Source organism: Dermacentor albipictus, chromosome 7 (genome assembly GCF_038994185.2).
Source record: "Dermacentor albipictus isolate Rhodes 1998 colony chromosome 7, USDA_Dalb.pri_finalv2, whole genome shotgun sequence".
Taxonomy (NCBI): domain Eukaryota; kingdom Metazoa; phylum Arthropoda; class Arachnida; order Ixodida; family Ixodidae; genus Dermacentor; species Dermacentor albipictus.
The window spans coordinates 89,509,675-89,653,853 of NC_091827.1; the positions used below are offsets into that span (position 1 = coordinate 89,509,675).

A 144,179-nucleotide genomic window follows, 5' to 3' on the forward strand; every position below is an offset into this window, starting at 1 on the left:
GAAAATCATCGTGCTTTCTAGTGCGGCAGAAAAACTATCTTTGATTCTATGAGTATCCTTGGGTTTTATTGCCCCGACGGCCACTTCTGGCCAAAAAGCGTTAAACGCATGACACAATGAATTACTGGTTTATGAAATCTTGGATGTACCATAGATGTAAAGGGGCCTAAAGTCAGTCCCTGTGTAAGTGGGTAAACTATATACGTGCTAAAATTATGACAATGATATGTGAGACATTCTATGACCATACAATATACGTTACAAAGTGATCTCAAGATAAAAATATAGAAGTTTGGAAATATCACAACAGCCTTACCCCGGTGCTTGAGCGCAGGAACCGGGAGACACATGCTCTAAATAATATTTTCGCAGCACAGGCCTCTGATATGAGGCTGCGCTACGAATAATTTGAGTGTATAATCAGCAGTACACCTGCGTTCTTTAAAAAAATTAAGGTGGATTTAAGATCAAAGAGCGGGCCATGCTAAGAATCATTGCTGGATGTAATGGAACTTGTTGACGCTGTGGTAAACAGAAGCGCCTTTTTTTTCTGAGACCCTCGATTTCAGCACATTCCAGCAACACGTGCAGAACCGTCAGCGTCTCGCCACATTTAGCACAGGCACGTGGCTCACTACCACTCAGCAGGTACGAGTGTGTACCATATGCGTGGCTGATTTTCAATCGACAGATGCTGACCTCAATCCGTGTTATTTTTGATGAGGGTAGCCAGTTCCCCATCTGTGGTTTAGTGACGTGCAGCTTATTGAACATTTCCGTGTCCCATACGCGTTGCCAACAGCGCCTTAGCTTTTTCCGCAAGAGAGGTTTGAAGTGTATGGCAGGGAGAGCTACAGAGAAGTTGGTGGCTTTAGTGGTCATTGTTGTGGCGGTTTGCTGTGCAAGCATATTTCCCTCAATAACTCTATGTCCAGGTACGTAGCATATTGTGATTTGCTGGTTAGATATATGCATTGTGCAGAGAAGTGAGTAAACATAAATAAGAATGGGGTTTTTATGTTTAGTAAAGTACATTATAGATCTTAGGACATTTAATGAGTCAGTGAATATAACAGCTTTTTGTACCTTTTTTTATGTTTTTAACAGTGGACAATGGAGCATACGCCACAGCCGCGAAAGTAGTCATCTTGCGACGTGAAATATCTGACTCCGAGAAGGATGGACTAACTGCTGCACAAGATAAACCGGCATATAACTTTCATGCGTTGGTGTAGTATTCCGAGCAGGAGTACTTCGACTGTAACTCCAAGAAATACATTCGTATTTCGATCTCTGAAGTGCGTTTTGTGACTTCTACAAAAGATATGTCACATTGTACCACCTGCCACACCCAAGGCGGTAACAGCTTTGCTGGAGGCATTGGGCCTTGTTCAAGAGGTGGGACATCCATTACTTCGCCATGTTCCCTCGCACGCCGCGAGAAACGCTGTTGCACAGAGGGTCGATTATGAAAAAACGTTGCATACGTCATGTCGTTAACTGTAGTGTAATAAGGGTGCTCGCGGTTGCAATAAACATTCAGAAAGCATGAGAAGCTAATGTATTTTCTTTACATATTGAGTGGCCACTCATTCGCTTTTACGTATAGACTTTCAATAGGACTTGCTCTAAAACGCGCCAGTGGCCAGGCATGCCTAGATGGTAGACGAGATCTAACATTATTAACATGCTTGGCATGGCGGAGGGGTATACCATGGCACCGTAATAAAATCGTGATCGGATGGGGCTCCTGTAGAAGTTCATTAAACATTTCTTGTCACTGCCCCATGCTTCCTACGTTACAATTTTCAGTTTGTTCATTGTCTTTACGCATTTCACTTTGAGATGTTCTGTGTTGTATGAAGGTCAGTTTCGCATCGAGTATTATGCCTCAAAACTTCTGTTCTTTCAGAAGAACTTCAGTTTGGCCTAGTTGGTATTTACTGCAAATCATATTGACCGCAAAAAAGACGGGGACATAGGAAGAAAACGCATACACAGCACAGGCGGTAACTTTCAACTTGAAAGTTACCCCTGTGCTGTGTATGTGTTTTCTTCCTATGTCCCCGCCTTTTTTGCGGTCAATATGATTTGCATTTCTGTTCTTTGTTCACAAGTATACGTTGTCCGCACAGTTTTATACTAGGATCGAGGACTAGGCCTCTCTTTTTTGTGAAAAGAACGCATGAATTTTTGTGGGGGTGAACTATGAAACCGGGTTCATCTGCCCACTTAGAGACCTTGCTCAAGCCCTGCTCTCGCACACAGCAAGGTTACAGGGTTGGAGGCCTTTTTGTAGGTCGTCTACGTAGACGCAATAAATTACAGCTGGTCTTATTGAAGCACAGAGTTTGTTCATCTTAACGATAAAGAATATGCCACTGAGCACGCCTCCATTAGGTGCGCCATTTTCCTGTATAAATGGACGCGACGATGCATTGTCTATCTTGACAACAAAGGTACGATTAGACATCTAGCTTCTATTACGTTTAGCGCGTTTCCCCGGGTGCCTATTCCTGAAAGGTATCGTAAGATTCCTTAACGACACGTTATGTCTTACGCCTTCACCCTATCAAGAAATATCAATAAGAACTGCTTATGAACAAACACCATCCCGGACATTTACCTCAATTCGCGCGAGATGATCAGTTGTGGACCGACCTTCCCTGGAACCGCACTGAAAAGGCTCAAGGATTTATTAAATTTGAGGCAATGTAAAAGGCGACGATATATCAATTTTTTGTTCAAGAAGCTTAGAAATGCCGCTTATAAAAGCTATTGGGCGACAACTTGTTACGTCGGATGGAGTTTTACCCTGTTTCAAAATTGGAATAACAATTGCTTCCTTCCATGAGGATGGAAGGTATCCGGCAGTCCAGGTAGAGTTAAAGAGTGCCAGGTGCGTCATCAGTGTGTCAATGTGGACATTTTTTAATTATGCAATACATGATTCTGTCAGCTCTTGGTGCAGAGCTCCTGCATACGCTCAAGGCAGCTCTCAGCTCGGCGATATTAAAAGGACGGTTGCACGTTTCATTCGGTAGGCTTTTACGTTCTAGCGGCTTAAGTTCTGCTAGTTCTTTATGTTTAAGGAATGACTTTGAGTAGTGTATGGAGGTTGACACACACTCGGAATGTTTTCATAGGGCGTCAGCCTGGTCTTCCAAGGTACTCCCTTGGTCATCGACTGAAGGCAACGGATAGATTTGCTGCCCCTTCAACCTTCTGAGGCCATTCCAAACTTTCGCCTCCTTCGTGTAAGAATTTCTGTTCTAGAGAAACCTCTCCCAGCTTCCTCCCCTAGCCTGCCAACGCATCCGCCTCCTCTTTGATTTGATGTCCTTGAAGTCAAAAAGAATTTCCGCATTTGGGTATCGACAATGGTCTTCATTCGACAATGGTACACGCCTTTTACACGACTTACCTTTTCTTTCTGGTATAAACTTTTCTGTAGCACCAATAATAAATGCTGTAAAATATGCAGCTGCATCGTCGATACTAAAATTATTGCTAACATCTCGGGCTAAATAGGTTGCTTCTTCAAAATGATCCCAATCGCCGGAGGCTAGTTTCCACCCAGGGGCATAAGGAGGAGACTCATATTACTTGACCATGTTCAACATTATTGAAAAATGGTCCCTCCCTTTAGGATCGTAAATAACATTTCATTCAAGGTCGGGAAAGGGCCTGGACGACCCAAGCACTAAATTGATGGATGAGTATGTATTACGTCGTAGATTGTGATAGGGGGCCTCCTTATTAAAGAGGCATGCACCAGAATTTACAATGAAGCTTTCTGTGAGGCGACCTCTGGAGTCGCACCGGGAGTCTCCCCACGAATTATTGTGAGCTTTAAGATCCCCGACGAGCAGGTAGGGCTCTGGCAGCTAGCCAACGAGGTCATAAAAGCCTGTCTTATGGAGTTTAAATTTGGAGGAATATATAGAGATCATACAGTGAGCAATCTATTTAATATGATTGCCCGAGCTGACACTGCCTCGAGGGGTGACGGTGGTGGCAAATGTTCACAAGCAACAGACTTGTCCACGATTTTTACTGCGCCACCAGATGAGGCGGTAGCCACAGCACGGTCTTTGCGAAATATGGCGTACTGTCGGAGAAAATTTGTGTGTGTTGGTTTCAGATGTGTTTCCTCAACACACAGCACCATTAGATTGTATTTGTTAAGCAGTTCTCTGGTATCTTCGAGGTTACATAGCAGTCTCCTTGCATTCTATCGTAGTATATGTGTCTGTATATTAAGAGCCGTCTTTGTTCTGTTTGCTTAGGAAACGAACATTAGCTCACGGGATCCTTTCCGGGCGCCATGACGCAAGGTTTCTTTTTTTTTAGCACCCGATAGAACCGCGCTGCTCCGTGAGCGCTAACTGCGCAGTCACGCTCGGTGTTGTTTCCATCGACTACTGAGAGGCACTACCCGCCGTGGTTGCTCAGTGGCTATGGTGTTGGGCTGCTGAGCACGAGGTCGCGGGATCGAATCCCGGCCACGGCGGCCGCATTTCGATGGGGGCGAAATGCGAAAACACCCGTGTGCTTAGATTTAGGTGCACGTTAAAGAACTCCAGGTGGTCAAAATTTCCGGAGTCCTCCACTACGGCGTGCCTCATAATCATAAAGTGGTTTTGGCACGTAAAACCCCAAATGTTATTATTATTACTGAGAGGCACTGGTCTCGCGCTCATGCGAGCTGTTTGTTTCCTTCGAAAGCCATGCCTCGAAGGACGGGACCTTGGATCTCACCAGCACGGAGGTTGGCGAGTTCTTCTTGGATGGTGGAGCAGCGCTGACTGCATCCACCGTGGGGGCGGATGGCATCGCCGCCGCCTGACTGCACGTGGGCCTGACAACTGCCGGGTGCCGTTGTGGTGCTGGCCCCTGACGTATCGCTCCGGCAATGCTGTTCTTTGGAAGGTACAAAACGCACTTTCGTGCTTCTTTAAAGAAAATATTTTCTTTCACATTGACCTTTACAATGTTTCTCTCTCTTCCAGGACGGACAGGACCGATGTGGCATCTTCGCCATCACAATTTACACAATGCAGTGTGTTTTCACATATTTCGGATTAATGTTCGTGGCAGCTGCATTTAGCACGTGCCTGTTGGCCTCAGCAGTTCTGTGAACTGTGGCCGAATCGCTGCCATTGAAAGCATCGCAGAGGATTTGGAACAAATGTCCAGACGTGGATCTTGACGTAACCTGCACCAATACTATCGGGCAGTAGACACAAAGCAAAAAAATTGGGTGCTTGGTTCTCATCTCTTGGCCTCCACGCCTCATCCTAATTCGTTTGAAATTATTGAAGTTCTGTTCACTCCACCCTTCTAGTAAAGCAGTTTCAGTTAGTTCCATTAGGTCCTCATTTGAGACAACATCATGGGTGGTGTTTATGGTATGGTGGCATGATACTATCACTTGGATAACCCCGAATGACAATAGGCTAGGGAGCTTGTCATATTGTTTCTTATCTCAGAGTTCCAAAAAGAGATCACCGCTAGCCATATTCGTTACTTTATAGTCTCCACCAAAACCTGCAGTCAGACATTTCGGCAAGAGGAATGGTGAAATCATCCTCATCGGCTTTTTTTATTGATCAGTATCGATCCCGTGAAACCGCGGGAAGTTTCCTTCTGGTTGCAAAAAAAAAAAACTGGAACAGTTCTTCGGTGCACCCTAGTTTCTGACGAAGATCAGTAAGTTGCGGAAAAGAAATTTCGATAAGTATATTTCAGACTTCGGCAGTAACACCTGCCACCCATTGTGGAGCCCAACGAGGGGACGCTGCAGGATTTGTAAGAAACAGGTCCTGTATATGCAAACTGTACGTCTCTGCTTTAACCAAATCTGTTATAACCAAAGTTCGTTATCCCACACAATGTTAACCCTTGCTGCCTGGGAAAATTGGAATTAAAAGGAAGCCAGAAGAAGACAGGAAAGATGGAAAGTAACAGAAAGACGAAGATTAGAGAAGATAATAGGAAAAGTGAGCTACAGATTTTGCCCAGGTGGGTCAGCCCGGGGGTGCCGTCTATGTGAAGCCTTGGCCAAAGGGGCGTGTTGCCTCCGCCTAGGGACCATAAAGGTACAAGCTCTCGGCATCGGCTCAACAACCAGGATCCCCTTTTCCCCGGACACGGCTAAGCCGCGCATCGTTAGATGCGGGATGGTCCGACCCTCGTGTGCTCGAGCACGTGGTGTCGCAACACACGAAATGCCTGCGGGGCAAGAATATATGTGAAGGTTAAGATGCGAAATAGTCGAAAATATTGCATAAGACTGGCCTGCGAACAACAGTTGGATCCTAGTAGCAAGCTTCTTGAAGCTCTATAGGAGTTGGTTATTCTTGGCCAAGTACTCACAAGGAACCCGGATGATGCGAATGACATTTTCGGACGAACGGATTGGAGCTCGTACGGTGGGCACTCTAGTGTCATGAGGGACAGCTGCCCGATATCAGGAAAATAAACCTATGCAGTTAACATAGTCTACCAGTTAACCTACTTGGTTGAAATTCAGAGCACAACAAAGAAACTTATGTAAAATAATGGAGCACGTAACGAGTGATAAAGCGGAAAATGATGTGTAACGGTTAGTGACACGAAGAAGGCATTATGTGTCGCAGAACAAATGGATGTATCTGATATTGCCACATGTGTTATGTTTTGCCTTGTTTTGCCGGAGATCACCTTCACATTATTGTCAGGCCTGTCTAATCAAATTGTACGCGCGACGCAGGCAGTGCCATAGATTTTCGAATCTACGTTAGCACCACACACTGCACTCGACTGTACGATTGCAGGTTTATATATAGCGAGGGAACTTCAACAGTGCAACACTGCGATTCGATTCTACAACTATGGAGTATGCTTGTCGTGGTCGTCGTAAATTATTGGCACCTTCGAATGATCGCTGCGATTCTCCGAATTGTGGAGGCCACTGTGGTTCCAAGCAAGAGATATGCGCCAACCGAACAGCCAGCTGCGTTTTGGAGCAGAGAGAGGGAAATAATTGAAGCCTGAGGGAAACAACCCGTAACGCGCCTAGCATCACCGCCGATAATAATCCTCCCTGATGATAATCGTTGCCACTGTGAGTGGAGCCAGAGTTTACTCCTCCGTGATGATAATCGTTGCCACTGTGAATGGAGCCAGAGTTTACATTTCGCCAGCACTGCCACAGGCAAGTGTGCAGCCATGAGACCGGAAAGTGACATAATATCTTGGTGCCTCCGACTGCGATTCTTGTAGCGCCTCTGGGTGCTCTCATCTGGAGTCAAATGACCGCAATGTAGCCGAATGCAGCCGGAGCGCCCCTTTTAGACAATCCGAACAAGATGGACCTTATGGAAGCGCTGTAGAGCTCTCGGGAACGACCATCCCAAGACACCGTAAGCTTTGCTTTCTGGGCATTATTCGGTGAACGAAGCACTCAGTTATTTCATCTACACTTCATGCTTCATTGAGAAGATGAAAAAATGCCGAGGGGGTTTGATTCTTTGTTAGTCAAGCACATCAAGCAAACAGCAAATAACGCTATGGAAAACATAAAGGTTTATGCTTGTGTGTCTATCTCGACTCCATCGCACCTTCATAACATGGTTGCATAGTTTAGCTGGCCATGTAGCACCTAGAGGCATATAAGATAAGGTCTTTTATAGTAACAGGTTGAGTTCAAGAGCAAAAAATGCATTCCGGAGTACCATATTATTAGGCAACATGTTAAAAAATTTGGACGCATATAATACAATAGCCTTGTACAAAGCAGGGGTAATTGGACATCTTAGCCGGAAAGGCCTCTGACTTGCAGCAGATACAAAATAGGCTTATTATTATAATAATGGTTGCCGTATTCAAAGAACCGTTAGGTGCGGTAATGCACGGTGCGAGTGGCGACGAGTTTGAAGAGTCACGCGGGCCTACTATAACCTAATAGATGGGCGCTAAACAGATCGCTGACACCAGTGGAACTTCAAAAATAGGAGCGCAACAATGTTTCCCAATAATTCTGTCACGCCGGTCATAGTCATGCCGTTATAGTCACACTCTCAAACCAACGTACAAATTTTAAGTTGTGAGGTATTAAAGACTTAACGATCGAAAAACATCCGCTTCGCAGACTGAATGTACAAACCACAAGCCAGACGTGTGGCACCTTGCCTTGTGTGTCTTTATTGTGTTGTTTGCCTAGTGCTACGCAGTACAATGATAATGTACTAACACATCCAAATCTCTACTATTTTGGGGCCAGCAAACCACTGACAGCCTCTTTGGAGCCCCTTGATTACTCAATGTTCTTGTTGTTTGAAGTTACTGCCACGAATATTTAAAGATGGACATAAAATCAAATTGGAAGAAAAAAATATTCGAGAACAGCCTAAGATATGCGAATTTCGTATCATTTCTTTTGGAAGGCTTCATACGCATTGGTAGATTTCCTTGGCTTTTTTTTTGTGACACGCCGGACTTGATCAGACACACAATTTTAGTGAAGTAGGTATTCTTTGTATTGCACTTCATGAACGTTTCATGGAGGATGTGCAATGATGTTCTACGGCCTCAAGTGCGCACTATTTATCGCAGGTTTATATAGTTGTGTAATAGCAGGAACATAACTGCTACAGTACCTTTATTTTTTAGTGCCTTGTTTTAGCCACAGGCCCAACACAGCTGAAAACACTCATTCTTAGAATCCTACGCAGGCCACTGGTAAGTCTGTCCACTTCGCTAGCGTACATCTGATTCGCGGCGTGTCGGAGGGATGTGTCGACGTCTCCATTGAAGGATTTCGCTTCCACAATGGGAGAGCCGATGGTACTCAGATCAACCTCATCGGCACAGAGCCGAACACTGCCTTTTCGTGGGCTTCGGCGGAGAACGAATAGAACGGTGACATCCACGTCCTCTACTGTGGCATCAAAAGCACCGCTCAGTTCTGTGGAAAAAGAAGAGAATGTAAAATTATAAAGAGCACAACGCTGACGTATGCGTAATTTCTATGTAATATTAGTTAATGGCTTCACCTCCGAAATCCATACGTCATACGTGCTCTGGAAGTTGTAGACGGGAAACTGTAACTTCTACAACACTAAATGACCAAACAGTAAGTACGGTCTGCCAAGAATAATATGCCTTTGTGATATGGCTTGCTCGGAGAAAAGCACGTTACCCTTCAATGTCCCCATTTCCAAATAAAGAGTACCACAGTATTACGCAATTTTAACACACCCTTTGAAATTTATGTGAAGTGATTAGGCCAGTTTAGTCCATCACGGTGAGGTCACTCACAAAATTGTTACCACATGCACCGTGTACTTGCACGAAATACTCATATTTATGTACCGCACAGCTCACATCCATAATGTGAAGCAGTGTTCATGTTTATTGACTACACAGTTCACAGGCTGTGCATATATGCAAAGTACAGTGTATGCAAATGCACTCTGTGAAGTGACGGCAGCAATAGGTAGCTTTAGAAAAGGGGCCCAAAACGTTTTGAGGCCCCAAGAAAATAGCGTTGAAGCTACTGCGCATGCGCGAGACGCAAATTGCGTTTGGTTTTGAGTTGGGAACGCTATTTCACCGAATTAGCGGCAGCCCAAATAGCTGCCCCAAAAGCTTTGCGTCAGCAAACATCGCGGTACCCATCGAAGCGATGGCTTTAACCTAGCACCAAACTGGCTTCGATTCATCCTAACACGTGAGTTCGCAAGGTAGAAGTGACTGCGGTTATCACTTTCTGTCAGCTAGCGTGTGTTATGAAGAATGATTCATTAGACGCCGCCGATTCCGAATTCGATTGTGGATTTTATGGCTCGAAGGCCTAACACAGCTAATCTTAGCTGGTCAGGGCACGTAAAGTTGGTTTGCTCAAAACTAAGCGCAACCAATTATTTGTTGCTTACAGAATAACCTCTAAATTGTAATTAAACGCGAATACACGCAAGTCAAAATTACTATTCTTATCATAAAATGGTATATTTTATAACATTATTTCTAATAACTTTTCTTTGACGCCGTAGTGGTGCTGTCAGCTCAAGACGATATCCGCAAACGCAAAGCCCTATTCTAAAGCTCTTCACTCCTGCATGCCCCAATACTAACACCCGCAAAGCTCTTTGCGGCCCCAAACTATTGGGGCCCATATTCTAAACCTCTCTAATGATGCCACGGTAATGAAGACTATGTTCGGTGTTTATCGATGGAAGCATGTTGAGCAGAGCTGTACGTACGCAGAAAAAAGTACGACGCCAAAGGCAGTTGGAAGGTTGACGATTATTCGCTCGTTTCATTCTTGCTTCTGCAATCTATAGTAGAAACTGGCACGCGTACACGTGCCCTGAAGTTCTAGAACTTAGTAAACTTTTCTCCTATATTAGCGCGCGTGCAACGTCGTTCTTTAGGTGGCTGTCTTGAATGGAAAGCTCCCAGCATAAAGCAGCGTTCATTAAAGCGAGGTGGACGGCCTGCACTTTGATTAAAGTATGGCACTCGATATCAGGCGAGCATTCTGGACTCACCATGCACGGTCCGAACTCTCGGGCAATGTTTGAAGTAACAATGACGCGTGATTGCGTGGGACGTGGTTCTTGTCTCGACAATAAACTACAGTGCTCTGCGTACCTTGATGATATGTCGTTTTTAATGGAGCAAGGACCAGTTATGGGCAAAAAGCACCATGACAAATGGTAATTTTACAGATGTGTTGTGAATGGCGTGGAAAGTGAATTAATCATAGTAGATGTGACACGGCTGCATAAGGGCCTAAAGATTGTCGCTGTAGATGGCGTAAAATATATGGGTACTAAAATCATGACGCTGATTAGTTAGGGATGTGAACGATGGCAATTGTGTTTTGGTAAAAACATACGAAAACGAAACAACGGTTACACTAGAGCATGAAGGCGGTCCTCGGATACAAGGGCTGTTAATTCCAATGTTAAAATGTCTTGGCCAAATTATTTTCAGGGTGTTGGTTTCGGCTAAGAAACCTAGGACTAAGAAATCTAGGAAAAATGCAGGGTGACGAGGTATCTCTACCCGATATGCAGAATGGAAATACCCTTCATCTCTGTTTCTATTGCAGGTCACTGGATAAGAGCAGGGAGGACTGTCAGGTTATCGCTGCATCTAATACCAAAAGTCGGAGAATACTCTCCCTCCCCCCAGTCGAGACGTAGGAGTGAGTACCGTAAGTGTGTCCTATTCTTAGCCGGCTAAGAAGTACTTCCTTGTACCGTGCTGTTTTCTCACTTATCCAATTCCCCAGTTTCGGTTTTATAATGTGTAGCTTATTCAATGTTTGTGTATACCACTCTCCTTGCCAATGACTCCTCAGTTTACGATGTAGAAAAAACTTCAGGCCTGTGGCAGGTATGGGGACATTACCATCTGTGTCGTCAAAACTCACTGACGTAGCGTTTTCGACAGCAGCTACGTCGCCTTTTATACCTTTATGGCATGGTACCCAGCATAAGACAATCACTGGGGTGCACAAATATGCGAGCACAACAAGCTATAAAGCTCATTTAAAACGGAATTCTTGTGTTTTTGTAAGCTAATTAGGGCTCTCACGACACTTAATGAGTCTGTGAGGACAACAGCCTTAACGACATATTTGAGCCTTATGTGTTTAATAGCCGGAAGTATAGCGTATGCTTCTGCTGTAAAGATACTGGTGTGTGGGTTTAGTGCCCCATATACTGAAAATGAGGGTCCGAGAGCTGCGTAAGTAACGCCAGCAGGAGACTGAAGCGTCTGTGTGAAATTCATCACAGGAATACTCGTATTTAAGTTCAAGAAAATGTGATTGTATGTGAGCCTCAGGTGCTAGTTTCGATTGTTCTAAGAGATGTCACATTGGATAGTTTGCCACTCCGAAGGTGGTGGAAGTGGAGTAGGAGCCATTAAGGCACTCTCTAAAACAGGGACTTCTGCTTTTTTTTTTTCTGAGAGTGCTTCCAGCCGGAGGGACAGAGGAGGCTGGATACCTGGGCGGTTACGGAACAGCCTTGCCATGGAGGAGTCGTGAATCATTGAATGACATGGATGATCCACAGCTGATTTTACCTTCAAGGCGTACAAAAACCTTAAATATGTCCCTTGGTACTATAGAGACCATTCATTAGATTCGACGTAAAGGCTTTACACAGGACTAGTTCTAAAGGCGCCTGTTGCAAGGCGGATGCCTAAGTGGTGGACAGGATCTAGCATTTTCAGAGTACTAGGTCCAGCAGAATAACAGACTATGGCTCCATAGTCAATGTGTGTTAATATTACACTTTTGTACAACTTCCTAAGGCATCTCATGTCGCTTCCCCAAGCTGTGCGTGACAATAGCCTTAGCAGATTCATAGTCTTGACAACGCACTTTGCCTTAAGATACTTCAGGCATGGCACAAAAGTTAGCTTACTGTCTAAAAAGATCCCTAAAAATGTGTGTTCACAGCTCACAGATAACCGTTCGCTGCTGAGATCTATTACGGGGTCCGCCAGTATACCACTGTTAGAGAACAGGACGCACGTACTTTTTAACGCGACAGCGTTAAGGAGCTCGTGTCGCAGAAAAGCCGGTGTCGTCGGCGTCGGTGGTGTTAGCCGTGAGCGATGAATCCCAGCAGGCAATTCATGAATAAAAAACAACTTGCAAGATGGGCTGGGTGGGAATCGAACCAGGGTCTCCGGAGTGTGAGACGGAGGCGTTACCACTCAGCCACGAGTTTCTTTTTTTATTTATTGCCGGTCTTCGACGTTCATAAGACCATACAGTTAGCCGACACTTATGTATCACAAATTCCAACCACTGGAGGAGAAGGAAAAACTAATCAACGGAAGGTACGTAAAGAAAGAAACCGTACAATAGAGCCGTCTGTCCATATTGCACCGGCGTTGTCTAACTAAAATTCCTTCATGGCTGTCAGGGGTTCTAGCCTCGACAGCCAATCCGGTACACATTCTTCTATTTTCTGCATTTCAATAAATCGCGACATACGTTCGTTGAAGTAAACACGTGCTGGCCTAGCGTCAGGATCGCAATAGTACCATGCCATACGATCCCGCCATATACAGTGTAGAGCATTCAACATAACAAAGTCATAGGGAACCCCGTCGTCATCTTTAATGGCCAGATACCTAATACCTTGGGGGTACACCGGTAGCTCTTTTTTCAGGGTTCGCTTTAAGACGTCCCAGAAGAAAACTGCCGCCCAGCAATGTAGGAAAACGTGATCTATATTTTCGGGCTTCTTGCATATCAAGCAGTGCGACCCCCAAGGTACGAGACAACCCCTTTCCTCCAGAAACGTCTTCACGGAGAGCGTTCCTGTGTGTAGCTTAAAGAAGAAGGTCTTTACACCTGGTGGCACCTGCATGCGTTTTACTCGTTGAAGTACGTCTTGTCCTGGCCCTCCACTGTATATGGCTCTGTATAAGGGCACTGGGAACACAATGTCGCATACATCTTTATACAATATTTTCCTTTTCACTTCACAAAGGTAATCATATGTAAAACGAACAGAAAGGAAGCGTACACTGTCGACCACTTCCTTGAAATATCCACGCAGCGTTCCCGTCATGCTTGCCGTGCTGACAACATGTGCCGGCAAAGCGTTACTGAACCTTAGCTGACATACGGCGCGCAGAAAAGGATCGCGCACATCGCGAAAAAACAAAAATCGGTTTACAACTTGACGAACAAAATATGCGCCAGGCCCACACCCCCATCCTTCACTCTTTTGAACTAATTTGTTCGGCTGCACCGTTCCCATGTTGATCCCCAGATGAAAACCGCAAACACTCTGTGCAGCCTTTGCACATTTACTCTAGAACAATACAGTGTTTGCAAGACGTAATATAACTTAGTAATAAAAAACATGTTACAAACTGTCGCTCTTGCAAACACGGACAGGTTATTACCTTTCCATTTATCTACTTTTTCTGTCAGTTCTTTGGTTTGGTTCCTCCAGTATTCGTCGCTGCTATTGTACCTGTCTAGGGGAACACCCAGATACCTTGTCGGAGTTTTCACCCAGTTCACGTTCGCAAAATAGTCGGGTGCAGAAAAGCTGTCCCCGTGCCACAGCCCTAGCGATTTGCCCCAGTTTATTCTGCTACCCGTTACGGCACAGAAATGTTTAACTAGAGATGTTGTTTCCATTACACTCGGTTTGTCAGTGCAACACACTGCAATGTCATCTGCATATGCAAGCAACTTCACTTCTGTCCCTGCCAATCTGAAACCCCGTATTCCATCATTTTAATTAATTGCTACACACATTGCTTCTACGTAGATAGCAAATAACAGCGGGCTGAGGGGACAGCCTTGGCGCACTGAACGCATGATGTTAATGGGGGCCCCAGAGACTTGTTAACAATTAATCTTGTTGTGCAGTTCTGGTACGCCAAGGCCACGCCCTCAGTGATGATGGAACCGACATTAACATGATATAAGATGGCAAACAAAATAACGTGTGCGACACAATCGAACACTTTCTCTAGGTCGAGTTGAACTGCAACACCGCCTCCGGTGACGTCACAGCACTCGAGCACACATCGCATCTTATGAATGTTTGAAAAAAATGATCGCCCTTTGATGCCACAAGTTTGATGGTGTGCGACTATTTCCTTGATGACGGCTTGAAGCCTGCTAACTAAAACCTTCATAAATATTTTATAATCGACGTTTGTTAGTGAAATCGGTCTGTGGGATGACACAAATCTGAGGTTATCTATTTGATCGCTCTTCGGTATTAAAATGGTGTGCGTTTTTCCAAAGGAAGGTGGTAACAATTTCCTTTCGTATGCGTCGTTAAATACATGTGCAAGCAAAGGCGCCAGTTCTCTTTTAAAAGCTTTATATAGACCCGCGCTGAGTCCATCAGGTCCCGGTGATTTACCGAAGTTCAAATCGTCGATTGCCTTTTCGACTTCGCTCTCCATTATTTTAACCTCCAATAGCTTTTTTACGTCATCCCTCAAACGTGGCATGCGATGCAGAAAACCTGCTTTAAAACCCTCAACATTCGCTTCCCGAAATGCAAAAAGCGACTGGTAGTACTCAAAGAAGGCTTGACGAATGCTATCACTGTCTTCAACAACATTCCCGTTCACTAAAATCTGGTCGACATGCTTTCTTCGTCCATACGCCTTCTCCAAGCCGAGCGCCCTTTTTATGGGCGTCTCCCCTGGCGCTAGTGCGTCTGCTCGTGCTCGCACTATGGCACCTTGATATCGTTCCTTGTCAAAAAGTTGAAGTTTTTCTTTGACGTTTCGCACATCGTCTTTGTACGCACCAGGCGCTCTGCACTCAAGCGTTAGCAGCTGGCCAAGCAGTGTTCTTAAACCCTTTTCTTTCATTTCCTTCTCGAATTGTTTACAACTGGATCTTTCTCTCGCTTTTAACCTTTTGTTTAAAACATTCCCACTTCTCGACGATTGTTCCCGCAGCATCACATTGAACTTCATTAACCGCATCCCGTACTAGTAAGAAGGGCTGGTCATTCAGTAACAAGGCATTCATTTTCCACTTTAGTTTTCCAGTTAAATACATGTCTCCTTTTCATTATACCTACGTTACATTTCACTAGGCAGTGATCTTAAAACGACACTGGTACTACACAGTAACCGTGGCATCTTGGAATCGTATCCAATAAAATGTACATTCGGTCCAAACGCGCATGGCTGCTGCCCTAAAAACGTGTAAATGTCACTTGACGCCCCCTTTCCAGACATTCATAAACATAATCGAGTTCATTTTCATTAATTAAATTTGATAACACTTCACTGCTTCGGTCACGCACGCCTGCAATATTGACTCTGTCTCCAGCACTCAACGCAGAATTAAAGTCACCTAACAGCACCACGCGCATGTTACAACATACATATTGTGTAAGGTTCGAAAAAAAACGGACGCGCTCATCTACTGAATTCGGCGCATATACGCATATGACGCGGAACTCAGCATCACACATAACAATATCACAGAGAACAATCCTTCCTGACTGACACGAAAAAGTACTTTGAATCTGCAGTCCAGGCAGCTTTTTCACAAGAAGAACGCACCCTCCAGCCGTGCCTACCGCATGGCTAACCACCACAAAATACCTAGTCGTTAAACGTCGCACCATGCTCCCGGTCTCCTCCTCTCCTTCAACCTTAGTTTCTTGGACGGCTAGTACGTCTATGTCGTGGTCAGTGACTAAACGTAGGACCTGACTTTGCCTACGACTAGCCGCCAGCCTTCTCACGTTTAATGTGGCAATCCTAAGGGACGGTATTTGAGCCATCTTGATCTAAAAGAAGAGTAAAGTAGGCCCGGAGCATGGTGCTTACCGTTCACGACTAGCCCTGGCTAGCCGCCTCCGGGACCTCCCGGTTTGTTGGTGTCCTTAGACGTGGCCGCTTTGTCGGCAGGCTTCCTTTCAGGTGGTACATTGGGCTTTGGCTTGTAGCCCATCCGCCTCCCATGAGGCGTCTTCGTCGGCGGTCCCTCACTGGTGCTGGGTGCCCGATCCTCGCGGTCCTTCGTCTGGTCGTGGGTGCGCTTGACGGAGGCAGCAAGAGCCCCAGTACGGTCGTCGTCGGAGACGCCCTCGTCCTGCTGCATTGCGGTCGCGTCGTCAGTTGCGTCTTCACTGACGCTTCCCGTCGCCTGCCCCTGGGTCGTAGCATCCCGTTCCGCCCTACTCGGTTTCTGGGTAGCCTCAGCCGCGTTGCCGTCCACCTCCAGAGTCGTCGTCCCACTACTTGTCTCTGTCGACACCATGTCACCGGTTCCTTTAGCCGCGTCCTCCGCCTCGGCCACGTCCATGAGGTGCTCTGCCGCAACATCATTCGCTGGTGGGCCGGTCACAGTGGCATAGGACTTCACGCATTCAGCGTCGACGTGGCCGAAACGTCTGTACCGGGTACAACGCGGTACTCTGCACTCACGGCGGACGTGTCCCGTGCCGTGGCAGCGCAGGCACTGCATCGGTCGACCTGGAACGACGACCAAGGCTAACTCTCCACCGACGCGGATCTGATGGGGGAGGTCTTCCACCTTCATGCTGGCCTTCAGCTTGAGAAGGACGGTCCTGGTGGTTGAGGTCTTGGTTCCCATGCCTTCAACGCGCCACCGTTACCGGCTCACCTCCTCCACCTTGCCGAAAGCCGCGAAAGCCGTCCCGACGTCCTCGTCGGCAACGCCGTAGAGCAGCCAGTGAAGCCTAAGCTTCACCTGTTGGTCCTGCAGGTCAATGATGAGGCACCGTCGTCGCTTCACTTGAAGTTCCTTCAGGGCAAGCAGCCTTTTCGTTGCAGTTGCATTGCAGAGGGTCACTTCCCAGACGTGATTGATTTGGTACGCCCCTATGCATACCACATCCGGCAGCAGGGCCGTCGGCAGAAGGGCATCTCTGAAATCCTCCACCTTGTACGGCCTCGCACGTACATCACCGTGCAAAAAGACGGTGTTAATCACCAGTTGTCCTTTAGGCAGCTGCGGCAAAATAAAAGCGTAATCCTTATCATCGTTGAGCCTGTTCCCGCGGCCAAAAGTGGCCGCTGTCGCTGCTCCACTGGAGCCCATGATTCTGCTGACCGCTCAGCTCGGCAGCCGGAAGCAGAATGACTCAGCCACGAGTTCGATGCTTCAAAGCGGTACAAAAGCGCCTCTAGTGAATGCGGTGTTGCCTTAGAAAGGAGCTGTTTGTAAGGCTCAGGCGTGTGTCGCTTGCTCAGGCGCACATTTCGTTGCCGCGCCGAACGCTCCGTTGCTCGACGCTCACCGCGTCCGATGCGGGGCGCGTAGTCGCTACGCCATAGCCCAATGTCTTACACCCCTTGGCGGGTCGACGGGAACGCTGTCGCGTTCCACTCTTGAAGGCGAAGCTTAAGCGTCCTCCAATTTTTTGAGTGTTTATCTTAAAACCGTTTGGTCCGCCCACTTGGACAATTTATTTATGCAAACCTTTACTTGTCGCTCGCAGATACTTAGATTACATCATTTGAAACCTATCTGGATGTCATCCACATATACAGAATCAAACATAGTACGTGGTATAGCAGTCTGAATCGAGTTCATTTTGACAATAAAAAGAGTGCAGCTCAGCACACCTCCTTGTGGAACACCAGCTTCCTGCTTAAATGGACGAGACAGAACGCTACCAACTCTAACACGAAATGTGCTATTGGAGAGGTAACTCTGAATCACATTCAGCAAGTTGCCTCGATTTCCCATTTCAGACAGATCACGGAGGATTCCAAAGCATCAGCTTGTGTCGTATGCCTTCTCTATATCTAAAGATACTTACAAGAAAAGGTGTTTGTGGACAAAGGCATCACAGATATTTGTCTCGATGCGGATAAGATGATCTACTGTGAGTATACCCTCCCTAAAACTGCACTGTAAGGGATCGAGTATCGTGTTGCTTTCAAAAAAATGAATGAGGTGACGGTTAATCCTTTTCTCAAATAGTTTGCCTAGACAACTTGTCAGAGCTATAGGCCTATAACTGTTGGGTGGGGAAGGGTCCTTTCCCTCTTTGAGAATAGGTATTACGATGGCTTATTTCCAGACCGAAGGAATGTAGCCTGCAGAAAACATGGAATTGAAGAGTGACAGTAGTGTTTTTTGGGTGTAGGGGTGTAAGTGTCTGTTCATCTCATACATATTCTGTCACTTCCTAGAGCAGACTTGTTGCAGCAGTTCAGTGAGGCCTGGAACTCAGCCATTTTAAATGGACCGTTGTATACTTCATTGGATGTGCTTTTCCGACCCAAACGCCGCTGTTCTACTATTCGCTGGTATTTTAGGATCTATCTGTGTAATTAGATGTACTATAAATGGGCTCGAGATGTGCTCCTAGACAGTCTGCCTGATCCTAAAGAGTGTCTCCTTGTGTATTTACTAAAGGTACAGGATCAGTTTCGCGGCCTTTTATTTTGTTCACCCTGTTCCAGGCTATTCGTTCATGCTGCTTATGGTATAAACTTTTTTAAAACAGGGTTGAAGTGCCTCAGACAGGCTGGCCAACGTTTCGATAGGTGGACCTATCTTCGTCAAAGGCGGCCTCGTCATCCTCGGCGTGTTAGTTTTAAAGGGTTAGTGCAGTGACGTCACGTGCGGGTGTTGTCGCTGGCGGCTGGTTTTAAAGAGAGAGATTACAAGAGGGAACAGGCGTTGTCGTCCGACGTCTGTGAGCCTCATTTTCAAGACGAAGGGACAAGAGCGTGAGAGTGGGCACGCGGGGAGGAAAGAAAAGAAATAGAAGCAGAAAAAAGGGGAAAAAAAGGGAAAAAAGCAGGGGGGAGCCAGGGCCGTACCAAGACACAACAAAGGGGGGGGGGTGAAAGAAAAAGAAAGAGAAAAATGAAATCTTTTAAGAAATACGGGGGCTTGGGAGCGTGTTGGGGATGTGAAAGGTTAGAAGGTATTCAGGGGAGTCGTTGGCGGCATGTTTTTGAGGCATTAGAACGGCCGGTCAAGCAATAGGTCGAGTAATTTTGAAATAGTTAAGGTGGCGGCGAGGAGTCTGCGGTGCAATGTGTGGGGTGACTGAAAGGCAGCGGCATGGTCTTTCAAGGGGCACTGCCCCACGCGCTTAACGTAGGTGTCGTTACGGCGGCATCCAGAAGGCGATACTCCGGGTTGAGGCGCCGAAAAAGGCATATTGACTTCGGAATGTGTTGTCGAGGGGGTTTAAAAAAAAAAGACTAAAAAAGGGGGCAGGGGGAAGGGGGGGGGCGAAATCGGTATAGCAAACAGGAGGGTGACGCATGCAGAAGCGGGCGCGGGCAAGTGTACATGGAAGAAGGGGATCGTACACTTGGTGTAGACGTAAAATCCTGAAAGAGTACATTAAATTGAGTAGTAGGCAGGAAATTTTTTTCCCTTTCTCCCCCTCTCCCTTTCCTTTCCCTTTTTCCTCCGAAATGAAAGAGTAGGTGAGGTTAAGAATTAAAGTTGGCTGGTGGCCTAATGTGTTTTCTGTATTGGTTGATGATATGAGAGTTTCAGATTTAAGTTACAGCTTTTAAAGATTCTAAGTTGCCGCGTGCCAAATTAATTCCTGTCGGGTGTAGGCAATTAAACTTGTGTATGAGGTATGATTCCGTGTACTTCCTTTCGCGAGGGGAACGGAAATTTGTTTGTAGTATATAGAGCCTTGCTTTGTCAAACACATGTCCATGTTCATTAAAGTGGCTGGCTACTGCTTTGGGTAAATTGTGTTTTGTGTCCGTGCGGTGACCATTGAGTCTTGTATTGATTTGTTGTCCGGTCTCACCTATGTATTGTTTGCTACAAGCGGCGCATTCTAGACAGTAGACTACATTGCTTGATGTGCAGGTAAAAGCCGAAGTTACCTTGTGTGTGTAATTCGACGCTGTACTTTTTACTGTAGTAGTGGATTGAATGTGTTTGCATGTAGAGCACCTGGGGCGACCACAGGGATTGGTTCCCAACTTCTTCTTTTTCTGTAGTTTGGCGTGCACAAGAACATCTTTAAAATTAGTGTTGCGTCTGTAGGCTACTCTGGGAGGGTTGGGAAAAATCTTCTTAAGTTTCTGGTTGCTGGTGAGAATCGGGTAGTATTTACTTAGGATGTTATTCACGTTTGGGAGTGCGTTTGAGAATTTAGTAGTAAGAAGAGGCGTTGTTGTTCTTGTGATCTTCGGGCGGGGCTTGAGGACCTCGGCTCGATCAAGTTTGGTTGCAGCGATGTAAGCTGTTTGAAGGTCACTGTTTGGGTGGTTCCTGTTTGATAGCGTTTCTTTAAGGTGATCGAGTCTATCTATGTAGTCTTGGTTTTCAACGCAAATGCGACGTAGTCGTGTGGCTTGGCCTTTAAAGATGCCTTGTTTGCAATGTCTGGGATGGTGGCTGGTATATTCTAGGTACTGTTGTTTATCGAAAGGTTTCCTATACAGCGTTGTCTTTAGTTCACCATTGTCAATGTATATTGTTGTGTCCAGAAAGTTTATGCGCTCAGTTGAGGATTCTGATGTGAATTTTATTGTTGGGTGAACAGAATTTAGAAAGGATACATATTTATCTAGACTGTCTTGGCCATGTCCCCAGATTATGAGTATGTCTCCCCAGATTATGAGTATGTCGTCTATGTATCGTAGGTATGTGTGGGGCTTGGTAGTGCAGCGCGATAGGAAATCTGTTTCTAGAATCCCCATAAATATGTTCGCGTAGGTTGGTGCAAAAGGCGTGCCCATGCTTGTACCATGTATCTGTAGGTAGTAACTCTCTTCAAATTCGAAGTAGTTATGTGTGAGAACTAATTCAAGGAGAGACAGGTAAACTTCAGTATAGTGTTGTGCACTGTGTTTAGACAGCGTTTGTTTTATCGAAGATAAACCATCAGGGATTGGAATGTTGGTGTACAGCGCCGTGACGTCTAGTGTTGCGAGAATTGTGTTGTGGGGTAGTGTGCCTTTAGTATTAATGTCTTCTATAATTCTCAGCAGGTGGGGCGTATCTTGTACAAATGACGGAAGTGTTTTCGGCAAGTTACCAAGGTAGTGGTTAAGGAATGTGGAGATGCTCTCTGTCGGGGTGTTGTTGTTTGATACTATCGGACGGCCTGGGATAATAGCAGTGTATAGTTCAGCGGATGGAATTTTATGAATTTTCGGAAGAAGGTAAAAACGTCCGGCAGTTTTGTTGCTTGGTTTAAGAAATTTGTATTCTGATGGTGTTATCAATTCATCAGCCAAAAGTGATTTCATCCTGTTGGTAATTGTCACTGTATAGGACAATGTCGGATCGTTATCTAGTTTGCGGTAATGTTCTGGGTTGTTTAGTTGTCTGTAAGCCTCATGCTTGTATTTTTCTATTGGCCAAATAACTATACTTCCACCCTTATCTGCTTTCTTAATAACAATGTCATTCCGGCAGCTCAGATTTCAAATGATATGACTCTCCGACGCAGTTATGTTTTTAGGTCGCTTAGATGTCTTGGATTGGCTTATAATTTCTTTAGTGATAGTTTTAAGGTATATGTCAAGTTCTATGGCTTGTTCTGGTTCGGGAGTCCAAGTGGATTGGGCTCTAAGTGGTGTCGTCCCGGTGTCTGGTGTGTCTGCAAAAAAGTATCGGATACGCATTCGTCGGGAGAATTCTGAGAGGTCCTTGTGAAGCTCGAATTCATTTATTGTGTTGTTCGTGGGGCAAACGTTTAAGCCCTTGCTGAGTACGGCTATTTCTTTTTGACTTAATGTTTTAGAAATGTCTATAACATTGGAGCGGTTTAGTTCTGTGGAAATTTCCTTACTGTCTGGTCCTTCTAAGCTCGAGGTCCCTCTTGTCTGGGTGTGGTGGCTGTTTGGCTGGAAGGTTGTTTTTTGATTAAAATTTGCTTTTTTCCTTTGTTTTTGAACCAATTTTCTAGATTGTTTTTCGCCGTAATGTTCTAAATCTCTCTTCTCATCTGGTGTCAGGGTTATGTTCCTAAGTTTGTGGTTAAAAGTTTCGATTTGCTCTCCGCAGTGTTCTTTGAGGATATTCAAAAGTGAAAGTGAGGCATTATGTAATGTTGTTTGCCAGTTTGCGCGATGGTGTGGTGGGAGTGTTCCTAGAGCTGGTACAGCCTTGAGTGTTAGGCCTTTAGGAATTATATTTTTCTCGGTGCAGCTTGTGTAGGTTTTCAGATGGGAGGTGTAGCTCACATGTTTTTTGGTAAGTTTTCTAGCCTGTAGGAATTCGGTGCTTCGTGGCATTGAGGAATTATTGATTTGCGATGTCTGTCATTTACTTGTCTTCTTGCGGGCAGATTTGCGTGGGGTGTTTTTCCGTTCGGCCGGTTTATTATCGTATGCCTGGCTTAATTCGATCTCGGTCTCTGTTTGAGTTTGTGTGTGTGCAGGCAGGCGTGTGGGGGTCTGTGTGTAGACTTCGGTGGTGGGTTTTCTGTTGTCTGTTGCCATTGTGTCTGTTTGCATGGTGGTTGATGTCATTTTTGGTGGTGTGTGTGCCTTCTGGTTCTTTTCACATTCCACTGTCTGTGTTCCAACTGTTCTTGTGTTGACTGTTTCACTTGTGCAGTGGCTTGCTTCACATTCCACTGTCTGTATTCCCTGTGTCCTCGAAGTGACTGTCACAGTTGTGTTGTTCGCGGTTGCACGTTCCGCAGAGTTGGTGGAGGTGGTATTTGAGGTGGAATTTAAAAGAGTTTTTCTGTACTTGTCCTTAATAAAGGACTTGATGTATTGGGAAACTAGCTCTATTCCACTGCGGTTCAAGTGGAAGCCATCCCAAGCTAGGTGTTCGTGTGGTGCTCGTGTGGTGCTTAAGACAACTAAAGACAACGCTGTATAGGAAACCTGAAACCTTTCGACAAACAACAGTACCTAGAATATACCAGCCACCATCCCAGACATTGCAAACAAGGCATCTTTAAAGGCCAAGCCACACGACTACGTCGCATTTGCGTTGAAAACCAAGACTACATAGATAGACTCGATCACCTTAAAGAAACGCTATCAAACAGGAACCACCCAAACAGTGACCTTCAAACAGCTTACATCGCTGCAACCAAACTTGATCGAGCCGAGGTCCTCAAGCCCCGCCCGAAGATCACAAGAACAACAACGCCTCTTCTTACTACTAAATTCTCAAACGCACTCCCAAACGTGAATAACATCCTAAGTAAATACTACCCGATTCTCACCAGCAACCAGAAACTTAAGAAGATTTTTCCCGACCCTCCCAGAGTAGCCTACAGACGCAACACTAATTTTAAAGATGTTCTTGTGCACGCCAAACTACAGAAAAAGAAGAAGTTGGGAACCAATCCCTGTGGTCGCCCCTGGTGCTCTACATGCAAACACATTCAATCCACTACTATAGTAAAAAGTACAGCGTCGAATTACACACACAAGGTAACTTCGGCTTTTACCTGCACATCAAGCAATGTAGTCTACTGTCTAGAATGCGCCGCTTGTAGCAAACAATACATAGGTGAGACCGGACAACAAATCAATACAAGACTCAATGGTCACCGCGCGGACACAAAACACAATTTACCCAAAGCAGTAGCCAGCCACTTTAATGAACATGGACATGTGTTTGACAAAGCAAGGCTCTATATACTACAAACAAATTTCCGTTCCCCTCGCGAAAGGAAGTACACGGAATCATACCTCATACACAAGTTTAATTGCCTACACCCGACAGGAATTAATTTGGCACGCGGCAACTTAGAATCTTTAAAAGCTGTAACTTAAATCTGAAACTCTCATATCATCAACCAATACAGAAAACACATTAGGCCACCAGCCAACTTTAATTCTTAACCTCACCTACTCTTTCATTTCGGAGGAAAAAGGGAAAGGAAAGGGAGAGGGGGAGAAAGGGAAAAAAATTTCCTGCCTACTACTCAATTTAATGTACTCTTTCAGGATTTTACGTCTACACCAAGTGTACGATCCCCTTCTTCCATGTACACTTGCCCGCGCCCGCTTCTGCATGCGTCACCCTCCTGTTTGCTATACCGATTTCGCCTCCCCCCCTTCCCCCTGCCCCCTTTTTTAGTCTTTTTTTTTAAACCCCCTCGACAACACATTCCGAAGTCAATATGCCTTTTTCGGCGCCTCAACCCGGAGTATCGCCTTCTGGATGCCGCCGTAACGACACCTACGTTAAGCGCGTGGGGCAGTGCCCCTTGAAAGACCATGCCGCTGCCTTTCAGTCACCCCACACATTGCACCGCAGACTCCTCGCCGCCACCTTAACTATTTCAAAATTACTCGACCTATTGCTTGACCGGCCGTTCTAATGCCTCAAAAACATGCCGCCAACGACTCCCCTGAATACCTCCTAACCTTTCACATCCCCAACACGCTCCCAAGCCCCCGTATTTCTTAAAAGATTTCATTTTTCTCTTTCTTTTTCTTTCACCCCCCCCCCCCTTTGTTGTGTCTTGGTACGGCCCTGGCTCCCCCCTGCTTTTTTCCCCTTTTTTCCCCCTTTTTTCTGCTTATATTTCTTTTCTTTCCTCCCCGCGTGCCCACTCTCACGCTCTTGTCCCTTCGTCTTGAGAATGAGGCTCATAGACGTGGGACGACAACGCCTGTTCCCTCTTGTAATCTCTCTCTTTAAAACCAGCCGCCAGCGACAACACCCGCACGTGACGTCACTGCACTAACCCTTTAAAACTAACACGCCGAGGATGACGAGGCCGCCTTTGACGAAGATAGGTCCACCTATCGAAACGTTGGCCAGCCTGTCTGAGGCACTTCAACCCTGTTTTAAAAAAAGTTTATACCACAGTGTGCCATTCCATCTGCCAACCCCTTTCTTGTTTTTGGATGCTGCTTATGTAGTTTTTCTAAATTTCCCGTTTAGCGCAGCGGCGCGTTCATCAACCTTTCGACTTGATCGCCTTCAAATTAATTAGGTTGTCTGTGGTTGGGTAGTTAGGAGGCGATTCCAAGACTTGTTTTGCTTTTTCCTGGCGTCGCTTCACTCCTCATTCCACCGTGGAATACGTCGTTTCGAGAACAACCTATTTGTTTGGGGGATACATACTGATGCAGCATGAATAATGAACGCTGTTATGTATGCTACTGCATCGTCCAGGCTAAGTTCACAGATATCATTCCAGGGCAGCTGTGTTAGTTCGCGAAACTTTGATCGGTCGGCTGAATCAAGTGCCATCGAGTAACATGTGCAGGACACTCGCTTTGTTTTTTAAGGTTTAGAACGGTGAGGAAGTGATCACTTCCATATTAGTTATTAATGACATCTCACTCTAGATATGGCACAATTGTACTAGGCGCTATGCTTAGGTCTATCGAAGAAAATCTTTTGTGCGCAGAGCTGTAAAATGTTGGCTTTTTCTTGTTAAGAAAGTAGGAACTTGAAGAGAATAGGATGCTTTCTCTACGCCATCCTCTCACATCGCAGCGAGAGTCACCCTACAGTGTGCTATGCGCGTTTATATCACCGACGACTACGTAAAAGTGATGGAGCTCATCAGTAAAGCTTTGAAAGGGTGCGCTAGAGTTGATAACTTGGGGGGTAGTATACATACGTGATGCTAACTAGTTTATTGAATAGCACTGCTCCGATAGCAACTGCCTCAAGAGGAGTTCGGAGTCTCAGTTGCCGACAAGCAACGCATCTGTCGACTATCATTGCTACCCAGCCAGACGATGCAACAGCATCATCTTGGTCTTTCCGGAAAATAGCGTATTACCTGAGAAAGTTTGTTTGCTTAGATTTGCGATGTGTCTCCTGAACACACTGCACCTTTTGATTGTACTTGTCGAAGAGTTGCGCGATATTATCAAGGTTGTGGTTCAGACCTCTCACGCTCCAGTGAAATATTTGCGTGTCCATACTGTTTGTACTTATGTGCTGTGTCTCAAGAGGAGTCAGTTGGCTTATGGAGCCTTTCCTGGCCCCGTAAACCGGGCTTTGTCTTTCTTGGAGTGGTCACCAGATGTGCGCCACTCCCAATACGCTGTATGCGCCGCCTGGTTTGTACGTATGTCCATCGACTCCTGGGAGCCGCTGGACTTCCGCTCACTAGAGCTGGGTGTTGTCAAGGTAGGCCTTGCCTCGAAAGGCAGAGCCTTGGAGGCCACCAACCCCGAGGTTGATGGGCCCTTCTTTAGAGATGGCGCATCAGTGCTCACTGCTGTCGCCTGGGGGGAGGTCTTGGTGCACTGCCGCTGCAACGCTCTTTGTGGGTCGGGCTGATGCCCCAGTCTGTTGCGGTGTCGCCCTCCTACGCGCCGCACCAGCATACCCTGCTGCAGTATGGCGGAAAGAAATATGCTTTCGCACTTCTTGAAAAGAAATGTTCTCCTTGATCTTTAGTGTAATTATTTCCTTTTGCTTCTTCCAAGAAGGGCATGACCGACAGTATGCAGGGTGGTCACCCTCGCAGTTTGCGCAGCGGTGTGCCTAAGTACAACTATCGGCAGGATGTTCGTGTGACGCGCACTTTACATGTCGTACGGCCCCGGCAGCTCTGAGAGCCGTGACGAAATCGCTGGCACTTAAAGCAGCGGCGCGTGTTCGCAATGTAGGGTTTAAGTTTGATTTTCACATAGCCTGTTTCAATATACTCTGGTAAAGTGCTTGTGCAGAATGTCAAAATTAGTTGTTTAGTGGGGATGTCTTTGTCATCCCGCCTGATCTTTATTGTTTGGAAATTTGTCACGTGCTGTTCCTTCCAGCCTTCAAGCAGCTCGGTTTCGCTCACGTCCAGAAGATCGTGTTGGGATACTACTCCGCGTGTACCGTTCAATGAACGATGCAGGTTTATCCAGATGGGGGTGCTATTAATTTCAACAAGTCCATATAGTTTCTCGTACTGTTTCTTGTCACTAACTTCGAGCAACAGATTACCGCTGGCCATTCTCATGACCTTGTAGCCGGGACCTAGTTTCTGAGTAAGACATTTTGTGACAACAAATGGTGATAGAGTTCTTGCAGTTTTTTCAGGGTTTTCACAACTTAAGGCATGATACTTTGGATACATTTCTTTGATCTGGTCAAAAAGTTTCAAGGAGTCATCCGCGCGCCCTCTCGTGGAAAGAGGGCGATCAGGGAGTCGAAGGAATTATGAAAAAGCCATCAAAATAAACATCACTTCGGTAGCTATGCCAGCCGCCCACCACCGAGCCCAACAAGGGGAGGGTACGAAGTCAAAAAGTAAAGAAGTTGCCAGCTGTACGTAGTCGCTATAACCCAATATAAGATACCCAAGGTTGGATAACTACACAAGGTTAGCCCTTGCCACCTGGAAACCTGGAAGTAAGAAGTAGTGAAGACAAGACAGGAAAGATTGAAACTGAGAGAGAAAGACGAAGATTGAAGAGAAGGGCAGGAAAAGGCGACTGCTGGATTCCTCTAGGTGAGTAAGTCTGGAGGTGTCGTCTATGTGAAGCAGAGGCCAAGGAGGTGTGTTGCCTCCGCCGGGGGGCCTTAAAGGTCTAAACACCCAGCATCGGCTCAACCCCCAGGATCCCCATTTCCCCAGACAAAGCTAAGCCGTGCATGGCTACACGCGGGAGGGTCGAACCCTCCTGTGCTCGGGTACGTGGTGTCGCAACACACCAAACGCCTGCTGACGCAGACGCACCCGTGGGAGCTTCGTACCTTCAGCTTCGTTGTCACCGCAATCCCGGTCCGCGGGCGCTTTCCACCACAGGGTCGACAGAATTGCGGAAATCCGGTACTGGACTTCGATCGTGTCCTTCCGTCCGAAGCGGCAGTAGCGCAAGAACTTCTTGCCACGACCGAGCTGAGTCACGTTAAAGTGCCTGGCCATGGCATTAGCGTAGTCGTAACCACTCACTCTGCCAGTGACGCCGGGTAAGGCTATCTGCTGCAGGCCTTGCATCTGTGCAATTTGCAGCAATTCCATCACGGTCAGGTCGCTCACAGGAGGCCAAACTGCGAAGTGAAAGCAAGCTAGGTGACGAAAGTATGTTACGAGAAACTTATAGCTTACGAGCAACAGCTGAATGCAAGATACCGAACCAAGCAGGTCCTTGGAATGCGTAGATGAGGGTTATTGCGTGCTGATCGGTAACAAGGTGTTTGAGTGCGTCTTTTCATTTAACCTGCCCAATGTGAGAAGAAGAAACAAATTCGCTTTTCTCAGGCAGAAGCTCATTTTTTCAAGTCAACTTTTATGGGCATTGCGAAGATTGCAATATATACTGAAGGGTTATAGCAACACTACAACTGCTCCATGAATTCCAAATAGCTATAATACATTGCCGTAATCCTTACGTGCAACGTAATTTCAGCAGCCTACTAATTAATGAATATAAATGACCCCATGAAAAATCTACTTTTTCAATATGCTATAGATTCTTTCAGTCTTACTTGGACATACTGCAACCACCGAGAAAGCCATAGAGACGACGCATGCCGCTGTCTGGGGCGTACTTCGTCTGGTCATTCCTGGATAAAAGGATAAATTTTGAATAAAGATTACCATTACACTCACATGACATATATGCAGCACTTATTACAACAGGAGAAGTTCACTAAACTGGGGTGCAGTCGACACGATATCGGCACCAAATAACGAAATAAACAAGATAACTCCGCGTAGTCAAAATTGTGCATATTTCAGGCACTGCGGCAATCAATGTTACTGCGAAGCATTTTGCAGGTACCTGGCTATCTTGCAGTGTTTGGGTTTTCGCAAAGCGATACCAGGTGAACTAACGTCTTTAGGTAAACGGACTAGTTTTGTGTGTGGGTCGCGAGCGTATGTGTTCGTGACGACAGAATAACGACGACGAACCCGTTAAAGATGATCGTACTGCGGCAACGACAAAATTTCTACGTTGATAGTTTGTTGCGAGCTTGCAGCATGACAATTGTTGCTTTCTGCATAGGTAGTGGATGACCGTAAGCACGAGAAACACGGATTGTGACGTCAAGAGCGACTGCTGGTAATGTCATGCAAGCGTATTTACGTAAGGGAATGTTATGTGGTGTATGTGCAAGCGAAGATTGCATTTGTACTTTGGAGAGCAAATGTTAAAGCGTGAATAAATTACCAGTCGTGTTTGCTAGGTGGCTATGGTGTTAGGCTGCTATGCATGATGTCGCGGGATCGAATCCCAGACCACAGCGGCCGCAGTTCCAATGGGGCGAAATGAGAAAGCACCCTGGTACTTAAATTTGCGTGGTCGTTAAAGAACCCCTGCAGGTCTGAGTTATTCCGGATGTGCCACACGACGGCGTGCCTCATAAAAAATCTTGGCTTTGGCACAAAGGACCTCATAATTATTTTTTTAATGATTAAATACATGATCATGAAGTCGCTACAACGTGGCACAATTGATAAATAGCCTGTTACGATGAAAGTGGTGCGGCAAGCGTGCTGGTCCCGGAGATAACGCAGTCTAACACATTTCCTCAGAGGTTGAGCTATCACAAACAAAGCGAGGAAGTGGCACGGGGCGTACGTGCCGAGCGCTTCAAAGAGCTGCCTTGCTTCGCAACGAGAGAAGTAAGCGTGCGATCGTGGTCTCATTCAAAAAAATACACAAAAAAGCGATCGTGGCCTAATGGATAGAGAACAGCGCTGCTGGGCTTGATGACAGGGTTCGATTACACTATTGGTCACACATTATTTTCTTTTTAATAAAGCCAGGTGAGACAGAAACTACGTACAGGCGCTCCCAGAATAATTCGGAACGCAACACACGCGGCCGCTCGCTGGCGGAGCGCGCACGTGGAAAAAGTAGTACCACGGTCTGCGCGTGCGCGGTCTCCCTAGCGAGCAAGGTTGGATCCCTAGTGCATCTAGTTTGTGTTGCGTCGCTCCAAAACGGTAGCCCTAGGTGCCCCTTAACGTTTTGTCAAGGGGGGCTGGGCCGGAGGTGTCTGTGACAAGCTGTGTCTGCGCATGCACTCGCGGTGGGGCATAAACGCTGGTGTCTGCATTTCCGGGTACTTGGGCACCTTTTTTTTTCGTTTTTCGTGTGGGCCGTATTTATCATTTGCTCAAAATATTTATGGTAGATGACCGTGACTAGCGCTGACGAAGGGCGGTGTTTTCGTCTGATGCAACCGTGATGACATCGCCGGCTGGATTGCTAAAGGGATAAAAACATATTTAAACGGTGACAGTTACGTGAATTCCGCCCTATTCCAATGGAGGCAACATGCCGAAAAGAGTGCCGATGAATGTGCGGAGAAATATAATTAAGCTCAGTTCACAAGGTATACCTCAACGTGAGATATGCCGCCTCACAAGAATGTCTATAAGTGCGGTCAACCGAATAATCCAAGCATACAGGGATGAAAATGACCGACTCAAAGATGCAGCACGATCGAGACGACACCGATACACGTCGGAAGAGTCCAACCTTCTCATTGTTGCTGCAGCCTTTGCTGATCCTTTTCAGAGCGCCCGTCAGATCAATACAACCCTCAACCTGCAAGCCAGTGAGGAAACAATTAGAAGGCGTATGCGAGAGGCTGGTCTTCGTGGATTTGTCGTGGCACACAAGCCACAACTTACAGAGCGCCAAAAACGCCGGCGCCTTGAGTTTGGCCGGGCATATGAGCGCTGGACGACTGAAGAATGGAAGGAAGTCATATTTTCAGATGAATTGACATTTTCATCTAGATGGGATCAAGAGCGCCGCGTATCGAGACCATATACCTGCAGGAATTTTCATTTTCTTTCTGATCTTTTAAGCACAAGTTCTTCGGAAGCGCAAAAGGTATTTTATCTGAAAAGACCATTATCTGTTCCCTTCTTTTGGTGTAGATACGATCCTGGGTATGCTTCCGAGATCTACAGCAGCGGCCGCTGTACTGTCTCAACGTTTGGGGAGCCATTAGCAAAAAGGGCCTCGGTCCGCTAATCCGACTGTCCCCATCGTTCACCGCTGAAGCTTACTGCGAAATTCTGGACTGCCGTCTATTGCCATACGCTCTGGACGGATCATTTAAATGTGGCTGATACTTGTTCCAACAAGATCTGAGCCCGGTGCACACCGCCAGAGCTGTGGAAAAACTTCTTCAAGAACGTGGTGTTCGCGTTCTTGACTGGCCTCTGAAAGGTGCAGACTTCAATGTTATGGAGAACGTGTGGGGCACGATGAAGGAACGTTTATCCAAGCTGAATCTGGGAGGGGCCAGTGCCGACTAGCTCTGGCTCGCCATAACGCGCGAGTGGAAGCACCTTGGTGAGAGGAGGGACTTCGTAGATGCGCTCCACGAGTCAATTCCACGCCGCGTACAATCTGCGCTTCGCGTGGACGGCGCATTCGCGAGATATTGATAGCGGAACATGCCAACCGCTTTAGACGAAACAGTTACGTTTCGATTCTTTATTTTACTGTGAGAAAAATAAACTGAGTGTTCGCCCTGTTATTTAGATTTACTATGTTGTCCTTGCTATTCTTTTGCATTCAGCTCACACAGCCTACCCTTGATTGTCATTGTATATTTTCTCTGAGCGAAAGAAAATGAGTATGAAAAGGAATATCTTCGCCAACAAACGCCGACACGCGATCAATACGTAAGGGTACTCGCTACCAATGGTCCAGATTCCGTGATTGATTGGCGCACAATATATGCGAACCACGTAACGGGATGCGCCAATAAATGACTCCTGTGCGTGAAATTGGCTTTGATGAACGTACCGCGTTATTTCATTTTGGAAACTCGTTTATGGCCGCTATCGCAAACACACGTTAAAAGGAGTCATGTAATAGCGTAAATTGTGCTCGTATTACGAAGCTAGAAGTAACACGGATAGGAAGATATTTTACTAATAGCTAATACTTCGCAGGACAGGCTAACGCGGTGGAAAAATAATGCAGTGATGCCGTTGTAGCTAAGCCGCCTCACTAGCACGTAATCACGAAAAGCGTTGCTATATCCCAGAAGGGATGCAGACCATGGCGAGAATACGCTGCAAGGAATCCGGAAGCCTTTATTTGTATATTACGGTGCATGCATGCTCTGCTACAGACATTCATTCGCCCAGCCCCCATTGCACAATGCTAAAGGGCACCTAGCGCTACCTTCTTGGAGCAAGGCAACGCCAACCTAGATGCACTAGGGAGCGAAACTTGCTCGCTAGGGAGACCGAGCATGCGCAAATCTTGCCTGTATTTATCCGCCGGCGCGCTCCGCCGACGAGCAGCTACGTGTCCAGCGTTCCGAATTATTCTGGGAGGACCTGTACCTACCAACCTACACCAAATCGGCTAGAATGGGGCAAAGAATGCTTTGTATTAAAAACAATAATGGGTGTAACAGTTCAATAGACTTCTGAAACAGAGCAAAATCCGACGCCTTTAGCGCTATTTTGCTATCGCAGTGCTCACCTGGATAAAAATGGTTGAAGCGACTTTTTTTTTATCTGTCGATGGTTATTTGTTATTTGGCGTTGGCACGGATGTAAAATTTTAATTACGACATGCTTGATGACTAGCGCTACCCTGATGGGCTCCACCTCAATACGGTCAGTGTTAAATACTACTATTATTTTACGCACTTGCCTTTCCTACGGTATTCCTTGCCCTTCCTACTTCGTAGCAGAGGTTCAAAAGCGTATAGGATTTATTTACCAAAAAAAGTGGAGAGGTGAGCTTGAGCTGACGCCTTTTTGAGCCTGCTAGACTGCATAGGCCAAAAGGGAAAAGGAGTGAACGTACAGTGATCAATGGTGATTAGAAGAAGGGAAGGAGTTGGCGTGTATCCAGGGTGTAGCAACTATCATGCACCAAGATTTAAAAATGTGCAAATGCCACGTAGCTGAACAGAACCAAGGTAATGTTGTTTGCCATCGCTTCAATTCTTTTTTGCATTCCACCTAATTATATAATTAGCCATAATTAATTATTCGCCCTCTAGAATATTATATATAGGCGAAAAGTATGAAAGAGAAAACTGTACAGCAACATAAAAGACTTCCGATACAGTTTTCTGTTGCTCAATACAGAAATGTGTTTTTTGAGCGTGAAAGAAGCCCGCGAATACACGCAAAATTGCCACATGACTGACAACTAGAGGCACTTGCGGTGTGTTCGCGGGCTTCTTTAATGCTTTGAAAAACACTTTTTATGCAGCACATATTGAGCATCAGAAAGCACCGCGTGCTCGGGTTTAGTAGCGCAATGCCATAGCCACTACGGCAAAACAATATGACCAATACGACGGGTGCAAAACAATATGGCCCCATGCCAGTCTCCAGCCTGTTTCCACTATCATGCACAATCTTTTTCTTTTTTTAAAGAAAGGTGGTTTTCTATGCGGATGAAACAACCTTTATGTCGTTAGCTGCTACATAAGGAAGCCTCCAGTATCATCTTTCCTCTTTATTAAATCATGAGATTATAGCGGATATTTACCTACCGTTCTAATTTATCAGCTCTAAACTTCAGAAAATGACTAAGAACTTCAATTTCGCTTCTTTCTGGTGCGCTCTATGTCAAGTGGCTCGTTTCTTTTTTTCGCATTGAAATGAAGGCCCGCGACGAAAAATAAAACGCCGAACAACTTACGGCTTCCGCACAGCCGCAATGCTGCTTTCAAGCACGCGACGAGGCGATTAACTGTGCCCGGCTAACGGACCATTCCGGTCATAAATATTACATGTCGCCTTTCTTCGAAGTGGCAGCCACGTGTATGGATTTATTTAGGTTGACCCCTCACGCCAGATCAATGCTTGCGGCGCAGTTTACGATAACTGGAAATGGACACGCTGCCCGGACCCGAGGCTCACCACAAGCGAAAACGTTGTGGCTATACCATCATAAGCACCCTGTTACGGCGATTGCAGGCAGTTTTAATCATGGAGCCCGTTTAATTATGCTGCGGCGAGTTTCAGAATTCTGCTGCGGCATGCAATCCAGATGAGGGGTCAGATTTCTATTCATTTAGGTTTTTCTGGCCGGCCCCCTATTAAAACGGACAGTCCGCCCGCGAGAAAGAAGCCATGCCACAAACAATTGCAGGTGATCATCTCAATTGGATTCGGAAACCTCGCATTGAGTATGTGCCGCAATGATAACACATAAAGCTTTGTTCATGATTCAATACAACCTAACTAATCAAGAGGACGGGGTATACTTGAGGCTTTTCCTGGTTGCTCTTAACAACGTAGAATTGCTTTCATCGCGCAGAAGGCCTCGCTTTTTCTGTTTCTTCGTTTTACAACCTGGTGCATGATAGCTGCGACAGCCCATATATTCTAGAACTGATTTAAAGAACGCCCGCGTCAGAGAACTCGGTGTGATATTGAATTCGTGCTTTGAATATGTTTGTATTATGTTTGCATCATTCCCATATTCAATCTTATGGATACAAACATTGCGAACTTTATCTGTAAACCTTACGAGCTGGGCGAGGCTACAGAAGTACAAGATTTACGAGCGCTACCACTTGACAAAACGGCTGCATGATCGTCATGAACATACAGCACATTCCCTTTAAAAGCACCACAGAAAAATCCACCGACATTCTGTCGGGTTTCTGTAGAAAAGTAATATGTGTGGAATATAAACATGCACTAAAGTCACCACCGTACATACACTGGAAATAGAAGCGACCATCTGAGTAGAAGCCAAACATTTATGTAAAGCATAAGCTTGAGGTTAAGCGGCCTAGATGTCACAACGCAGCTCCTTGAGACGTACGCTTTCAGGTTTGACAGCTTTTATCCTAACACATTAAGAACTTAATAACGTCTCTAATAAGATCCCGCATTTAATAAAACCGGACGTTTCAAAGTCACTTCGGCTCCTTCCTCAGGGGCAAATTGTCCGATTATTTTTGTAAGTTGTAACTTTGAAGCTTTTTGTGGTTTTGTGGACGCTCAGCAGCTCTCAGCGGCTTTTTAGATGTGATTGATAATTTAGAAAGAGAAGCGGAGGAGAATTATGATTGCTCTTCAGTCCAAAAACTAATTTCATTGCTGTCTATCCAGAACATTATTTCATTTCCCTATTCCCATCATCAAAAATTTCTAAAGACTTGCAGCCTTCCACTGAGGAGGGAGCGTCGGTGGCTCGGAAACGTCAGGTTTTAATACACCTCCTGTTTATTTGGAGACATTACCAGCATTTTATTACTTTTGCCCAGCCAGGCAGATGATTCTGTCACATTGCTTAGCTTTCAACTCAGCCCATATTCCCTCTCTTTCATCCTTTCATTTCTCTAGGCAGCTCTGAGCTCCACCGCCATGGGGTGAGCCACACGTAGCATTGCTCTTTCGATTATGTCCAGCCACCGCCGAATTGAGGAGCGAGTGATGAGGCGGAACAAAAGATGGGGGAGGAAAGAGCATGCCTGAATTATCAAGTGATTGTTCCGAGGCACAGGCATTCGAGGTCGAAATTTCAACGAGTCGAACGCATTGCAGTCTGGATCCGGCATGCTGAACAAAATTCATGCAGAAACTCCAGTGGGAGTTGTTTAAGCATGTGTCTCCACACAGCCTGGTGTCATTGTCAATGTTATGAAACTTGATGATCCGACCAGTATAAACCCTTATCTGCCCTTATCGGTTGTTCCTTATCGGACTAGACCTGAGTCTCGTGAACCCTTATCTTTCCTTATAGACCTTATCGGACACAATCAGATCCTTATCAACCCTTATCTGTCCTTATCAACGCTATCAGATATGCTATTTCTCTTATCAACTTTAATCGGTACTTTTGAACTTTATGGCACCCGACGTTTATCAAACCTTATCAGTAATTAACCTTATCATAACTGCCATCATCATTATAAGCCGTTAATGCTCTATAGCACCTCATCCATTCGCGTCGAACTGTGATCAACCTTGATGAGATCCACAGAACCCTTCGCCATTTCTTATTAACTCATTGATTGCTTGTGTGTCTGTGCTGCGCGACGTGAAGCGCATAAGCCCTCAGAGATTGGTTGCATTTCTGTCGGTGGAAGAACGCCCCAACGGAAGGCACACCTCGCGACCATCGAAACGCATCGGGGATGTGGCGTGTTTAGCAATGCATTTTCGCAAAATTGGAACTTTCCTTATGTCTGCGACGCTCCACATCGACTCCAGATGTGATCCTAGAGATTGCTTTTATTCCGCTATCACCAAACCTTTCAACAAAGTCTTCATAGAAATTGTTCTCCTCTCACATTTGTTTTGTGTTGCTGCTACAACACATTCATGTGGTTCAGATAGTATGTTCACCGTGAGCAAGTGTGAGTGTTTAGCCTAATAAAGGATCGGGCTAATGTCCACATGCCCAAACGATTGGCGATTGTTTTGTACATTGTATGGATCCCGTGTTCTAAGACATTCTCCAAAGACCACTATAAAATATTTAGACATCACACCATAGACAATCCGTTTCCTATCTTTTAAGGATCCCCGTGACCCACCATATGACATGTTCATAGAACTTGGCATATATAGCCTTCGGCGAAGCAGAATGTGTAACAGAATGTCTCACAGATTGTGTGCATCCAATTCACTATCTCTCTTTGTGATGACTACTGGTTTTGTATTTGTGCTTTCGTTACCATTTCCTTATCGCTTCCTTGCTGCTTAGACTGGCGGTTTTCTGCTAGATAACGTGTTGCGAAATGCAGGTAATTTAGTCCTGCTTCTTGTTTTCTTTCTTTTTATCTGCACCAACTTTCTCGTACAATAAATACCTAGCTGTTTGGCAACTGCCAACGGGCTTCCAAACTTCTTTTGCCTTTAGATTTAGGGTATTTTAGACAACAAACCCAAAGAACGTGTTTTCGAAAGCTTGTTTCTTTCTTAATGCGAAGATTTACAAGATATTACTAAGAAACATTTCTTGGCTCTGCAGTCATGTAATGGGAAATTACTGTTTGTCTAACCCTTATGCGGCTTCAAACTTGTCAGAAAAAAGGCTTTGCGTCCATTTTGTGCAACTGAAATGTATAAAAGTATAAAAACATCCAGCAACAGCAAACGTAGTATTCGTAGAAATGAATGCGCTCGTAGTTAAAGCTATTTTATAGTGTTTACTGCTTTATATCAAGGCCGGACGTTTGCGTGCATGGTGTTCGTGTAAATGAAAGTTGCACGAACTACTGCAGAAGCTTGTTCGCTTAGTACAGACCTGCGCCTTGAAACCTAAAAATCCCATCCTCGGCAGAAAGCGAATGTGTCTTATCATTTCACTGACTCCCATATAGCTTCACGAAATTTCAGAAATACTAGAAGACTTCATGTCTTTGTAGCACGACGAATGAAGAGTAATGAAAAGAATTGGGAGATACAGGAGTATGTTTATGCAGCCTGTCATATAAACATAGGGAACGATTCCAACCGCAGATTTTTTTATTGCGAGAGCAATTATATGCACACTCCAGGCGCATTTGTGTCGTGTGCGGTCGCCGTCACGGTGAGGTTCCCTATAAAGGGAAAGGGCGAGCCAGCGTCCACAGCTCAAGCTCGCGCACGCGAGGGAGCGATGCGGGGAGGAAGCGCGCCATTTTCCGTTGAGCGCAAGGCTCTGGGGGGAGGGGGCCGCGTTCTGCTCCAGGCCGCTTTTCCTTGAAAGCATCTGCGACGGCGACAGTCCGCCGTTCGGTGTTCTCGCGGCTTAGTTCGCGTTGATGCGAGAGGCAACGTGAAGGTCAGTTCGCTCGCTGCTGCTGCTGCGCTTATTCACAACAGTGTTTTGACAGCTAGTTTCCGATGTCATCGAGTGAGGTGTGTTCATTTTAACTTGTGCGCGCGTGACGACATGCTTGTTAATTTTGTTAGTACGCCTATGTTTGCTAGTTTGCACGGCTGATGAAACTTCTGTCTACTTCGTATAGCTGTCGACTAATTTGCTATCCTGATGGATGACTCCTCTTTTTGACGAAACTGCGACTTTCGTTAGTTACGCCCACAAATTTGTGCACAAAGACCTTGTCCTCGGTTACAATCGCCACAGTTGATCTACCAATCTGCTGTTCACCGCTTTACTCTCTTGCTGAGCAATGTCATGGCACCTTGATATAAGTACCTGTGGAATTTTTCGGTAATTTTGTAAAAATATTGTGTTGACCATTGTATTAAGCTATTTGAACCACTGATGAAACAAGAGAAAGGCACGTGAGGGTTTGCTCAAAATATCCCTTTATTGCAATCGCTTACGTGCTTTATCGACACGGTGGTTTTGTCATGATGACGGCAGCACCCGCTGAATACCATTTGTCATTTTATTCACTATCTCTAAATAAAACTGAACGGTGTCGCGTGTTTTCGCCAACAGCACAGCAGCAGCTGAACCTTCCATATGGTCTCACAAAGCCACATGTTTTGTCTTCTGCTACATTGCCGCAAGACATGTCAATTTCGCCCTTGAATAGTGGCCTTTCAATATTCCAGAATTATTCGGTAGGTACACAAAGTGAGCAGGCCAAGATTTGAAAACGTCTTGATATTTATGTAGAATTTCATAGGTGATTTCACTGTGGTTTATTTATTTACCTATTTATTATATGTCAGTTGGGCTAATAATAATGCATTACATAAGAGTTGAGCTCATGTCTACGATGGTTGCAAATACCAATAAATTTCTGTGCAATATAAGATAATCCGAGGACACCTAAGCACTTATGAGTTGTGAGTTGTGAGTGTGAAAGCGCTAATGTCCACTTGAACATGCTTTTATGATTTCAGTTTTGTCATGCATTCGAGTTTTCCTGTGGGGTATGTAATTGAGTTTTCGGATTCAATTGCTGCGGGTTATTTATTTTATGGGAAAGCATCAAACGGTCCCCTAAGCGAAACAGCCATCGTCTATAGTAGAGAAACGGCAGCTCAATTCCCATTGGCTGCAACGCCACTTCACATGCACACCTTGACGGAGCAAAGCGGGCGAAAAAGAAGAGCCTGCAGCTGTGCTGGTGCGCCAGGTGTTGCATGAGGGTAGAAGGCATCCCCGCGGCGCTAAAACCACTGAAACTTCGTAAAGTAGTGACACTTCCCTCCTACGCGTTCGCTTCTCCTCGTTTCTCATTTCTTTCGCTGTCCCTCCTCGACCATGGCGCCGCCTACTACGCTTCAGTGCATGCAGCAGACGATCTTTCGCAGAGTGAATACACGCAAATGCAAGGCGGCGCGCTTTAAGATCTCGCATTGGCTTTATAGCTCCGAGTAACCTCGTGTGCAGTACAGAATTTGTATAAGAAGGGTTATACAAATTCATTAACAACTGCTTGTTTTCCTGTTTTGATAACTATTTTTTTAAAGGTTCTAAACGAGCTCTAACGCCGTCCCATGATGACTCTGAATGTATGGCACACGCTCCTTTAGGTGCGCAACATTGGTCAAGCGCGTGTCGAAAGATCTTGTTGCGAATGGATGTAAATGACACGTTTACGATCGAATGCCAACATCGTGTCATCTAGCGAACCCTCAGTAACTTGAATATACCGTGCCATCATTACAAGGTGAATTCACGGCGCGTATCAGCTATGGCGAGCAAAGGCGGCAGAGGGTACGAATAATCGCTGCTCTGAAGGTTCGACAGAGTACTGCAAGCTATAGTGCCGCCATCGTGCTAGCCTTCGTGCGTGTTTGCCAATCTTCTAAGCGCGCACAAAGGCTCGGAGATGGGCGCTGGTTCTATTGCCTTTGGTGCATCAAAGTCGACAGAAACACACGCGGCTGATGATCGAGTCGGAACTCTGCGTACATAGAAAATTAAATCAGTTTTTACATCGAAGCTGTTTATGTGGACCCTGTGCCGTCGTTGTCGGACTCCGCTAACAAAAGGGGCCACGTCACCTAGTAGTAGAGGAAAGGAAGAGATCAGCACAGAGAAATGTGTTGGAGTGACCCCTTTCCTTTTGTGAGAATGCTATCTTATACGCGAACCTTATACGGTTGTCAGAGGGTGCATTTTCGGCATTGAATTTATGGGCAATTGATTCCACCCTGCCGCGATAGGACAATGTTATGATGGTGGTTTGCGGCCAACAAACTTTGCCCAGCCATTCAAACGCGATAGTAAAAGCGCGTACCCGCCGGCACTTCTTGCGCCAGCAAGAAGTGCCGGCAGCCATGTCAAACCAGTCAAACCAGTAGTCAAAACGATTGCAGCGCCCTCCTCTCCAGTGGTGTGCCTTGCGCCTAACATATGGAGCTTAGAAGCAAAAAAAGCATTCCTAAACCATGCTCACCATACAAAGCACGCAAAAGCAAAAATGAGATGAAAGAATGGTGAAACAAAGGCTTTACAGTATAGACTGCTTGCGGTGTTTGACTTGCATGGTGTAATACTCGGTAAAACTAACTGTAACTGTTCGACCATCTTCGCGGACTCGAAGGGGCAATAATTTTTTAACATTTGTTCGTGAAGCGGGAACGCGGTAACAACACTTCACTAAGGCTCAAACAAGAGCATAGTGAGCTTACGTTGTGTAAATTATTGAATCAGAAGCCTTAGATGGTTCGTGAGACAAAAAGTCCAATCTCCGTGGTTAAGCCATCCGGCGCTATGGCCCCAACGTTCACAAGAAGTCGAACTCTCGACCTTTGGTGGAAGTCAAATACACGGCCTACAGTGTTAATTAAAGTGAATTTAATTAAGACGGACGACTTTTGGCGTGAGTCGAAGCCTTGACTTCTGGTGGGTGCCGAACCCACGATGTTTGGTGTTAATTTGGGCGCGAAAGCGTGAAGTTCATAAGTGTCAGCATTGCCTGTGGTGTTAATTAAGCTACAGTTAATTAAGATTACGTTAAGACACTCGAACCCACGTATTTTAGGTAGGAGTCTAGCTAGCCCACTTGGATACATGGGCGAGTCAGTCCTATCTCCAATCGCCTTCGTGAATATCGAGAGTCCAACCCAAGGCCTCCGGTGGGAGTCGGAGCCACTTGGCGATATGGGCGAACCGGCCGTATCTCCAAGTTGTATTCCAATTGACATCGTGGAGGTCAAGAGTCGGGCGCACGACCTTTGGTGGGAGTTGAACCGTCGCATCCGGTGTGAGCGGAATCCACGACTTTGGTGTTAATTAAGACGAAGTTAATTAAGGCCCTCGAACCCACCACAAATGTTGGAGGTGTGGGCGAGCCGGCCATGTCTGCAAGTTAGATTCCACTTCATATCGTGAAGGACGAGAGTCCTTCATCGGACGAGAGTACGCTACCTTTGGTGTTAATGAAGGCGAAATTAATTAAGGCACAGTTAGCTAAGATAGCGGTAATTAAGCCACTCGAACCCACAAGCTTTCATGGGAGAAAAAAAGTAGTAGGAAGTTACAGCACGCTAGAATGAAAATGTCAAGTAATGGAATGAATGTATCGGGAGCGGGAAGGCTTTCGCCTCTTTGTCATATGCTGAAGTGACAGTCAATTTCTTTTTTTTTAGTATATCAGGTTAGTGACTGATCACGAGTAACATTTTATTGTGGAGTAGTTTCCTGGGCCAGTTGGTGCATGCTGAACGTATAATGGTTTCCAGCAAGTATGGACGCGAGCACAAGAAATGGAAACAGACAGGACATCGGAGATCGCGCATTCACGAAGTGACGCACTTGTCATCGCCAACCAACTTGCACCGTCAGTAATTAAGAGGAGCATGCATTGAGGACGATTGCACTCGCTCCGAAATAACATTTGCGATATATGACTTCTGTGAAGCTATGACCAACGAATAAAGCGAGTGAATGGCTAAAGGAGCCAGCGAACGAGTGGGCGACCGCGTGTTTTTCTTTCTTGTGCTCCACTGCTGCATCTAAACCTTGACGCCATTTAAAGCTCACGCGAAATAGTACGTACGTCTCAAAGACCTATGATGCTGTCGTTCGGCGAAGAACGCGAGCCGCAAAATTGGTTTCTAGAGAGCACGCACGCTTTTCGTCGCTGACTTTGTATCGCGATCCGCAGACCGACCATGAAAGGCGATCCACAAATGAAAGCGGCAAGCAAAGTTACTCGCTATAAAGAAGGCTAGCAAGTAACCACAAAAGCAGAGAGTTGCTTTCCTATACGATGAGTTTTCACGCTCCAACCTCTAATTTTGTCAGAAGGACTGTGCTGAATATAAAGGTTTCGTACTCAAGTTTTCCCATGCAGCATCGCGCTCCCGCGAATCCGAGCCTGTTGGCGTACATAACGATTAGGCACAGAAAATACGACGAGGTAGTGCTTATATAAGTATACGTCGCGTAAGAATAGTGGCCAAACATGCTGATAAACGGCAACATGCTCAGCGAATTGTGTGTTATCTACTACGTTATGGCCCGCAGCAAATTACGCAAGTGTCGACACATGCCATATTATGAGAGACTCCTAACATCGCATAGTCGTGTAAAGGACGTAGGTATGAAGTTCTCCCGCCCAATTGGTTGAACCCACGTCCTTCTTAAACCGTCGTGCTCACCGGACCGTATCGCGAAGAGCGTTTTGCCTTGGCTGAATTTGTTTCGACATCTGAAGGTGCAGCAGCTCATTGGCAGGGAAAACGCTTCGAAGCGACGCCGTACTTGCCATTAAACTTAGTTCAGGGCATTTGCGAACAACAAACGCTACCCACACAGAAGTGCAACGGCGCAAACATGCACTCGTTACCAGTTGGTCGATGCTTATGAAGCATAAATGGTCGATGAGTGGCGCTGTAAACAAACGAATCCAGCACGAAATCCTACGTGAAAGCAGTAGGGTAATAGCAACGCGGCGGCGCTCTTGGCGAGGACGCGCGATGAGGACGAGGCCGTCTTCAAGGCGTGTCGCTGTTTCAAGAAGTTTCGGGGGTTTTACGCGACGCCACGGTCACCCTCACTCCCGCTTTCGGAAGCCTCTTCTATCCGCGCATTCTTTGTCCGCGCAACCATTCGCCTGCGCTCAAACTTCACCTCTGCGGACGGTCTAATGAAATTAATGCATAAAAACTGAATAAATACGAAAGAAAAAAACGTTGGTGGTAGTAAGTTTTGAGCCTGCAACCCCATGCTCAAAAGTCGAGTGTGTTCAACGTGCTTCCTCAACCTCAACATGCTTGCTTCTCCACTACCAGTGCATAACTCAAGTGACCACTCACCGTGTTCAATTGGACATTAATGCTTTCGCATTTACAAATCATGAGTGCTTAGGTGTTCTCGGATATTCGGCACAGTTTCTAAGTTAGCTTGTTGGCTGTAGACCGGAACCATTTCGACGATCTCGCTGAGAAATCAAGGACACCGCATGCCACCGACGTCCAGCGTGACGAGAGACCGAGGAAGCAACAGCGACTGCCAAGGCCGACAGGCGCAAGCAGCAGCTAAGCCCAGTAGGGGCGAGGCGCCCATGTTGTGCGCCTTAAGCAGTTCTACCAGCGCAAACGAAGTTTGGGACTTTGTTTCTTTGTTCATTTTTTTACTAATTGTGCTTTTGTTTTTCGCTCTCCTGTTTGCAACATCGGCACGTTGCTTGTTAGGAGGGGGTTATTGACACATGCAGTTCTTTACCTTTATCGGGTGACCACGTTTCACCATCTAACAAATGTTATCGCTCAGCGTAGGACACGACTTTATGTATCGGAAGTTTCTCGAGTGTTATCGATGGTTCTATCCGCTGACTGTTGTCACAGAACTTTTTGTAATCTGATTGCATGTATGCGCGACGCGAATGGCATCGTACTTTCTGAATGACTCGCGGTCACCAGCGATTATTCTGGAACCTTATATGGATGACTCATGTATAGAAGTCGACGCACTTGCCCCGCAGATGAGGTTTTCGACGATCGCCGACTGTGTTCACCGCTATTGTTGTTCTTTGAGTGTCGCCTGTTTTTGAGGGCACAGGTTCGCCCAATAAAACGCTAGTTTCGCCATTCACAACTTTTCTGCCTTCTTCACCATCGCCACTGCGTGACAGTATTTGAATAGTCAGCATTGAAGTTGGGCCCGAGCTAAAGCTTCCTCTTAAAGAATGCATCACAATGGTTCTATAAGAAACGCATGAACCGGAACGTGGACGTATACACAATCGCCATTTCCCACCATTCAGCACCGGATGCGTTGGCGTCTACGGCCAACAGCGCTCCTTGCATAGAACCAGGCATAGAGTTTCATACAATAATTATTGTATGAAACTCTATGGAACCAGGTAAGCTGCCATCCACAAACACCATAGCGCTAGGTGTCGTGTCAGGCGAAATTTGGCGAACATGATCGCGTCCCCGGCAGCGTCTGCTCGCAAATACCACCCCTCCTCGACGGAGGTATGCTGCGTTATCAGCGATTTTTTCCTACTACCTTTCTACTACCTGAGCGCTACTGCTACTTCGTCTCATTTATTGGTGTGTTTGTGTATAAGTACAGTTTCGTAATCGCGCCCATATCAAACTTTAGATTACGCATTGAATACGTTGGCAAGTACTCCACAGACATAACAGTGATGCTTATCATTTAAAAACAGAGCTTCGTGCTTCGTTTTAAGGGCAGTGTAAGCGAGCCTGAATGAAAATGGCAGGAAATTGTTGCACCAGCTTTCATAGACGGCTTAACTGCGCGCGCCTGGGGTGATTGTGTTGGACAATGTTAAGCGTACTTGCACTTTCCCCAGTGAACCATTTATGTCCCATAGATGTTAATAGAACACCACGTTTTAGAGATCGCACACATACTATAGATATGTATATTTCTCCGAACAACTTTACAACTATGTACCCTGGTTAACGTTGCTGCAACGTTTAAAGGATGTCGCAGCTGGACATAAGGGACCTCTAATAGATGTTCTTTTTGGGGATGCAGGAGGTCCACAGAACATCTAATAGATCTTTCCTGTTCACGCTATAATGTGCTGCACGCATGCACATGCCACAGATGTACTGCCGAATGCAAATGAAATGCGAATACCAGAGCCTGTGGCCCCAGCAAAAACTGAAAGCACAGTGTGCGGCACCGGCCAGCCACCACAGCACACATGCACGCGCATGTGGTTTCGACTCGGAGTGTAGTGCTGCTTGCACTAAAGTGTGATTACGTCACCCGCATTTTGTTTGAAGGCTTGTATTCTCACCCTGCCACTGCAGCGCCATGCAGGGCTACTGCAGTGCAATGGCAGATATGCAATTATTGTTAAGGTGGCTTGCACTTCTGTTGCTCCTCCAGTGTATTCCATTTTTGGCGCTATTCAAATTACGACTAGACGCTGACAGCTTTGATGGCGGAAACAAAAGCAAAGCAACAGAAGTTAGCAAACTGGGCACGTGCGAACTATATCATGCTAAAGATGCGGTGAAGGTGCTAGCCACCATGACAGCGCATTGCCAGGTGGGAAGGGCACTGCTGTGGCATGATGAGAAAACGACTTTCGAACAAAATACGGGTGACGCTTCTCGCTGTAGGCCAAGCAGCGCTGCCCGCTGTGCGAGACCCACATGCTCACGCATGTGCACAATGACTGGCCGACAGTATGCACTGTACCTTTAGTTGTGCTTCGGCCATGCGCTTCGATACCTTCATTCCATTTGTCCACGATGGTACATCTGCCGAGGAAAACTAATGCCACAGTTACCACGATCGTTGGCAAGTAGCTGATGATCTTGTTCGAAATGTTTTGTTAACTTGCAAACATGTAAACGTCGAAATATATATTGAAACACCCACGAGGTGTCTCTCTCATTATACGTAGTTATAGCGCTCATCAATATGTGCAAACTGGGCTCACAAAACCATAGACCTGCATTTTGATCGTTATTAATTATTACGAATCCGGCGATGGTTACATAAGGAAAGTGTGTTCACTAAACACTAAGTAAGGCGCACAACTGAGACTAACAATGTCATATCAACGTCCCCTTATTTTACACAATTGATAAAGCTTTATTGCAGAAATGATTGGCCCCACCAAGGCACATGTGTGAAAATATTCATTGCAAGTTCTAACCGTATGCAAACAGGTTAAACGTAGATGTAAAAGAAATGAAGAACTTCATTAAAAACAAGTGCTTCAAAGTTTACCTTCACTAAAACAAAGGTAGTGAAGAAAGGTTCTTAACACACAGAAAATGAGTAGCACCCACAATGCCACAATCATATTTGAAAACCTTACAACTAATTAGCAGTACGTAATAATATCACATACTTATGTATGACCAAAAGTGCACAGCCTGCATGCCAGCACCTGGAGCCACGAGATTCGTGATAGAAAATTGTAAAAGAAGATCCACACAAGCAAATCTCAAGATGGAATGCTCATCTTGACAGGCAACTTGTTGAGACATCTTGTCATACCACAAAAGGGCCAAACACATAACGCGGCCAGATACTTAGAAATAAGCATTGCAAATGAGAAATATCCCTGATACTTGAATAGGAGCTCGAGAAGCCAAGCTATGGAAATATGCCTGTAAATGAACCACCAATAGTTGTCCTCGGGACATTTCTATAAGCACTCCGCATGCCGGACAAATACCACTCAGAAGCACAGCTCTAAATTTCAGTACGCAACTGTGCAGTTTTGCCTAGTATATACGTACCTCATGGTCAACCGAACAAAATTCGAAAAGACACACCTATGAAGCACATTAAATTCTGCTCGCACGCGGTAAATTATCCTGCATTTGCATTTAGGTCATTCTATTTGCGACGAGGCGCCCACTGAATTCATATCAGTGACGATGTGAAGTCAAAGATATTGCGAGTTCAAGTTTTTCTCGTTATAATCTGTAGTAGTATATTAGCAAGTTAAAGAGTATGCGTTTTTAACAGTGTGCTAATAGATAGAACTCAAAAAGAATGTGTTCACATACGATAAAAGAATGACGTCACGGAAACCGGAAGTTGACGCTTTTGACGCGCGGTGTCGAGCAGTGCATGCAAAGGTCGCGCAGAATTGCTACTCATAACCACGTTGCAAAAAATAAATGGGGCGACAACTGAAATTTCGGGTTTTAGCACTTCAAACTGAGTCTTTTCAAAATGAACAGATGGATATTTCGCGATTCACGAACGATCGGGAAAAACTAATTATAAATGCCCCGCCACCGTTGTTGGAACACGCAACAGCGCGACATTCCTCTCCCAGCATCTCATTGTGAGGCATTAGAGACAATTTGCTTCTATTTCTGCGGCATGGTGCGTTCACCTAACCACAAAGCACAATGTGCCAATCAATGCGCTAGAGCTTTTAATGTGCGAGAGAGGTCGAAATCACAGACATTCGACGTCATTTGTATTACCGTTGACTGCCACCCCCGTACTAGTAGAACATTTTATAGATGTGAACTAGACGTCGTTATATTTCTTGGATATTTGGTTATTTGTGGTACGTCCAACGGATATTTCTGGTTTGCTGGGTATCTACGTCAGATGAAAAAATCGGAGAACCGTGGAACAGCATCTGATTCCCTATCTAAGAGATCATGCCAATTAGAAGAAGTCATGCTGAGCCATTCGGTTGAAATTTCCAGGAAATGGCTTCGCACATAGTGCAGCAGATAGCACGGATTGGGAGCATTCGTAAACAGTATTATATTATTAATAATGGTCTCAAACTACGTCAGACGTACGCGCAAGCAATCCAGTTTGTCGTCTTAGGATCCATAAGGAGAGACTTCCGCTACCACATTCCACGAATCTTCGCACTACCTTGAGAGTACATTTGTTAGAACACGCACAGAGCTGCTTATACATGCATCCTTTCCCCTAGTCTAACGTGCTAGCTGAAATCCTGCGTAAACAAGCGTGAGAATCTAAGAGCCGTAGTGCACATTCATGGTAATCAGTGCTAACGCGACGGAGGCCTGGCTATTCTAACGGAAAAGTCCTTTAGAAACAGCTGTAGGCGTTAAACCTGTTATACTGCTGAAGGATAGAGCAGAATGTACCCAAAGTATGTATGTATGTATGTATGTATGTATGTATGTATGTATGTATGTATGTATGTATGTATGTATGTATGTATGTATGTATGTATGTATGTATGTATGTATGTATGTATGTATGTATGTATGTATGTATGTACCCAATGTATATACCCCAAAGTGCACATGAATTGGCGCTTTAAACGCCAAAATCAATAGGGCGGTTAACGATCGAACAGCTTTGAGGGAGTGGTTAATATACGAACTAAAAAAGCAATGCCGCAAGGTTCCGCTTTGGACTATATGTACCCTTGATACAAATTGTAGATTTAGCAATCAATCTGGTACATTAGAGCATTGCTTTCTTTGTCGTAACTCATTTTATTTTTCGGTAATTTTACAAAGAACTGTCAAGAAATAACTTCCCTTCACATCTTACGGCATCCGGTTCTTCCCTTTGAAAGAGATAATCAGTAATACCCGTATGATTTGCTTATAATATTGGGCCTCTATTCATTATGGAGAAGTCGCATGATCGATAGACATGCCGAGCCACCTCGCTCGAGGTGCGTCTTTCAAAAAGAAGCTGCTCAGGTGCGCAGGGCGGTTGCAACCTTTGACCCCATTCCCGAGTGGATTTGGCGTCTGGACGCTTCTGCTTGTTTGCCCGATTTTTCAACTTTTGTGAGATGCGGCGAGAACGCACTGCTTCCTATTATCTTGCCTTGTGAGATGTAAGTGGCGAAAAAGATCTTCGCCACGTCAGGCAAGCCACAGAACACAAATAAATACCTGAATTTGTGTCCACCCGAGAGTACCCAGGGCAGCAATGAGAAATTCTACTGCAACAGTAATGAAAGGAGAGAATTCCGATAATTTCTGTATTTCTAATATTAACCACTGAGTACTAATTGTTCAAGTGATTGCCGGATAATTTTTGTTAATTTCGGCGTTTTTAAATACCAATCATTGGCCATTTCACCTACGTTCTACTCGAACCTTTTTTGCTTTATAACGCATTGAAGACAAACAGCCACAGCATGTTTCATCAGAAAAGTGAACCCTCACGCTCGCTGGCACTGATTACAATCGAAGTGAGTTATTGCATTTGCATGTTTGTTTTCAATCCCGTTTCCGCAGAACCACGTTATACAGCATTCACTGCTTCATGTAGACGAAACAGCATCAAAGTACAAGTGTATAAGCGCATACGGCCGAAAATATTCTTAAACGTATTCAGAACTAGGATGTCTCAAAAGTCGCCGTAACACGCGCTACCAAATATTATTCTTATCTTAGTGGTCTGCATAGCAGTATCACTGAAGCAGTTTTTCTAAACAAACATCAAGAGAGTAGTGCTTTGGGCGACAGAGCAAGCCATACGACAAGGCTCACTCGTGCCTATTCGCGAGCTGAAATTGAAGGCTACACGAAGACCAGCCAGCGAAGCTAGCTGTTCGGAAAAGAGTTCCGGTGCTCGCCTTTGGTTAGTTAACGTGTCTGTTAATTTGTGGATCGCGCTTTCGGCTTCCACATCTTAGTAATCACGGAATGCCGCAACGCGGTCGCATTTGCGGCAATCATTGCATTGCAACGGCAGTAGGCCAGACTTGCAGTATTCGCCTATTTGCGACAAACTCACGTTTTCATAGTATACTGTCAAGAGGCGCCAAATGAAATTGCACTTTTCTTTTGCTATGCAAGCACGCGTCAAAGCTATGCAAACAAATGCGGCAGTTGCTGCAGCAATGATGAATACGTCGCTCTGCGTGGGACTGAGAGACACTGCACCGGAACACGCACAGAATAAGCGCTGACGCAGGGAAAGCACGTATTTAGCTATTCAGTGACCGACGTATCCTAACGTGAAGTATCCAAAAATAAACGAAATACATCGGATGTACTTTTATAAAAGCACTAACGAATCCGTCTAACGTGCCAGTAATCAAACTTGACGGGAGACATCTTACGTACCTTTAGCCACAGCCATATCCCTAATATACAGTGTCTTCCATTTCTCCTTCGAGGGCATTGAAAAAAAAACGTGGAACAAGGCCGACTCAGTGTACAGAACAATAGCCATGACAGTAACCGTTAAATATTACTCTATCACCATGACCCGAAGTCAGAAATGGGGAAACTGCATACTAGATAGGCACACTGCACAGCTAGATGAAACAGTAAAGAATGAAATTGAGATAAAATTTATGATGGTTCAAAGCGCCCAGCACCAATGCACGAATCCGGATTATGGTATATGTGACTATGAGAACGCGGTGTCATGAGTGAAAATTTACCGGTAAGGACTTTTCGTACGTAGTGTGAGGAAATAGTGGAGAAACCACTGGTCCTGTGTTGTTAGGAATTTGAAATAACCATCCTGAGGAAGACGAGGCACCATGTCCGAGGCATTGATTTTTACCGAAAGTAGGAAAAAAGTACATAGACTTGGCGGTGGAGAACAGTAAAAGACGGCTGAAGTCGTGCAGTTAATACATGGATTTTAGAGTGCAAGTACGCTCCCCATTCCCTTGTGCACGCGCTCACACTGCTGGAAAAGCCTGTGGGCATTCAATTAATGACCCTCTGTACCCAGATCATACGAGATAGGGAATTGATGAGTAAGGTCGATGTAGCTACTGCGGAATGATGCCACGTCCCTTTGGATCGTGAACTTATACTGCATGGCGGTGCGCGGGAAAATGTGTAACTTCATCTAGCGGCGCAAATGCAATAAACCAGATCTGGTGTTTAGGGCCGGCTTTCGCGTTTTCGACTTCAATGGCGGAGCGTCTTCCCGGGTATTTTAGCAGTGACTACCCGTAAGTGATACTAAAATATAACAGCAACATTCATTAATACACTGCGTTTGCGAATAATATGACTTCACTGCAAAATGGAAAGCTGTCATCTGAAGAGCAATTATTTCACGATACATATTCAATGTCTCTTTCACGAAACTTGCCCAACGCACGAAGTTTATAGTAAAATAGCTTTAAGTCTTCTCCGAGTACGGGCTGACTAATTGGTTACTTTTGTTCGCTATCCCTATAGACCATGTGATTCGAAACTGAAGGCATCCAATCATACATTCCCCTGGGTAATGATAACGATCGCTTTTAGTTTCAGTAAACCACTTTTTTCGTTTTGGACATAACAGCCACGTACGATATTCTATTATCCCAAGAAATTGGAGGCACGTGACCGCTCGCCATCCGTTAGAGAAAAAGTACAGAGTCTCTCGGCTGCACTGCTTTGGTGCGCTGTTTAATACAAACGGGACTTAACATAATAATACTGACCCTTATAATAAGTATAATTGCCATAATTTGCTCGCTTTTAGGGACTCTGGGTGTCTTCGTTGATTTTTAGTAGGTCTATCTCGTATCTTGAAATGCGCATTACTTCAATCGATGTATCGAGAAATAGCCTACTTCTACAGGTTTTATTGAATGTAACATGACACAGGCGCAAGATACCCAAAAAAGATTATGTCAAGATGGTATCTCACCTACATGCACCTTCAATACTACCAAGCCTTGCCGTTGATTGAACGCGAACTTATTCTACTGTTTCTTATAGGTATGTCTAAAGAGAGAGAGAGAGATACAAGATCTATTGACACAACTGGTAAATGATGCAAGAGCGACCATCTGTGGAGCCTCTGAGTCACGGCATTGCCGTAAAAGCGAATGATGGTTACTAGCGACCTGATAATGCATCGACAAATTATTGCGCTGGACTTACTTTCTCTCACGTGATTGATTGGACCGTGCTCTCAAGGCAAGGCGTTTCTTTGTGCCCGAAGCATCTGTTTTAAAATAATTTTTGCCACACGAAGTTCAAGGTCGGCCACTAAAGTTCAGTTCTGTCTAACATATTGCAACTCTAATAATCATAATGGCATAGCCAATAGTGGTTAAATAACACATGACTGTAGAGTCAACGTTTTGAGATGGGGACCTGTCTTCGCCGGAAGATGACGAAGACAAATCATATTCTCAAAACGATGGCTCATTAGGCCTCCCTTGGTGGACCACGGTCCATCGCTCCGAGCCTCCATCGGCCTGTGAAACTTTGGCTCGTCATGAAGGATTTATGTTGGGCAATAGTCTGTGATTATGTGTTGCTTACCGGCAATCATCACTGCGTATTATGCACATATAGCTGCCATGAGACTTATTACGGACACGTTTAGTTAAAGACACATTTAGAGCAGCTTAACTTGAACAAACACTGTTTGTACGGAGCAAACATCAAATGTTTTGGAAATAATACCCAATACGCTAAGAAATTCAAGGAAATCGCCAGCGCCCCTAGCAGTAAAATTAAAACGACGCCTAAGGCGTGTTCGCGCTAAGTACGTTTTCTGCGTCACTTGACTTCTCGCCACACCGACGGTAAGCGGTAGTGCCTGGTAGATGAGCAATTAGAGGAGTGTGAGCGCGGTCACTTGAGGTTAGGAGCGGTACAGCAGCGCTAAAGACCGTTTTCGGACGAAAGGAAAATGTATTACGCATACGCGCGTTGTGTGTGAAATCTACTCCTTTCTGCCAAGCCTTTCGCACTTATACACCATCCGTAATGTCGAACCGACTAGATTTACCTTGGTCACTTGCAGGTAACTGCGTTGCTTGGTGCCGTAACTGCACTTATGGTCATCCTGAAACCTTGAGAAGCAACCCTACCCCTCAATAAAACAGAGCTACACTCATTTTTCTATGGCCACACGCATGCATTTACTAGAAATCGCCTCAATTGGGACAGCACAGTTGGCCTCTCTGCCTGCGCGCAAGCGAGTATGGCTCTATGCTGGCTATTGTGCTGGCCCGTAGCGAGCTTTCTTTCCTCATGTGTAGCTATTTTCAGGCACTCTTGCAATAGACTTTAAACCACTGGTCACATTTTTGTAACGACCACGCCGGCTCACCTTCCCTGGACCCTTCAACGATTGCAGTCGTTTAACATCACGTGCGGAAATGCCGCAAGATGCAGCTGTTACGCGCCCTCACAAGTTGCAGCTTTTCGACGTAATACGCTCAGTTAGCTGTACTGTTGTGTACGCAGCTCAACGAGAAAAAAAATCGAGGACTTGGCTCCAAGAAAAGTAAGAGAGCGCATTCATATTATTTATTGTGCGTACGAACCCATTGATTGGGAAATACTTCTAGTTTAAAGGCGTTATTATTCACGCCTTCGCGTTCCACTGCATTCGCTGTTTTTATTCACACGTCACTCGAGCGCTGAACCGACCCCGTGCAAACGCAAAATGGGAGCAGCTGCATCGCGTACCTTTATTACTTGCGAGAACGCAGCGCACGTGCGAGACATCAATCGTGACGAAAAGTGTCTGTGGCGCAGGTGGTAGTTGTTTTTTCGCTCATATGGATGAGAAGCTAGAGAAATTGCGAGAACGAGTCCTCTCAGACACATTGCTGAGCCAAGGCTCCTAAATGTTTCGATAATAGATCCAGCGCCATGTATTTCTTTGACAAGGTCGCTAGGTGGCCGCCGAAAACACACGGGGTATAGAATGCGCAAAGCTGTTTGTTCGTAAGTGCTCTTTGACATTGGCTGGACACCGTCGCTAATGTTATTTCGAGTGCCCGGATTGGTTCTTTTTGCTTTTACAAACAATTCTATTGTAAGAAAATTTTGCTGAATACGGGCCTCAGTTCTTAGCGAGAGGTAGCTACGTGTTGCCAATGACTTCCTCGGAATTTTCTATATTTAATGGTTTGATTCGTTTATTATTACGATAGCGATTATATGGACACTCCAAGCGCAATTTCTGCCGTCGCCGTCGTCGTGAGGTTTCGTATAGAGCCCAAGGGCGATAAAGTCTTTCCCACTCAACGAGTGCTGTATGTGCGAGGGTATGTGCGAGAGGCCCGGGCAGGCACGCGCAGCCGCCCGGGCCGCTGTGTCTTGAAGGCCATCTGCGATGGGTACAAAATTTACGCTGCCCTGTTTTCTTGGCTTAGTTCGCGTTGATGCGAGCAGTAGCACGAAGGTCAAGTTGCTCACTGCTGCTTCCGCGCTTGCTCACTGCAGAATTTTGACAGCGAGTTTCCGCAGTCATCGAGTGAGATTTGTTCATGTTTGCTTGTGCGTGCTTGGCAACATGCTTGCTAATTTCGTTACTATGCCCATGTATACAAGTTTATAAAGACGATAAAACTACTATCCGTACATCGCTTATCTGTCCAATAATTTGACTCGCAATTGGTACTTAGCCTTTCGGGAGAAACTGCGACTTTTTCTTTTGCTCATTGATGTCTTTTTTTTTTACACTGTAACTCTAAGCTGCCATTCTGCGGAGGTGAGTGGACGGTCGGTATGTGAAAAAAAAAAAGCAAGATAGAGTGCCACTGGTGTGCGTAACTTTTGATAGGGCGCTTTCAAATTAGTAAGTGTTCTGATTTTGCGTGACGTTCTTTAGCTACAAGCTGTTAGTTTTCTTCCGTCGTGTGCTTCCGAACAAAAGTGAGTTCAGAGTGAGTGCTTGCCTCGTGTACTTTCCTTCTCTTTCGTTGCATTGTGAGCGCTCTACAAGCTTCAACATGGAGGCCTACTAACTCACTCAGTTTTACATCTTAATCAAGAAAAAAACACCCCGATTTCCTAAAACAGCCTCACATTTCAATACTTTGGTTTGCCTAGAAGGCCAGCTTGATGTACCCTGATGGCTCTCTGATAAAGACTTCAGCATGCATTTAGATATAGCGACAACTGTAAGCGCACATTCTCCATAGAATAGGGTGGTGGCGAAGCATTGATTCTGTCTAAAGTTCCTGGGGCACTTTACCAATGCAGCTTGCTGACAATATGCTGTTCAGTTTTCAATGAAAAATCAGACTGCAGGAAACATCACAGTAGAAAATCGCATACTTTCCATTGCAAAATCAAAGACGTAGGAACGTCCTAGTGCCCTCGACAGCGCAAACTGCGCAACAACCACAATTGTATATGTACTGAATTACATAAGGTTAATTGAAATTCGCCCGCGCCTTTGGCAAGGCACGTCGGTGAACAAATTATTCACATTCCGCGTAAAACCTTTTATTTAAAATTCTCAATTCTACGCGAACTGCCTCATACTATGGGGTGCTATGACATTCACAAACATGTTAAAAATATGTCTTCCTCAAGAAAGTTTATAAAGCAGGGTTTAATGTTTTGCATGATTGTCCTATATCAGACCTATTTCCACAGGCAGATCAACTACCACTGTTACTTTCATGGCATTCAAAAGAGAATTCAAGGAAAATCGTAGATGTCTGACCGACCTTGCCGTGCTTCAACACGACGTGACGTTTTGTGTCAATCAACATAAATATATTTCGATGGTGGTAGCTTCAAAGCGAATTACTCAAAAGAAAAATTGTCCAATACACTCCCTACACATTTGAATACACTCAACAGAAATGGAATTCCAATTTCAACAGCTACACAACGAACTCCTAGAATGTATTTTTTTCTTCTGTCTATATAAATCATTTCAATTTAAGTAGTAACGCATCGCCCCGTTACTTTTACTCCTTTTGATGCACGTGAGTTTTCATTTTTTTTTTAGTCTACGCACTTCAAGTGACTTCATTCTGTCTCGTTACTTTTATTTTACTGGGAGCTGGTTGATATGCGTTTCCACATGTCGTAGGGCGTCTCGCTCGTGCTGCAATCGCCGATCGCATTGTACTGAGGGAGTTGTGGGTTCCTGTCAAGCTGCTCTTAGAGGCATCTTTTACCCACAGCCTCCTTCATCATTTTTATTAGAATAAAATTCTACTGTGTTTAATTGCTTGTGAATGAATAGCAAAAAGGGGTTCCACTCGTTCTATTTATTGCGCGCGCAGTAGATTGAATGTATAGTGATTCTAAAGCAAGAAGGATTAGCAAATTCTGGTGTTTATATAGCCGTACCAGAAGGTGAATTTCAGTCACTTGTTTCCCTCTTTCATAGTGTCGTAGAGTTATTTTATTAATTCCTTGAGCTTGCGGTTTCTACAATGTAATCAGCCTGCCTGGTAATCTTCACATGGGATTCTATATGGAAGACCAACAGCACCTGTAAAGCATGCTTTTTCAAAGCCTTGTTTAACTCGGACAAACAAGGGAGTGAGATTCCTTGCCGTAATATGGCAGACATGGACGTGACAACACCTGAAAATTCTTAACAGTGATTCACTCACTCCAGAGACGGAAGTAAGCAATTCCTGCTTCTTCCGTGCTGCACTTTGGACAGATTGGTTTAGCAGAAAGCCATAACAACGCGTCGTTTTCGAGACCTAATAGTTGATCAGTGTAATCGTTGTCGACCAAGCCAGTTGCCTGTTTTGGAATTCACGGTTCCGGGCTTCAGCTGAAAAGCACAAGCGGAACGCACGGGTGAACAGTGCTGCTGCTACGGATCGCTTGTATGCCCGATAGGGATGCATTGAATCAAAGTAAACTTTTTTGTGGCGGTCTACTGGCTACTTGAGCATCGTGTGATGAACCGTATTACCATGTTACCTTATTAAAGACATAAGCATAACATCACGTTAGCTAAAGCCATCAATATTCACACAAACTTCAGAAGTGCACGAGAAGGAGTAAATGTAGCATTCCTTATTTTACGAGGATTCGTCGAGCTGAAAGCGCAACTTTTCATCGCATGCATGCTCAAAGAGCGTACTGAAGGCTCGCCGAAGACCTCGCTGTGTAGCTGCTCCTGCAGTCAACTTCATGGATGATCCGAGAAACACTTACCCGGAAAATGTTGCCGGAAGCGCTAGCTGGTAAGTAAAACGTCTCTGACAAAGAGCTTAAAGGGACACTAAAGTGAAAAATGATTTCTTCTGCATCAGTAGATTACCGTTCTACAACACCAAAAACACCACTCTTGCAACGCTAAGACGTTTGGGAAGCCATAAAAAGCGCAAGAACGAAATACGGGTGGCGACGCCTACTTAAGTTCCCGCACCTGGGGGCTGTGACGTCTTGGATTTTGATGGCATCTTCTAGGGCCTACTAATTATATATAGAGATACAGATTGACTACATTGTGTTCTAAAGGAACCAAATATTAAACATGGCAAGTTTCGGGAACCTTTATTCAGCCAACGCGGCCCAAATGCGAAAACATACTTTGGAATCCCTGACGTCACGCTGACGTACGGCGCTAGGGTTTCGGCGCGAAATTCAAATACTGATACTTGGACCTTCATTTTCTCATCTAATAAACTATTTTCTTGAAATGACTGCCTGCAGGGTTTTCAAACAATGCTTCATTAGTCTAAACTGATTTATTGTTTCGCTTTAGTGTCCCTTTAAGCCTACAAGAAAGGCAAAGTTGGCGGGTTAAGGTGATTAAAATCTCGCTAACTGTAGCGACTTCTTGGCCGAGTTAACACCACCGACTAGGTCTTAGGAAGAAAACAAGGACGTCCATTTTGATAGCACGCACGTTGCCTGCGTAATGTGTGGCTTTGCATTGTCTTTGCATTATCACAACTACAGAAAACAGTATTACTCGGTTTTCAAATATGCGCAAAATTTACAGTTGGTTTAAGCTTCTTTGAATAAACACAGGCTTGCTTATTGAACTATTCAACAACAGGGATGTGAGAAGCGATAACTTGGAAGCGACATGTAACACAGTGGAGTGTTTGTAAGCAAAATTTCCTAAAATTACCCACCATTACCATTTTTACATACAGGGTGGAGCCCAGTAAGCCACGACAAACACAGCTGGGCCGCACGAAAAGAAAAGACACTTATCAAACCAACCACTTCTATTCGGAAACCAATTTCCCATTTAGGCATCTTCTTGGCAGTGTTTTTTTGGATGTGCAAAACAGGATCTTTTTTTAATCATCCGTAAGAATACGTGTATTGTAATATGGCTGACGACTTAAAACGTTTACTTGGCAAAACAGTTCATAGACTGATGGATCAGCAACCTATGAGTAACATAGCGTAAGATACCATATTTCTTTTCCTGTCACACAGCAAGTGCGCAACATGAAAGTGGATGAAAGCGATAAGGGGTCATTCTCCATGCTATTTAGGCAATCTTGAAGGGCAATTCGAATGGATCGCACTGCCAACTAACGATATACTCGCAAAATAAAGCTTAGTGCCTAATTTTCTAATTGTGCGCTACATGAAACGCGCCGGGATGTTACACGCGCAGCCATAGCTGCACGGATACGTTGTGTGCTAGTATGCTGCGTTTTTAATGTGTGCATAGATGTGTACCCGGGAAGGAAAAGCCATCCTCGCGTCACGAACGAGCACAGGCTAAAATAAGTATCCGGTGTATGAGGTTGGGGGTTAACTTGGAGGTCAACAAAGAAGCTCGAAAACAGGTTAAGGACCACGCAAAGAGCAACGGAAAAAAAAAACGCGGAGCGTACCTTTATGAGACAGGAAGAGAGCGGTGTGGATCAGAGAGCAAACGGAGATAGCCAATATTTTAGTTGGCATTAAGAGAAAAAAATTGAGCTGCGTGGGCCATGTAATGCATAGGTCAAATAACTGGTGGACCATTAGAGTTACAGAATGGCTGCCAAGGGAAGGGAAGCGCAGTCGAGGACGGCAGAAAATTAGATGGGGTGATGAAATTAGGAAATAAGAAGGCGCAACTTACAATCGGCTAGCGCAAGACAGTGGTAATTGGAGATCGCAGGGAAAGGCCTTCGTCCAGCAGTGGACGTAAAATTGGGGTGATGATGATGATAATTATGCTCCTGCTGCTGATTATGATGGTGGTGGTGGTGGTGGTGGTGGTGGTGGTGGTGCTGGTGGTGGGAACCAAGGAAGGCCAAAAGTCAGGGCAAGAAATTACTTTGTACCAGCGAATAATGGGACATTGCATTATTCCTGGAAACACTACAGCACATGCTGCAGCAGAACAAGTGCACGACAATGAAAATACGTCACAACTTCCTCTTACCTACCACTAAATCTGCTTGCTGCTGCGCTAGGTATCCTGTATACTTAGTACAAACACCTGGTTTGATGAGAAATAGTCAAAGCATTCAGAGTAATGCTTTAGAGGCCGTGACATTAAGCTGTCAATTCAGCCAAGGTTAAGCGACAACAGAAGTTTTGTGATTTTGCTGCACCTTGACATAATGAGTGGTGGGAAAACTAAACACTCTACCGCACTGGCTGTGTCTTGGCACACCCCTTGTAACTTTTTCCTCAGCATTCAATGCAATACTCATTGCTCTTAGCAGAGTGGTGTTGAAGCGTACGGACCATTTCCGCACATGATTGTCGTTACTCAGTATCTGGGTCCTCTGTGAAGCGCAGCGCGTCTTTGTTGCTGGGACTTCAAGAGGACGCTCCTGGTTGGAACAATAAAAACCTGTAAAAATCATCCGTAGGTGAAATCCTGGCATTAACGTTCTAAGTGACCTTCAGTGATATCGAGGCATACTAGCCCCGGTTTGATTACTCAGCCAACAGCTGGTGGAGCGTGAAGAATATGGTAGAAATATGGAGCTACAGGGTTTGCCAGTCTGAACTGGTGGCTGGATGAAAAATCTCGGACGCTCTACTGTAGTCCGCGCCAAATTGAGCTTTCCAAAACTGCATCACGCGCTACAGCTTGTCTGGGTCATAAAGTGGCGAATTACATGTAATAGATTGCTGGAAAAAGAATTTTAAATACAGTGAGCCTTACTAACTAACATATGTAATGGCTCAATTACAATATCACATTAAGTAGGAATTCATTACAAGTAACAAATTACATGTAGTTCGTTAGTACAAGTCAGTTTAAAGGGGCCCTGAACCACTTTTTATCGAACTGGAGAAAGGCATTTGAAGTGAAAACAGGCTCTTTCAGAAATACCTTGCCGCAAAAAGTACTCCAACGCATTCAGCAGAAGCGGAGTTATTGGCATTCAAACACGGCATTCCCTGTGCTTCCTTCCTTATTCAGTGCCTTGCACTGCGAAGGCTACGGCGCAGTGGGGCGTGACCACAACGCTCCGCCTTCTAAATGTCACCGAGGCGAACGGTTCAAATTTCATTTGGATGTTAACGTAGACCCCACGACTACCACCTACGAAGTGGTGATAGGTGCCTACGAAGTGCTAAACATGAGCCAAACGAGGTTGTCCTCAGCGAGTCGCAGTGCGCTTAGCCAGTGGACCCGTGGCGGCACCCCATTATGGCCGCGGTATCTACGCCGTGTAGCCGAGCGCAGCTTGATGTCAGCTATCGGCCAATAGCAGCCGTCTACGGGAATGGTGAAATAGTGCGTCCGCTGACGAAATAGTGTTTCTAGAAGGGAATGAGGACAGGGCCCTCTGTTGAAAAGAGAGCGTTTGAGAGAAAGGTGACTGCGCGATCCACTTGCGAGCTCCACGCGCCAAGTATGGCAGCAAACGTTGGCTGAGATGTTCACCCGCGCACTACGTTATTTCACCAAGCCAGAGTGGTGGTTCAGGCCCCTTTAAATCTAGCAAATATATGAGGATCACATCTTACTGTACGAGCTTGTGAATTTTTCCATCTACCTATTTTCAGTACTCCTCTTTGAATTTATTTATAGGCATGTAAATTATTTTTATACACATGTAAGTTATTACAGCTAGCTGTATATGGCTTGGGTTACGTGCATTTTATTCTCCCGCAACAAAAACTATCGTAATTAACGGTTCAATCAAGCATTCATGCTCCCGTAAGCAAGCAAAAGATTCAATGGCTCATAGGCCCGTAGGCAGAGGCTACAAGCACTCAGCAAAGTGAAGTGAACAGTGCTTGAATTCCTTCTAATCACGCATACAACATACAAAACGGCATGTCGAAAACTGTCATCATCACTGGTTCATACCCCTGCGAGCAATGGCTCTCACCCCAGTTAGCTATGGCTCATACCCCGTAAGCAAGCAAAAGATGCAGTGACTCATAGTCCCGTCAGGTTCATGGCTACTCATTTTGCATGAATTAGCTGCGATGACACTACCCTTTGCTGTGGTTGTCGGTGGTTTCAATGTGGGTGTGTCGGTACCGAAAAGAGAGCGGTTTACGGGTTCCTTGTTGCAGACATATCCTTTATGATGGCCTAACCGACCACGTGCCCAGCGGCATCATGGGCATGAATTTGACATTATCAAAGAATGCGATCGCAGTTGCGAGTGAAATACTGACCACCGATCAAGACAATAAATGTGTGTGCGTACCTTTCGTCACAATCACCACCCGTCAAAACAGTAAATGAGTTCGTACCTTTCTTCAAAATTATGTCACCTCCGTGTCGTGTGCTAAACAGCTTCTCTGGTCAACCACCTTCACAGAGTTAAATGGCTCATAAATTTTTGCATAAAGCGAGGAAATACATGCAAAACCGCAAAAACACACCAATTCATTGAGACGTGTACACACGAAAGATGCATTAATATACTTCTGCTAATTAAGCAGCACTGCAACGTTTATTATTATTTTATTTATTTACAGCATACTGCACAATTTAAATGGGTCCTACAAGGAGGGGCAACACAAGAAGACAACAATAACAACTACAAAAGCACAGCAAATTACATTGCAGTAAACAGAATATATAAAGAATGACACGTAGCAGGAACAGGAAACAATAAATCTGCAACTCTCCATAAGCAATTCTGTCAAAGGCATTAATACTGGCTAGTAGATCAGTCGGGAGTAAATTCCATTGAGTTATTGTGCGCGGAAAGAAAGAGTATTTAAAAACATTGACTCTAGCGTTGTACGGTGTTAGGGATTCCGCGTGATGCTTCCTTGCTACACACAGGAACGACACAGGGACGACACAAGGACGATAACTGCACAGACGAAGCGCATCTATCAAATGTTCATTGAAACATAGAGGGAGTGAGCACTGTGGGCAATTAGGCCAATTAGTAGAAGTATAACACCCGAATTGGCCCCAACGCAAGCCTTAATGCATTAATATGCCGAACAAAACTGGTTTTCATTCGATGCAGCCATGCACTACACCAGGAAATATATATAAAATGGCTACCCACCTATCGCTCTGACACTAGCTACTCGAAGCTGCCCACTAGAATGGATTTCTTTACACATAATAAAATTTTTGCGTGGCAGTCTAAAATTTTCGAGCTCTTTCGTCAGGTATATGAAATTGCTCTGCCAGCTCTTCTTGACTCAGAAGATGCTTTAGCTGCATTTTTAACCTTCGTTGCATGCCGCTGAGATCGTCGGCGAGCTACCGCAAGCTAGACAATTAGAAAGCGGAGCAATTGCACACGCAGACACCATCCTCCTCATCTGATTATAAACATTCACTACGCTAGCTCAGCCCCACCTAAGCCCTCTCCATTACAGCGCGCTCCTCGCCTCTTGTCAGACAGTCATGTTAGAAAAACGCAATAAGGTATTCACTGCTATTTGCTTTGAAAGGAAGGAGAAGTGATAAACGAGGATAGTGTTTGCTCTGGCAGTTCAAAAAACGTTGCGGGTCAATACCTGGTGCTTGCGCTGGCGGTCACGTAAATCGGACGTCAGGAGATTACGACAAAATCAGGGCCCGCGTTCACAGAAAGTGCTTGGCTAATGGCGTCCGTGCCATTATGCCAGGACATACTACAGCGAAGGCGATCAGCGAATGAAGAACAGCATTTATGAAAGAAATGCTTCGTGAATTCCGCCCCTGAATAGAATAGTTTTACGTATGCGGCCCTGTTTACAGGTACAGTCATTCTAGGTATCTATAAGTGCGTGTCAGAATCACACCCTATGTACTGGCTGTTACTGGTTATTAGTCCTGACGTGCTTTGTTTATTTTGACTGAAACGTATTTGTGTCCCATGAACGTTTATCACTCAACAAATCAGTCAACCAACCAACCAATCAATCAATCAATCGCCATGTCTAGTAAGGCTAATGCCATTATATTAGAGCGCGGCTCCTTGGCGCCCGTTCCTGCGTTAAGCGTCGGCGTAACCGAGCGAACGAGCACAGCGAAAGATGAAAGCGAACGCGGAGCGCAGCGGGAGATGAAAGAAGAGAGCGCGAGGAGGAAAGTGGAGTAGGAGTTTACAGTCAAAGCATGAGGCGGAAAGTGGAAGAGGAGCGGAGGTGAAACGGCCTGCGCATGCGCTGAGTTGCCGGCGGCTGCGGCATTCGCCTTCGCATGGGCGATCTCATCTGCGCTTCCGAGGGGGGGGGGGGAGTGTAGGGGGGCTATGCTCGTCCGCGGCGCCAATTGCTGAGGTCGGACCGCTGTGCCAGCGTGCGTTACGGCCATCACTGCTCCTGCAAGGGGCGATGGCGGGTGGCTACGAGTCAGCCTCGTTGTGACGCGCCCTTGGATGTTTTCGGCGCTGATACCGGTGGTACGATTTTCCTGCGACGAAGGGCCGCTCTCGTCGGCGGTGAAACGAAAGCGTAGTGCCGCATAAGACGGGCTGTGCGGCGACGATGGCATGATATCGCGACAGAGTAGCGCGCGTCGTCTGTATGAAAACAAAGCGCGCTACTCGGAGCGTTCTCTTCCTATAGGTATAAACCATGTATATATATAATCATAGTAATACAAAATATTGACACTCGAAATAAAAACACGTAGTATGGGACTGCACTCAAATTTCGCATTAGGCAGTCTCGTAATACATTTGTTTTATTTTTGTCGATTGTCCTCTTTGGCAGAATAGCAGCTTCGTCGCCTACCTTAAACTGTGGTCGCACTTCCGATCACAGCAGAGCATGGCCAAGGGTAACTCCGATTGCATGCGCATGCTCCCTGAGACGTGCGTTAACGCGACAATCCGTCAGGCTATGTAAACTTTACTAACGTAATGTAAATCAAATAAATCAGACCACATCGGAAAAGAATTCACTAGTTATGATGAGGTATATGCATTTGCGTAGCCAACAGCAATTTAAACTGTTCTGCCGTCCAAGTGCATGACAGAACAAATTTGACTTCCACGTAGAATAAAACACTGTATGGCGCCGTACCTTCCTGGCACATTTTCTATGTAATGCGAGAGTTCCTGCACGTATGGCATCCATTTGTGCGCGCTTCATGCACATTTATTCACTTCCTACAGTTCGCCTTAATCTTCGCCTTAATTCGCCTTTAAGTGAACGTGGGGAGGCATTCGCTTGGTCTTGCCGGTTTTTGGCTTCACTGCAGTCCCATTCGACGTTTCAAATCACCACCCGTTTGCATCAGTATCACAGCAAAGGTTATTACGGAGCCCGTCACCTGAAAAACAAAAGAAAGATACACCTTTGCGATCATCTGGACAAAATATGTCCTGGCTCGTCCACTCTTAGGGTGAACACGGCTCACCGTGGCCGCGCTCCGCGGGGCGCCAGTGGGTCCGGCGCGGCCGCGCATCGAAGCGAAGCGGCGCAGGCGCACACGGACCCAGGGGAGGTGCCTCGCATCGTCTGCTACACCGCTGGAGCGCATCGCCGCTTGCTTTGCTGTACACTTCGCTAGACCCAGGTGACTGAGTGCAGGAGGCGGCATTGCAGGAAGGCGCACTTCACTAACTTTAGCATTTTCCAGCTGGTTCCGTCTACAGCTTGTGAACAGCCTGCTTAATCAATATACATAAACAGAAGCAAGCTTCTCACCACATAAGTCACTTAGCATGTTTTTCATATGTGATGAGGGTAAAAATAGTCATTTTTTCGCGCTCTTTATTAGGCTGGGGCCCTCTTATTTTACTTTCACAGCACTTGGTGTAGTGCATACCGAGAAACCTATTAGGCGCGCTCTTGGTTGGAGTCATCATGTGATGAGCCTAGCGCACCGTTTCCCGCATGTCTTGATGCTAGAACGAATGTGCTTAATTGACTTAAGAAAACGACCGAAACCCGCTATAAATATCGCAGAAAGTTAGAGAGCGATTGTTCAATCACGCATCATCATGTTTGCCATGGATTTTACCATTAAAGAGGGCAATACAACAACAACTAAGAAGTGATATCCGCTATTTCGCACTCTCTTATTGACGCTATAATGTCGCTGGTAGGAGAGCACGGAGTGCTTACGCGATGTAAAAAAGTGCTCTCCCCGGCATAGCAACTGATTTGGCGCCCATTTTACTCCCCCTTTTCATCTTTCTACTCCCTATAAAAAACCTAAAATCATTTTTGCTGTCACAGCTTATGTAAAATCACCGAAGCGGTGCCGGTCCTCTGACGGCTACCTGATGCGAGATGTTGCATTCTCATTTTGAGGAACCGTCGGTCAATTATTTGATTACATTGATTAGGTGAAGTAAAACATACGGCGCCGAAGCTTTTTTTTGTTGTTTTTTTTTCTCCTTGGAATTAATGCACGCCGCATGCGAATGCTCTTTCCGTCCGTTTCGAATAGGTAATTAAAGTGGGAAATCTATAATCTACATGTCTGTTTTCTAGGTTAAATTACGTCTTGCCGGGTAATTAAGTCGTTATTCGCTTCTATTTCATTTCAGTACTTCCTCAGAATGGGCCAAATACATATTCTCACTTGCATATAATAATTTGCTAATTGTGCGGTATACGTCCCGAAGCGACACATGGAGTTACGCCATAGAGGTGGGCATCGGATAAATTTGGAGATTAGGAGGAATTTATTTCTTTTTGTTGGGGAGGGGGGGGGTAGGCGGGGGTGGGCTGGGCTGAGTAGGTAAAACCCAAATATGAATACGGCGCAGGAACCCTTGCCGCGGACAAGCGATGCTGTTGCCGTCGTGGGGAAGTGGCCGGTCCGTGTGTTGGACGAAGGCGGCCACGACATTTAAACCGACGGTCGTGAGGCCGGCATGGTGTCGTCTGCCCACAGCATGCCGGTGGTCGGCAAACGCACTCGCCGTTTGTAAACGCTAAGCCCGGCCCAAGCCAGATTGCTTTGTTAAGGCCAGTCTAATTTTTATCTGACCATGGGCGTCAGCCCGATCAACCGCTGAGCCCCCCCCCCCTTTTTATTTTCGTAGGTCATGCTACCCCATCCTAGCTTAATATGATGATGCGGTGCAGCCAACGACTACTCAACTGGGTGACTGGCCACTCAGGAGTTACAGATTCTGGGATGACTCGCCAAATCGAAAGACACCAGAGGTGTTTCCATTAAACGCATTTCCGTCGACTTGCATGCTGAATCGCATTTTGTTCGGTTGCTGGTTGCCATGGCACTTCGGCAATAAAAACGCTGTAACAGTGCAGGATAATTTCATTTCCCCGGTGTGCTTTGGAAACTAGCCATGTCGCGGGTACTGGAAAAAGAAAGACGACGCACTGTAGATCTGTGCCTACAAAACTATTCTCAACGCGTTATATCGGAGATGACAGAAAGGCCACTGAAAACTGTAAATAGAATCGTCCACGCTTAAAAGTAGGATGGAAGAATTGCGGATGCTCCCCGTACACGCGGCAAAGAGTGACCATTGTTGCAGCGGCTGCTGCAAACCCGACCTCCACCATAGGAGAAATTAAGAACAGCTTCAGGCTGAGTGACGTCCCTGACACGACTATCAAGCGTCGCCTCTAGGCCCCAGCCTAATTAGGAACGCGAAGAAAATGACTGTATTTGAGAGATTTGTGAGATTCTTGTTTCTGTTTATGTATATTGATTAAGCAGGCTGTTCACAAGCTGTAGACGGAACCAGCTGGAAAATGCTCCACTTAGTGAAGTACGCCTTCCCGCAATGCCGCCTCGGTCACTCAGTCACTAGCGAAGTGTACAACAAAGCAAGAGGCGGTGCGCTCCAGCGCTGTAGCAGACGACGCGAAGCACCTCCCCTGGGCCCGTGTGCGCCTCCGCTGCTTCGCTTCGATGCGCCGCCGCACCGGACGCACTGGCGCCCCGCGGAGCGCGGCCACGGTGAGCCGTGTTCACCCTAAGAGTGGACGAGCCTGTACATGGGTGTGTACCCCATGTTTAGTGAAAGTGCTTCTTGTGTGGAATGTATTTTTTTTCTTGAAGTAATCACAGCTAATATACACATTCTTTCATTCATATGACATTGTCTGTTTGACATTTCTGCACGCGTTCCGCCAGAATGAGATCTTATCTGCCTCAACTTACCCCGTACCTCTACTTCGCATGGTATTCTTAACATCCAGTTTGTTTTTAGGATTACCTGCTGTGGTTGCTTAGTGGCTGTGGTTTTGGGTTGCTAAGCTCGAGGTCATGGGATCAAATCCCGGCCACGGCTTCCGCATTTCGATGGGGGCGAAATGCGAAAACACCCGGGTTACTTACATTTAAGTGCATTATGACGAACCCCAGGTGATCCACATGTCCGGAGTCCCCCGCTCAGGCACGTACCCAGGGGGGGGGGGGGGCCGGGGGGGCCCGGGCCCCCCCCCCCGAAATCAAATGGCATAGCCCCCCCCCCTCCCCACCCACGCCACCACTCCTCACACATTCCTAAAGCGCCGCCAGATCAATGTTGAGACTTCGCAGCTGTTCATCGGTCAGCATTATGCTGCCTTTTTCACTCCTTTTAGATGGCGGTAGTTAACGGCACCTCTTGTAATGTGAAGGACAGTTTTCTCGTAGATTCCGCACCCGCGCGATTAACTCGAGATGCGTTCAGTTGTCACCATCTATTCAACCGTCACGAGCATAGCTGTTGCTTTTGTTAGTTCAACCTTCTTTGTTCAGGCTGATCCTGGGACCAGGAGAGGGATGCGGCTGTTGCTCAGCTGGTCTGTCTGTACTCTCATAGAACGAGTTGCGGCCGGAGAAAACGCCACTTGCGTTTAACTTATCCCTTTGCTTCATTGTTTCCTTGAGTTACGGCTCGCCGCGACGCTGACAGATGTCCGGAACCATAAACACGTGATATGGGTTAGATAAGGTGGGAAATAAAATAATGTGAAAGAGCGTCCATCTTGAAAAAACCCTGCAATAACAATTAAACCCATAAGCAAGATGACTGTCGCCCGTTACCTCGTCTGTTTTTCCCTAACTGTATAGCACTTTTCGTGGAAAATTGGCAACTGGAAACAAAAATCGCAAGGAGTTGAGATATTTAGCGATCTACTAAGGGAGAGAGCCAAGGCAACAACCAAACTGCAAGCAAAAGCGAATAATAAAAAAGTTAACCGTTGTTTATGAGAACATTTATGGATCAACATCTTTTTATTTAAAAAGGAAGTAGAGAAATCGCCGCCGGAAGTGGAGAACAATTTGAATGACGCTTCTACAGTTACGGTCGAACCGCCTCAAGTAGCCAATTCTCTGCTGTGCTTATGTGGGTGTTTTTCAAACCCTTCGCAGTGAGCGCAGTGCGTCTAGAATCGCAGTCTTGCGCTCTACGCGGTTGTATGGGACTGGCGGCCGCGCAGCGTTACGCAATTCGCGGAACTGTCAAAACTGATCAACAAGGCGAAAATAACTGATATTCGAAACTATAACATAAAAAATACTGAAGAAGCCGTAAAAAATGAACGCAGCCTGAAATCAGTAAAAAAGAAACCTGGCGTAGGACAAACCATGATGTATGCACTAAAATATACTAAGGATAATATCATCAGCAATCTCGAAGATAAGCAGCGGAAAAATTCTAAGCTGACCTGTATACAGTACCCAGAGGAGTCACGATAGTTCACTTAGAAACAGTAATGAACAGGATGCAGAAACCCTCCTATATCTAGCAATGAGGTCAGAAGGGCCCTGCAAGACATGAAACGGTGAAGAGCGGGAGGATAAGGTGGAATAACAGTCGATTTAATCAAAGATGGAGGAGACATAATGCTTGGAAAACTGGCGGCTCTTTATACGAAGTGTCTATCGACTGCAAGGGTCCCAAAAAACTGGACGAATGCAGACATTATACTAATCCACAAAAAAGGAGACGTTAAAGAATTGAACAATTATGGGACCATTAGCTTGCTCCCAGTATTATATAAAATATTTACCAAAATAATCTCCAATAGAATAAGGTTAACACTGGATTTTGTCAACCAAGGGAACAGGCTGGCTTCAGGAAGAGATACTTTACAATGGATCGCATCCATGTCATCAACCAGGTTATCGCGAAATCTGCAGAGTACAATAAACCTCTCTATGTGGCTTATATATATTACGAAAAGGCATTTGATTCAGTAGAGATACCAGCAATCGTAGAAGCACTACGTAATCAAGGAGTACAGAACGCTTACGTAAAAAGCTTGGAAAATATTGCTACATGCGTGAGGTATTTGTTTGTTTGAACGAGGCGCGTAGGCGCCATCACCCCAGGAAAGATGAGGAAGAACGAACTGGGCTCGCGCTGTGAATCTAACCGGTCAGCGCTGCAACCGTTGTTGTAAATATAATTTGTAAATAGTTTGTCGTCTTACTGAGTCATCTTTCGCGTTAGAATATCTACGAGGTTCTACAGCTACCTTAATTCTACACAAGAAAAGCAGGGAGATACCGATAAAGAAAGGGGTCAGACAGGGAGACACAATTTCTCCAAAGCTATTTTCTGCGTGCCTAGAAGAATTCAAGCTATTAAACTGGGAAGGCTTAGGAGTAAAGATCGACGGCAAATATCTCAGCAACCTTCGGTTTGCCGATGACATTGTTCTATTCAACAACAATGCAGACGAGTTACAACAAATGATAGGAGACCTTAACAGAGATAGTGTAAGAGTGGGGTTGAATATTGTTATGCAGAAGATGAAGATAATGATAAATAGCCGGGCAAAGGAACAAGAGAGCAGGATGGCCAGTCGGCCACTAGAGACTGTGAAGGAGTACGTTTACCTAGGTCAATTAATCAGAGGGAACCCTGATCATGAGTAGGAAATTCACAGAAGAATAAAAATAGGTTGGATCGCATACGGCAGAGATTGCCAGCTCCTGGCTGGAAGCTTACCATTATTATTGAAAAATAAAGTGTGCAATCAGTGCATTTTGCCAGTGCAATATGTCCAGTGCCAATGCATTTTCCAGTGCATTGCCCAGTGCATTTTGCCAGTGCATATGGGGCAGAGACTTGAGAACAAGTTAAGGACCACGCAAAGAGCGATCGAACGAAGATTGCTAGGCATAACGTTAAGAGAGAAAGAGAGTGGTTTGGATCAAAGAGCGAACGGGTATAGACAATATTCTAATTGACATCAAGAGGAAAAAATGTAGCTGGGCAGGTCATGTAATGCGCCGGTTAGATAACCGTTGGACCATTAGGGTTACAGAATGGGTACCAAGCGAAGGGAAACGCAATCGAGGACGACAAAACACTAGGTGGAGCGATGAAATTAGGAAATTCGCGGGCGCTAGTTGGGATCGGTTGGCGCAGGACAGGGGTAATTGGAGATCGCAGGGAGAGGCCTTCGTCCTGCAGTGGACCTAAATCATGATGATGATGATGATGATGATGGAGGTGGTGGGTCCCCCCCGAAAAAAAATCCTGGGTACGTGCCTGCCCCCGCTATACGGCGCGCCTCATAATCAGATGGAGGTTTCGGCACGTAAAATACCTCAATTTAATTTTGTTTTTAGGATGTGCAGTAGCCGGTACCTTTACCGGGCTCAAACACCTCTTTTGGTATTTTAATAATGTTGTGTATATTGTCACGTGGTAGTGACGTTAAAGAACACAGTAGCAGTACTGTGAAAGACAAAACTAGCTTTTATTGGGCGAACCTGTACCCACAAAACAGGCTACACTTAAAGCGCAACGATAGCGGCGAACACAGTCGGCGATCGTCGAAAATCTGATCAGCGGGTCAAGCGCGTCGGCTTTTATAGAGCAGTCGTCGAATGTTCCAGACTAATCGCTCGGACCCGCGTGCCTTCCACAAAGTTCTACACCATTCGCGTCAGGCAATGAAATCAGATAACATAAGGTTCGGCGACAACAGACAGCGAATAGAAGCATCGATAACTTTCCAGAAACGTCGGATACATGCAGGCGCGTCCCTCGCTGTGCAATTACAGTTGTTAAGCGGCGAAACGCGGTCGCCCGATAAAGATAAGTACGCGTGTCAATATAGAGCAGCTTAGTAAAGAAACTAAAACATGGCAGCATTGTTGCTCTCCTCGACATAAAAACAATGTCGAGGAGCCTAGGAAATTAAATTAAGCGTTAATTACAATCTCTTTAAACTTGATGCTCTCCATGTAAACTATGTGACTGAATGAACGCCTCCGGCTGCCGAAGGCAAAGAACAGTATGTTAAGCAGCTAGGGCTACTGTTCGTCACGGTGTAGTTTATTTCCTGAGTAGTCCAACTTCTCCAAATTTTGGTGCTGAAGCCTTATATTCCAGTTCGTCTTGGTATCCGCATTCCGTACACACCAACTCTACTATTTAACTTCGCGTTGTGAACGGCGAAGACTGAAATCAACGTGGATGGGAAAGACGAGTGTTCAATAAATGAAATACGCAGCTCTAGGTACGATGGACAGATTCCATGGCAAGTGGTCTGCTCCACGGGCGAAGAACATGTCGTCATCATCATCATCATCATTAGACTGGTTACGCCCACTGCAGGGCAAAAGCCTCTCCCATACTTCTCCAACTACCCCGGTCCTGTGCTAATTGTGGCCATGTTGTCCCTGCAAACTTCTTAATCTCATCCACCCACCTTACTTTCTGCCGCCCCCTGCTACGCTTCCCTTCCCTTGGAATCCACTCCGTAACCCTTAATGGCCGTCGCTCAAGTTCCCTCCTCATTACATGTCCTGCCCATGCCCATTTCTTTTTCTTTATTTCAGAACGCGTAGTTATCGTTGTCTCTGCCAATCGCGTCAACCATCAACGTCACAAAACGTTCAAGTAAGCACGATCGTCTTGCTGCGAACAACGTTGGACGAGGCGCTGGAGTAGCGCATTCGAATCTGCGCCGTCAATGCACCGAACCTGCACCGTCAAATCTGCGTACTCGGTCACCTTGTTGACGCTGTAGGTGTGCAGCCAAACCCTGAAAAGTCCGCGCGGTTGTCAGCTCACGCTATTAATCCGTGGCCAGCCAAGAACGTCCGCAGTTTTCTTGGCCTACGCTCTTATTTCCGCCGTTTTGTCCCGAACATCGCGGAAGTAGCCCGCCCTCTCACTGGCCTACTCAAGAAGAACGTCGTTTTCACTTAGGTTTGTGAACAGGCTGATGCCTTTCTATCGCTAATTGCATTCCTAACAAACCCACCTGCTCTAGCACATTTCGACCCATCAGGCAACAAGGACGCTCGTGCCGATGCAGTGGCCACGGTATTGGCGTCTTCCTCGCACAACAGCAGCAGGGCCTACTCCGGGTGGTCACCTACGCAAAGGGCCTTCTGTCGCCATCGTGGCAATAGTACTCCATCACAGAATGTGAGTGCGTAGGTCTCGTCTGGTCCATCAAAAATTCCGACCGTGCCTGCATGGCAGGTACTTCTCACTTATTACAGACCACCATGCCCTTGGCTGGCTTTCCTCGCCTGAGGACCCCACTGGATTCCTTGGACGTTGGGGCCTACGCTTGCAAGAATACACATTTTCTGTGTTCTACAAATCTCGACGGCTTTGTTGAGATGCCGACTGTTTGTCCCGATACCTACTCAATCCCCTATTACATTGGAAGATGAACCTAAAGCCTTTGTTCTCTCCGTTACATCTCCGTGCACATAGCTGCCGAACAACGCCACGACTAACCTTTGCAGCCAATTATAGACGCTCTCAACTCTCCCCACTCCGACCTTTCCCTACGGATGTTTCTGCTTCACAACGACATCTTACACCGCTACAACGCCCTTCCTGACGGCGCTGAGATCTTGCGTTTTGTTCCCGCGCATCTTCGTTCAGCTGTTTCGGGTCAGCTTCAAGATGCACCGATGCCCGACGCGTAGGCATATCACCGCCGTGTGATCGCATCCACATTCACTTCTCTTGGCTTGGTCTCTGCCGTTCTGTGCGACAATACGTTGCAACTTGTGACCTCTGCTAGAGGCACCACACACCTGCCCTACTGCCAGCTTACAGCTTCCAGCACCTTCACATCACTTACGGACCATTTTTCCAGGTGAGAGGCGATCTTCTAGGGCCTTTTCCCGTGTCAAACAATGACAATAGATGGGTTGCATTCTCTGCTGACTACGCAGCGCGGTAAGCTGTGACACGAGCGCTTAGCACCAACTGTACTACTGACGTTGCCGATTTCATATTTCACAATGTCATCCTGCGCCACGTTGCTTCCCGTCAGTTAATCACGGACTGCGGCCGCTGCTTCCTTTCTAAAGTAGCCGACGATATTATTCGCTCCTGCTCGACCAATCACTAGTTCACCATTGCGTACCATCCACAGACAAACGGCTTTACTGAACGCCTCAACCGGGCCCTATTAGATATACTTGCTATGTTACATGTGTGAAGATTTGCCTTTTGTGAACTTCGCCTACAACTCTTCCCGGTCATGACATAGCTGGCTACTCGCCTTTTTTATCTACTACTTGGCAATGACCCACCGTTGCCCATGGGCACCATACTCCATCCTCACGCAGACTAATTCACTGCCTGTGCTAGTGATGCTCTTGCCCATGCTGACACCGTCCGCCAGATGTCCCATGATCGCTTATCGGCTTCACAGGTTAACCAAAAATGCCTTTATGACCACCGACATCGAGAGGTGAACTTCCCTCTAGGTAGCTCATCTTGCTGTGGTTGCCATCACGTCGCGTTGGTTTATGCTAAAAAATTATCTCACATTATGGTGGCCCTTAACGCGTCGTAAGCTAAGTCACTAGTGTGGCCTATGAGATCGCTCCACTAAATCCTAAGTCAGCATTTCCAACAATCCCGATTGACATGGCCCATGTCTCGCCCCTTGAACTGTACCACTCTAGACCTGAGCCCTAATTGCACTGGGACGGTGCTTCTGCGGCCGGCGGTGTTACGTTTCGCCTACGACGCGCGGTATAGCCGGCGCGGATTCAACGGACGCCGGGGCTTCGTTCAAAGCGGCGGACATTTTGGCCCGTTCGGAGCGGCCGCGACGCATCCCCGCGGAGCGCGTCCCGGCATGTTTCAGTGCCACGTGTCTTCGTGTGTGCGTGTGTGTGTGTGTGCCCACGCTTGTCAAAGCGCGGCAGCCGGGGAGAGGAGCTCTCCCAGTGTGAAGCGAGGAGGTCTGACCGGCGCCGGCCCGGCTGATGCCTCACCTCCTTGTCCCAACGTGTCTCTCAGCGTGTCTGTGCCCCACTGTCACGTGCTGTCGTCCCGTGACCTTCCTTCTTGCCCGCGACGCCAAGAGTATAAAAGCAGCTGCCCCCGGACCCCAAGAGAGGCTCCGATTTCTTCTGTTGAGTAACGTGCTCTCCCGTCTCTCCACTTCGGTCGACCTGACCGCCCGCTCTTTGCGATGCTAGAATAAACAAGTTGTTCTGTTAGCAGTCGACTCATGCTTTGCCGGGACCTTCGGATGCTTCCAGTGTGCCCCAGGCCGCCAGGCCAACGCTACCCTTGGGGCTTGCGACCCATTTGCAACAACGGGCGCCAGCGGTCCGATTGCAATAACGGGTGTCAGCACTGAGGTTCCAACAGCCGGTGCCATCGGTGGGATTCCAACAGCGGGTAATGTCGCGGGCGGCGATCTAGTAATCGCTGCTTGGGCGATGTCGACGACGGCGGTTTGGCTTTGTGGTGTGCACGCGCTAGCCCTACCATTGCTGCAGCCTTGTATGTCTTGCCTTGTAAATGTGTCCTCTGTATACAGATTCTTCGTGTAACAATATCATTAGTACAGTGTCCCTACGTAAGCCATATAATCATTTACTGGATCATTTGATGAGCCTGCGAAGCATTTCTACGGCACGCACTGCCTTACACGCTACGTGCTCGATGTGTGAGCTCTGTTTCAGCTTTCCATCATATATGACGCAACATATTTAAGGTGTTCCATCTGGGGAATTGGTTTTTTTTTGTAGTATATCGAAATGAAAACCGCATCTAAACACCAGTAAATCACTTTTACTCACATTTAATGGCAGCCAAATAGTAAGGACCCATGCTACACAGACGTCAACGTGCCGACCAGGTTTCACCGGTCTTGTACAAATTTAATCTTACGCAATAAACTGTCTAGCATATCAGTAGAGCCGATCGTGGTGTACCCCAGTGACCACAAAGCTATGGTAACTGTGGTAACGAACTAGACAAAATAAAGACTATAAAACCACGAAGTTACGTGTATCTTTAGTCAATCAATATAGCAATAAACATATTGTCGCGAAGCACTTTGAGCAGTAAGCGTTCGCGACTAGAACGTTGGAGCAGCGAGAGGTAGTGTAGCGGACCGAGCACCAAAACAAGGTTGTTCTTTCTCGTCGTCGTTGTCCTCTCTCCTAGCCACAGCCCCACTGCTCCCTATTTTACAGTACAGTTATCTCCCCCGCGGAGAAGGAAGCCGTCCCGGCGACCTACGGGTAGGACAGCACAGGCGGATCTTACTAGGGCTTGAGACGCTGGGCATGCACAATTTCGCGTCCACGACGGCGATGATCCAAAGGTAGCTCGAGGGGTTCCACAATATAGTTGACTGGAGACGTTTGTTTGATCACGCGGTATGGGCCTTGGTACTTCGACGCGAGTTTCGGTGACAGTCCAGTGGTAGAGGCTGGAACCCAAAGCCACACTAGCCAGCCAGGAGCATAGGATACAGGAGCATTGGAACTTTCTCGATGGTGCTTCTGGCGTTGCTGGTCTTCTGACGTAAATATAGGGGAAAGCTTGCGACACTCTTCTGCGTGTGCAGCAGTTTCGGATGGGGTAGTTGTTTCCGTGGAGTCAGGGCGGTACGGAAGGATAGTATCCATTGTGGAAAAAGGTTCGCGTCCGTACAGGAGAAAGAAGGGCGAAAATCCCGTGGTAGTCTGCGTGGCGGTGTTGTAAGCGTAGGTCAGAAAAGGTAGAACATGGTCCCATTTGGTTTGGTCGGATCCAACGTACATGGCCAGCATGTCACCAAGAGTGCGATTAAAACGCTCGGTCATGCCATTAGTCTGCGGATGATACGCAGTAGTGGTGCGATGAATGATGCGGCATTCTTTGAGGAGAGCCTCGATGACGTCGGAGAGGAAGACGCGGCCTCTGTCACTGAGTAATTCCCTGGGAGCTCCGTGGCGAAGGATGATGTGGTGCAGGAGAAACCAGGCGACGTCACGTGCAGAAGCGCTGGACAAAGGGGAAGTTTCCGCATAGCGTGTAAGATGGTCGATGGCCACGATTACCCAGCGATTGCCATCTGACGTGGTTGGCAGAGGTCCATAAATGTCGATGCCTACTCCATCAAAAGCACGTGCTGGGCAAGGCAAAGGCTGCAATGGGGTGGTTGACCGACGAAGGGGATCTTTACGGCGTTGGCAAACCAGACACGAGCGGACATAATGATGGATGAATCGGTACATCCCCCGCCAGTAGTAACGAAGGCGTAGACGCGCGTATGTCTTCAGTACCCCCGCATGCGCGCACTGGGGATCGTCGTGGAACGCTGCTCAAATATCCGAACGCAGGTGTCGCGGGATGACAAGCAACCATTTGCGGCCGTCCGGGAGGTAGTTGCGACGGTACAGGCGCCCGTCGCGAATGGAGAAGTGATGTGCTTGGCGACGTAATGTGCGATTGTTAGTGGGTGTCGATGGGCTGGACAAAAAACGCAGCGTGGACACAATCCATGGGTCTTTCTTCTGCTCCAGAAGAATGTCCGTGGCAGCAAGGGAAGACTCGGACAATGAGGCCTTCGGGAAGCTAGCCTCGTCTGTTAGTGGCGAACGAGACAAGGCATCCGCATCCGAATGTTTTCGGTCAGAACGATACAGCACATGAATGTTCTACTCCTGCTGTCGAAGGGCCCATCGAGCAAGACGACCGGACGGTTCTTTTAAGGACGACAGCCAGCACAGCGAATGGTGATCAGTTATGACGTCAAACGGGCGGCCATAAAGATACGGACGGAATTTGGTTATGGCCCAAATTATAGCGAGGCATTCCTTTTCTGTGACAGAATAGTTCGATTCAGGTTTAGTGAGTGCACGACTGGCGAAGGCAACGACGTACTCATCGAAGCCAGCCTTTCTCTGAGCGAGAACGGCCCCAAGGCCAACGCCACTGGCATCCATGTGTATTTCAGTTGGAGCACTGGGGTCGAAATGGCGGAGGATTGGTGGTGACGTCAAGAGACGACGCAGCTTTGCGAAGGCGGCATCGCAATCCGGTGACCAGGTTGAAAGGTTGTGGCCACCATGAAGAGGCTGCGTTAAAGGTGCTATTATAGTGGCAAAATTGCGGATGAAACGGCGAAAGTATGACGCTAATCCAATGAAGCTGCGCAGTTCTTTCAAAGTCTTGGTCCGGGAAACTGGGCAACAGCTTGTAGTTTCGCCGGATCAGGGAATACACCTTCTTTCGACATGACATGGCCGAGGATGACCAGCTGCCGGGCAGCGAAGTGACACTTCTTCAAGTTAAGCTGGAGGCCAGCATCGGCGATGCACTTTAGGACGCGTTCAAGTCGAAGTAAGTGGGAAGAAAAGTCCGGTGAAAAGATAACGATGTCTTCCAGATAACACAGGCATATCTGCCGTTTGAGGCTGCGCAAGATGTTGTCCATCATTCTTTCAAATGTGGCAGGCGCATTACACAGGCCAAATGGCATCACGGTGAATTAAAATAAACCGTCCGGTGTGATGAAGGCCGTTTTCGGACGGTCTGACTCAGCCACTGGCACTTGCCAGTACCCGGATCGTAAGTCTAAGGATGAGGAGAATTCAGCACCTTGGAGGCAGTCTAGCGCGTTGTCAATACGGGGTAGCGGATAAACGTCCTTGCGTGTGATCTTATTAAGTCGCCGGTAGTCCACGCAAAAGCGAATTGTGCCGTCTTTCTTTTTTACCAGCACTACAGGGGAAGCCCAGGGACTGTGTGAAGGTTGTATGACACCGCGTTGGAGCATGTCTGCAACTTGCTCAGCGATCACGCTACGCTCCGTGGTGGATACACGATACGGCTGTGGCGTAAAGGCGCATGGTTGCCGGTGTCGATGTGATGGACAACAGTGGAAGTACGGCCTAAGCGAGATTGTTGTAGGAAGAATGACGTGCGAAAGCGGTCTAGAAGATGGACGATCTGGGCGTACTGCGCTGGAGTGAGGTTGGGATGAATACTCTGGTAAAATGTTGGGTCACACAGCGGCGTGGGAGGAGAAACTTGAAGGGCCAGAGCGTCAACCGGAGGAGAAGCCGGATCGTCAGGCACATCGTAAAGGAAGCTTGGTTCGATTTCGTCGGCATAACCAAGACACTCATTGTGGAGCAGCCTAGCAGGGCAAGGAAACAGGTTCGATACATAAAGTGCGCTCGAACCTTGTCGAATGACAAGAAGGGCAAAAGGAAGCAAGAAAGGATGGCAGCGAGCAACAAGCGTAGACGGCGTGAAAAGAACTGTGGAGTCGGAAAACCCAACGTAGGAAACGGGTACAAGTGCGGCAGAGTATGGAGGAATCTCGGTGTCGGCGGTGACGAACACACGACCGGAAGTGTCATTAGCATCTTCAAAAACGTTGGTGCCGAATGGCGACAGCGCGAGTTCAGCACGGGCACAATCTATAACGGCATGATGAGAGGACAGAAAGTCCCATCCTAAAATCATGGCATGGGAGCAGCGAGGCAGAACAACGAACTCAACATGGTATAAAGCGCCGCTTATAACAACACGCACGGTACACTTCCCTAAGGGTTCAATTGGCGCAGCGCTTGCTGTACGTAACGAAATGGCAGAAGATGGCGTCGCGACTTTTCTAAGGGTAAGACGAAGCTTTTCCGAAATCACTGATACTGCTGCTCCCGTGTCTACAAGCGCATGAACGGCAATGTCTTCTGCATAAACTTCAAGGACGTTCGCAGGAAATAAATGACGTCTTGAGGAGTTCGCTGAGATCGCAGTTCTTACCTCCGGAACTGCGGTCCTTAGTTTTCCTCTCGGATAGCTTCAGGACGACGGATATACGGCGACAGAGAACGCCGACGGGGAGACGGAGACCGACGGGTATTGAAGTTTCGGGAAGCAGGAGACGAGGCTTCGAAGGGCTGAGCGGCAGTAGCAGAACGGGATGGAGAGTCGAAACCGTTACTTTGTGCCCTCGGAGAATCCGAAGGATACCATCCACGCCGGCGGCAAAGCCGTGCTACATGCCCGGGTAGGCCGCACGAATAACATATAGGCCGATTGTCATGGGTGCGCCATGGATTGAGAACAGCGGGCGGTGACTGTTGGAAATACTGCCGAGGTGGGCGCACGGGCTGCTGTGGCGGCCAGTAGCTGCTTGGGGGGCAGGAGATTATGTTGCAGCTGCTTGCGGAGGTGAGGGAAAGCCGCTGGTAAGTCTGGATTGATTACCTGCAGAAGGAGGCCTTGGATTAGCGACAACGGCAGCGTACGTAAGTGGCACAGGCGTAGGAGGCGGTTGATGAGCAAGTGGTACTGCGTTAGCGACTTATTCTTGTATCATGTGACTGAGATCTGGAGACAAGCGCGGCTCTGAGGCTGGAGCGAGTGGCAGAAGAGAGAGTTCGCGCGCCACTTCTTCTCGTACAAATTGCTTGATTCTGTCAAACATTTCTGAACTGCAAGGAGTAGAAGTGACACCATCACTCAGAGCTGAAAGCGCGACGTCCGGAGCGAGTGCTTGGCGCGTAGAAAGCCGTTGTTTGCGCAGCTCCTCATAGCTCTGGCAAAGCGTTATGATGCCGTTGACCGTCTGAGGATTCCTTGCCAAGAGCATTTGGAAGGCGTCATCTTCGATGCCTTTCAAGACGTTCTTGACCTTGGCCTCTTCGGTCATATCTGGGTCTATACGCCAGCAGATGTCAACTACATCTTCAATGTAGCTCGTAAAAGTTTCGCCCTTTCGTTGGCCACGACAGCGAAGCTGTTGTTCAGCCCGAAGTTTGCGCACAGCAGGGCGACCGAATACTTCTTGAAGTGCCGTTCGGAATGCTGTCCAGGTGGAAAAGTCAGCCTCATGGTTGCGGAACCAAAGATGGGCGACCCCGGAAAGGTAGAATGGGACGTAGCCAAGCTTGTCAGCTTCAGACCATTTGTTGTGGGCACTCACTCGGTTGTATGATGACAGCCAGTCGTCTACGTCATGATCGTCAGTGCCATTGAATATGGGAGGATCCCGTTGGCGTGGCGCACCAGGACAGACGACTGGAGGCGGTGCCATGGGAGGCGCGGTAGGACTAGTCTCCTCAGGCATGGGAGATGTGACAGGAATCGTCCGGCTTCGGAGTTCCAGCACCTTCCACCAAATGTCGCGAAGCACTTTGAGCAGTAAGCGCTCGCGACTAGAACGTTGGAGCAGCGAGCGGTAGTGTAGCCGACCGAGCACCGAAACAAGGTTGTTCTTTCTCGTCGTCGTTGTCTCTCTCCTAGCCACAGCCCCACTGCTCCCTATTTTACAGTACAATATAAATAAATATAATTGCCACTATAGTCATCCCAATAGAGCTTCGCCGGGTATCCTCCTTTCTCTGTGGAAAGGAACTATTTTTTTTCGTTTTTGTTTTTGTTCTGTTTCGACACACTACTCGAACACATTCACTAGCAAGTCCACTCCAGAGCAAGCGTCACTAAACATTTCCGTCTGACAACTTTCGAGTGACATTAACGGCGAAATGCACCCGCTCAAAGTGTCACTTAATTTACCCGACTGATTGCGGTATGAGACTGCGAGTCAACCAACCTTCCTCAGTATTGTTTCAGTGCGATACGGTGAGCCAGAGCAAAGAAATGAACGTCACATGAAGAGAAAGGCTTCGGTGCCATTAACCAAGTACAGAACGCAATTTTTTCTTACATACCGTAAGAAGAAGTCCTCTGTCAAGGCGAAAGAAGTTGGAACCGGTGAAACACATTTCCTCTGGTTCGATGGTGTTGTGAAGATACCGTACCTGCAACAAGACAGAAACGCCTATGAGAAATTCCACGGTCTCGGCGGTGTTAACATTTGTCGAAAGTCATCACTGACCTGTTGAAAATATTCTTTCGGCGAGTACAGCATGGTCACTGTCTTGGCGGCGTCCTTTACCTTCCTCGTCTGAAAACCATAATTTGTGCACTTTTTATTGACCTCGCCAAAGGCGCTTAGCGGTAACAAGAATGTGTATTTTCAAGTCATAATTTTCTTTATTCTTTGCCGTCGCTTTTACCTTGCAGCTCAAAACAAGAATTTCTGTTTTCAGGGCATCCCACTATTTATTTGTTGCTGCTATTATTGTTGCTGTTACGATATTCACATTTCACCTATCATCATAACATTTGTTATTGACTGCAGCGAATCGACACAATGAACAAAGACTGTAGTGTTAGTTTACGTTGCCCGATACGCGAGAATTTTCTTGTTTTAAGAGACATTAGTATTCTAAAGAGCAAACATTCAGCAAACAAAAGTTTCCGCCCTGCTCAATGTTTTAGTATCGGCATAGCTCGGCACGGTTATCTTTATTACAAATAATCATTGCAATATGCTCTACTTCAACGAGTGGTCCAATAAGGACAAGCGTTTCTTACTTGTTTTGCGAGGTCGTCGCTTACAAAAGCCATGTCGACTAAGCAGAGGCAACAGTAGACAGTATACACGATCGGCAACCAGAGTTCCAACTCATGCACATCCACAGTGAACGATCTGTACACGTTCAGGCAGAGCAACGCTAGCAGGCTGGCGGAGGAAGCCACGATCGCTGGGCCGCAAATCTTGTCGAGCCTCCTCTTGAGAGCCTTTATTTTGCATACGTTCACGCGAACCATGGCAATCTTCGACACCGAGCTCAACTGCGCGTAGTGAGTGTCTGTCGTGCAGTTAGCCTCGAGCCTTGCCAACTCGGATTCGAGGTACCGTTGCAGTACTTCCGAGCAACGCGTCATGATGACGTGCACCAGAGATTCGTACATGAAGAAGGCCACTTCGCTGCCAAGAACCACCGCTCCAATCCCCAGACGCCAATGCAAGGGCGCTGAAGGGAGCTTTCTCATACCTTCCGTGACAGCAATGCCAAATGCACCGATGAAAGATGCAACGAGCACAGTTCTGACTGTCACGTTAAACGCGCGACGGGCGAAGTTGAGCCTCCTTTTGACTCTGGGTGAAAACGAGGTTGACCTCTCGAATAACGTCGCGTTCCGTAAGAACTCGAGCAAGCCTTTCGAACCCAGGCAAAAGCACATGTAATTTACGCACACCTTCGCCACACTGATAGCGTAGGAAACAAACCTCAAGTATCGAGGAAATGTTTTGTCTTTATCCACGGACTTTGACGTGGATACCAAGGCGATGGTCTGGTAGCCTAGAAACATTGAAAACCAAAAAGCGGCGTAGACGGTGTACGGGCTCTTCCACGTTGCAGTGGCTTTCTTCAACGTCTTTCCACTTAGGTTGCTGATGAAAAGGCATCCGAAAAAGCGAGACAGCCTACTGTACCACAATATTCTCGTTACCATCAAGGCGTTGTTTGACTCAACAGCTGCTGGTTGCTGGACAGCGACAACAAAGTCAACCTTCGGTTTGCTGATTCCTAGCGTTGCCCCGCCACTCCCGCTGTTGCGTAGGTTGCGTCTCCAGGAGAAAGCGAGCCTTGCTCGAAGCGCCGCAAGTGCCCTATAAAAAAGAAACAAATAACACTGAAATGTTGCACTAGAAATATCTCTGCAACAATCTGTATGTGTGATAACCTTCAGATATATTCTACGCTTTTGATTCCGCTTTTATCTTAGATGGTATGCAGGATGACTTGTTGGCCCAGTTGGTGTTTGGTTAACGACATAGTGCAGCGCGAAGGCACAATCACAATTAACACAGGCACACGTCACAGGTGTCATTAACTTCAATCTATGCATTCGTGTTCGCTTCCTGATAGTGCAGACGCAGCATTTCAAGGTGTTCAACTCTATCGCGCCATCTTCAGTGTGGAAAAAAAAGAGACCTGCGTGGCACACGCAGCACAGTCACAACGTAAGCTGGAGGAGTGGCCCCACAAGAGCTCCATTTTCAGCAACACGCATTAGACGGACTTCGCGGCGGCATCTCTTTACGTCGACGAGAATGAACAGAACTGCCCGCTCGACGTCGACGGTGAGCTGCGGATTGTGCTGCACTCTGCACAGTGGTCTGCTGAGCCCGACGTTGCCTTGTTGCAGCCGTCCACGTAGCTCTTCACGTACCTATCATCATCATCATCATCAGCCTGGTTACGCCCACTGCAGGGCAAAGGCCTCTCCCATATTTCTCCAACAACCCCGGTCATGTACTAATTGTGGCCATGCCGTCCCTGCAAATTTCTTAATCTCATCCACCCACCTAACTTTCTGCCGTCCCCTGCTACGCTTCCCTTCCCTTGGAATCCAGTCCGTAACCCTTAATGACCATCGGTTATCTTCCCTACTCATTACATGTCCTGCCCATGCCCATTTCTTTTTCTTGATTTCAACTAAGATGTCATTAACTCGCGTTTATTCCCTCACCCAATCTGCTCTTTTCTTATCCCTTAACGTTACACCTATCATTCTTCTTTCCATAGCTCGTTGCGTCGTCCTCAATTTGAGTAGAACCCTTTTCGTAAGCCTCCAGGTTTCTGCCCCGTAGGTGAGTACTGGTAAGACACAGCTATTAAACACTTTTCTTTTGAGGGATAATGGCAACCTGCTGTTCATGATCTGAGAATGCCTGCCAAACGCACCCCAGCCCATTCTTATTCTTCTGCTTATTTCTGTCTCATGATCCAGATCCGCAGTCACTACCTGCCCTAAGTAGATGTATTCCCTTACGACTTCCAGTGCCTCGCTGCCTATTGTAAACTGCTGTTCTCTTCCGAGACTGTTAAACATTACTTTAGTTTTCTGCAGATTAATTTTTAGACCCACTCTTCTGCTTTGCCTCTCCAGGTCAGTGAGCATGCATTGCAGTTGGTCCCCTGAGTTACTAAGCAAGGCAATATCATCAGCGAATCGCAAGTTACTAAGGTATTCTCCATTAACTTTTATCCCCATTTCTTCCCAATCCAGGTCTCTGAATACCTCCTGTAAACACGCTGTGAATAGCATTGGAGAGATCGTATCTCCCGGCCTGACGCCTTTCTTTATTGGGATTTTGTTGCTTTCTTTATGGAGGACTACGGTGGCTGTGGAGCCGCTATAGATATCTTTCAGTATTTTTACATACGACTCGTCTACACCCTGATTCCGTAATGCCTGCATGACTGCTGAGGTTTCGACAGAATCAAATGCTTTCTCGTAATCAATGAAAGCTATATATAAGGGTTGGTTATATTCCGCACATTTCTCTATAACCTGATTGATAGTGTGAATATGGTCTATTGTTGAGTAGCCTTCACGGAATCCTGCCTGGTCCTTTGGTTGACAGAAGTCTAAGGTGTTCCTGATTCTATTTGCGATTACCTTAGTAAGTACTTTGTAGGCAACAGACAGCAAGCTTATTGGTCTATAATTTTTCAAGTCTTTGGCGTCCCCTTTCTTATGGATTAGGATTATGTTAGCGTTTTTCCAAGATTCCGGTACGCTCGACGTTATGAGGCATTGCGTATACAGGGTGGCCAGTTTCTGTAGAACAATCTGCCCACCATCCTTCAAGAAATCTGCTGTTACCTGATCCTGCCCAGCTGCCTTCCCCCTTTGCATATCTCCCAATGCTTTCTTTACTTCTTCCGGCGTTACCTGTGGGATTTCGAATTCGTCTACATGTAGCAGTTGCATCGTATCGTGGCCCGATACGATGCAACTGCTACATGACGTTACACCTAGAGGAATACAAGGCACCTGCAATGCAAAATTTGCACGTATCGACACTACGTGGCACGCATCTGCCATACGTAGCTCTATACGTATCCGTACGTAGCTCTATACGTGCTTGTGCGCAGCTCTATACATGCTTGCGCACACCTCTATACGGTGCTCTAAACGCACCTATACGTAGCTCTAGGCGTAAATATACGAAGCTCTATACGTACCTGTACGTAGCTCTATACGCGCCTGTACGTAGCTCTATACGTGCCTCTACGTAGCACTCTACGTGCCTGCACGTAGTTCTGTACGTGCCTGTGCGTAGCTCTATACGTGCCTGTGCGTAGCTCTGTACGTTCCCGTGCGTAGCTCTGTACGTACCCGTGCCTAGCCTTATACGTACCCATACGTAGCTCTATACCTATCCGTACGTAGCTCTATACGTGCTTGTGCGCAGCTCTATACATGCTTGCGCACACCTCTATACGTTACTTGCCAGGAGGTGCTATATTGAAGAGGAAACATGGCTATCAAGATTACGCGGCACACATGCCTTGAGACGTGGCCCGATACGATGCAACTGCTACATGACGTTACACCTAGTGGAATACAAGGCACCTGCAATGCAAAATTTGCACGTATCGACACTACGTGGCACGCATCTCACATGGGGAGACCAACAAGGTTATATAAAACTCCTGAAATGGCAGTACCAGCCTCCGCGCACGAGAGCGAGTGATGCCTTCAGCAGCCATATGGCCAGAGGCAAGACAGCGTGACTCGAGCATATGCGGCCGTGGTATACTCGTGGCGATCCCTTTGTTTGCAATAACGCGATGAAGTATAAAAAAGAAAACCCTTTAGAAAGTATACCAGTGCGCACTTGCGTGTTGCTGTTGCCGATGAAAAATATTCCTGCATCGATTTATTGCTGCAGGCTTTGAGAAAAATTAGCGGCGCGACGCTTTGCCATTCGCACTTCCTAGCTTGGTTAAACTACGAACGGTCTCTCCATAGAAACTGACTGTGATGTGAGTGCATAATGAACATTGATCATTGTTTTCCCACTAAATGACGTGAAACATAAAATAGGCGCCGCTGTGCGGCGCGTCAAGTGAAAGGTCTTCTATGTCACGCACTGCACCAACGCGTAATCCACGTCAACCTCTGCCGTGTTCCTTTGTGTCGGAGGCGACTCTGAAGTGATGTTTGTCCAGTAACTTTGGTGGATGCAATGGACGACAACGCCTTTCTCGCCGACAGGGATGAATACGCCAGAACTCGACCTTTCACTTTATTTTGCGAGGGCAGTTCGAAATATCTATGAATAAAGCCCTGCGGGCATGCGCTTTCTAGCGTTGTTTCCTGCTTTTGTAGTAATAATTCATGCTAGTATAGCAACTTCTATAGTGAGGAATTTCATTTGTTTTCTCAGAGACAGAAAATCCTTCTCGCGTTATATTCGTGGTCCTGTTATTTGCGTGCAAATACGGTAATTGCTATTCTTAGTACACAGCATTGCCGGGCTGGTTTACACAAGGCACCGCAAGCTATGTGTCTACCATCCTCAGCAACTTGATAGTCTATGCTAAAGCTAGCGCTTACGCAATGAACTTCACTGTACACGTCCTTCCATATTTCATATGTAGTCAGAGAAATTGATGCCACCCAACCATCCCGTCCAGAACTTCTTATTGTAACGTACACGGCAACTGAAAACTCTGTCAGAAACACTCAACAGACACTGGAACAGCAGGAAATATTTCCAATTGGTGCCCGAACGTTCACAATGCATAATGATTCACTCTACAAGCTACGTTTGTAGCTCAGTACTTCTTGCTGGCCTAGTTGGCACAAATTGTTAAACAGGAGACCTATGAGACATAAGGGCGCGTACGCAAGAGAAGTGGCCATGAGAACGAGAACTTAACTTGCAGCTCTTCCCTTGTAAGTCCAGCACTCGTCCTGTCCACGTGTCCTCCTGCATGCGCGTATGTTTTGCTAGTTACCCCATTAAATCGCAGTCGCTGCGCGGAAAGCCCACGTTACAAGCCAAACAGAGTATGTCGTCGCGCAAGCACACCGCACGTGGAATCGAGCACAACCCGAGATATCTGCAAGCCAGCGGCGAAATCCAAATTCTTTCCTTCTGACATGTAGCCCATGCATGAGCTACATAACAACCGGACGCAGTGACGTGCCAGCGAGTATTTCTAAGACTCAGACGTATATTTAATTTGACATACGCGCATCTTACGAGCACCTTCCCAACCGATGCCAACTGAAGCAAACGCACGCACGACGTACGACCGCCCTGGGCAGACGACGCGAGCTTATGTTACAAGTAAGGCGTTACTCCCGGCGTCATCTTTACGCGACTGGTGCAGCTGTGACCTACTGAGATGTTGCACTGCCCTCGGAAAGCATGCCACAATCAGTGAAGCACTGTTGCAACACCACACAACCAATAAACAAGACGAACGTACTCTGTGCTGCTATGCAACGGCCGCTCTTGCGGTTTGGGCCTCTTGCCTCTAGCAAGATGGCGGCGACCCGCTTTACGTTTAGAGAGCCACCTCCATTCCAGAAGTTTAAGCACATAACTTCCTTGTGTATGACAACTGGCCCGATACAATGCTGCTGCCATAGAGTTTCGCACAACCACTTCAGCGAATTCTGGCGCTAGTGTCTATAAGGGAAATTTTATGCAGGCGGCGCGATCGAACCGCATGGGAATGATGGGTAATACATGGATTTGGCCAAACATCGTCCTTTTGGCGTCAAACGGCTTCGTTACTTTGTATACTTATCATTTTCAGCAAGTTACTGTTAATAAATAGTTAAATAAACATTATTAAAATGGTCCAACAGCAGGATAGGAATGCAGGACGTCTAGCACGGGCGCCAGCTATCGACACGTGTACGCCACGGTCGCATGCACCGACAAGCGGCACAGACGAACTTATGAATTTCTCGCGGGCAAGCCAGCGCGTTGACACGCTTGGCGCATTTCGCTTTGGCCACCTCGACAGGCTGGACTGCAATTAGCAGCGATTGTGCGATTTCGCAGAGTCTTCTGCACTTACAGAGATACAGATTGCTATGAAATTTAGAAAAACGAAAGACGAATCCGGAAGCAAGAATATTAGACAAATAGATTTATCAGATACTGGATACTAAATTTATCAGTCGTATAAACTTCAAAACATTAGCTTACTACTAATTCACAAGCACGGCGACAGCGTGCACGGACAAACATGAGCGCATCACACTCGCGACCGCGGACACTCTCGAAACGCGGCCTGGAGGAAGCGCTGCAGCAGCAGCGAGCGAAGTGGCCGTCGTGTTGTCTGTCGTTTCAATACAAGCTCAGCGGCGAGAAGAATGCGCCCATGCACCGATGAGCCGTCTGCGCCGTCGGTACGCCTATACTCTGCCGATCGATTTAAGATAAAGCTCGTGCGGCAGCGAAATATGCCGTTGCTGGCGGAGTGCAACACCGGACCCCTTCAACTCCCCCCCCCCCCCCCCCGTGACCATGCGCGCGGCAGAAGATAGCGAGCTGCCTCCCCACTTTCCTCTTTTGCGCACGCGAGGGTGCGCCGCAATCGTCGCCTAGCCGTCGCGCGCTTTCAGTTGCACATACAGCATACGGCGCGCGGGGACGATGTTATCGCCGAGGAATTTCTATGGATTCTTATGCTATCTTCGGCTGGTCGCTTCCATCCCCCGAGGCAGAGTCGGGCAGATCCGGCGTTCCCCGAGCTCAGAGGTAGAGGACGAGCGCGCAAGCCAAACGTGCGACTCGCTCTCAGAGGAGGCAATGGCAGATGCTAAACCACGTGACTACTACCAACGTCCGATGTTTCGCTTATCGAAAGCTCCCGGCGCTGCCGGGAAAACCGGCGGACGCGCCGGCGGGACGAGCGTTCGTCGCAGTGGCCTAGGTTGCCTAGGTTACGGTGGGCCGTCGCCAACAGCAGCAACGCGGCTCTGCGATGACGTTTCAATTTCGACGACTGCTCCGACGACAGGGCTCGGAACGCCTCAGAGCGCTCGAAGGTGGAGGAGAGCAATCGAGAAGAACCAGCCGAACGCAGGGCGGGCACCCTCTTTCAACCAGCCGAAGACAACGCCGCTCGCGAGAGCGCTCCAGAGCGCTCAGAAACGACCAGTCGAAGATGGCATTAGAGAGAACATAAAAGTGACGGCAACGGCAGAAATGCGCCTGGGGTGTCTATATATTTCATTACCCTCGCAGTTATATAGGAATGGCCCTTGTACGCTTGCGCGTACGTACCCGCGTTCGCGAAGTGAAACGTCATTGCACTTTTTTCATCGTGGTGTTTTTGTATACGGTACATCTGCTTAATCTTCATTTTCTTCAAAACTACTCCATCCACCTTGTACCGCTACCGATGCGACTTCTACATCGCCTGCCACCTGATGCAAAACTCCATAAGCACTTTGCCGAGCTGAACTGCGATAGGCGAAAGCCCATCTACGACCGCCTCTGTTGCTGTTGTCTGAACTGTTCTGCAAACGGACGCCGCCGTGGCCGCGAGCATGGGATGCAATCACAACCATATGGCAGCTAGGTTTGTCGCCTATGTGCGCGCACCCCTACGCGCATGTCCGCGCTCTCCAGCGCGACCACTCGCGCAGCGCTACAGGCATGGCGCCTCCTCTGCTTGCTCCCCTCGCCGGTGATAAGCGCTTCCCTGCGTCCACCACGGACTGCGCCCGGACACGCATGAGCCACTAAAGTCTTACGCCTTAATAGTACACAACTGCTGTGCAAAGTGTGCACGTATCGACGCTACGCGTCGCGCATCTCCCATCGCGCGACTCCTCGCGAGCTAGGACGCGTGTATAGGACATGTTTCCGCAGCAGCTAGCAAGCGCTGGCGAGGGGCAGTGGTAGAGTAGCATTGGCAAAATGGTGCTAGTAGAGTAGTGTAGTAGAGACTACGGCGTTGAGGGTCCGGGTTCGATCGTGGCGGGAACTTTTTTTTTTATTCCTGGCGATAGCTGCAACGTACACCGGCGGCTGCGGTGGATAACATCACCAACCGTAAAGGCTATTGAAATGAGCCTATTACAAATCTTTCTGTCTCCTTCATTTTTCGTTGTTTCATCTTCTTCCTCTTTTTATTTACGCCAGACTACGTCGGCTTAGCTACGAACCAACTCGCCCAGCAAAGTACTCTACTAATAAGCTAAATATATTATTAGGGTGACTATGCGACTATTTTTTTATGCCCACCCTCTAAAGCAACGAAATTCGCTACTATGGTTGAAATGCCCAAGCTTTCGTAATTGAAAGTATAAGCGTCGCCTGGCGCATCCCCCATAAGACCCTACATCCGCCTGACAGATGCGCAAATAGTTGGCTTACCGCTACGAATGCAATAAGCGAGAGATAATGGACAATATCTGCGAATCTTAGGGACTGAAATCCTCCACTGTACGTAACGTTAGTGCTGCTGCAAATTTTTGTCGAATTCCCTGAATTGTTTCAGTTCGTGTACTGCTGCTTAACAATTCAGTTGTCATAAAGCAGCGATGTGTAACTGTGAGCTGCGCGTGAAGGATTTCTGGCAGAGAGGATTTTAACCTACGTTTGCAAGCTGTTCAAATTTATAGTGTTATTGACGGCTTTCGGGGCCGTCGTATTTTGTGGCTGTAGGTAAACTAAGCTTCCGGGACCAGTTCAGATCATTGCTATTTCTGTAAAAGATGTTATGTTAACCTTATATAACCGTAAAGGCCTGCCATTAGGATATTATTCTTAATTTCAATTTTAAATAACGCAGCATATAGTGTGGCTCCCTTGTTTGCATTTTGAACTTCGCGAACTAGCCGTATTTAAACACTACTTGATAGCTTTTCTGACGACGCGCTCGTAACTATCGTTTTCTTTTTGTTTTTTCACCAGATAAATATGCCTCGAAACACGTCATAGAAAACTAACATTCTATTCACTTATTTCGCTTCGTTTCCAGCTTACCGCATGTTAAGCCAACGCAGCTACTCCAGGAACGTCAGCACCAGGCTTCTTTCCCTGCTAAGACGGAGAAAGACTGCAACGTACAACGCAACGACCCGACGTTCCATCCACTGCACCCCTTTCGGGTTCACGACTACTGGCGAAGTGACGATCGATTCAATCGATGATTCGAATTTTATGTAACGCTGAATTAACTGGGCGTTTACGAAGCGTTCCGTAAAACAAAATGAATCAATATACACGGCTATAGGCGTAGGGCCAAAGTGCGTGTTTCGCTGTCACTCTGGAATTATGCTTACGAGAAATGAACACGGAAGGGGTGGTCTTTTTCAAAGAAAAAAAAAGGAAACTTACAGCGCAAGATCACATAGACCCACTTACACGCATGTAGTTTCGCACACGAGTCAAGTAGGCCCCGAGTTTTTCTAAGCGAAGAAAAGGATCAACGTCACGATGAGAGGCGGAATAGTACAGCCATGTTGCAAATGATATAGAAGGAAAAAAATGAAAAAACCTGAGACTATATATTTCAAAGGCGTGTATGTTACGTGTTTAGCGAACATAAGAAGCTTTTGAAATGTTGCACCGCAGCGCAGCTACACCTCCCTCAGAATTGCTCAATTTTTGGGAGTCTTACTTCTTCCTTGCGCAACGTCTAAGGCCGACGCTCATCCGGCGACATAGAGAGCTAGTTTCCTGGGCAGACGGTGGGCTCATTACACTGAATTATTACACCATATTTGTAATGTCTGAATAGCCGGGGCAATGATTTCAATAACTTCCCCACTTTACTGTAAAAAAAAAGGTAAGAAAGAAAGCACGGCAGAATCGCAACCTTACGTTGATGTCTTTGTAGGCAACGGTATAGCTTAGGCATTACGACAAGAGATGAGCTGCGAATTTTAGTGACGAACGCGGGAAGCACCGCTTTCGGTGAAGAAAGCGGTGCACTTATAGTCAGCGTGAAATTGTGCCCACTCACAAGACACGACACGACGCACGTGACCTCGTATAAAGACGCCATATAGTGAGTGAGTATACGATGATATACGTGCAGCGAATTTCTCGCTGTTTCCAAAGCTCCTGCCCTCAACGGGATATTGGCCGAGAAGCAGGTGGTTTTACAGATGTTGCCATTAAGATTGTAATAGCAGTAAACTCAGGATATATAGATGCTTAGCAATAAACTACAGCCAAGGAAAGCTATCGCCCGGTATTAGGCAGATCGAACGCACATGTTGGAATCTGTGTCAGTCGAAGCAAGGGCAACTTCTCGCGAAGTGTATGCTTAAATGCGGCAAGTCCGTCCATCTTCCGCACGCTGTTTTGCAGGGTTGCGATTACGGGCCTGTCCGACAAGACGGACCCCCCCCCCCCCCCCCCCCCCCCTGTGGATTACACTGTCGCTGGGATCGACCCAGTTATGATTGCACTATCTCCGAGGTCGGTGCGGTTTCCTCGGCGGCAAACTGACCGAGCAGACGCACTGAACCCTGGGAAGGAAGGTATAAAAGGCTTCGTTTTGATAAAGGACAGCGCTCGAAGACGTGTATATGTTGCAGTCAGGACGCCTGGGTACCGCTTTTTCTATCATTGTGTGATTCCGTAGAGAACGCAGCCGTTAGCCAGCAAGCCGCGGCGTCCGGCAGCTGCACCGGCCGCCGGCACCACTTCCGCGGTTAACAAGGTTTCGGAGGATTCGAAAAGAAAGGAGAAGTATTTGAGAACAACGTATTCAGGCTTTCCGACCTTCGAGTACATTTTTACCCTTCTTTTATCATATTACAACCCTGGCAGTGGCCTATCCACAACAGTGGTTTTGTGCCTTTAAATAGAGAATAATATTCATCATCGCCATTCCCGCAATCTGGGGAAGTCTATTGAGCCTTCTTTAGTGTCGCCATTTAGCGATTCTAATCCTAGCGCTAGCGTCATTTAGGTCTAGAGAAAATGTTTCTCTTTAATGACCAGTTAGAAATCGCTTGTCCGCTAAAGAGAATCGTTATCGCTTTTTTAGCTTTCTTTAAAGCGATGTTCCAAATAATTGGCGATATTTTAGAGAAATTTAAGAATTAAGGAAGTTGCCTCCAAAATTACTTTCTAAAATGCGTTATCACATTGAAAAAGTTGCAAAATAAGCCCGAAATTGGCGTACGCCGCGTGGATTCTGTAAATATGGGGATTCAGCGCAGGTCACCGCACAAGGAGGTCTTACGCTGCGGTTAATTGCGCCAAGGCGAAAAAGCCTTCAAACTGTATTCATAAAAATTACGTTTCTTTTTTTTCTTTGGGAAATCCATTAGGAAGGGTCTTAACGCTGCGGGTGCTGCAGTTTCGCAAGGTAGATTCGATTGTTGGACGTTCGCTAGCTTAGCAGTAAACTAAGTTATCTGGACGTATTGCAAGAAATTTATATTTTATGCCAAGGTTTATAACGCAGCAGATGAACAATAGAACATCTGAACTGAAGAAAGGCGTACACATTAGAGCCACTGTGTTCACGCGAATCAATGCACCGCCTCCATTTCTCACGAATTTCGCACTAATAAGCACTGCCCATAGCACTCATGGGCGCTATGACAATTTTTATTCTATCTCGGCAAGACCTCCACGATTGGGCATTTTTTCTGGCCACCCCCACTCCCCTTATTCTGTCTGTCACCCGACGTCACGATAAACGCGAAAACAACCCATATGACATGGCGTGTGCACACTGATTACGCATGATTAGATGAAAGAAAAGACAAATAATTTCTTCTGGTTTTGCAACATTTTCGCCATAAGCCCTCCGCCATTCGCCAAAAAGATTTAAGGTTGCGCCCACTTCACCTGTCTGTCACGCGACGTCACAAAACGGCGAAAACTCACATGCGTTAATATGGCGAAAAAATTTGAATATTTTTTTTGCAAAATAGCCGAAGACTACCCCATTCCAAAAGGAATCGAAGATGAGTGCCCACTGATCGCTCTGGGACTCGATTCACGGAGGCGCTTGGGAGCATGAATTTATTTCTGTATAATAGGAATTTTCCCGTCGCAGTATAACGTTGTCGAAGCCTTTCGGCAGGCGTACGATGTCGCTCTGCCAACTTTTTATTGCCGAGGACTCATTTTAGCGACAGTCTTAACCTTCCGTTGCACGCTGCCGCAATTTCCCACAAACCATGTGCACTGCAAGCTAAGCAAGGGGAAGCGGAACAATCGCAGACGCCGGAACCACCCTCCTCATTCGGTTATTTACATTCATTGCTTTACCACATCCCCACAAGAACCTTCTCCACTTCTGCGTACTCATCCCCTTTTGTCAGCGAATAAGAAAAACCTGTCAAGGTAGGTAATTCTTTTCTTTTTGAAAGCAACCAAAAGTCGCTTACTATAAACGAGGAAGGAGTTTGACTGGGCCGTTCAAACAAAGCTGCGAATCACCGCCCGAGACTTGCGTAGGCGATTACGTTGTCTGACGTCAAAAGGTCGGAATAAAAACAGATTGGAATAGTTTTACGTTATAGTGCCCCAGGGAGATCGAAGGATCGCAATGTAGTATTTGACCTGTGCAGAAGTCCAGTCATTTTAACCGTGATCTTGACATGAGCTAGATGTTGCTGCATAATTAATTTCTCTTTCCACGATCGCCTAAAGCTCGGAAATTTGTAGGCATAATGTGGACCAAGTGCTTCCATTGGGTGGGCAAACGAGGTGATCCGTAAGCGTTTCAAGTATGCTGATTTTATTTTCTTGAAAGCTCAAGGTAAACAAAAGATTTGAGCTACCGTCATGCATTGCGTTTTAAGCCCAATTATAAAGTAGGTGATATTTTCTACACACCACTAACTATTTCACTGTTTGTTCCTCACCAGCACGGGCACTAGACGAACGTGCGACGTATTAGTAGAAGCGTTCTGCTAAGAATGCGTACATTATATAGAGGGTCCTATAACGTAAAACTACTCCAGTGTGTTTTTATTCAAATCTCCTGACGTCAAATTTACGCAACTGCCCACGCAATCAGCGGGCGGTGACCAGCAGCGTTGTCTGGACAGCACAATCAAACGCGTATAAGAGGTCACTTTTACTTGCTTTCAAAATTATTAAAATTTCCTATGATTGTCTATGACGAAGAAATTGGCTATTACATGATAGGCTGACACGAGGCGAGGAGCACGCTCAAGTGGAGACAGTTTCAACGGGGTCGAGCAAGCGCAGTGAAAATAGATAACCGGATGTAATCGCATCAGCAATTACTGCGCAAATTATCCCATCCGCAGCTATGAAGTCTAGTCAATAAAAATTGCCGTCTAGAATCCCTTATTTTTGATAATGCAAGGCAATCGTTGCAAAACGCATGGTATTTATTGTCACGCGAGGCTTGCGCGTCCCAGAAAACATATCGGTTGTCGACATCGAACTCAAGAAACGTGAACCCATTATTTATGCAAGCTTCTGTACCCGGTAAGAAGTGCGGCTCCGCTGCTGTCATATGTGACACGCAGTTGGCGGTCTTCGAAACGAATAATGCACCTTGCGACTGGTCTCTAATTACAGGTCGCCACAATGCGTAGCCAAACGACCACGCAGCTGCAATTGGAGACTCTATTGCGAGGATCGGGTGCAATCTAGCTGATACAGTCTGGCTGCAGCAACGATGCCTGAAGAGCGGTTATAACGCTTGAAGATATGTTCAATACATTAATGTTTCGGACAAAACGGGGACGTGATGACCGCTTTTTGCAGAAACGTGTATGTCGGTACCCTCATGCACGCGCGCACGTGTGTGTGTGTGTGTGTTTGTGTGCGTGCGTGCGTGCGTGCGTGCGTGCGTGCGTGCGTGATGCGTACGTGTGCTCTCGAGCGGTCACTTTCGGCGATACTACGCGGAAGTGCATATTTCATTAAAAATGAACGAAAAAATATTGTTCGCCAATCCACGCTGTGGAGGTGGTCGGACAGAGAAGCTGTAGACAACCACGTCGTAGCTTAAAATTATTCACCCCCCCCCCCCCCCGCCATGGCGACATTCACATGCACTCTACCTAATTATTAGCCCAAGACGTTTCAACAGTTTGCGACTTGGCTTGGCGCGGTTACTTCACGCACCTACAAAGAGTAGACCAGAGAGAAGAGATGTGCACATAACCACAATTTCGCCTCGCCTCGTAGGCATGCTGCTCTTCAGCAGTCCTCACTATATGTGGCCTTCCCGTAGCACGGTCAATACGCGAATCAATTTCTTGGCGGTTTTTTTTTTTTTCTTTTACAAAACAAACCTGTAGTTATGTCACTCCCTGCTTCGTATGCTACGGTTGCCGCTTCGGCAAGGACGAGCAGACGGCGTGCCCAGGCACCGCCAGGGACACAAAACCAAATACTTAGAAGGATCTAGGGCATGTGCCATGGCTCTTCGGTGAAAAAGTACCTAGAAGCTTGGTACGTGCGGGCGGTACATGGCGGTGCAGCGGTCAAGCCCTGGTCTTCGGCGTAAATATGAACACGCTTCCCGGCGTGGCAACTGCACATATCCAGCTTTTCTGGACACGTACCAACTAGCGCTCCAAACGGTCGCGGCACGGAGCAATGGAACCAGTGGGTTTTCCGCGAATCATAAAAGCTGCAGGTCGATTATTGAAAAAGGCGGGTGACAGACATGTTCTAGGAGACAATCCACACGAGCGATATGCAGTGATCACGGTGCGACACGATAGAATTGGGTTCCCAGAGCGGTTAAAGATTGAGCAAAGGAACCCTATAAAAACGACAAAAAATTTGTACTTTGTTTTCGAGAAAGAAACGGTAGGTAGAGATGAAACTACGCCTGCTATCGTAATAGCCGCTACAGCGTATGTAGTCCGGAGACTCAGCTTTCGATCGATGCCTCTTCCGACTCTTTACACATGGCGTAACACTGTTCTAAAAAGCGATTTTTGACACACAGTCGTGCAAATTCACGTGGTATCTATAAAAATCCGAACGTATCACCTGCGGAAGCGTTGGAAGTGGTGCCCGAGTTGTTTAATCGCTCGCTTCTATCGCTCCGCGTCATGCTGGCAGCGGTTCGCTACCGTGCTGCGTGGTATTTCTTTTAGCGCAACGTAGGACGGAGTTCGACAGTCTCCCATCAGATGGCCAAAACAGAAAACTCAAGATTTGGTTCAGGTCTTGGTGCTTTCACCAGTGCTCTTCGAATATTATATTTTCTATTTTTACTTCCTAAAACGTAGCAATGGGCTGTTCACTTGTTAAGTCATGGCCTTTATTATCAGATTTTATTCCTTTCACACCATAACAACAAGCATGCACGTCTTTGCATCACGTTAAAAAAAGAGAAACTATCCTGCCTTGCATAGCATGAACATCCTCACGAATTTTGGACATTACACCTTCGCCGTTCTGTTGAGCTTTATGGCAATGCACATGCATAACTAAATGGAAAGAAGTTTAAACACTTTTATTTCAATATATCGGCCGAGTATCGACAAATTTCAACTGACTGCGCCGAGAGGGTAGCCCCTTGTAACATCATATGCATTTATGGCATTTAGTCGGAAAATTGGTGGTGCGTCAAAGCAGTGTGTGTCGGGGATGGGTGGTTATCACGCAAGAGGAGCAAATGGTTCTGCACTCTTTCGGCAGAGCGCGCATTGATTTGAAAAAGCGCCAAATTTAAACAGTAAAACGACTAATTACAGCTGTAGTTCAAATAGTAATTGCAGAGCGAGTGTCATTCAGTTTGTCCGCACGTGCAGGTCCGTGTGCGTGCGTGCGCGCGCACTTTTTTGTGCGTGTGTGAATGCGTGGGCGTGTGTAAATGCGAATGCGGGCGAAGATGTGTCGTATCTATGCGTACGTGTTTGTGTTCGTGCGCATGTGTGCAAGCGTCCGTGCGCGTCCATGTGTGTGTATGTGTGTGCGTGAGCGAGGAGAGAGAGAGAGAGAGTGGGTGAGTGAGCGAGCGAGCGAGCATTTCTCAGCTTACGTCTATTCTCGGGAATGAATGGGACATAGATTTTATTTAAACGCATATTTAGCGAAATCAACGCCAAAAAAAAGAACGCCTGAGCAGTTAATATCGCCCCCGCAAATTTCGTCACGATGACACCATCACCATCGGCACGGCTACGTGAACAGCTACCGAGGCGTTCACTTTCGTTATCTTCCTGCCCTCGGCGGCAGCGCATTGTCTTGATGCCATCGACGCGTTAAATCTGCACCATCATTGCGTCGTGCGTCGCTTCTGCGTCCAAGCAAACTTCCGGCGGCACACGTTCGCTGCTATATTGACAATAGAGAGTTTTATGGTATCTTCACTCTAAGAACAGTTTACGCCCTTTGGCTTGCCCCTTCTGCCACACAAAAATAATCGTCATCTGCCTTGATGCGTTTCCTTTCTTTATCGCTGCGAGCCCTGAACGTTCCAGTAACGAACGGCACGCGCGTTATCAGCATAGAACAGTTTACACCCTTTGGAGTGCCCCTTCTGATAACGTGCGTGCCGTTCGTCACTGGAAAGTTCCGGGCTTGCAGCGATGAAGAAAGGAAACGCATCAAGGCAGATGACGATTATTTTTGTGTGGCAGAAGGGGCAAGCCCAAGGGTGTAAACTGTTCTTAGAGTGTTCGACTAGTCGCCTGTATGCGCCGAAGCAGAGTCGGGTAGATCGGGCGTTTCCCGAGCTCAAGGGTAGAGGACAAGCACGCAAGCCGAACGTGCGACTCACTCTCGGAGGAGGAAATTGCCGATGCGAAACCACGTGACTACTACCAACTTCCGATGATTCGCCTATCCAAAGCTCCCGGCGCTGCCGGAAAAACCGGCGGACGTGCCGGCAGGACGAGCGTTCGTCGACACGCCAGCATGCAGTGGCCTAGGTTGCCGAGGTTACGGAGGGCCGTCGCCAACAGCAGCGACGCGGCGCTGCGATGACGTTTCTATCTCGATGACTGCTCCGACGACAGGGCTCGGAGCGCCTCAGAGCGCCCGAAGATGGAGGAGAGCAATCGAGAAAAACCAGCCGATCGCAGGGCGCGCACTCTCTTTTAACCAGCCGAAAACAACGCCGCTCGCGAGAGCGCTCCAGAGCGCTCAGAAACGACCAGCCGAAGATAGCAATAGAGAGTTTTAGCCCAGCGGGTTTACGGCCAGCGGAGCGGAGCGGGCGAGCGGAGACGCGACTGCGCATGCGCACCACGCTGAGGCGGCCAGCGGTTTTACGGAGCAGCGTTTACGCCCGCTGGAAAGCACTCCCCAGCGGAGGGTATACGCAGCGCGCGAGCGTGCGTAAGGGCGCGCGGGCGTGTATGGGAAATGCAAGACGGCAGCCGCGAACATGAACGCCGGCAGTTCTGCATCGAAGACGGCGACTGCCGCGCTGACCCGTACATTAGTACTCAGTACATTATTAACAAATAATGCACTGAGAACATGTAATATATCTTTATTCAACATTTCTTGCATAATAAAAGCAAGCGTAATTCAATTTCATTTCTCAGTAACTCCTATTCGAACCACTAGGTGGGGCAGCAGAGCGCCCCGCTCTTTACCCCGCTCGAGCGGGTGATCCGCTGGGCTAAAATTCTTTTTTCGCGAGCCGCTCCGCTGGCGCAACGGTGGAGACCGCTCCGCTCCGCTGGCCGTAAACCCGCTGGGCTAAAACTCTCTAATGTAGGGGACGCAAGCAGCTTGCGTACGCAAGAACTAGGGGCGACGGTACTGCGCGTGCGCAGACCGCTACGTCTACTTGCGCTATAGAGGCTAGAAGGTTTTCCTAGTGTCACGACCGAGCCGGCGCAGCTGAAATAACTTGCTATGCGCAAGGCAGATGGCGCTACTGCCCGCTGGCGCGCGGGCGGGCGCAAGAAGCCCTTATGGGGGTAGTGCTCCCTGGTTCAGTCGGTTGATCGTGTGTGTGCTGCTGTCACTGCCTTGACAAGGCGTTAAAGTGCTGAAGACAGTGCAAACTCTGGCACAGGTTCTCTTGTCATTTAGATTCGACCCGGACTAGCTGTAACACCGACAGCGTGCCGCGGCGGGAGCAAATGCAAGCGTCACGTCGGGCCCGACCTACTGCGCCGTAAAGAAGCGTAAAAACACAGCTTGTACATGATACTGAAATGAGAAAATGAAGCGGGACAAATTGCAGGGTGGAATGTCTTTATTACACAAGGTTCCATGGCAACAATATACTAATGCCTTTCCTTGTGCGAAGTGCCCTGTGCGAGGCTACCGACAGCGCCTCATTTTCAGCAGATTTTTTTCTTTTATCGCTGCGCTCTTTGTTTACTGACTTTACAAGAAAATGCATCCTAGTCAAGGCGTAAAACTTTATCACTTCTGTCATAATTCGACGTCCATGCTCCTCGCAGCTCACACCTTGAAGCTCACATCCCTGAAGAAAATGCAGAAAGCTGACCATGCTATCTGCGTGTAGCTTATTGTGACTGAAAAACACCGTAAATGCGTCCTCAAGCTTTGCTATGAGCTGTTCAATTGGCCTTAATGGATAAACTAAGCCTACATGGTCAACATTTCGAGTAAGCGAGGCATTGTTGTTTAACTCGGCTTGCAAAGAAAAAGTGCTGAAACAAGTTGCACATTCAGGGCAAGGAAATCTTTTAAGGATTTTTCTGACAACATACCCAGCTACATAAAAAAAATTAGTCTGCTGTCACTTTTTTTTTTTTTGTCTACACAGCCCTGAGGATCGCTCAGGCTGCTGTGCTCCTCGAGCAGCTGTGCATGCAGCAGAAGCCAAGTTTACGCCATCCAGTAAATTACCGACAAGTTCAGTTATTCGAGCATTTTTTTTCTTTGGGGACGTAAGATGGTTGCAAGAGGGCAATCACTACTTCTGCAGGTACCTTTGCTCCTTTTGGAGGCTTTGCGAGGCTGTAGAAAGCCAGGTTGTTGATAATTATCAAAAACTGCCCCACTATTGGATGATCATTGCAACCGAAGCACTGGCACGCAATACCAAATACATTATCCATCCTGTCTTGGTTTAGGTTTGCGGTCAACAAGTACTTGTACTGCAGGGACGTGGTCAGGTATTTTACAAGCGGCAGGGTGCTTTGCAGCGTTACACGCAGCCCAAGGGCAGTTCCTGCACTTAAAAAGACGTCACCATGCTGTGCAACATATTCCTCTCATTCGTTGAGAAAAACAATAAACTCATTCAAAAACTGTGCACTTCCTTGAATCAGCACGAAGGCCTTTTGATGGGATTCTAGACGACATTATAAAAATTAGTCTTTCCATTAGTTTTACAAACCGTTCTGTCATGTCTATGTTTCTGACGTTGTCCCTTTGCAAATGCGGATCAGGAGCTGTGGGTTCCTCATCCGCATGAGGATACATTCCAATACCCACAGCTGATCGAACCGCATGCCCTGGGTTGACTTTCTGGAATCTGCCTCTAAACATGCCTTCACACCAAGGCGCTGCTTTGGAAGAAGGCCTCCGATTTTCTCCTTTGACTTTATTGAAATTTAGACAATATACAGTTGTCCGGGTGATGAGGGCTAAAGGTGACACACGTGGTCACCTGACTAGGCCCTAGACACCCTGAATTCACGCAGGCACAGTTTCGACATGGTAAGTTGCGAAGTACAATATTTTTTTACAGGAAGATTATAACAATTCACATACAGCAATATACATAGACTGTACATTCAAATCAATCTAATTAATTATGTAAAATACCTACAAACATGTTCACTTGACCAAGAAAAGAAAAAACAAAGCAAGGAATCCTAACTGGATCTCCTATACGACAATAAAAAAATGTTCACATGAAAATATGTTCACTTGACAAAAAAGAACAAAGTAAACAAACTTCTAACTGGTTTATACACGATTTAAGAAAAATCTCTTTGCCTGGTTTCGGAAAGCAGCAGAATAGTTGGCATGGACTGCGTGAGTGCCCAGAGGTCTTTGACAGTCTTATTGAAAAAATTTTTTTTTTGGGGGGGGGCGGAGTAAGTCAAGGGATCTTCGCTTCCTTGCATTTATTTGTTTCAAAGTCGCTAGTCGTTTCTTATGCTGCCTGCTGAACTGGTTCAAGATAAGCTTTCTTGAGTATTTGCATCGTAGGCAAGTATTGCATATCGGACGTCGTCACAGTGCAGGGTTTCGAGAAGTACGCTTTTCCATACTGTGTATGTTGGCCAGGTGATAGAGGCTAAGTCGAACAGCCGGGACAAAGTAGCAATTTATCTCGTCCTTTGAGCGTAGCGTTCGTCGAAATGCCTTGAGCACACGCCACAGGTTTCGTCGAGAGCCTTGTCATCTCGCGTTCTGTTTCGAGCCCATTCTTGCAACCGATGAGAGTCGGACGGGGCGCGGAACGACACTTCTTCTTTCGACGTCTTGTAGCCACCTTTGCAGAGCGGCACGAAACACGTGCGACCTTTTTTGTCGTCATTATCACACGTGCATCGAGAGGCACAAACAAATCACGCACAAATCCCAGCCGGCGCGCACTTGCCAACTGGCTGGGCGAACGGCGCGCATAGAACAGCGCGGCCAAAGCCACTCGCCTGGTAGCTGCAGCGCCACCCACGCAGTGCATCCAAACTGGTTTCACTGGGGCCATTTGTAATGGCGGCCGTTCACGACACTAGGAAAACCTTCTAGCCTCTGTACTTGCGCCCTTGGGTTGTTTGGCCGGCCGAAAACATCGCTGACCCTAAGTGGTCACGTTACCCACGTGACTCTCGCGGTGTAGGAGAACTTACGAGTAGCTAGCGGGTAGATAATCTAATAAATCTTTCGCCAAGTGTCGACAGACGTCGTTTTTATATATATTAGATAGGTTTAGCATGTCCGGTGTGCGGATAAACGCAGTTGGGGCGTCAGGGCGGAGCCAGAAAGGGGAGCGTCTTGCATGGTGCATCCACCTGGCGGCGTAAAGCTAAAACTGACAAAATCAGCTAATATTGCTGTAACCAAGTCTATTCTACTTCTCTGCTGGTGTAAATTTTGGCACTGGCGTAATTGCGTTGCTGCAAAAATTTATACCCGCAGCAATGTAAAATACACTTGGTTACTGCTATATTAGCTGTTTTCTCTGTTTGAGCTTTGCGCTACCAGGTGGCAACACCATGCAGGCTGCTCTAGAGTTACTGTATATGCTACCGCAGGTAGCAGAGTTGCGCGTCTGTTTTATCACGCCGCTAGCGCCCCTATTGGCAGAGCGTCATCACGTGGTAGTCAAGCAACCGTGCATTGCGGAGAAGCAGATGCCCGGGCCAATTTTCGTATTTCCCGACGCCGCCGCTGCAGCGAACTGGATTGACACAAGTTATCGCCAGTCAAATCCAAAGCGAATCCGGCCGATCTTGGCGTTCGCTGCTCGCGTGCGCGCTAGTTGCGGAGCAACAACACAACGTGCGCAGCGCATCTCACAGTTGGTTCATCGCAGTGTCCGCGCAGTGCCATCGGAATGATATAATGACCGGGTGCTCTGCTCCCGTATGCACGAATCGCTCTGAAAGCGGAAAAGCTTTTTATTCGATCCCATTCAAACCCATGCACCACACTGCTTTCACAGAACTGTCATAAAAAACCAGCTCACATTTTCAGGATAATGCACTGCTTTGGTTGCTGTTTCTGAACATAAAAGAGGTTACGCAACTAAGTAAAGATATTTCATCTACTACTGCTTATGTGAAGCAGGATGCAAGAGGAATTAATGTCGTTATTTACCATACGGTAAGGGCCTTTACTGTGTTTTGCATTATTACCCATACTGTAGCTATGTCAATCCTGTGAGAGAAAAACTTTCACTACACTCCCACAGAAGGTTACTTTTCGAATCCCTGCAGTGAAAAGGCACATAATGAAGTAGCACTTGAAGGTGTGGCTGATATCCAGTGCCTGCTAGTAGGTGGGTACGTTTCTACAGCAAGTTTAATGGGGTACCAGAGTCGAAATACTAATGGCTGGTCATTTATTCACCAGTAATATTGAAGACTGCCTACACGTTGAGAGCTTTGGCACATAAGCAGGTATGCCTATTGCAAAACCCAGTATCCAGTGTCCAGTGCAGCGCCGGATTATGGGCCAAGTGCCGCGCGCTGGATGCTGGGGTGCTGGGCAGGCGCGGCGTACTGGGAGGCACTGGGTACTGGTGCGAAAAACAGCTCTAGTGCGTTAAATACGCGGTGCCTGGACACCGTATATATATATATTTTTTGAGAACAGAAAGAAACAGAGAGCACTTTGGCGCAATAAAAAAAACAAAAAAAAAGCTCCGAGCAGGATTCGAACGTCTGACCTGCAAATCCTAAGCCCGGTACTTTACCACTACGCCACGCCAGAACACCAATATCGGCGCATAATTTTCTACGTCAAGGACCAAGAAGCAGTTTTAGTTTTACAGAGAGAAGCCTCGCTCAGTCGTAGTAGATGCGCTATCGCCCAGCAACTAAAGCTCACGCCTGTACCAGAGAGAAAATTTTGCTGTCCATATTCAGTAGCTTGCTCGGAAGTGCCACAACACCGATGTTCACTTGCGATTTGCATTTTAACTTCGAAAAAAGTCCTAAATGAACCACCCACCCGGAACGCTGTATGGGCTGTTACTACCGATTTGGATAGCCGTTTGTTGTTCTTCATGCGAAGGATATGCAACGTTTTCTTAGTTCAGTGATGCCTTTCAGTCGACACGTCTGTCTATTCATATATCTTCGTCAGAGAAGCGCAGGCTAGGACTGTGATCCTTCGGCGACAGCACATATATACCTGTGTTCATGACGCGTCACATCGGCGCTCATCGCTACTTGTGCTGTTTGTGCGCTCATGCTACTTGTGTTTATTTAAGGACACTGATGCGAAAGCTGAAATATGGTGATTTATCCTTGTTAGACTTCTTGATTCCTGAGCCTAAATGCGCCGAGAGCGTGCAGATGGACTCGGCGGATACACTTGGCATAAGCTTCGGTGGGGACCAATCTCGGCGCCTTTTTCTTGACGATCTTATTCAGTCAGCTGTTTCGATGCACTTTGTTTGCGATTAGGCGGAAAAGCAGTCCACAAGCGATGCAAAAGCGCCCACGGTCGATCGACAATATGGTAGGCAAGTCGCCTGCAAAAACACAGTGCGGCTTCGCCGCATAGATTTGGTTGCTTGCCAGGCAAGATGGCGGACCTACGCGCAACTCTGCTACCTGTGGTAGCATATACAGTAACTCTAGGCTGCTCTAGTTCATAGCTACGCCCTAACGCCCCAGCCTGCGTTTACCCGATTAACGGACACTATAAACCTCTCTATTAACTGCTTTTAATAAGAATAGTTTTATGTGCTTTACTTCATATGCTTGATTTCATGTTTTAAAAAATGATAATGCATCAAAGATCAGACGTTGATGGCGCTGCGAGCGCATGCGACCTCACTACGGCTTGCGTTTGGTGCCGCTAACCTATAACGTGTTTCTGCTTGCGTACGCAAACGCAAACGCACCCAAGCGCTTGGGGCCCCAAGGCCTTGCGTCCCCAATACTAAAACTGCATTCTTTTGAAAAAACAGCGTTTATAAAAATCGAAAGCGGACTGGCCACAAGAAACGCGCTCACGGAGCCAGACTTATGATGACATCAGTATAGGCTAGGTGCGGTCAGGCTCACCGTTACTAGATTACTTCTTTCAGTTTGCAAACTCCGCCGGGGTGCGGCGGCAAATGTGGCCCCCTTCGGTTCCCGCTCGCGAGATGGCGCTTCTGACACCATTGGCCCGGTCGCATCATCGTTATGGAGCCTGCGCGCTTAGTTCAACGCAATTTGCTCAGTTAGTTATGTGTAATGGGAGTTATTTTCGAGATAGTGAGCAAACGTTATTTCCACTTCGCTACTAGAACATCGTTTGAGCCATTAGAGCGATGCCACCCGACAGAGGTGCTACTGAGATGCCTGAACCTAGCTACTGCTGCGCGGGACTCGTCTATTGAGCTGTGAGGATTCATCGGTTTCCTGTTCTTTTTAATTCAATTTTGCATAAAATCACATGTTAGCGGTGAGCGACGTAAAATAGGTATCTGATGCCGCCAAAAATACTGAAACCTAAAGCTTTTTATCTGCTGTTTATCTGGAAGAATGTCAAGTGCACGTTCCACTCTCTCTTCTGTAATATTCCGAAGTTTTTTTTTCATTGTGGTTACTTCTTTCTTCATCTTTTCTCTCTGCATATTTGCTCTTAATGCCTTTCGACGCAGAGACTTCACTTTAGTGCTCGTATATATCAACCTGTTGCTTGTCTTGCGACGCCGTGAAAAGAGCTTGTGCAAACTCCGGCATTCGTGGCATGTTGCAGTTAGAGACAGAATTGTGCACGATTTGCGATGCCATGTTTCACCATTTTTAGTGGCCACAGCTGATGACAAGACACAGGGGTAATTATCAGCAGGGCAACCTTCACAAAAATTCAGCCTTTCAATACATGAAAGTAGCAACTTTAGGTCGTCACATGATTTCAGTTCAATGCTCGCATCAAAAGCATACACAGCCGATTGCACACGTTGCTCCTTGGCACTGACAGGCCCTCATGTCTCTCGATACTAGCACAGCCCTGTCAATTGCTGGAAGGTCTCTCATTACCAGCTTGTACACCACTATTGTAGTGCCAAACACCTCAAGTAACCAACCCTGCAACCGTTGGCCTGCTGCTGCCATGCCACACAACTCATTGAAAAGCTGTATGTTGTTCTCCTGCACAATATTGCTGTCAATGTCACCACTGCTTTCCCTAGAAGCGCAGAAGCAGCCGCTTTGTCGTTCTTTCTATGCCCTTTCTGACACTTAGGCCGAGGCGGTGCACGCACGGTTGGAGCCTTGCGTTTTCGCGCTGGCTTCGACATTTAGGGCAATTGGGAAAAATGCGCGGCACAGCATCTTCCTTAAGAGCCAACTTGTCACGCGGTATGATGACTACGTCACCATGAACTTTGTGAATGAAGTCCTTCGCAATATCTTCCTCGTGAAAGTGGAGGTCGCAAACGGCGCATGAGCTGGATAGCTCCTTATCCGATCTGGGTATAGCCCGTCGCCACTGTTGAAAGCGGACCTTGTGAGCGGGTGGCTTACAAAAATGTATTTTTTCAGCCGTGGATTTCGCCGAATCGTAGCCACTTCGGCAACTAGTCACAAAGCAACGAGGCATATTTTCTCAGATTCAGGACACGTCACAGCCAGACACGATATATATGCACTTGCGATAATCAACGGTGATCAACCGTAGTCGCACATTACGTTGTGAAGGTGTTTTTGCCTTGATTTGAAGTAAGCAAGTCAAACTACGTCGCACGATCCGCAGGACGCACAGCTCGGGCGCAAGGACGCCGCACGTGGTCGCGAATGTGACAACTTACAGCGGGAGCACACGCTGTACGAGCTCGTTCGCACTCACAGGGATAGTGATCACTACACAAAACAGTTGAAGGTAACGAAGAAACACTCGGCACGGGGCCAAGCCTGCGATGACTTCGCCAGAGAAGTTGCAAAAAGACAGACGCGCCGCCGACACTCGCCGAAGCAGCCGTCGCCACCGTCAGAACCAACGAGACCGATCAAACAGAGACGAGCGCGCCCTCGCTCGGCGGAACATCGAAGGGTGACACCTGCGGCGCCGGAGATTGCAAACTGAAAGAGGTAATCTAGTAACGTTGTTCAGGCTTACAGGTTTCCAAACGTTAACTGACAAGGTAGTTGGTTCACTATCGTAGAAAAAACAGCGCTTGAAGTTGTTAGAGCAGTGTGTGTGCGTCGTTCTTCCTTTTTGTACCGTCTTGGAGCGTTGTTCTTTATGTGACTTTACAGACGTTCTTTTCTGCGTGAGTTAAGCTTTCCAAGAGCGTTTACTTGGAAACTTTTTGTTCGCATGGCTCTTACAGAAGCATGCTTAATCAAAATTTCTTCGCTCGGCTAGACAGTCTCGAGGATGGGCTCCAAACTACTTCTTTTTTTTTAGCCACCAAAGATCAATTATTGAAAACCTAATTACCGTAGCTTCGTTAATTATGCACACAACTTCTCAACTTACTCCACGTCTAGAGGTTACCAATCTGAACAATCGAATGATAAAATGATGTCACCAATAGTGGTATTGGTTTAATAGTTTTATTCGGTGCAGTTAAAAGGATCCGGCATAACTTCTTATAAAGCAAATGTGAAAGCTTGGTCAGGTTTTCTCGGTGCAAATCAAGTTATTAACTTAAACGCATGTGCCAAACCATGCACTTCTGCCTTTACAGTCGATTCTCTTACATTAAACAAGAAGCGCCTCAGTGCGACGTGTATCACAGAAGGTGTGCGAGAACATCGTGCGCGCTCCCAATTAGATTTCAGAACGTTGCTGGCATCAGACTCGGTTTCCTTGCGTCATTCGGAATAAAACAGCTGCCTGGGGGAAAGAAGTGGATACATCTTCAGTACTGAGAAGACGAAGTGACTGCGAGCCAGAACGCTATTTTTCTAGCTCAGCTATTTCCGAATGCAGCAAGCTGCCAGGAGCGTGGTGGTATCAAGTTTCAAGGTGGGAAACCTTTTTTGGCTACTTTAGAAAGCACTTCCGCCCGAGCAACGCCGACGCCGCGTTCAGACGCTGGGCACGCCTGGAGGCAAGCCTAGGCGAGCTACCGCCCGCCAGGCCTAACAATACCCAAGCCCTAAGAATCACTTTTCGCCAAGCATGGAGGTCCAGGTCAAAGGAGAGGAGATGTCTCCCCAGGAATTCGGTGAAGATGCCGGCTGGTGCATGATCGGCTCCAAAATCCGGTCCGGTCCCAGCGCATCGCGGGATAGACCTAAGAACGAAGCCAACTCCCGCACCGGCGAGGGAGACGGTCGACAACCGCCACGACCCTCACGGAACATAAAACAACAAATACTCAAGGCCAGCAGAATGCCGACTCTCCCGAGGAACGACATCAAGATCGTCGTTAGACCCAAGGGCGGCCTCAACACCGCAACGATCGGCGCAGTGAGGATTGCGTCAGCTATATACCGGGCTGCAGGAGTGTCCGATCAAGACGCCAGCGAAGACACCGTCTGCCCCAATACCCACCAAAATATCGTCGTTATCAGCACACCCAGCAGCACCAACGCAGAAAAATACAGGAAGCTCGAGGTCATCAGGATCGGCGACTGCCAATACGAGGTCAACGCGTATGAAACGGCGCCCGATCATACGGCCACGGGGGTCATCCGAGGCATACCTCTCGAAGAAGACTCCAGGACAATTAACTCCAAGATCGTGAACGACAGGTACCCGACAGCCCTGGCAGCCAAGCGTCTTAGCAACACGACCACAGTCATCATCACCTTCGAAGGCCTAAAAGTGCCCACTCTCGTCAGTTACGGAGGCACTCTGCTTCGCTGTTCGCTGTACAGGAAGCAGGTCAACATCTGTCACTAATGCGGTAGACTGGGGCACCATATAGACGTCTGCCCAAATCCCCAGGACAAGATCTGCAGGGGCTGCGGTGCCAAGAACACAGACCCCAATCACCAGTGCACGCCAAACTGCCGCTTATGCGGAGGGAAACACCCTACGGCAGACAAATGCTGCCGAGCAAAGTTCAAGACCCCGTATATAGTCAAGAAACGAAGATGGGAAAGGAAAAGAGCCGAAGCGGAAGCAGAACTCGAGGCGGTCAAGGAATCAGGAGAAGATTAAGCCCCCACCCTGCAAAAGCCAAGATCAAGATCCAGAGGCCGGGCCAGGTCGAGATCGACGTCGGCTACCGGGACCCCTCGTTCCCGCCAGCACAGCCAGTCGAGGAGCAGAGCTCGCAGTCGCACCCCAGGACCGGGCCGAGCCAGGTCCAGATCCATCCAGGCCCTCCCAGAAAAGGTGAGCTGGGCAGACGCGGTCAAGGGTGCGCCAAGGCGCGGGGTCTACGGAGTAACTGCCTCAGAACCGCAAGCCACAAAGAACATAGACAATTAGATTATTGAAGAAATAAAACGTGAGAACGCCATGCCCAGGAGCCTTGTACAACAGATAACCCAAGAGGTACGCGAACTGAGAAAGGTCGCGCCTCCCGCGCAAATCCCCAGACCCACTCCCGTCAGTACTCCTGCTCCGAGCAACAATGGCGAGGAACAGGACAAAGCAACCCCACCCGCGAAAAAGCGAGCCGTACAAAGCCAAGACACCAGCCGCGCCGAACAGGCGAGATCGGAAATAAAAGCCATGCTTACCAAAGTACAAAGTGCAATCGGCAATCTGTCTTCCGCCATATCCGGCCTCACAACCAGTGTGGTCAAGCTCGAAAAATGTGCGATGTGGGCACCGTCTCTGTCGCAATCACCACAGCCAAACATGGGAACTCATAATATAAATCCCGTAATCTCAGACGTTCCCATGGTGGCACCGCCCCCCGTGCACCGCTCCAGTTTTTCAACAGCTTCTTCTTCAAGACTCCAGGATGGCCACACACGATAACGAGTTATTAGTCTGGCAGTGGAACTGCAGAGGTATAGCCGGGAAAAAACCTGTCCTACAACAATACGTAAGAAACATCCAACCCAAACCCGATGTGATAATGCTAAAAGAAACCATGGGCGCGTCGGCCAACATCCCGGGCTACCACGCCCTCGTTCCTAAATTCCAAAACGATAGGGGCACCGCCACACTAATCAGAAAGGGTCTAGTACCCATTGAACATGAGATTAAAGGCCCGCAGGCCGAGCATATAATGATAGAAATTATTCCTAACAGAACGCAAAAGAATAGCATCTTCATATTGAACATATAAGGCAGTCGAGCTCGCCGGCCTGAACCCGCTAATAGTGGGTGGGGACTTCAACGCGCCGTGCCATGCCTGGGGATACGGCCACACCACAACCAAGGGCAAACAGTTATGGCAGGATTCGCAAGACTTGGAATACACGCTCATCACGGATTCTAGCGCCCCAACGTGTATGGGCAATTCGGTTGCAAGAGATACCACACCGGACTTAACAATGGTCAAAAACATCGAGAGGGCTACCTGGAGGAACACCCTAGAAGACCTAGATAGCGACCACATGGTCATCGAGATCACGATCCGCCGAGCGGGAACCACCCTCCCAGTCAAAAGCTTCAAATGGACAGACTGGGACAAGTTCCGCAAGCACTGGGATATCAGGCAAGACGACAAGCCAATCGGTGACATTGACAGATGGATCGCAGACTTGACCAGGGATGTCGGGGAGGCCACGCAAACCGTCACTCCCGATTTCCTGACGGAGAAGGTGGACAGTCACCTCGCCCACCTCTGGGAGTCCAAGAAATCCATACAAACCCGATGGCAAGGTCAGCGGTTCAATCGAAAGCTGAGAAAAAAAGATAGCCGATTTAAACAAACAAATCGAAGAGCACTGCAACACCTTGAGCAAGCAACAGTGGAACGAAGTCTGCAATGCCGCGGATGGCCAACTCCACAACGGAAATACGTGGCGACTGCTGAGGCACCTGCTGGGCGAAACCCAGTGCAAATCCAAGCAAAGAGCCGACATGCAGATACTTCTGCACAAAGAAAAAGGGGCGGCGAGCGAGAAGCAAATCGTCATGAAACTCTGCGACAAATACCTCCCGCAACGACCGACGGTCGAGCACGGCCGCTACACTGGCAGTCCTAGTCCAAAGTTAGATGAAGACTTCAGTGAGGCGGAAATCAGAACGGCACTCCAAGGACTCAACAGCAAGTCAGCCCAAGGACCGGACAGGGTTAACAACAAAACGCTCAAAAACCTGGATGACAAATCTGTTACCAAACTCACGGGCTATATGAACAAGTGCTGGAGAGAAGGCCGCATCCCGGAGCAGTGGAAGAGGTCCAAGGCGATCCTCATACCCAAGCACGGAAAGCCTCTAGCGCGAAGGGAAACACGGACACAGAAAGGAGCAGACAGGACGAGCGCTACCGTTACGCTACCGTTACGTTACCGTACCAACTCGCCCAACTGTCTATCCTTTTGCCCGGAAAGCCGGTGAGTTTGGAGAACCTACGCCCAATCTCTCTCACGTCGTGCGTGGGTAAGGTCTTGGAACACGCCTTCCTGAATCGTATGAACAGCCATCTAGAAGAGGCGGAAGCCTACCCCCACACCATGATAGGCTTCCGACCCCGCCTGTCCACGCAGGACGTCATGTTACTACTAAAGAACCATATCCTTGACGACAAGACAAGAAACACCAGAGCCATCCTAGGACTAGACCTGGAGAAAGCATTCGACAACGTCGCTCACGAGTCGATCCTTAAACAAGTGTCTAATCTGAACCTGGGGGAAAGGTCCTACAACTACGTGAGGGACTTTCTGAACGATCGCAAAGCCACCCTCACGGTTGCGACGTCGAGTCCGAAGAACGAACCCAGGGAAGTGCAGGTACCCCCCAGGGCTCAGTTATATCTACGCTCCTTTTCAACTTAGTCATGCTTGGTCTCCCCAGCAAACTACGCGAAATCGAAGGAATCCACTACGCTATATACGCAGACGATATAACGATATGGGCAGACCGCGGCAATGATGGGCAAATTGAACACGCACTACAAACGGCCATTCACAAAGTGGAAGAGTACCTCCAAGGAACGGGCCTCAAATGCTCCCCGAGCAAGTCCGAACTACTCCTTTACCGGCCCACGCGCAGAGGCATGCCACCAACGAGCTACACAGGACCCCGGGAGTACGAGGAAATCGGCCTGTACACCAAAGACGGAAACGCAATCCCCAAAGTAAACAAGATAAAAATCCTCGGAATGATCATTGAGGCCAACGGAGCTAACGGCGAAACCGCGAGGAAGATCGAAGGCAAAGTCATCAGCGCCACGAGACTCATAAAGAGAATAACCAATAGACACGTGGGCATGAAGGAAGACAACGTAATTCGACTGATCCACTCATTCGTTGTCAGCCACATCGCCTATAAAGCCGCCTACCACAACTGGTACGTCACGGAAAAGAACAAGATTAACACGCTCATAAGGAAAACGTACAAGATAGCCCTGGGCCTACCGAAATCGACGAGCACCGAGCTCCTGACTCAGCTGGGCATATCGACCACCACGACGGGAAAACACATTATGAACACGCTCGGCATAACGTACCACAACCAGCACGGCCAGAAAATGCAAATCCCCAACAAAATCAGAGAGACCATTACGGTGGCAAGCATACCAACAAACGTGCACCCCGATTACAACCGAGGTAGAAGAAAGGCAAGAGCCGAGGCTCTGCTCCGTTCATTCGGCAGGGAGAGAAACGCGCGCTTTGTCGACGCAGCCGAATATGCGAACGGCCAAACATACGCCGCCGTAGTCATAGACGCAGAGTCAAAAATCAGAACCACATGCAGTGTATACACCAAACACTCGGAAATAGCGGAGGAAGAAGCGCACACAGAACAGGAATGCGAAGTCGTACTAAGTGACTCGCAAACGGCAGTAAAGAATTATGCCAAAGGTCGAATTTCCAAGGACGCCCTGTCCATTCTGGCCAAAGCGGGCAGATCCAAAACCACGAGCTCGAGGATCATATGGTTCCCGGCGAACGTCACCACGGAAGGCGACGCGCACCCGAGCCTAAACGAGACGGCGCACCGGACGGCGCGAGACATGACCCGCCGCGCCGAACAGGGCAACGCCTCTCGCACGATAGCGAACGCTTCTCGAGCAGAACGGGACAGGCTCCAGATACAATGACATCACCAGTGCATATTTTAACACCAGAAGGATATACCCACCGCCAAGTCCCAAATTGAACAGGAGGCGGGCCGTCACCTGGCGACAACTCCAGACAAACACGTTCCCTAATCCATTCCGTCTCAAACGTATCTTCCCAGATAAGCATCAGGACGACACGTGCAAATTGTGCCAGGAAGGACCAGCAACACTCAAACACATGCTGTGGGAGTGCAATGTAGTTATAGGAGGGATGGCAGTTACTCCGGAGACCCTGTCGTCGAGGTGGGCCGTCGCTCTGCGCAGCTCAGACCTCGGAATCCAGATGTGGGCAGTCCAGCAAGCCCGTGAGGCGGCGTTGAGGCAGGGCCTTGACGTTCCTCCGTGGGAGACCTGTGCCCGGGTCTCGTTAAACCTTGCCGGACAAACAAGAAAGTTGTAACCATCCATCCATCTTCAGTACTTTGTAACATACGGAGCAGCGCAGACATGTACGTCAGAACGAAAAGTGCTGAAGTATTAGGATGAGGGGTTTGCTGCATGTATTTTGGCCGCCTCATTTTCAGGCCTAAAGAAGAAAATACTGTGAGTTTTTGAGAATTATTGCTGGCATACGTACACTCACGTGAAATATGAGCTCCGACACAGTGCCCGTGGTGAAACTGGCCCTTGGACTACAGGGCTACATTGAACCACAAAATGCTGGTATGATAAATACTAGTAATCGGAAAGTGTTTAGCTCTTGAATTTTTCGTATGTCGGCATCGCTCTGCAGTCTTGGGAGCGCTTCTTACCACGAGTAATATGTTTCAGCTAATACTTAAGCAATTGTAAATGATTGTTTTTTATTTTTTCAGTAAGCTTTCTTTACCGTCTAGCCATTGTCCCAAAGTTATTAATTAGCTCAAGACACGCCTGCATGTATTTCTAATATCTTGAATGTTCTCAAGAATTCAATAGCGAGCGTTATCTAATCAGATTGCGCGCGTGAAGCGAACACTGGATTCTCAATCACATATGAGCGGGTGAGATTGGCTGCGATGTACGATCATTCCATTCTGATGAACCGATTCCTCGATTCGTAGATCAGATTCAGAGGAAGCACTACTTTGCGTGCAGGCATAGTTGTACTTTGAGTGCTTGTTTTTTTATTCACTACAAGCTCGCCCTATAATGAGTTCGATACGTGACTCTATCATTTGGAATTGCCTTGTTCATCGCATCACTACAACGTGATGGTATAGACGTGCTACATTTTCATTTAGTCAATACTGAGAAATGGATTAGGACTTTTTTTTGCATGTGCGTTACATTTACCACAGTAATTTATTATTCATAACTTACTTATTAATTTAGGAGTTTGTAAAAGACAGCAACCTTGTATGAACAGGAGGTCTTAAAAAATTAAAATAAATTAGGGGGTTTTACGTGCCAAAACCACTTTCTGATTATGAGGCGCGCCGTAGTGGAGGACTCCGGAAATTTCGACCACCTGGGGTTCTTTAACGTGCACCTAAATCTAAGTACACGGGTGTTTTCGCCCCCATCGAAATGCGGCCGCCGTGGCCGGGATTCGATCCCGCGACCTCGTGCTCAGCAGCCAAACACCATAGCCACTGAGCAACCACGGCAGGTAGGAGGTCTTAAGAAAAAAGAAAATTTAAATGCTTATTAGTCGGCTTTCACCTCATCGCAGGGAAGGAGAGAGAGAGAGGGCTCTTTATTAGAAAAACAGAGAATTTTGCCGGCGCGTATGCAACCGCTGACATGTATAGGGATGGCGAATGGGATTAAAAGATTCCAGAGGAGAGCGGGAGAAAAAGAATAAAAATAAGTATGAAATGTCCAAGTGGACCTGATACTAATATATACTGGTGACATGGCGGTTAAATTTAGGCTTTTGTATATGAAGTGTGCAATCTTTAAAGCTTTCCTGTTAGACCAATTTCTGACTGGTATTTCAACAATAAATACAAAACCCGCCGCTGTTTTGAAGAGCCGGGCATTGGACCTAAGATTCTCGGTAATGTTATCGGTTCGTAGCTAATCATGTTCATTTGTTGCTAAAAAAATTCCTTCTCGTCGCGGTGCGCGGGGCATTCTAGTGTTATGTGCTCTATTGTCTCGACAGTTATCACGGTATGGGTTACTGGTAAGCCCTATGCGGTTCAGATAATTGTTCGTGTATGCCACGTTCAGTCAAAGACGATGGTACAATGCCTCTAAGTGTCGAGGAAGTGGTCGTGGAAGTTTCGGTCTTATTTCTGGCTCAATGTAACGCAGGAAGTTATCTTAGTGAAGCGGCAGATTCCAGATGCGGTCTCTTTCTTGAAAGGCATATCTTTTTGCCATGTTTTAAGCGTCAGCTTTCGTAAAAAATGTTCTTTTGAAATTGCGGTATTGGAGGCCTTTTCTGGCAGCTTCATCCGCTCTTTCATTTCCCGAAATGCCGGCATGGCCAGGTATCCACTGGAACTTGATTGGCCCAGTAATGTTAGCCTTGTGGTGAAGATAAGTCATGCCAAATGCTGCAGGTTGATTATTGCAACGCTTCTTCCACATACTTTGTAGTGCTGCTTTTGAATCCGTGAAAATCACCCATGTCTTTGGCGGCGGCTGTCGAAGTGCATACACAAAGGCCTCCTTAATGCCATACAGCTCCGCCAAAGTAGATGAGGTCATTCGCTCAAGACGAAACGAGAATCGTTGCCCTGTAGAGGGAACAAAAAGTCCGCAAGATGAGCGATATGGACTTGTAGAGCCATCTGTGAAAATGTGTGTTGCGGCTGCGTATTCTTTGTGCATATATTCCAAAGCTACCTGGTAAGCCGCGGCTTGAGGCAATTTCTTTTTCGCACTGATTCCAGGGATATATGGCACGATTTCCAGTGGGGACAGTCTCCATGATTAAATGTTTCTTGGCATAATTTGTGACGCCTGAGCAGGGATCGAAATAGATATACTTCCTACGGCCTGCCCAAAGCTAGATGTAGCACGGGTTCTAGAAATATCCTTTAAAAAGTGAGTCTTCGTATGAATAACATGTCAATCAGTCGAACAAAGGGTTATTCCGAATGTTTTATTTCGGGAAGGCGTATACACTCTCCTGCCCTTCGCTCCAGTTCACAACGACGTATAAGACGAAAGATCTGCACAAAAGAGCGTCGTTATCACAAGGTCGCGGGATTGAATCCCGGCCACGGTGGTCGCGTATCGATGGGGACGAAATGCGAAAACACCCGTGTACTTAGATTTAGGTGCACGTTAAAGAACCCCAGGTGGTGCAAATTTTCGGAGTTTGCCACTACGACGTGCCTAATAATCCGATTGCGCTTGGCACGTACAGCCTCATAATTCTGCCAACACTTTTGCCGCGAAGCGATGTGTCATGTGAGGCAATGACAAGGTTCAACCCTAAGGGTGAATCTCCGCATGGTTGCCATTGGCTGTGTTTGAGCAGAGGCTCTTTCGACGCAAGCGCCAAGGTCCCCTTCAGTTACGGCCCTAGCATGAGGGCGATACTTTGGCAAAATAGCAGCGCTTGCGATTGTTTACGTTGTCATGGAAATAGAAACAGCAGGCTTAACTAGACGTTCATTTGAGGGATCGCCAGTCATATGTGCGCAGGCGCGAGTAAGAGATGGCGCGAGAGAGAAAATCTGGGGCCTTTAGCTCCTTGAATATGTGACTCTACCTAGGCACTACGGACGAGGTTTCTTAGCGCATGTTGTAGGTGTTTGTCCCCTACATATGCCGACATTGCGGAGTGCGGTCGTACGGTACGCATGCCACATTTGGTGATCGCTGTGTATGAAGGGGCAAGGTTCTCACTGGTGTTGTATAAGTCGCAGGTCGCTTTTTTTGTCGCGACGATAGATTGGATTTTTTATAAGCACTGATCCGGGAGGTCACATGTAACCGGCAAACGGAAGCCTCAGGAGAGCACCCGTGGTTATAATAAAGCAGGCGGCGTAGGATATTCAGGGTTCCCAAAGTGTAGCGGGGGTGTCTACGCTGGAAGCAGCGCGGCCCACGGGTTGGGGCCGCGTAGGTTGAAGCGCGCCACGGGATGTTCGCATAAAAAATTGGCTGTCGACGATAGTGGACAGACGATCTTATACACCCCTAGCGCGGGCACGCCTCTGCGAGCCCGAAGCCACGTACCAATCCGGGTTCTAGCTTTGGTGTCCCCGCTCCGATTTGGTGTCCTGGAGTCTCCGCCAATATAGCGAAATTATGACACGTTATTACAATTAGTAAAAAACACGATTGAGTAAATATATTTACGTCCAGCCGCCAAGTTGTGACGCTAAGTTCAGCACTACCATGCCCCGCGACTTCTGCAACATCAGTCACAACATTGCCTCTGAAGGCACCTCGGAGAGACTTTCTCGCACCTGCGGCGCTGGTGTTGAGTCAGTTTGCTAAGGCCTTCTATATTTCCAATATATGCGGCCCGGACTCTACTACGGTCGCTACTGCTCCCACAGAAATAGCTGTGATGTTATTTACAATGTACATGGCCGTAAGGCACGAGAAAGCTATGATCCGCCACGATTGGATTAGTACGAGCGCCGCAGGTGCGAGACAGTCTGTCCAACCAGGCACTGGTCCGACACAGTGGTAGCCAAATCGGCCGTCAGTGCCCGCTGCTTCACCTATTTTACCGCGCCGACTGCTAGCGTGCGAGCGTAAATAAAGGACCCCTCTTAGCAACGCCGGCACGCTTAGGGACAAACGCCTACATACAAACCTCCTCCGTAGTGCCCAGGCAGAGTCATATTGACACGTGTACTTCTTTAGCTTTATCGGGCGACCACTTCTCACCGGCCAACAAATGTTATCGAACAGCGCAGGACGCGCCTCCATGTAAAAGCATTTCTGGAATGTTATCGATGGTTCCATCCGCTGTCTTTCCCCGCAACTTGTGTAATCTGATTGCATGTATGCGCGACGCGAATAATTTAGAAGTCTGTGGAAGACACGCGGGTCCCAGCGGTTACTCTGGAACTTTCGACGACTGATCTATAGGCCGCGTGCACCGCCTATATATGCGCCACTGATGGCGACCTAGCGGGCGCCTCCAACAAAACGCGCGGGAGCAGTAGCAGACGACAACGCTTTGCAGCAAGGGTGACTGAAGTTCACGGCTGCGATTTCTGCTTTGTTCGAGCGCTAGGCTGCTTCTACTGTGGTGACAGCTGTAGGGAAGACGCAGACCTCTGTGGGAGCGGGTATGAACAATATGTTACCGGCGTTTGGGGCAACATGGTCCACATACGCGCCAGGTGCGTCCCGCAGACAAACGCCAGGAAGACCATTTACATGAAGTGGAGCTCGTGTAAACTAGCCGACAAATTTTGTTGACTAATGGGATGTCTCGACGGTGTTTTTTTTTTAATTCTACCCTTGCCGTGATGCTGCTTCTTTACCTCAATAATAAGCACCCGTCGTTAGTGCAGACTCAGATAACAAATCCGCACGCTGCGATGTCTGCATATGCCGTTGTGATTTTTCTACCGATGAATACATATGACGCCGCCGAATAAGTGTAGTGAAAGTCGCCTGAAGAAGAATAATTGCGAATTTATTGATAGAAACGCGTAGACTATAGTCAACGAAGCCACCAAACGAACGGGTTAATAAAAGTGCGGGTTAGCGCTGTACCGCCGATGAACTGCCGTTTGCGCTGCAGTTTTTGCAATATTAAATTCCCAAGGGAGCTGCTTGGAAACGTACAAAGCTATAATCTGACTAACCTTGCAGTACTTATTTGAAATGTTACTAGAGAGAGGTGCCACACGATATATTTAAAGGCAGAGCAGCGCCAGTCAAATTAGATCCAGCGCTGGCGGCAAGGCCGGGTTTAGTCCTATGCGGCGCAAGCATAATATGAAATAATTCAGTTGAGTACAAAATTCACTTGCAAGAAGCGACTACGTCGTGAAACAAACAAATCACTCGGCGGTTAAGTCTGCTCAGACAGCATAAAGGCGTGATGACTTACCAAACGTGACGCGAACTATTCAGCGAAAAATGCATCAGCGAAAAATGGAATAAAAATACCATATGCAGCAACTATTAGCAATTCTCGCCCTGAGCTACCTATTTTCTAAACACATTTCCCAAAAAACCACAATATCTAAGATGCCCTCGGGCGAAACCAATAAAGCACTTGCTTGGTGTCATTCCGATAAGACACAGCGTGATTTATACCCTTTACAAACGAGGCAGGGTGAAAACCTCGCAGCTCAAAAGAATCAAGAGTTATGCATGAAGCAACTAGCAACAGTTAAACATGTGCGAAAACACGCATAAAAAAGATGTAAAAACATGAAGTGCGCGACAGCTGGTGCGACGATTTACCGGGCCACATAAAACTAACAATTTCAGTTCTTGCAAACTTCTTTAGCTTTAACATACAACACAATGCGCTCATGCAGTCGTGCTGCCTAGCTAGCCCAACGCGGTAAAGAAGCGGAAAACAATATAAGCGGCAAACGGCATTCCGAACTTTAGCGAAATGCCTTTAAACCGCATGTTGCACTGCAGACGAACTTCTTCGCTAATGCGTAGAACTACAATCGAGTAAAAAAATAATAAAAAAAAGAAAAAAACAGAAGCGACAAAGGAAAGGATGAGAACAAGAAATTTCGCGCCGAAGCGACGATCCATTGCCACCGTTGCTCCTGCTGATGTGGCTTTGCGGGGAATAATTAGAACCGTATCGCCGGCACGTTTCCGCCGGTATTTGAGCCCCCCACCCTGCAACAATTCTTTTTCGACATTTTACGGAAACTTTTGCCATCCCACACATGCGAAGGGTGTTGCCTGTTTTGCTCTGAAAACACAAGTAAGACGGAGAAGCACTATCAGCGACGCAACAAACTACGGCGTGTTACGGTGCGCGGCTCGCTCCTCTCCCGTGCGTTCTGCGCAAGGCCGCCACCAGTGGCGCGGCCATCGGCGTGCACACCGCGTATAAAAGCCGACGCCCTTGACCCGCAGATCAGATTTTCAACGATCACCGACTGTATTCGCCGCTATCGTTGTGCTTTAAGTGTGGCCTGTCTTTGTGGGCACAGCTTCGCCCAATAAAAGCTAGTTTTGTCTTTCACAGTATTGCTACTGTGTTCTTTAACGTCACTACCACGTGACAGTATATTCAAGGAGCCAGGCTTGTACCCAAGCGAGGGGCCAGGGGGGGTCCGCCCCCCCCCCTCGTAATACAGCGGCGTACCACCCCCCCCCCCCCCTCTCCGCCCATGCCACTAATTATCACACACATTCCTAAAGCGCCGCAAAATCAATCTTGAGACTTGGCAGCTATTCGGTGATCAAGATTTTGCTGCCTTTTTCAATCCTTTAGGAGGGCGGTAGTTATCGGCATTTCCTGAGGTGTGAAGGCCAGTTTTCTCACCGATTCGGTGCCCGCGCGATTAGTTCTCCACGCGTCGCATTGTCACTATCTATTCAATTTTCATGAGCATCGCTCTTGCTTCGTAAGTTCAACCTTTTTTGTTTACGCTCATCCAGGGATGAGGAAAGCGATTTGGTTCGTAGTCCGCTGGTCTGTACGCTTGTAGAACGTGTTGCGTCCGGAGAAAACGCTAAGTGCGTTTAATTTTTTATTTTGCTTCATTATTTCCTTGAGTAACGGCTCGCCGCGATGATTGCAGATCCCTGGAACCATATACCCACATTTGTACATCTTATAAGCAGTAATTAACATACGATGCAATAATAATAAATTGATTTGATTTGATTTGGGTTAGATAAGGTGGGAAATAAAATAATGCTAAACAGCATCCATCATCAAACTCTGCAATAACCATTAAACCCATAATCAATATGACTGTCATCCGTTACGTCTTGTTTTTCCTTAATTGCACAGCACTTTTCGTGCAACATTGGAACTGGAAACAAGACTCGCAAGATGAGAAATTAAGCAATATACTGAGGGAGAAAGCCAGGCCAACCGCCAAACAGGAAGGAAAAGCGAAAATGAGCAAATTTAAACGTTTTTTGTGAAAATATTTATGGATCAAGAATTGAAAAATTATAGGTCCATTAGCTCACTCCCAGTATTATATAAAACATTCCTCAAGATAATTGGCATTAGAATAAGGGCAACACTCGACTTCAGTCAACCAAGGGAATAGGTTGGCTTCACGAAGGGATACTCTACAATGGATCACATCCAGGTCATTAAGCAGGTAATCGAGAAATCTGCAGAGTACAATCATCCCCCCTATATGGCTTTCATAATTACGAATAGGCATTTGATCCAGTAGAGATACCAGCTGCCATAGAGGCATTAAGTAATCAAGGAGTACAGACCGGTTACGTGAATATCTTGGAAAATATCTACAGAGATTGCAGGGCCACCTTAACTCTACAAAAAAAAAATAAGGAAGGTACTTGTAAAGAAAGGGGTCAGACAAGGAGACACAATCTCTACAATGCTATTCGCTGCGTGCTTGGAAGAAGTATTCAAGCTATTAAACTAAGAAGGCTCAGGAATAAGGATCGATGGCGAATACCTCAGTGACCTTTGGTTTGCCGATGACATTGTCCCGTTCAACAACACTGGAGACGAGTTGCAACAAATTATTGAGGACTTTAACAAAGGGAGTGTAAGAGTGGGATTCTAATTCACATCAAGAGAAAAAATGGAGCTGGGCAGGTCATGTAATGCGCAGGTTAGATAACCGTTGGACCATTAGGGTGACAGAATGGGTACCAGGAGAAGGGAAGCGCAGTAATAATAATAATATAATATTTGGGGTTTTACGTGCCAAAACCACTTTCTGATTATGAGGCACGCCGTAGTGGAGGACTCCGGAAATTTTGACCTCCTGGGGTTCTTTAACGTGCACCTAAATCTAAGCACACGGGTGTTTTCGCATTTCGCCCCCATCGAAATGCGGCCGCCGTGGCCGGGATTCGATCCCGCGACCTCGTGCTCAGCAGCCCAACACCATAGCCACTGAGCAACCACGGCGGGTGGGAAGCGCAGTAGAGGACGGCAGTAGACTAGGTGTGGCGATGAAATTAGGATATTCGCGGGGGCTAGTTGGAATCGGTTGGCGCAGGACAGGGGTTTTTGGAGATCCCAGAGAGGGGCCTTCGTCATGCAGTGATCATAAAAAAAGGTTGATGATGATGATGCTATTTTTATTTTACAAGGAAGCAGAGAAGACGCCGCCGGAAGGGTAGAATAACTCTGTGTGTTTAGAATGACGCTTCTACATTTATCAGTCGAGTCGTCTAATGTAGCCACTTCTCTGCATTGCTAATGTGGGTGTTTTCACGGTGGTCGAGCAGAACGTGGTTGAGCAGTAAACGAGGGATCCAAAAGAGCTTTGATTGTTCCACAATATTTCTCTATAGTTCTTCCAGAGCTATCGAAAATTAAACGCTACTAGAAATCTTTATTTTACACTTTCGCTTCTGTTCTTGTTCTTGGCAGTGTTCTTCCGGCGCTTCTTTCATTCGTGAGTCCGTTTGATGTCGTTCGTTGTTTGCCAAGTAAATGAGAGGTGTATCTCACAGGCTTACCTGTGAGATGCACTTTATTTCATTTATCTTTTGCGGGCTTATGCATCTTTATGGCGAATGGTGGGCATTATTCACAGTTGTAGTAAAGTTACCCCCTTCCCTCAGTCGCGTAGAAAAGTTACCTAGTGTTGGGCCCCCCCCGAAAAAAACTCCTGGGTACGTGCCAGCTGCGGATGAACATATTCTAAAGAGATGCATTATTGCTGTTCTCTTAAAACTTATTCGTAAATGGCAGCACTTATAAGTTTACGTACAGTGACGTCCTTTTCTGTCTTCCTTAGCTTTTTAATTTATTTACTTCAGCTGTTCAAACTCATCTTAGCTATGAACTAACTTAGTTGAATACTATTTAGCAAAGGATTCGTTGGAAGCCGGTGCACTTCCTTGTATGCATGCTTATCTCAAGGCCACGCGTCAATGCCCATCAAGTTCATTGTCACGGCGCCGCGATGATTACATTGTGTGGTTTCATTGTGCTGCTATTAGCATAGTAGAAACACTCGTGTACCCTAGCGCAAGTATCCGCTTACGTCAGTGCTATTTCATATATCGATTGACCTCTCACAATGATGACAAATCTGTGCTCGCGGATAAAGAAAAGGAAGGTAAGCTACTTTTTTTATGATAACATCCGCTAAAACGTTACAAAGGCCAAGAAACTTGTCGCTTGCTTACAAGTATAAAAACTCAGAACAGTTCCAGAGCTTTACACAGTGACCGTCAAGGCAGAAACGGAGACCAAATCACGCCTGCACCTTCATCGTAAGTTGATCTCAGGTTCTAGCAAATTGTTGTGCTGTTTATATTTTAGCACTGTATGCTCTTCAAACACACAAACTGCTGCTGAAGAGACTGAAGGCAAAACGATACTTTGTTCTCCCAGGACATTTTTTACAACACTAAAACACGCTACAATTTACCCTGCTACTGTCGTTCTGTAAAATACTGTTTCATTCGTAGCACAATATCAATGATATTGTTTGCCTAAGTATTTTATCTCTTCGAGGAACTTGTCACGTGTTATACTGACTCTTTATATCCGTTGAACGTAATATTTAGAGGAAGGTACTTACTGAATAAAATATTACTATATGGAATACAGATGGATAATTTAAAAAAAAGCGTACTTGTTGTCTATCGACTAAAACAAGAAGAAACAAATATTTTGTTGAGGGGGTCGGTCAGTTGGAGAAATCAATCTCCAATCAATTGTAATCTACCAGATAAAGAACCAACAGCGAATTTTTCGAAAGAAAGGCAATCCTGGACACAGCAGAGATACCAAAAATTCTGCCGTCACAAGAACGGTTGCTGTACCGCGACAACATGGCGTACCGCTTCCGTAGCAGTAGTCCTTAGTGTGTGTCCGCTGCGCGTCAGGAAACAATAAAAGCAACTTCCTCACCTTTAATAGAGTTCCAGGGTTAGCCCACACAGGCTTCCTGATGTGCAACCAAATCTTCATGAGTGCATTTTATTGCAGTGCCTCATAGAGGTGTATGACCACAGGAATTTCTATCAACTTGCATGCTTTTCTTTGCCACAGGCCATTCGCCATGAACTCCTACGCTATCTTGGCACTCGTCATCCTGGGGCACCTGTGTCGTAAGTACCAACACTGTGCAACTCGCACGTATCTGTGCTCTCTTCTTCGTTCGGATGCACGCATTCAGTGTTCCTTCTAGCTTTAGTTGAGCGGATATTTTCTCTTCCTGGAGACGTATGAAAACCTGAGTTCAAAATTTTTCTTTATGTTTACAAGCACTAATAACATTCACAATTTCTCAGCCTGTAAGACACCGCAAGTGGTTGCTCTCATGTTCTACAAAAGCTTTCCTACCTGTGACTGCTTCTTCGTTTACAATATTTCTTTTTTTTATTATTACTATTACATAAAAAGGAATAGTGGCACATTCCAGGTGACTAAATCTCTTTCTTTTATTCTCAACTTATTAAAAAAATGGCTGTGGCTTAGCTAAGGTTAAGCCCAGGATGCGAAGCATACTAGCCTTTATTTCATTTGTTGAACCACTGTTTAGCCCGGTGAACTGCTGTTGCTTGGCTATATTTGGTTCGGCTAGACGAAGAAACAACTCATGCAGGCGAGCGCACGAGCTGAGAACCGGCTGTGTAGCTACGCGGCCGCAAGCGAGCGCACGAGTTGAGCCTCCGCTTTTGCAGCTGTTATGACGTCATATGGTAGCTACGCGGCCGCGGGCGGCGCAGGAAGGAAGAGCGTGGTTGTGCGGCTAGTATGCTTCGCATAAAAAGACAAAGTCTAGTGTACTACAACCTTAGTAGAAAGGTGACCACGGCTGTCTGATTAAGTATGTTGCCATTAATCGTAGGGATCAAAGATTTAGTTAGCTTGATGCATACGTAAGTACTTTTCTCCCTTTCATTCCCTAAGATAGCCGTTAATGCACCATTTCGATTTATTTAATACACGCTGTGCACGACTACACAGGGCGACTGTAGTGAATAAGCGAAAAGCATGTGTACCCGCTTTTTGACTTCACCTCGATTCCGCGCGAAGGACGCCTTAGGCACACCGGATGGTTGCGACGCGAAGGGAATATTTCACTAACACAGAACACTACGTCCAAGGCATTTCACTCGGCTCTCACGTACCGTAAAAATCGTTTATAGCAATATTGTATACAATCGTTTCACAGCAATATTGCTGTGGTGTTGTGCATTTTGCACTGTCGTTAACGCTTCAAACACGTATCTATCACGATATACTTTCTGCCGAACTCTATCTTCATTCATTATTTTTTTCGCCGTCCTCACTGCATGTATTCGAATGCAAGCTTGCGCGACACGCTTCATGTCTTTCACTCGTTCGACGTTACAGAAATCTACGCCGCCACGCTGAGCAAGCCGGCAAGGAACACAGACGACGCCACAAAAGAACTCACGGAAAGGATTTCCCGTTCACTCATGGAGCACCGTGAGGACATCATCGGTGCCTTCGAGGCGCTCGAAAAGTCTGTCGACAGCTTCGGCGACGAAACCGATGAGCAGGCCATTCCGGCCATACTTGTGGCTATCGCGAACGCCATCGCAAACGGCGCCATATCCGGCGCCGTCGGGGCTGGTGTCGCGGTCGCGATTAACAAAGGCTGAATACAATCTGTCTTCTGTATTCAATTGTAGTCAATTGTCTTCTGTATACTTGTGTAAACATGTATGTCTCCTCCTTATTAAAGAAATTAATAAACAATAAATTGCATCTTCTCTATCAGGACGTATACCTGATTATTTCCCAGTGATATGAACTGTAACTTATACGAAACGTTTTGCTACACTCGACCACTCGTGATTCGCAGTGAAAAGTATCATTTATGGCTCCACCTAGTTATCATACATCGACCACATATAGACATGTAAGCATGTCCCTCTGCGTCGAAAAGATGCGCGGAGGAAGCCGGGTTTCATTGGAGACTGCTAGCGTACGTAGCGAAGCAGTCGTTCGCGAAGTATCCCTGATATCGCCGCTAGTTGTCGTCAATCAAAGCACACAGCATAGGAAGCTTAGCTTACATCGATCCCCAGAGTGGGTGGGATCGGCATAACTTTTTTTTTTCCGAGAGCAATGCTAGAATGGTATCCAGTATTGCGTTTTCGTGGCCGTTGTCGAGTTGTTTGATTCCATTCCACAAACTGAACTTCTCTGCGCTTTCAGGGTTTTTATTGAAGACTCTTGTCTTGTGATCTTCCTATATGGTGCAGGTTTACATGTTGCCTATTCTTTACAAATATCCACTTTATCTCTCATCTATGATCATTATAAATAATTACGGAGATTCTGTGCAAAGAGACGAGAAAAGCATCAGGTCTTCTTTAGCACAACCTTTAAGTGACATTTCTTGCCCAACGTGAAAAATAGACGGAAAAGAACATTGACGTGGTCAAAGTGACCAAGATGCTTAAGGCACGTCTATGACTATTTTGCATTTTTACAGCCAAGCTGTCTATTGCTAAAATCTAGGATTTTATGGCGTACGCGCGGGAAAGGTCTGCCCTAAAACCTGAGAGTCGAAGAGCCAACGACAAGTGCAAACGCATATCGCCGCTCGCGTCGGAGCTCGGCTAAGGCCACCTGCGTCTAAAACGGCGCTGTGTCATAGCAGTCTCTCTGGGAATGTATGACGTAGTGCATCACGTAGTAGGCGCCTGGTAAGGCGGCCAAGCGGAATTTTTGGTACCATTTCGCTCCACGGTCGCTATGAGAAGGCCGGGCGTGATCCGTACGCCTTAAGAGAAGCGTCCCTACGAGGAGCGAAAGCGAGAGTAGCGGCGGGAGAGAGACCGTCGACGTCGTGGCAACCATCCAGCTGTCAGAACCACCCTGGTGCTCGACCGTTGGTGCTGCCGTAAAAGCACAACCTTTCCCACCGACTAAAGAAAGTGGCGTTCAAATGCGGCGTCCAGGTTTTAATCTCAGTTCGGGACAAACTAACGCGCATGTGCCCGGTCGTCAATGGTGCGACCAGAAAAGCCTCTTGTATGCCACGCGTAAGATTGAAATGTTTTACAAAGCTGCACTCTCGTGTGACAAATCATATATTGAATGCACGCGCTTTGGCGGCAACAGGACAAGGAAACCTTGCTAATTACTGGTGAAATTTTAGTAGCGCCCACTTGCACACGTGTCCTTACGCAGACTTGAGCCTCAAGCTAACTTATCAGTCTCTTAAGCTTCCTGCCTCAACAATGAATGTGATAACAGTAGTATCATCGTTTTTGCTGTTATAACACAAAAGGAAATAGATTAGCTGAGTCAGACTTGAAGTGGCTTGCATGCACTTCTAGTCTCACATGGCTATGAGCACATGGCTATATTTTATGGCTTTTTTTCTTGCGTGGCCTTGTGCTAGGTAAATTTCAGTGGCACCCAAGCGTTTGCTGTATGAAACTAACGAGACGCGAAAAAAACAAACAAAGAGCTGCTCATTGTTCCGACTGCTCTCCTCAGTGCCCACCTGCTCCGTTTATTCGTCATTTTCTACACACTCCCACCCCCCCCCCCCCCCCGCCAGTAGGCTTGTCCAATGCAAGCTTGTAGAATTTCTGCTCTGGCCTTCTTATAAGTTTGCCAGCTTGAGCTTTCACGCGGCAAACTCGGATTATTCCATCTTGACCAGGGAAGACGTCAACGACCCGTCCCAGTGGCCAAATACCTCTAGAGATGTTAGGTTCCTCGATGACTACTACATCATCTACTTCGAGCTACTAAGATGCGATGGGTAGAGGTGAAGTGCCCGCAGCTCGGGGAGGTATTCTTTCTTCCATCGGATCCACAGGTGGTCCACGACCTTCTGGCTGTATCGCAACTTTTTGCTGAAGTCACGTCGCGTAGCCTCTGCACTTCGGTTCGCTCTGGTTCGCTTTGTTCGCTCTGGAGAGGCAAGAAATGAGCTCCCCACCAGAAAATGAGCAGGACATAGTGGAGAGGACTCCCTAGTGTCCGTATACGTATAGGTTAGGGTTCTTGAATTGATAACCGCCTCTACCTCCAGCAGTAGTCTCAGTTTGTTCGCTGTTGAGCTTGCTCTTTCCCAGGACTTTGCGTAAAGATGACTTGACTGATCGGATAAGTCTCTACCACTAGCCGCCCTACCAAGGTGCACCTGGCATAATAAATTTCCATTCTATGCGATACGTCATGAGCAAAGATGCAAATGGAGAGCTCTTCATGGTGTTCCAAATGTCCCATAGGTCTCGCGATGCTCTCTTAAATGCGAGAGCATTATCGGAGTGCAGTGTTGCGGGAACTCCTCTAAGAGCGAAAAAGCTACGGAACGCTAGTAAGAAGAAGCTTATAGAGATTCCACTAGAATATTCAAGGTGTGCAGCTCTCGTGGTCGCACATGTGAACAACAGAGTATAAGCTTTGTATGTAACACCGTCAGTCTCATGTTGCTTTACATATAGTGGGCCTGCAAAGTCTAATCCCACAACTTCAAACGGCCGTGATGTGAGGATCCTATCTTCAGTCATTGGCGCAAATTGCACTTTTACAGGTTTGCCGTTGTAATTTTTGCAGAGAAAGCAAGCATTGATGATCCGTTTAACTTCTTGTCGAGCACGTATAACTCAGTAACGCTGTCGAATCTGCATCATAATGCTTGCCACGCCGCCATGTAAAACTCTGCAGAGAGCCTGAGTAGCAACTAAGGCCGTGAAGGGGTGCCTTTGCGGTAGAATACGTAGCCTTCGTTCTTTCAAGTCGGCCACCAAGCCGAAGCTGCCCTCTGTGATCAAGGTAAGGGTGGAGTTCGCACAATAAGGAGTGTTTCTGGACAGTGTCTCTAAGCCGAAGGTGTTAAAGGTCATTTGTGAATACTTCGAGCTGGACACGACAGATTCTGAACATTTCAGCCTAGTTGAGCTCCTCTTTTGTAATAGTTCCACCGAGCGACGCTTGAATACGACGAAATCGATCCCTAAATCGAAATACCCAGGCGGTGACGCGCAGGAGCTTCTGTAGGTTTCCAAACTTCCTTAAGTCAATCAGGGTGTCCACTATTATCGGCGCTTGACATGTTGCGTGTCACACTCTGACTCTTCGTAGATCGGTGTGCCCATGTCCGAGTCTGTAGGCCAGGTTGATCTTGGCTGGGATAACCATTCAGGTCCGCTCCACCAGCTGCGACATGTACGTAGAATCTTTAAACATACGCCCCTATTCAATAAATCTGACGGATTGTCTTCTCCCGGACAGTAACGCCATAGCAGTGGGTCAGCAATCGCTGCCACTTCAGTCACTCTGTGCTTTACAAACTGACCCCACTTGTTACGGTCATCCTGGATCCAGCTCAATGATCGTTGAGTCTGTCCACATGACGCAGGCAAGATGCGTTGAATCACACGATGAGCGGATGTATTTTAATAATCTGGCTCCTACTACCGCACCCATGAGCTGGAGCTTCGGAAGTGTTAAAATCTTGGTAGGTGCTACTCGAGACTTCGCTACTATTAGTTATCCAGCTGTATTTCCGCCGTCATACACTATTCTCAAGTAGGCACATGCTCCATAAGCCTTCAGGCTGGCGTCGACGAATACATGCAGTTTGGCCTTCTCGACTGCTCCATATAGCCCATCTCTCAGGCAGCACGGAATCTTGATGAAGCCAAGCTGGATTGCGTCTGCGTACCATGCTGTCCTCGTCGTCTTGATCTCCTCTGGTAACTGGCCATCCCATCACTGGCCTAAAAGCCGCAGTCGTTGAAAAAAAAGCTATGCAGTGACGGTGAAAGGCGATAGAATACCAAGAGGGTAGAAAATTCGGGAAGCAGCCTTAAGACGTTTATGTTTTGTGTCCGGCTGCGCAGAGGTTAAGTATAGGGCTATAGATTTGGAAGAAAATTTGAAGTAATCGGTTTCGGTATCCCATTGCGTTCCCAAAACTGCAGTTGATTCCTTTGATGTACCTTCCACTTGCTCCTCCTGGTTGTCGAAAATATTCCGTAGTTGCTGGTTATTGGTATTCCATTTTCTGAGACTGATGCCTGCATCTCGCATAAAAGCCTTCGATCGCTCACAGATGCTCAGACCATTTTCGAATGTCTGTGCACCCACCAGGAAATCGTCTACATAAAAGGACTTCTTCAATCAGAGAAACCGTAATCATCATCAGAGATCAAACCAGAGAAACCGTAATGCATCTCGGTCGGCCTCCTGTATCTCGATTTGTAAGAATGCCTTCTCGATATCCGAGTTAATGGCGACCGGAAACCACCGAAAGCAAAGCAGCACTTGTAGTAACTCTGGGTTGAGGTTCACTCCTTTATCCAGGCAGTCGTTGAGAGATGAAAAGCCTTGGCCGTGTGACGACGCGTCGAACACGACCCGGAGCTTGGTGGTCAGCGATTCCTCTCGTATAACTTCCCGTTGTGGCATATAATAGGTGGCCCGATCAATAGGAACACTCTTAGGTACCACTCCAGCGTGTCCTAGCTACAGGTATTGTCAAATGACTGCGTTGTATCGCTCGAATATTTTTTCGTTAATTGAGAGCCTCTTTGCCAGTTTCTGTTGACGTGCGAGCGCGGTATCACGGTTGCGTTCAAGTAGCTGTTTATGATCTTCTTTCCAAGGAAGCGCCACGGTGTATCTATCATTTTTCTTGCGAATTCTTCCTCGGAACCGTGCAATGGATTCAGTAGAGGGTGGTTCGCCAGAATCTGTGACGCCCATTGCTTCGAGCTGCCAGAACGACTGTAGAATCTGCGAGGTTGTGTCATCGTCAGTAATCGTTTCCACACGCAGAACGCAGACCATAACGTTAGCGTCGCAGTCAAGAAAAGCTTTTTGGCGATTCGGTCCTTGCAGTGTCCATCCGAATGCCGTGGTGGTTGCGACCAATCCTGGAATTTCCATCCTCCTTGCAACTTCTCCCGTCATGATTTGCCAAAAATGGTCAACTCCAATCAACAAGTGCAGGCCGTTCTCAGGAGCTGCCTCAAGAAAATTCTTGTCGTCAGCAAGAAATTTGCCCTAACATCGCAGCTTCCGAATGAAGTTGTTATCAGCTGTCGGCGCAGCAATGTCGTGACAGATAACGGGAACTATATATGCTTGCACAATATTGATGTCGGAACAGTGCTGAGTACGCAGTGGTACTTCAACAACCTTTCGTATTTCAGCAGAACTTGGGGATGGGTTGCCAAACGTGTTGAATGAAATTCTGGTTTCTTCCAGCACCTGCAGTTGTAGTTTTACAGCCAGCGATAAATGATAAATGATAAATATAAATGATAAATGATTCTGTCATATATGATCTCTGACTGCCTCCATCCATAATCCCTCTGATGTATCTGGACCTGTTATCTTTAACGAGAAAAGCGCGAAAAGTCTGCAGGTACCCTTCTCTGTCAGTCTTTGCGCCGGCGTTTGTGGAATCTCTGTTGCAAAGCATTACTGTTTGCGACGAGACTATTCCTGCTGTGCTACCTGAAGCCACCGCTGGTCACGAAGTTTCCGCTGTAGTATCTTTCTTTCTGTAGTTCGGGTCACACATACTCGAGGCGTGTCTTCCGTGACAAGCTGAGCACGTGAGTTTGACATGGCAAGACCGTGCCTGGTGACCTCCTGATGCACATCTATAACAGCGGTTATGCTTAGCTAGCTTCTCTTTTTTTGGAAACAAGAGATAGGTTGGCGTCGCTGGCGCGTGTTTCGTGCTTCTTAGATCGACAGAAGAAACACTCGTTCAAGCTGTATGATGCACGCTGCAGTATGGAAGCGGTGCTGCTCCCTCGAGTTCTCTCAGCACGTTCATCGACAGATCGTTGTGACGATGTGTTGCACTGCTCTCGGCTTTCTAATTCAACACGTGTGAGCATGAGCAGCTCTTTTAACTCCTCTTCCATGCTGCAGCTGCCAGTGGTGGCTCCGAGAGGTTCGTATCAGGCTTATGTTGACGTAAAGGCTGATTTCGCTTTCCTCGCGTATATGCAAGAACGATCTCGCATGGCAATGCCTTCTGTAGAATATCTACCAGTATTGCTGAGAAACTGAGAGTGGGTACTTTTAGTGCAGTCAGAGAGCGTATATTTAGTTGGGTGGCATAATACGGCTCGCTGACGCCGCGTAAGTCACTTCCGGACTTTACATAAGGTAGATGGCGAAGCGCTGTCATGTGATGCTGCATTATCTTTGACGATCGCCAAAACGATCTTTGAGAAGTGCTACTGCATCTGAGTAGCAAGCTTCAAAAGTCCGTAAACCGGCAATGGCCGCTGCCACTTCCCCGGCCAGATAATGCCGTAAATGGAAAAACTTCGTCGTTGTCGATAAAACGTTGTTCAGGTGAACAGTCTGCTCGAACTGCTCCCAGAAATGTGCCCATTTGTGACTGTCGTCTTTAAATGTCGGCATATCAAGAACGGGTGGCCTTTGGCCAATTCTGGGCATAGCGTCAGGAACTGTCACAGTTGCATTATGAGGAGCAGACTCCGCTGTAGGTCCCCTTCAGTTAGGGCCCTAGCATGAGGGCGATACTTTGGCAAGCAAGAGATGGCGCGAGCAAGAGATGGCGCGAGAGAGAAAATCTTGGGCCTTTAGCTCCTTCAATATGTGACTCTACCTAGGCCCTACGGACGAGTTTTCTTAGAGCATGTTGTAGGCATTTGTCCCCTAGACATGCCGACATTGCGGAGTGCGGTCGATGGTGAGGCAGTGGGCACGCACGCCCCATTTGGTGATCGCTGTGTCTGAAGGGGCAAGGTTCTGACTGGTGTTGTATAAGTCGCAGGTCGATTTTCTTGTCGCGACGATAGATTGGACTTTTTATAAGCACTGATCCGGGAGGTCACGTGTAACCGGCAAACGGAAGCCTCAGGAGAGCACCCGTGGTTATAATAAAGCAGGCGGCGTAGGATATTCAGGGTACCCAAGGTGTAGCGGGGGTGTATAAGCTGGAAGCAGGGCGGCCCACGGGTTGGGGCCGCGGAGGTAGAAGCGTGCCACGGGATGTTCGCATAAAAAATTGGCTGTCCACGACAGACGATCTTATACACCCCTGGCGCGGGAACGCCTCTGCGAGCCCCAAGACACGGACCAGTCCGGGTTCTAGCTTTGGTGTCCCCGTTGCCGATTTGGTGTCCTGGAGTCTCCGCCAATATCGCGAAATTATGACACGTTGTTACAATTAGTAAAAAAAAACACGATTAAGTAAATATATTTACGTCCAGCCGCCAAGTTGTGACTCTAAGTTCAGCACTACCATGCCCCGCGACTTCTGCAACATCAGTCAGAACATTGCCTCTGAAGGTACCTCGGAAACTTTCTCGCACCTGCGGCGCTGGTGCTGAGTCAGTCATCGTCACCCGTGACCTTTCACCCACTTGCGTTCAACCGCGGTTTGCTAAGGCCTTCTATATTTCCAATATATGCGGCCCGGACTCTACTACAGTCGCTACTGCTCCCACAGAAATAGCTGTGATGTTATTTACAATGTACATGGCCGTAAGGCACGAGAAACCTATGATCCGCCACGATTGGGTTAGTACGAGCGCCGCAGGTGCGAGACAGTCTGTCCAACCAGGCACTGGTCCGACACAGTGGTAGCCAAATCGGCCGTCAGTGCCCGCTGCTTCACCTATTTTACCGCGCCGACTGCTAGCGTGCGAGCGTAAATAAAGGACCCCTCTTAGCAACGCCGGCACGCCTAGGGACAAACGCCTACATACAAACCTCCTCCGTAGTGCCCAGGCAGAGTCATATTGACACGTGTACTTCTTTAGCTTTATCGGGCGACCACTTCTCACCGGCCAACAAATGTTATCGAACAGCGCAGGACGCGCATCCATGTAAAAGCATTTCTGGAATGTTATCGATGGTTCTATCCGCTGTCTTTCCCCGCAACTTGTGTAATCTGATTGCATGTATGCGCGACGCGAATAATTTAGAAGTCTGTGGAAGACACGCGGGTCCCAGCGGTTACTCTGGAACTTTCGACGACTGATCTATAGGCCGCGTGCACCGCCTATATATGCGCCACTGATAGCGACCTAGCGGGCGCCTCCAACAAAACGCGCGGGAGCAGTAGCAGACGACAACGCTTTGCAGCAAGGGTGACTGAAGTTCACGGCTGCGATTTCTGCTTTGTTCGAGCGCTAGGCTGCTTCTACTGTGGTGACAGCTGTAGGGAAGACGCAGACCTCTGTGGGAGCGGGTATGAACAATATGTTACCGGCGTTTGGGGCAACATGGTCCACATACGCGCCAGGTGCGTCCCGCAGACAAACGCCAGGAAGACCATTTACATGAAGTGGAGCTCGTGTAAACTAGCCGACAAATTTTGTTGACTAATGGGATGTCTCGACGGTGTTTTTTTTTTAATTCTACCCTTGCCGTGATGCTGCTTCTTTACCTCAATAATAAGCACCCGTCGTTAGTGCAGACTCAGATAACAAATCCGCACGGTGCGATGTCTGCATATGCCGTTGTGATTTTTCTACCGATGAATACATATGACGCCGCCGAATAAGTGTAGTGAAAGTCGCCTGAAGAAGAATAATTGCGAATTTATAGATAGAAACGCGTAGACTATAGTCAACGAAGCCACCAAACGAACGGGTTAATAAAAGTGCGTGTTAGCGCTGTACCGCCGATGAACTGCCGTTTGCGCTGCAGTTTTTGCAATATTAAATTCCCAAGGGAGCTGCTTGGAAACGTACAAAGCTATAATCTGACTAACCTTGCAGTACTTATTTGAAATGTTACTAGAGAGAGGTGCCACACGATATATTTAAAGGCAGAGCAGCGCCAGTCAAATTAGATCCAGCGCTGGCGGCAAGGCCGGGTTTAGTCCTATGCGGCGCAAGCATAATATGAAATAATTCAGTTGAGTACAAAATTCACTTGCAAGAAGCGACTACGTCGTGAAACAAACAAATCACTCGGCGGTTAAGTCTGCTCAGACAGCATAAAGGCGTGATGACTTACCAAACGTGACGCGAACTATTCAGCGAAAAATGCATCAGCGAAAAATGGAATAAAAATACCATATGCAGCAACTATTAGCAATTCTCGCCCTGAGCTACCTATTTTCTAAACACATTTCCCAAAAAACCACAATATCTAAGATGCCCTCGGGCGAAACCAATAAAGCACTTGCTTGGTGTCATTCCGATAAGACACAGCGTGATTTATACCCTTTACAAACGAGGCAGGGTGAAAACCTCGCAGCTCAAAAGAATCAAGAGTTATGCATGAAGCAACTAGCAACAGTTAAACATGTGCGAAAACACGCATAAAAAAGATGTAAAAACATGAAGTGCGCGACAGCTGGTGCGACGATTTACCGGGCCACATAAAACTAACAATTTCAGTTCTTGCAAACTTCTTTAGCTTTAACATACAACACAATGCGCTCATGCAGTCGTGCTGCCTAGCTAGCCCAACGCGGTAAAGAAGCGGAAAACAATATAAGCGGCAAACGGCATTCCGAACTTTAGCGAAATGCCTTTAAACCGCATGTTGCACTGCAGACGAACTTCTTCGCTAATGCGTAGAACTACAATCGAGTAAAAAAATAATAAAAAAAAGAAAGAAAAAACAGAAGCGACAAAGGAAAGGATGAGAACAAGAAATTTCGCGCCGAAGCGACGATCCATTGCCACCGTTGCTCCTGCTGATGTGGCTTTGCGGGGAATAATTAGAACCGTATCGCCGGCACGTTTCCGCCGGTATTTGAGCCCCCCACCCTGCAACAATTCTTTTTCGACATTTTTCGGAAACTTTTGCCATCCCACACATGCGAAGGGTGTTGCCTGTTTTGCTCTGAAAACACAAGTAAGACGGAGAAGCACTATCAGCGACGCAACAAACTACGGCGTGTTACGGTGCGCGGCTCGCTCCTCTCCCGTGCGTTCTGCGCAAGGCCGCCACCAGTGGCGCGGCCATCGGCGTGCACACCGCGTATAAAAGCCGACGCCCTTGACCCGCAGATCAGATTTTCAACGATCACCGACTGTATTCGCCGCTATCGTTGTGCTTTAAGTGTGGCCTGTCTTTGTGGGCACAGCTTCGCCCAATAAAAGCTAGTTTTGTCTTTCACAGTATTGCTACTGTGTTCTTTAACGTCGCTACCACGTGACAGTATATTCAAGGAGCCAGGCACGTACCCAAGCGAGGGGCCAGGGGGGGTCCGCCCCCCCCCTCGTAATACAGCGGCGTACCACCCCCCCCCTCTCCGCCCATGCCACTAATTATCACACACATTCCTAAAGCGCCGCAAAATCAATCTTGAGACTTGGCAGCTATTCGGTGATCAAGATTTTGCTGCCTTTTTCAATCCTTTAGGAGGGCGGTAGTTATCGGCATTTCCTGAGGTGTGAAGGCCAGTTTTCTCACCGATTCGGTGCCCGCGCGATTAGTTCTCCACGCGTCGCATTGTCACTATCTATTCAATTTTCATGAGCATCGCTCTTGCTTCGTAAGTTCAACCTTTTTTGTTTACGCTCATCCAGGGATGAGGAAAGCGATTTGGTTCGTAGTCCGCTGGTCTGTACGCTTGTAGAACGTGTTGCGTCCGGAGAAAACGCTAAGTGCGTTTAATTTTTTATTTTGCTTCATTATTTCCTTCAGTAACGGCTCGCCGCGATGATTGCAGATCCCTGGAACTTATCTTATAAGCAGTAATTAACATACGATGCAATAATAATAAATTGATTTGATTTGATTTGGGTTAGATAAGGTGGGAAATAAAATAATGCTAAACAGCATCCATCATCAAACTCTGCAATAACCATTAAACCCATAATCAATATGACTGTCATCCGTTACGTCTTGTTTTTCCTTAATTGCACAGCACTTTTCGTGCAACATTGGAACTGGAAACAAGACTCGCAAGATGAGAAATTAAGCAATATACTGAGGGAGAAAGCCAGGCCAACCGCCAAACAGGAAGGAAAAGCGAAAATGAGCAAATTTAAACGTTTTTTGTGAAAATATTTATGGATCAAGAATTGAAAAATTATAGGTCCATTAGCTCACTCCCAGTATTATATAAAACATTCATCAAGATAATTGGCATTAGAATAAGGGCAACACTCGACTTCAGTCAACCAAGGGAATAGGTTGGCTTCACGAAGGGATACTCTACAATGGATCACATCCAGGTCATTAAGCAGGTAATCGAGAAATCTGCAGAGTACAATCATCCCCCCTATATGGCTTTCATAATTACGAAAAGGCATTTGATCCAGTAGAGATACCAGCTGCCATAGAGGCATTAAGTAATCAAGGAGTACAGACCGGTTACGTGAATATCTTGGAAAATATCTACAGAGATTGCAGGGCCACCTTAACTCTACAAAAAAAAATAAGGAAGGTACGTGTAAAGAAAGGGGTCAGACAAGGAGACACAATCTCTACAATGCTATTCGCTGCGTGCTTGGAAGAAGTATTCAAGCTATTAAACTAAGAAGGCTCAGGAGTAAGGATCGATGGCGAATACCTCAGTGACCTTTGGTTTGCCGATGACATTGTCCCGTTCAACAACACTGGAGACGAGTTGCAACAAATTATTGAGGACTTTAACAAAGGGAGTGTAAGAGTGGGATTCTAATTCACATCAAGAGAAAAAATGGAGCTGGGCAGGTCATGTAATGCGCAGGTTAGATAACCGTTGGACCATTAGGGTGACAGAATGGGTACCAGGAGAAGGGAAGCGCAGTAGAGGACGGCAGTAGACGTGTGGCGATGAAATTAGGATATTCGCGGGGCCTAGTTGGAATCGGTTGGCGCAGGACAGGGGTAATTGGAGATCCCAGAGAGGGACCTTCGTCATGCAGTGATCATAAAAATAAGTTGATGATGATGATGATATTTTTATTTAAAAAGGAAGCAGAGAAGACGCCGCCGGAAGGGTAGAATAATTCTGTGTGTTTAGAATGACGATTCTACAGTTATCAGTCGAGTCGTCTAATGTAGCCACTTCTCTGCTTTGTTAATGTGGGTGTTTTCACGGTGGTTGAGCAGAACGTGGTTGAGCAGTAAACGAGGGATCCAAAAGAACTGTGATTGTTCCGCAATATTTCTCTATAGTTATTCCAGAGCTAATGAAAATTAAACGCTACTAGAAATCTTTATTTTACACTTTCGCTTCTGTACTTGTTCTTGGCAGTATTCTTCCGGCGCTTCTTTCATTCGTGAGTCCATTTGATGTCGTTCGTTGTTTGCCAAGTAAATGAGAGGTGCATCTCACAGGCTTACCTGTGAGATGCACTTTATTTTTTTAATCTTTTGCGGGTTTATGCATCTTTATGGCGAATAGTGGGCATTATTCGCAGTTGTAGTAGTGAAGGTACCCCCTTCCCTCAGTTGCGTAGAAAAGTTACCTTGTGTTGGGCCCCCCCGAAAAAACTCCTGGGTACGTGCCAGCTGCGGACGAACATATTCTAAAGAGATGCATTATTGCTGTTCTCTTAAAACTTATTCGTAAATGGCAGCACTTATAAGTTTACGTACAGTGACGTCCTTTTCTGTCTTCCTTAGCTTTTTAATTTATCTAGTTCACCTGTTCAAACTCGTCTTAGCTATGAACTAACTTAGTTGAATACTATTTAGCAAAGGATTCGTTGGAAGCCGGTGCACTTCCTTGTATGCATGCTTATCTCAAGGCCACGCGTCAATGCCCATCAAGTTCATTGTCACGGGGCCGCGACGATTACATTGTCTGGCCTCATTGTGCTGCTACTAGCATAGTAGAAACACTCGTGTACCCTAGCGCAAGTATCTGCTTATATACGTCAGTGCTATTTCATATATCGATTGACCTCTCAAAATGATGACAAATGTGTGCTCGCGGATAAAGAAAAGGAAGGTAAGCTACTTTTTTTATCATAACATCCGCTAAAACGTTACAAAGGCCAAGAAACTTGTCGCTTGCTTACAAGTATAAAAACTCAGAACAGTTCCAGAGCTTTACACAGTGACCGTCAAGGCAGAAACGGAGACCAAATCACGCCTGCACTTTCATCGTAAGTTGACCTCAGGTTCTAGCAAATTGTTGTGCTGTTTATATTTTAGCACTGTATGCTCTTCAAACACACAAACTGCTGCTGAAGAGACTGAAGGCAAAAAGATACTTTGTTCTCCCAGGACATTTTTTACAACACTAAAACACGCTACAATATAGCCTGTACTGTCGTTCTGTAAAATACTATTTCATTCGTAGCACAATATCAAAGATATCGTTTGCCTAAATATTTTATCTCTTCGACGAACTTGTCGCGTGTTATACTGACTCTTTATGTCCGTTGAACGTAATATTTAGAGGAAGGTACTTGCTGAATAAAATATTACTATATGGAATACAGATGGATAATTTAAAAAAAAGCGTACTTGTTGTCTATCGACTAAAACAAAAAGAAACAAATATTTTGTTGAGGGGGTCGTTCAGTTGGAGAAATCAATCTCCAATCAATTGTAATCTACCAGATAAAGAGCTAACAGCGAATTTTTCGAAAGAAAGGAAATCCTGGACACAGCAGAGATATCAAAAATTCTGCCGTCACAAGAGCGGTCGCTGTACCGCGACAACATGGCGTACGGCTTACGTAGCAATTGTCGTTAGTATATGTCAGCTGCGCGTCAGAAAACAACAAAAGCAACTTCCTCACTTTTAATAGAGTCCCAAGGTTAGCCCACACAGGCTTCCTGATGTGCAACCAAATCTTCATGAGTGCATTTTATTGCAGTGCCTCATAGAGGTGTATGACCACAGGAATTTCTATCAACTTGCATGCTTTTCTTTGCCGCAGGCCATTCGCCATGAACTCCTACGCTATGTTGGCACTCGTCATCCTGGGGCACCTGTGCCGTAAGTAGCAACACTGTGCAACTCGCACGTATCTGTGCTCTCTTCTTCGTTCGGATGCACGCATTCAGTGTTCCCTTTAGCTTTAGTTGAGCGGATATTTTCTCTTCCTGGAGACATATGAAAACCTCAGTTCAAAGTTTTTCTTTATGTTTACAAGCACTAATAACATTCGCAATTTCTCAACAGGTAAGTTACCCCAAGTGGTTGCTCTCATGTTCTACAAAGTTTTCCTACCTGTGACTGCTTCTTTGTTTACAATATTTCTCTTTTTATTATTACTATTACATAAAAAGGAATAGTCGCACATTCCAGGTGACTAAATCTCTTTCTTTTATTCTCAACTTAATAAAAAATCAAAGCCTAGTATACTACAACCTTAGTTGAAAGGTGACCACGGCTGTCTGATTAAGTATGTTGCCATTAATCGAAGGGATCAAAGATTTAGTTGATTTATGCATACGTAAGTACTTTTCCCCCTTTCATACCCTATGATAGCCATTCATGCAACATTTCGGTTTATTTAATACTCCAGAGGGCGACTGTAGTGAACAAGCGAAAATCATGCGTACCCGCTATTTGACTTCCCCTCGATTCCGCGCGAAGGACGCCTTAGGCACACTGGATGGTTGCGACGCGAAGGGAATATTTCGCTATCACAGAACACTACGTCAAAAGCATTTCACTCGGCTCTCACGTACCGTAAATCGTTTATAGCAATATTGCTGTGGTGTTGTGCATTCCTTCCATTTTGCACTGTAGTTGACGCTTCAAACACGTATCTATCACGATATACTTTCTGCACAACTCTTTCTTCATTCATTATTTTTTTTTCGCCGTCCTCACTGCATGTATTCGAATGCAAGCTTGCGCGACATGCTTCATGTCTTTCACTCGCTCGACGTTACAGAAATCCACGCCGCCACGCTGAGCAAGCCGGCAAGGAACACAGACGACGCAACAAAAGAACTCACGGAAAGGATTTCCCGCTCCCTCATGGAGCACCGTGAGGACATCATCGGTGCCTTCGAGGCGCTCGAAAAGTCTGTCGACAGCTTCGGCGACGAAACCGATGAGCAGGCCATTCCGGCCGTACTTGTGGCTATCGCGAAGGCCATCGCAAACGGCGTCATATCCGGCGCTGTCGGGGCTCGTGTCGCGGCCTCGATTAACGAAGACTGAATACAATCTGTCTTCTGTATTCAATTGCAGTCAATTGTCTTCTGTGTACTTGTGTAAACATGTATGTCTCCTCCTTATTAAAGAAATTAATTAACAATAAATTGCATCTTCTCCATCAGGACGTATACCTGATTATTTCCCAGCGAAATGAACTGTAACTTATATGAAACGTTTTGCTAGACTCGACCACTCGTGGTTGGCAGTGAAAAGTATTATTTATGGCTCCACCTAGTTATCATACATCGACCACATGTAGACATGTAAGCATGTCCCTCTGCGTCGAAAAGATGCGTGGAGGAAGCCGGGTTTCATTGGAGACTGCTAGCGTACGTAGCGAAGCAGTCGTTCGCGAAGTATCCCTTATATCGCCGCTAGTTGTCGTCAATCAAAGCAACAGCATAGGAAGCTTAGCTTACATCGATCCCCAGAGTAGGTGGGATTGGCATAACTTTTTTTTTCCGAGAGCAATGCTAAAATGTATCCAGTATTGCGTTCTCGTGGCCGTTGTCGAGTTGTTTGATTCTATTCCACAAACTGAACTTCTCTGCGCTTTCAGGGTTTTTATTGAAGTCTCTTGTCTTGTGACCTTCCTAAATGGTGCAGGTTTACATGTTGCCTATTCTTTACAAATATCGACTTTATCTCTCATCTATGATCATTATTAATAATTACGGAGATTATGTGCAAAGAGACGATAAAAGCATCGGGTCTTGTTTAGCACAACCTTTAAGTGACATTTTCTTGCCCAACGTGACAAATAGACGGAAGGGAAAATTGACGTGGTCAAAGTGACCAAGATGCTTAAGGCACGTCTATGACTGTTTTGCATTTTTACAGCGAAGCTGTCTGTTGCTAAAATCTGGGATTTTATGGCATACGCGCGGAAAAGCTCTGCCCTAAAAAGTGAGAGTCAAAGAGCCAATGACAAATGCAAACGCATATCGCCGCTCGCGTCGGAGCTCGGCTTAAGGACACCCGCGTCTAAAACGGCGCTCTGTCATAGCAGTCTCTCTGTGAATGTATGACGTAGTGCATCACGTAGTAGGCGCCTGGTAAGGCGGCCAAGCAGAATTTTCGGTACCATTTCGCTCCACCGTCGCTATGAGAAGGCCGGGCGTGATCCGTACGCCTTAAGAGAACCGTCCCTTTATATGAGGAGCGACAGCGAGAGTAGCGACGGGAGAGACCTTCGCTGGTCATACGCCTTCACAGAGTGGAATAGCACAGGAAGTTTTTATCATAATGTCTCAGTGGTCAACAGACGCGATGTAAACCGCTTTATGAATTTGCTTGAATCTTGTGCGGCAAAGTTTAAGTTCGCGCATGAGATGTCAGAGAATGGATGCCTGAAGTTTCTCGATGTGGACTTATATTTTGATTAAAGACACGTGTTTAAACGGTGCCACCTGAAGCCAAAGGCCGAAATTCTATTATGTGATTGAACCCTCTAAAACAGTGAGCCTGGGCATTGCTGGACACGGCACACGCGCGGCTCTCAGCAAATTGTGTGACCACCAGGTGAGCTCTAATGTAAAACATTAAGTTGAGAGCCTTATAATAAGCAGGTGTCCCTTTAAATCTTGTTGTTGATGTTGTAGAAAGCCTCTTGAAAGAGGTACAGTAAAGCACAATCCAGCTGTCAGAACCACCCTGGTGCTCGACCATTGGTGGTGCCGTAAAAGCACAACCTTTCCCACCGACTAAAGAAAGTGGCGTTCAAATGCGGCGTCCAGGTTTTATTCTCAGTTCGGGACAAACTAACGCGCATGTGCCCGGTCGTCAATGGTGCGACCAGAAAAGCCTCTTGTATGCCACGCGTAAGATTGAAATGTTTTGCAAAGCTGCACTCTCGTGTGACAAATCCTATATTGACTGCACGCGCTTTGGCGGCAACAGGACAGGAAAAGCTTGCTAATTACTGGTGAAATTTTAATAGGGCCCACTTGCACACGTGTACTGACGCAGACTTGAATCTCGAAACTAACTTATCAATCTTTTAAGCTTCCTGCCTTATCAATGAATGTGATAACTGTAGTATCATCGTTTTTTTTTTCTATAACACAAGAGGAAATAGATTAGCTGAGTTAGACTAGAAATGGCTTGCATGCACAATAACGATGGCTATGTTTTATGGTTTTTTTCTTGTGTAGGCTTGTGCTGCGTAAATTTCAGTTGCAGCCAAGCGTTTACTGTATAAAACTAACCAGGCGCCAAAAAACTAGACAAAGTGCTGCTCATTGTTCCAACTTCTCTCCGCAGTGCCCGCCTGCTCCGTTTATTCGGCATTTTCTACACACTCCCGCCCCCCAGTAGCGTTGTCCAATTCAAGCTTGTAGAATTTCTGCACTGGCCTTCTTATAAGCTTGCATCCTGAGCTTTCACACGGCAAGCTCGGATTATTCCATCTTGACCAGGGAAGAAGTCCACGACTCGTCCCAGTGGCCAAATACCTCTAGAGACGTCAGGTTCCTCGATGACTACTACATCATC

The 144,179-nt window shown here is 46.9% G+C and overlaps 2 protein-coding genes and 2 long non-coding RNA genes across 5 annotated transcripts; 2 read left to right on the forward strand and 2 right to left on the reverse strand.

Annotated features, from left to right (window-relative positions):
• Nucleotides 1-8,631: 8,631 nt before the first annotated feature.
• Nucleotides 8,632-53,302, reverse strand: LOC135916784 (uncharacterized). 2 transcript variants are annotated; one of them, XM_065450237.2, is made up of 4 exons: nt 53,185-53,302; nt 28,850-28,927; nt 28,115-28,411; nt 8,632-8,950 (listed from the first exon to the last, which is right to left on the reverse strand). In XM_065450237.2, the coding sequence occupies exons 2-4, from the start codon at nt 28,923-28,925 to the stop codon at nt 8,652-8,654; spliced, it is 672 nt and encodes a 223-aa protein (XP_065306309.2). In that variant the 5' UTR covers nt 28,926-28,927; nt 53,185-53,302; the 3' UTR covers nt 8,632-8,651. The 2 variants fall into 2 exon arrangements, with proteins under 2 accessions (XP_065306309.2, XP_070377456.1); XM_070521355.1 differs by lacking the exon at nt 53,185-53,302 and adding an exon at nt 50,229-50,261.
• Nucleotides 53,303-53,671: 369 nt separating this feature from the next.
• LOC135916774 (uncharacterized) lies at nt 53,672-91,094 on the forward strand. The gene is made up of 3 exons (XR_010569062.2): nt 53,672-53,807; nt 56,925-57,034; nt 90,958-91,094. It is a non-coding gene; the product is annotated as an uncharacterized lncRNA (long non-coding RNA).
• LOC135916788 (gustatory receptor for sugar taste 64e-like) lies at nt 64,310-91,017 on the reverse strand. The gene is made up of 5 exons (XM_065450240.2): nt 90,963-91,017; nt 81,731-82,814; nt 81,189-81,257; nt 81,022-81,111; nt 64,310-64,461 (listed from the first exon to the last, which is right to left on the reverse strand). The coding sequence occupies exons 1-5, from the start codon at nt 90,965-90,967 to the stop codon at nt 64,381-64,383; spliced, it is 1,329 nt and encodes a 442-aa protein (XP_065306312.2). The 5' UTR covers nt 90,968-91,017; the 3' UTR covers nt 64,310-64,380.
• A 16,138-nt stretch (nt 91,095-107,232) lies between the features above and the next one.
• LOC139047527 (uncharacterized) lies at nt 107,233-126,286 on the forward strand. Its single transcript, XR_011507197.1, has 3 exons — nt 107,233-107,593; nt 124,715-124,773; nt 126,026-126,286. It is a non-coding gene; the product is annotated as an uncharacterized lncRNA (long non-coding RNA).
• Nucleotides 126,287-144,179: the final 17,893 nt, after the last annotated feature.

Bases quoted from the DNA above. Each gene is read 5' to 3' on its own strand.
- LOC135916784 (XM_070521355.1), bottom strand. The intron at 28,412-28,849 runs GTAAGACTGAAA...TTCACTTCGCAG, and splicing joins GGTGGTTGCAGTATGTCCAA to TTTGGCCTCCTGTGAGCGAC. The intron at 8,951-28,114 runs GTACGAAGCTCC...CTTTTTCCACAG, and splicing joins CGGTGACAACGAAGCTGAAG to AACTGAGCGGTGCTTTTGAT.
- LOC135916788 (XM_065450240.2), bottom strand. The intron at 81,258-81,730 runs GTAAGAAACGCT...TATGGTTTTCAG, and splicing joins GCGACGACCTCGCAAAACAA to ACGAGGAAGGTAAAGGACGC. The intron at 64,462-81,021 runs GTATGTAAGAAA...TTTGTTTTTCAG, and splicing joins ACAGAGGACTTCTTCTTACG to GTGACGGGCTCCGTAATAAC.